We start from the raw sequence: 135503 nt of genomic DNA on the forward strand, positions 1-135503 counted from the left end.
TGAGAATCAGAAAAGACTTCTTCTTGCGAGAGAGGTGAGAGGGCAGACATCTCTGTTTTGTGTGATTCAAATAGTGAAGCCAGATGACTGTAACATCTGAAAACCAGGGTCAAGGAGAGCAGGTCAGCTGCATTCTTTGCTTCTGTCGGTGGGGTCTGTTGTGGATAGTTTGCATATGACCATCCTGTTGATCCTACTCCAGATGGAAAATGAGTTTTTATCTTTTTTTTGGTTTTAAAATCGTGTGGTTCCGATCTCACTGTCATGCTGTATTTCCAGTATTTAATAACTAGGACAAAGCCTGGTCACAGTGTGAGTAGCCACGTTTTTGTGGCGTGGCAGATTCTGTTGTTTTCATTCATGTTACAGGTGCCTGTGCACCCTTTTAAATGTTTATTTTTGGGTTGCCATGCAACAAAAGTGACTGGAACAGGAAATTCATGTGATGAAAGACATGACATTAAGAGCATGCAGTTATTGACCAAACTGTTGAAATGTACACCCACACCCCTCTCACAGATACCTTTGAAGGAGATGTTGTCAAGAGTCCGGTCAACAGCCAATTAGAAGATGAAAATGCTCCACAGACTTGTTAAAATATATTGGGCGTCTGCGAGGGTTCATGCATTAAAAATAGCTGCTTTTTATAGCATCACATCATTCGCAGAGTCTCTTTTGTCCTTGTCTTCTGGAACAGTCTCTCAGCTCCCAGACGTCTGGCTTCCTGTCTACGTATAATATCCGTAAGGTTGTTTCAAAATGTATCCAGTTTACACTATCATCGACAACTCAATCACACATTTGCGTCAAAAAATGATGTTCAGAGACTAGCACCTGTGGCTGATAGTGCTAGTCCCATTTTAGATGTAACACAAAAGATGCAACCGTAGGATCGTCCAGTTTCCTGTCTCTTAGCAACATGGGCCATTTACCTCCACTGTGCTGGTTGCCAGGACTGACAATGTTTCTTAGAGCTCAAAGGAGAGAGTCATCGGCTAACAAGACATTCGTATACGCAATCTTTCTCTTTTAGATCCAACAGGCTGTGAAACCAGGAATGTACTTCTTCCAGCGGGTGTCTGAGGGGATTTAAATGAAAGAATGTTCTTGAATCTGATGCGAGAAGATTGGGTATAACTGGAATTGTATTCTTTTCAACAGGTCTTGGCCGGTGGTTTCATTCAGCTTAACATCGTCCTGAAGAGCTACACATAGACAAAGACGTGATGCACACTCCAGTGTCCATGCTGATGGGGGTGGTGTTTGCTCCCTTGGGCCTTGTGCTGGTGTTCACTGCAGCGATCACGCCGCAGTGGAGGGAGGGACAGGCGCGGCTGGGTGCGGCTGGACGGGGTGGAGCCACGGAGCTCCTCCTTCTCCGTTCAGATGGCCTGTGGGAGAGCTGCCTGCAGGTGGTGCACTCTGAAGTCAAAGAGTGCTGGCCTGTGTCTGGGTCCTACCAGCGGGATGCTCGGGTTCGAATGGTCCAGGGGATGGTGCTGTCGTCTCTTTTCCTGTGCGGTGCGGGGATTGTCTTTGCCAGCATAGGTGTCCGCTGCTGGACCGATATCCCTCTTAGGAGTGTAGCGGCAGCTGGTGGCCTTTTGGTGGTGCTGGCAGGTGTGCTCAGTCTGGCTGCATTAGGAGTGTACACTCATAATCTTTCGAAGCTGGGGATCGAGGTGGATTCAACCATATCAGAGACACAAGGACTCAACGTACACAAGCCACCACGACTAACGTTACACCCGGCCGGATCCCTCTATTTCGGTTGGGTGGGAGCTTGGGTACAGGTGCTGGGAGGGGCCGCACTGCTCCTTGGGTTTAAAAGCATGAAGTGTTCATCCTCCCACAAGCAGAGATTCAAAGACAGTGCAGAGATGTATGAAGTGAATTGTTAGATGAACCAAAGGTTTCCTAGAGACTATCTGGTGTTTAAACACATTGAGCTTGCACATGCACTGTTAGTGTTTTTCAATTGGACAAATAAGATGTGGTAAACACATGATGTTTCTAAAGAGAATTATATTAAAGGGGTCATATTATGTTGCTAAAAAGAACATATGTGTATTTGGTGTAATGCATTGTTGTTATGCGGTTTAAGGTAAAAAACAAACAAACAAAAAAAACATTATTTTCCAAGTACTGTACGTTATTGTTGCTTCTATATGCCCTGCCTTTCTGAAACGTGTAGATTTTTACAAAACTCATCGTTCTGAAAATCACAGTGTGCTCTGATTAGCCAGTGATCTAGTGCATTGTGATTGGCCGAATACCTCAAACGTGTGATGGAAATGTTATGCCCCTTACCAGGTTCAGGAAACTTCCCTCTGTAAAATTCAAGTAAATGGTCTGTGCTTACCCGAATATTTGGGTTGTACTGTTCTGGAACAGTTTTGTAAATAAAACTTATGGGGTGCTTTTATGCTTTTTAACTTTTCGTTAGTTTGTAATGTTGCTGTTTAAGCATAGAAATGATCTGCAAAGTTACAAAACTCAAAGTCCAACGGAAATATTTTATTTAACAGAAATCACTTTTCAAAAACTACAACGAACAACTTGTTTGGACTGCAACATATTTTTTGGGGATTAGTGATATCACAGATATGGACGAATGGGACGGGACTTTGATAAACTGCACTAGAGAAGGCAACGAGTGTTATCATTTTGTAATACTAGACACGCTAGAGGTTATAGTGGTTACAAAAATCCGGGTTAAAATCGTGCTAAAATTTATTTGATTTTGAAGCAATATTTACACTGAAGATCGCAGAAGGTAAGGGGCATGTAATTTCCCGACCAGGCATAGAGTGGAGCCAATCACAACACACACTGGCCCAGCTAACCAATCACAGCACATTTAATATTTCAGAAGGCGGGCCTTCATTTGAGACAGCAACTATTCGAGCCGTTCATGCCAAACTCGGGAGAGAGTTGTTGTAATAATGCAAAAATAATGTGTTTTTCGAACAACCTAGTATAAGAACCTGTTCTAGTACACCCCAAAACAAAATCAAGACCTTGTAAAAGAGCATAATAGCTGCCCTTTAGCCACTAATTTGTAGATGTGACCTCTTTTGGAAGGCCAAAGTGGCTTTCACAACGAAACACAGTGTCTCCACGACATGACGGTGGCTGCAACAACACTACAGAAAAATGATTAAATGTACAGCGAGAACAAAAGTTACGCCTTCATTGTTTGCATGAATTTGCTTGAATCTTTATTTGATATATAGATATTATATATCGGCGCATTCACTTTTATAAAGAATATCTCTTTAGTTTGAGACTTTAATCTTTGCGACTGTAAGGATTTTCTGTGTGCACAAACAGCTTTTAACACTTCAAAGACAAAGGATACGATATCGCATCATATGACCCCTTTAAAATATGTATGGAACCACTAACAGAAACATTAATTCCTGCTCACACCAAGAACTATTAGCAATCACCCAGTAGCCTAGTTATCGTCCTTGGTGTGATGGGATGTCAGCTCATAGAACGTTTTTTTTTCTCTGCATGCGCTTTAAATATATATATACTGTATGTATATAATATATAATATATAATAGGCCTACTGTTTTGTGAATAAGCACTGAGTCTTTAAGCTTTGTCATTTTTTTAAAACACGACTCGAGACATTAAGTTTCTTTTTTTAATACAATGTGTCACGCCTTATTTAAAGATGCGTTCTATGTGAACGGTGGTCCCTCAGTTGACAAGACATTATAAATCGTATGAGTGGTCTGCTTCGTGGCAGATTTTTGTTCATCAGTATGACAGTACTATAAATATTATTTCTAAAACCTGTAGCAAATGAAAGCAATGTAGCCTACTAGTGTCTCAAGGCTGTTGACATTTTTGGCTTTTCCCGCAAGTGCGTAAACCAGAACTATGTGCTGAGTCATTTCGCTCAAGCCGTATGGCTGATAAACAACAGTGTTTCCTAGCAATATATTGATCTGTATTTTATTATTATCTGTACTTGATTAATATTGACGATGCAAATAGCCTATGTGTAGTTTCTGACTGTGATTCTATATGTGGTAGGCTAAGGCTACTGATTAAATGCACCCCCCCGACCTCCCCTGCATGTCATGTGAAAACAAGTAAGACTGTCTGTAACGTTTCTGTCATCACAGCTGCTCAAACCATCTATTGGCTTGTCATGCTAACTAATAATGATTAAATGTAAACACAGAGCCGCCTGACCTGTACATTCCCACATCGCAAAAAGCTGAGGTCAGATCACGTCATGAGTTTAGATACAATTTTCCCTACTTTTTTTTGTTTTTTGCCAGTGCACGTTTTGGGTTGAGACAATCAAGCATTTTACTTGATTGGTTAAGATAATCTGATCAAATTTTATACAAACACACACACACACACAAATAAATAAATACATCAAAACGTATCATGCAAGGAGGAAACCTTTGTTTTAGTTTATTAGTACAGCAGAATTACTGTATAGTAAAAATATGTGTGTGTGTGTGTGTGTATATTGTTTTTTATTTCAGTTGAATAGGTGTGGTGAGATTGCCTTTGGCTCTGCATAAACATACAGTAATTGTACACTTTTTATAAACAAGGCAATTTACAAATATAATTCAAATCTCGTGTTTCTATTTCTTTCTTTTTACTTATCTCTGCTTACATGCTTGTGTGTATAAACAAAAATTAACAGAAACATCCAATACATTATTATTAAACTTTGGGACCTTTTCCTTTCTCTACAGGTGCACGAAGACACAAAAGCACACAAGTCATTTAACACTCACTGCTCTCTTTATAGAGATCAGTTAATCAGTCTAGGACAAAATGTCTGACTTTATAACCAGTTTTTGTCTTGGATAAACAAAACAAAAATGTGGCTGGTGACATTTAAAATAAAGCTTCTGATGCATATATATATATATATATATATATATATATATATATATATATATATATATATATATATATATATATATATATATATATATATATATATATATATATATATATATATATATATAAATTAAACAGCCATTACATGTTTTAAAACACTGAAAGACTCAAATGAACAGGTGACTGGAGTGTGACCAAAACATGACCAAATCACAGGGCGCCACTGTGTGGCAATTCTGGGGAAATGACCATTGCTGGGCATTTAATACAAACTATGCACAATAGTGTATCTTTTTTTTTCCTCAGGAAATATAATTTTTGAGCCAACTAAACTTGTTTTCAGGATCTACACTGCCATCAATTGTCTACATTATAAAAAGAATACATTCTTATAAAAGCAATGCATTCTTGCATATCATGTCTGAACGTACCAGAAACATTCGTGAAATATATATATATATATATATATTTTTACATATTTAGGGAAACCTTAAAAACATACCTGACGTAAAAAAAATTCATCATATTAATAATTAATCTAAAATATATATATTTCAAATTACATACACCAGTATAATCAACATCATTTGGCAAGTGCTTTAAGTTAGATTTGTTCTTTTGCCAGCATTATGCAGTTCATAATAAATTCACTGATGGTTTATAGTGAATCAACAGATGATAGATCTTACGTCAGGTAAAATAGCCAGACGTAAGATGTCTGACTTTACACATCCAGTTTTTGTCTGACTTAAGCCTCTGTCCCAGATGGCTGCAATTGAGATCCATATATTTATCCCAGTGTTGCACTTTCATTTCTCGTTTCGTTCTATATTTTAATACAGTACAGGAAGGAAACAGCTGTGTTCACAAAACCTGCAGAAGTGTCATATGTAAAAGTAGTCCTCTGTAGTTTCTTCTGTGACTGTGGTGTGCGTTTGCATCGGCACCTGTGTCTCTGCAGAAGTGGAGCTTCCATCAACAGGTGTCTCTGCATCTACCAACTGTTCTTCATCACTCAGATTCAGTGTGCTTGCCTCACTGTTGGTCTTGGACACGGTGTCTATGCTTGGCGAGACCGTCTGTTTGTACTGTCTCTCAATGTCCTGCAGCAGGTCTTCATTGAACTCCTTCCACTGATGGTACTTCTGTGGTGAGAACTCGGAGTCGTCCAGGATCTTGTTAATCAGGTGAAGTTCTGCTTCCTTCGCCTAGGAAACACCAGCAGCCAGTGAGAAATGAAGAGACCGCTGTGTGCCTGACCTACTCTACCTGGGTATTAACATACACTACCAGTTAAAGGTTTGGAATAATTAAGGTTTTTTTCTGTTTTTTTAAAGTGGTCATGAATGTTCAGCAAAGGTTGCATTTATTTGATCAAAAAAAAAAAAAAAAAAGTACAAACAGTAACATTTTGAAACTGTATTACAATTAAAAACTTCAGTGTCATAGGAGACTTCAGAAATCATTATAATATGCTGATTTGGTACGCAATGATTAATAATGGATCTTATATTAATGTTGAAAACTTATTTTTGTGTACATTTTTGATGACTATAAGTTAAAAAAGAACAGCATTTATTTAAAATAGAATTTACTGTGATTTTTTTGTAACAAAATTTAACGCATTCTTAATAATAATAATAATACTACTACTACTAATAATAATAATAATAAAAGGATTTATTTATTTTCTTTTCAACTTACTTTCCCCAAACTTCTGTATGGTACCATAGCACAGTTTTCACATAAAGAATAAGAAGCACATCTGTTTCAACATAAATAAAAATTAATGTTTCTCAAGCACTTAATCGAAATATTGAAATGATTTCTGAAGGATAAAGTGAAAATTAGATTTTTGAAATATATTAAAATAGAAAACAGTTCTTTAAAATTGTTCTAATATTTCACAAGATTACTGTTTTTACTATATTTTTGTCTTGGTGAGCATAAGAGACTTCTTTTAAAACATTAACAACTAATATTAAGTTTTCCAAACGTTTGACTGTTTAGTACTTTAAACTGTCCATCTATTATGAATAACATGAGTAGTACATAATAACAACAACAGTTTGGGTTGTTAGTGTGTGTGTGTGTGTGTGTGTGTGTGTGTGTGTGTGTGTGTGTGTAAATGCATGTCTTACCTTAAGTGTGCTCTGGAGGGCACGGAGTGTGTGTATCTTCTCATTGATAACAGGGTTTTTGTTGCGTTTGATGAAGGATTTACGTAGCTGGTCATGAGTTGTTGGCTGATTCTGACCAATCAGAGACACTCCTCCTTTCTTCAGGCTATGGAACATTTCATCCATCTCATCTACATTTCCTGAGAAACAATGTGAGATTTTGCTTGTTTAATGAAAGTATAGTTTTTTATTAAAAAGCTGATTTCATCTTTATCAGGATTTAAAGATACAAGATATAAAGAGGAATATAACATTTTTGGATTATCCTTTACCTGCAATTTTACTGCCCCCTGCTTGTGAAATGGTAACTGGCTCGGACACTCTGTTCTGCTTTCCCTTTGTTCGAGGAAGTGTGTTTGATTGAGTTTTCTATGACAAAAGAAAGAAGAAATATTTTATGTTCTAAAGGAAAGGTACACAGTCATTTTCCACATGTTAGTTTGGATAATGAAAAAAAAAAATCACAATCCTGTTTATTATAAGATTCTGTATTTATTGCAGATGATCTAAGCAGCTCTTTTCCACAAAATGAAGGTGAAGTGGCAATATTCTACAAAATATTTCAAAAGTTTATTACTCTTATTTAGTCAGGATCAATTCGATTGATCAAAAGTGACAGTAAGGACCTTTATAATGTCACATAAAAAATATTAAGCAGCACAACTGTTTACAACATTGAATATATAAGAAATATTTCTTGAGCAGCACATCAGCATTTTAGAACGATTTCTGAAGATTGGATTAATGGCTGCTGAAAATCCAGCTTTGCCAACACAGAATTAAATTAAATTTCATAATATATGAAAATATATGAAAACAGAAAACAATTATTTTATTTATAAAATTGAATGATATTTCACAAATGTATTGTTTACTGTATTTTTGATTAAACCCCAAATCTTTGGATTGTAGCGTATGTATCTAATTTTGCACTCCACAGAAAAAAATAAGATCATACAGGCTTGAAACCAAAGGAGTGTTTGTTCTCCGTTCGGGCATATGTATCTGTTTTCCCTCACCGTATTGACTTTCTTCCGATGAGAAAGTGGTGAACGGGACGATTCCTCCTCAGATTCAGTTTCACTGTAACATTCTGACAACAAAAACATTTTACACAAAGTATTACACAAACAGCATATATACCATGAAAAATGCATTAACACACACAGAATAAAATAAAATGGTGGAATAAATATATTTCTGACGGAATCATAATAATATGAAACAAAATAAACACTCATAAGCTTACTGCCGATTTTCATGCATGTCCAATGATTGACAAAAATGTAAAGAGGCTCTCATGTAGCATTTCACTAAATAAAAGTTGATATTTTAATACAGATTTAATTCGCAATTGCATATTTTCACAGAACTTGGAGCTGTCACAGGACCGCCTTAACTTGGCAGTGTAAAGATGCCAGCTATTAAAAATAACTGAATGTGAATGTGTTGTTTTCCTACCTTCTTCATTGTCTGGCTGACTTTGAACATTTTTCTTATGTTTCTGAATGGCTGCGATTAAGCAATTAATCCATCTGTTGAAAGAAAGAGAGAGAGAGAAATAGAGCTCACTAATTTATCAACAATTCACATGTCTCCCAACTTTTCATTTGCACCTTGTGATTTGTATTGTGTTGTATTAGGTGAAGGCCAATAGGGGGCAGAGGTGACCTGTGAGAAATCCTGAATGTGTAAAACCTAATGAGTGTGTGTGTGTGTGTGTGTGTGTGTGTGTGTGTGTGTGTGTGTGTGTGTGCATTCACACAATCTCCAGTGCCACAGAAGGACACTCCTGCTCTCTGTGTCTGACTCACTGCTTTACTGCAGCTCCTCAAGATCTACTCAGGAGGTCACAGTCATTAGAGTCTTTGTAGAGTTCATAACGGAATGAAAATAATGGACATTAAAGTCATAAAACTCTTTAGATCCAGACAAATTAAGTTGATTGATATTGGTCTAAAATTATCGTTTGCCAAATGAGCGGGGAATAATAGTACTTAAAATTAAATTGTGGAATTTTGTCATTGGAATAAAATCCTCATCTTGTGAGTCTGTATACATTACCTGACTTGTATAATTCCTTTAATTAATAAAACAATGCAGATAGTGTAAAAATACTCAGCTGTCAATCTATGCAATCTATTCTAAACTCCCTCCCACTATTGTTTGAAGTCAACATGTCAATCGATTAAAGTTGGCTATTGCATCTAACACATCTATTTTAATTCAAAAGGTCAATGCACAATCATTTGCACATGAAGAGAGACTGCAGATGTGCAGTAAGATCTAATCATTGTGACATTTTGCCACGTTTTACAAAACCGTTTGAAAGAAATGCTCTCCAAGCTATAAAGTCATGAATGTTTGTCGTTAGGATGCAGCGGTAAAGAACATGCTTGTTTGTATGCAGCCACACTCACTTGCTCATGTCTTTCACATTATCAGCAGCGAAGATAAAATTCTGGAAGCGCTGGTGGCACATTTGAAATACACTAGGAGATAAAGAGAAAGAGACAAAGAGATCAGATGATAATACTCATTAATCTTTGGGCAGAAGCCTTAGCAGCTTAATGAAAAAATCAAAACTAATTTGTCATCATGGTGGCAGGTTGTGCTGTTCAGTGTGTGTGGACTGCGGGGGAAGCTCTAAGGAATGTAAAGTGTAATTCTGTGTTATTCACACATCTCTGGCTAACTGGCCTCCTGCATCTGATACTCTCGCGGCCAACCACAAACATAGAGTCCAAGGAGACCGACGACTTCTGTTTCTTTATGACCGTGTGAACACAAACAATCAAGCCGAATGGGGTTTAACGTTCAGTCAACAGATACACTTCCCTTCAAATTTGACTCAATTGCAAATAATGATTGGGTAACCAGAACCAGCATCTTCTGTCTTGTGCAGAAATACTCACTACTTCCTCTTGTGTTCTCCTGCGCTCTCTATATTGTAGCTGCCGATTTTGATTAAGCCCTCCGCCTTCTCCTCCTGCACAAATATATGGGTTCAATAATTAATTTCAGTACATCTACATTACCAGATTTTAAGAGATAGAAATACACAGACATTATAATTCTGGCTGATAAGCCGATAAACTGATAATTAGTCTCATGTTATGTATAAAACGCAGTTATTAAAATGTGACACAATTTTGTCTCAGTAATTTATAGGAATAGCCCACCCCAAAATAAATACTTTGTCATATTTTCTATAACTTTCTCTCCATCATATTGTTCCAAATCTTTATGATTGTCTTTTTTCTGGGGAACATGAAATGTAATATTTTAAAGAATGCTGGTAAATATACTGTACAGTTTCCCCTTTGACATACAATGGGTACCAAAACGTTTTTTTTTTTTAACAACAACAGAAAATAGCATTTTAATTTTTGGGTGGACTATCCCTTTAAAAAGAAAATGTGATAATCTTGTTAGATGCAAAAAGTAAATTTACATCACAATAATATAATGTACAGTATGAATAACGGATATACATTTTAAGATTGGAAATTAGAAATTAAATTTTAGTTATTAAAGGTTTTTAATATATTTCTTTGAGAAAGAAAATACAAATTGTTTAAAGATTAACTATAAATGAGCATTAGATGACGATAAAGGTCATCTAATTGTAAAAATAGAAAATAAAGCGCAATTAACTATACAGTATCGGCCAAAAATTGTAAATACTTAATATCGTCCATCCAATACGTTACAAATACATTGTGCATCTCTAGTACAGATTAAAATGCTTTTAAGGAGTGTTTCTTTCAGTTTTACAAAAAGTACTTAATGTAATAATTATGATATTTCTAATTGGTTACACAGATTGGCACTTAATGAACACGACCGCTTTACAAGTAAACTCGTACTAACCTGTTGGCTGTTATACCAATACATTGTAGGACCTTTCAGGACGAACCAAAATCGCTGCCATTTCTGAGTCAGGAAGACATTCGTTTCTTTTCTCTTCTTCCAAAGCCATCCGTCACAGTCTGGGCGGCCAAGTTCACGACAGGACACCTTTCTGCGGCTCAACGCTGTCCGTGTTCCTTAAGTGTAGATAGATATCAGAGAGGTGTCATTATTTTGCAATGGATGAAATAAGGTGTCCTAGAAAAAATACTGTGAAAATAATGAATGAACAAATCCATGCCTGACCTTTATTAGAACTCTTTTTGTTCTCCTTTTCCTCCTACGGTAAAAAGGAGTGTATAATTACACTGAGATCACAGGGTTTAAAGGAAGTCTTTCTGCTGGTTTTATCAGATTGCCACATTAGAAACACTTTACTGTGAGATGCCCCAAACGGATGCACACTCAAGTTCCTCAAAAGCAGAAGTGTGACAAATCATTACAATATCTCTCCAAAATGCTTTATGACTACAAAAGTGTATTAAGTTCTATGTCATACCTAATGTATGTTTATAAATGCATTAAAGGTTTTTGTTCTTACTCTTAGTCCTGCCATGTCGGGACAGGAGCTTGTGCTGGCTCGGTTGAGCTCTGGGCTTTTTGGGGATGGACTCCTTTCTGCAGGTGAACCTATTTCCAAACTGGTTCGACTTGCACACTGAGAATCTATAAAAGTGAAGACATACAAAAATATTTTAACGAGCTTACAAGATGAAACAATATGTCAGACATTTACAGGTCTAATTTCATTGTGTAAGCTCGTTAAAATATTAATTTCTTTAAAATAAAAATCTTACTGAACTTTTGAAAAGAAAGCAGTGAGAAAAACTACATATACACCATTATTTTATGATGTGTGTAAACATTTTACTTATTACTTCTGAATGGACAGGATTTATAAAAAGTCTGTAGAATTATTTCTTTTTTTCCCAGCTGATGTCTTTTGTATTTTCTGTGAAGTCTGCGGCGACTCTTACCTGCCCTTGGCTTCAAGGTGTTTGGCTGATGCTCATTAGAGCTTTGTTCACTAGAGAGCGCTGATTTCTCCCTTCTGAAATGATGTGTGCCGTCTGATGCGTCTGATGATCTGTGGTACATAAACAAACACACACACACACAAACCCTATATGAAAGCATGTAACATTAAAAAAATTATCGAAAAACACGGTCGGCTAATTGGCCCTTTTCAGTGCTACATACACAGCAGCAGCTTCAATGCCATATAAACTGACCCAAACACACACATAGTATAGTTCACATTCAAATTCATATCAGCCATGCCCTACACACACACACACACATAGACCTGAGACAGCGGATCACTCGCATGTCATCACTGTAGCTAACAGAAAACAGTTATGAAAGAAGAATTTAGATTATGAAACACACAGGCAGAGAAATGGAGACTTTCACTTCTTATACACGGTTTACTGTAAAAGAGTAAAATGACGAAAAGCACAGAATCAAGGCTAAGTATTATACTGTAGGTTACATGAGAGAAGCAGACTAAATTATCATATTTTAAAGGCTCCAACTACTTTAATTTCCTTTTTAATTTCAGCAAACACGAAATAAGCGACTTGAAATGCCTCTACAATGCCTGAAATCATGCAGATTTAGCATGGGAAAAAGCATCTGAGGATACTCACCTAAAGGACAGAGAGTGGACTGAAGCTGCCACCCTGCCCAAGAGAGAATGACTGTTTTTCTCTCCCTCTTCTTCCTCTTCTCCCTCTCTCTGAAAGCAAGGAATTGATCAGATTGATGAGATGTTTGGAAAAACCCAATGTCGCTGCAGAGAGTGACTCATGAGGCGAAGTGTGTTGGCGAGACATTTTAGGTGTGTGAGTTCATGAGTGCATTTTCATGTCTTGTGAATGATCGTGGTAAGTTTGTGGCATGTATGACATTTTACGTTTCGGTTTCCAATAAGACTGTGTGCTACTGCCTGTGTTTGGGTTTATTAAGCAATACTTTTTGAGCGAATATATATATGTTTAATTTTAGGATTACTTTAGGCTATACGAAAACAATTTGTGTCTATAGCATGTCCTCATTTAAACATGAATTTTCATTAATTAAAACTGTTAAAAATATTATTTTATGAAAATGAAAACAGAAATAAAAATGAAATCTCATTTAAAATATTAAGAAAAACTATACCAGTATATCAGTGAGACTAAAACACCACTGGAATGTGCCTGATAGCTCAGAAATTGATTTGAACAAGTCTTGTGTCTGGACTCATCAGTATGTAGTGGGTTTGTGTGTTTGTCTGAGCTCCTTGCACATCCTCATGGATCGGTCCCTCAGGGTCACCAACAGACACAATCATTTTAAAATCCACTTGACTGCTACATCACACACTGTCCTACTGAGTGTTTGCAGACACAGGAGACTGGAGGCTAGGAAGTCACTGTTGTCATGACGATGCTCTTAATTCATAACATGTTCAAATGAAAATGAGATTGTCTCTTTTCCATCTGAAAATGTTTATTTCAGTGTGCATGTCTGAGTCTGTATGTGTGAGAGAGAGAATCACAAAGAGGAAATGTGCGCATCGCTTATTGAACAAGCACAACCACATGTGACATGATGTGAACATGTGACGTCAATAAATCTGTTGCAAAGCAACCGCTAAAAGAACCAACAGTGTAAAATGCTTGCAGCACCTCATATGAGACTCATGTGTTCATTTCTAGCTGGTTATTGAACACCATCAAAACAGTTTGGTTTTGTCAGGCGCACAGCAAAAATCATTTTTTTTTACTGTATCTGGCTGCAACACATGCACAAGAAAAAGCCACGAGAAACTTTTTACAGACCAGATTCAAAGCTCATCTGCATTTGGTTAGGAGACACTGATTTTTATTTATATTATCACTACCTGAATGTACATTAATTTAAGCTCACTCTTTCATCATATAAGAAATGAAATGACATATATTATATGTAGTTAATAGTAAATGAATGAACGTCACCAAAATGTGTGAAAATACACAGTATATTGTTGATATATGACATGTATGAAACCCCATGCCAGCAAATCATGCTTTGGTAAATCATAACTACTACTAATACTACTACTACTACTAATAATAATAATAATACAATTATGACAAGTCAAAATTGTCACAACTTTTGACTTTGTAACTATGTGGCTTTTTATGTCACAATTTCACATTTCTATGTAAATTATGACTTCCTAAAGCAGGATTGTGGCTTATGTGGCTGAGATGAGATTCCATAGATAAGTCATGATAGTGAAACTTTTCATCCTTTCTTTCCAGTGACAGCTAATCTCAGTTTCTGTATTGAATACAATAAGTTCATATACAAAATAACGTACGAACGTTCAGACCAGTGCAGTCAACAAAGATCTGTCTAGCATTAACAAAGTAGACATACCCCTAGGAAATGAAACTGATTTCTAAGCTAAACTGTACAAAACTAGTATTTTAATATTTAATTCAATTTTTGTTAATATTTTAATATAATGTATGTATATACTGTATGTATTTTGAAAATGCTTAATGTGGCATATGTTTAATAAAAGCATGAGTAGTACCTCTAGTACCTCAGACTTGTTTTGGCTCTCCTTGCGTTTCAGGAACCCTGGAAGCCTCCTCAAAACCAGAGAGACTCCATTCGGATTTTCCTCCAGTTTTTTAACAAGGTTTGCCCGGCTCCAGCCAACCTGAAATAAGATTCATCGGTTACACTGCATGAAATGAATGTATATTTGCATCCAAATTGGTGATTCTTTTAGAACTAATGCTTTTTGCTGCACCTATCTATAGATCATTTTCAGAAAACTGTGAGTTTTTTTTATTTGCTCAAGTTAAAATTGCTTTTTGAATTTAAAAATCTCTTTCTATAGAGTTTTTCTTCTCTGCTTATCAGTTATTATCGGATACTAGGCCACAAACTATTGATAATCCAAATTAGTGGACAAAAGACATCTGCTCAAATCCAGCTTGCAGGTCATCAAATAGACGGAAGAGTCTTACTTTGCTAAACCGGGGTTCAGCCCCTCTCATTAGAACCCTGACTAATTTTAAATAACACTAGTATATCACTATTAATACAGTTAAATGTTATTAGCATTGAACTGTTACCACTTACAACTATCTGTCCGTTGACCTGAAGGACCTCATCTCCCGCTAAAATCTTCTCACAGATCTCTGTAGGAGACTGTAAGACAGGATTTATGGTTATGTACAACACCGTGTTCTGTGACACACTAATAAGTATATCAGCACAAAATTATTACTACTACCAATAATACCAAAGGAATGATTGTAGTGGCTTAGAAGGAACCGTCCACAAACAGAAACATCAAGCTAAGTTAATTTTGAATGCAGCATCAACATCTTTAAGATTGGATGATTATTTTACACTACTGTTCAAAAATTATACTTCAAATTCATTTTTTATATCACATAAAACAAAATAGCATTTTTCAATATATTAAAATTTTAAACCATTATTTTTAACAGTAATGTCATTTCACAATACTACTTTTCACTGTATTTTTTTTGTCAAATAAATGCTGTATTGGTAAGCATAAGACATATCTTTCAAAATAATAAAAAAAAAACACCCCTAAATTTTTAAATATGTAATTTGTGTGTGCATTAGTGTATTTGTGTATCCCATAGTGTTCCTGTGGCTCAAGTGGTAAAGCATTGCATTAGCAGTGCAAGGTTGTGGGTTCAATTCCCAGGGAACACGTTAGGTAAAAAGTTTAGCCTGGATGCACTGTAAGTTGTTTTGGATAAAAGTGTCTGCTAAATGCATAAATGTAACATTTAATTTAATTTGAATGTGTGTGTGTGTGTCTTGAATAATATCGCTCTTTTTTTAGATTAAACTAAAGAGTATGGCATCCCAACTCCCTCTTTTCCTATTTCTGACCCTAATGAAGCCAGTTCACTTTGAAGCATCATTTTATCTCATTCTCTCAGGTAATTAGAAGAAAGAAAAATGAGCCAACAATTCAAACCCACGATTCTTGTTTTAAGTGAGTCCAGACACCTTTAACTAGCACACTTTTTCCCAAGGAGGAAGTTTACTCAATCTGTTCTGAGCCAATTCATTCATGCATGCATTCACTGCAAACAATATCTCCCAGCAGACAATTTAAGGGATGTTGTACATTTGTTTATGCTAAAAAAAAAAAAAAAAAAGACATCTTCTCCCTAAATAAATACATGATACAATGATACTTTTCAATATTGGTTAAATAAATGAAGCAGTGGGGTACCATCAACCCGTCCTACCTCTGCTGCTTTCCCAGTGACAAAATGATTTCTGGATCCTGTGGTGGTGATCTCAATTCCCTATGTGAAAAAATAATGTGCATATCATGGCAAGAATATGTAGACCTTAGCTAAACTAGAATTAAGTGGATTTGATATTGGCTCCTATAAGCAAGATGAGAATGTGGGCTGGTAATTGAAATAAATCAACCCTGCTGGCTTGTTTTAATATTCAGCTATCCTGCCAGAATTATGGCAAGAAATTCAAAAGGAGAACTGAGGGAGCATGTTCAAACTGGTACTGGTCAATGAATCAAAAGCAGTATCAGATGTCAGCCAAATAGTATTGAAAATAAGCTGTAAGTACAGAGAACACCTGCTTAAGAGACAATGAACCAGTTTGGTCCAACCTCAGGCTAACTGAATCCATTAGTATATATCACATCAATAATAACAGATCATGTCAAATTATTATATTCTCATGCCAGTTCATCATGTCAAAATATAGACCTAATGAAATTTCCCACAACTTCTCTCCAGGAAACAGTAGAGGCAGGTCTCACTTGGCAAGAATCACCAGTATTTTTTACATTTTGACAGACATTCCTGAAACCCTCTTATTGGATTTCCTGGAATGGTTTGTGGATGACTGCCAATGTAATCATACATGTTGCATTGTGTGTTTGTGTCTGATTCGAAAACACACAAAACATAAAGGAGCCAAATTCACCTCAAACGTCAAAAATGATAAAGAGTATAACTGTTCTCAAACAGGGCAAATTTAAACCAATTATAAAATGTTTAAGTGAATAATTTATTAGTCCACAGACACCTTACAGAAGAACTTGGAACTGCCAAGTGTTTTTGTCTAAAGTACAGGAAGGAAGAGCTTTACATAATTAAACTCTCTTTAAATAGCTTCACCCTTAGCCACATATCAGCTGAATACAATTCAAAGTAAATGGACTAGTAGAAATGATTTTAACTGCGTTTAAAAAAGGAGATAAGAGAGACAGAGATGGATAAAGATGATATTCAAATTAATATTTTGTTTAAACTCCCATCAGATTTTTTAACATTCGCAAATTAATGCAAAGTATCCAAATAAACATTTAATATAGAAAATTACTTGAACTTTATACATTCTTTCAAAGTTAAAATTCAAACAAGATCACTGGAGTATGTCTTACAAGAAAATTATATTTCAGTCTTTCTACTTCAATGTGGTACTTGCCGTTACTTTGTAATTAATTATGAAATTGGACAAGGAGAGAGGCTGAAATAGAGAAAGAATGAATTACTGTAAAGAAGTCATTACCACTTGATCTCCTGGTGAAGCTGGGACCAGGTCGACACTCTCCAGCTGGGCAGTATGGGTAAGAAGAGGCAATGGGGTGTCAGACAAAATCTCATCACACACTGCTACCAATTGACGACACTAAAGAGAGAGACGCCGAGGCAGAAAAAGAAAAACAAATGTCTAGTTAATGAAAGATGGATCATCTCATCTGAATTAACGACTATTATCACATATATTATTGGAATATAAAGGGTTATATATACTACCATTTAACTGGTTGTGGTCAGTTAAATGTTTTTTGGAAGCAATGGTAAAAAAGACATATGCAATGGTAAAAAATTATTTATATTTCAAATAAAAGCGGTTTACTGAAAATTGTATTCATCAAAGAATCCTGAAAAAAATTATCCTGAATAAATAATATAATATAATATAATATAATCAAAAGATGTAGAAAGTAAGAGTGAAGACAGAAGACCCATGATCTCTTACTATGGAGATGATATCCTTCTCCTTTTCAAACACCGCGGTTTCCTACGGGGAAGAGAGAGAGAGAAATGAGAACATTTACTAAAAATGCAAGTACTTCCACCCACTGGGGACTCTGATCCAGAATTCAGAGGTCTAAAAACACACATGAAGGGAGTTTACCTAACCCACTCACGCCAGGGCTGATTCAGCTCCTTCACACTTCTCAATGAAACACTTCCTTAAACAGAGAGACACTGCACACCGCTAACACACAGCAAACAACCCTCAAACCATTTAATCCATTACAGGAGCCGTACAAGACCTAAGAACCAGATTGCATACACACAAACACACACACACACATACTCATACGTAATGACTGGAACATGTAGATCATAGTCTAATTAAAGGATTAGGTTGGCTGCTGAGGATCAGTGGCAAGAGAAAAAGTGCACCCTCACATCTCCTGATTTACTGATGAGACAGATCTTATACAACATTCCCGAAGACAAACACTGAATCCCAGACCACCAACAGATTTGCTTCAGCCAATACACAACTCACTCAGCCATGAAGCGCAGTACAATTAAAAACCAAAACAAATAAGGGCTCATATCCAGCCTCAGATCTGTTTGTATTAGTTAAACAGATTCAGAGTTAGTCCATCTGAAAGTATGTACTTCATGCACTCAGGTGTGTGACAGAGAGGATATGACATGACACTCAGCTGAAGAATTTTGTGGGAGGTATGTGTGACACTGATGGCACACTTCTCCTTAATTTGAACAGGTGTGTCACTTCCCCTCATAAGAGATCGACACACGCAATCACATTTAGGCTCACATTGAGTTTCATTTGAATGCGTTCATTCCAGTGGTTCATCAAAACATTACAGGTTCAGAGGTAAACCATCAGTGGAGTTAGTTAAGGCAAGAATCAATATTATTACTTTTCATTCTACTGCTTGTTAGCTTAAGCTCTATATTCAATTATATTTAGCATACAGTATATTTTATAAATGTGTGTGTTTTATATATAAAATATGTCAAATGTATTGTTTAGAAATAAACCCCTCAAATTCCCCTATAAAAGCACCCACGGTTTGGAGTAAAAACAATGAGATCTGACAGAGAGTTGGCGATTTAACACATGAGTGACTGCTGGGATTCAATTTTAAACGAGAGCAATTATCTGCTTTGTTTGAGATGATTGGATAAGCATACAGTTGTGCTTCCGAGCAGTTTTTTTTTAATGCACAAGTGCTTGGAACTAAGATGCCACTGCCAGGGAAACAGATGTAAACGTAAAACTGAAGGGAATGACAGAATGGAATGATTTCCCAGAAGATGAGACACTTGTCACGTCTTTAGTGTAATTTAGTTCAATATCTTCTACTGTGTATTCAAACCCTGTCAAAGAAAACTGCCAGAGTATCTCTTTATAGGTCATTATAGTACAGTTCAAGGACAGGTCAGCCCTTACTGCTGATCTGAGAGTCATCTTGCTGATTTACCACAATAAATATCATCTTAATCACTGCAGGATAAGTTACAACCAAGTCTAATCCGAATCAGAAACTACAAAGTAGTTCACAGAATCAGCTGTTATTTTCATTAAACATGTCTGCAACCTCTCTACTTTTTTAATAATTTTGAGACTTTGATTATCCAGATGCAAATTTCTTTTTTCTTTTTTTTTTACCTCATTATTTGTTATAAAAATGTCATAACAACTAACTTCAGGCTTCTACCTGTTGAAATATACTGGGCTTCTCCAATCATTCAGTCTGCTTAAACCTAACCCCTTTCTTACAATCATGTGAAATTCTACATTCAGATCTGCCTCCATTTTTCAGTGCAATAAATCTGTGTACATAAAGTCCTTGTCATAATTTTTTCCTATTTAAAAAATCTTTTAAACTCTGATGTACACCATAATATGGAAGAAAACCTCGGTTGCTACTTGTTTCATTGCTAATTTAAATGAGGTAAGAAGAGGAGAATATTTAGTCTTTTGATATTTTGCTGTGCATATTTTTTGCACTGTTTTTTTAAGCCCTATTTTCTTTTTTATGCATGCAGCTGAGCAGATATAAATGAAAACTAAAACCTCAGTTTAAAAACTGAAAAGGAGAAGGACACCTGATATTCATTTTCTGTCCAGTCCTGTTATTTTCCTCATCCTTTCGTTCTATTGAGGCTGACATCCTCAAACAAAGGAGCATCATTCAGCTAAAAAGCTTTTACCTTGTTATCTTCTAGTTCCCAACAAAGCTCTTCATTTAACACTGATAAAGATCATTAACCCTGTTTTCAAAACTGCAGAAAGAGAGAGCTTCCCTCAGTGACAAAACACAAGTCAGCTGTTCTCTCCCCATTCTACACCTTCTTCTCCTTCTTTCTGTAGTTCACTGGCATGACAAATAATTGCATTTGCAGCTGCCTACAATGACAGATATGGAGCAAACCAAAGTATATACGGTAAATGTTCTGTCTCTAGGCAGAGACAAACAGCAACCAAATTCTCTATTATGGGGTCACAGACCAGCAGACCTGAAGATACTAAAAAAAGATCTGACTTACATCTCACATGGATCCATTTACACTCCTCAAACACATAAACAACATGTGGGAACAACATGGTTGGAACTTTCCATTGACTTCCATTGGTTTTTATACTCAGCTGAGGATATTTTATATCCCCTAGCCCTCATAGAAAGCTTTCTACATTTTACATGGTCAGTAAGGCATTTTTACTATGTCTATTAAACTTGCATCCCATTCTGTACTACCTTCTAGACTGAATTTCCTAGCAAAAAATATACACATCAAGTCTAGTTGTGAGTAAACTGAGCTGTAGCATTACTGTTTGATATCATCTAACACTGACCACATATTGAGTAAAATTAAATCTGAACTGAATTTAGTCACTCTACAGAAGAGACGACTTCCAAAATTCCATGACACAGACGGTTTCTTAAATACAATTTCCTCTTAATAAAAACCAGCAAATATTATAAAAAAAAATTTCTGAAGTGTAAACATCAAGGCAAAAATATATTCAAGACAAAAAAGATAAAACAAGCACACACAGTACCTCTGTCTGATCGACGTGACCTTTTCTGCTTAATCCACTGATGTATTTCAGTATAGTGTGTGTGTGTGTGTGTGTGTGTGTGAATTTCCTTTTGCACCCTCTCTCACTCTCCACCTCTTATCTCTCTTTTAATTAATCTTTCACTCCCTCACCGCTCCTCCTTCAAGTTCATTACTCCTCTCTCTCTTTCTTGATAAAGTCTGCTAATTATTCCACACTCCCCGGACATTGCTGCCAATACATACAAACACACCAAAACACGCACAGGTGCAATTATATCTCTGAAACAAAGAGTTTCCCTTCATATCTGGGTTAACCCTGGAGACACTGAATATTGGTTCATCTGTTCATTAAAACCTCAGAACCACCAGTGAGCAAGACACAGTCATCGACGTATGACGCACACTAGTATCACCAGAAAAGTTTGCTTTACATGATGACCTTTGACTTCAGTGGAAGTGGTTTCTATAAGGAACAGAGGCCCACCTGTCCCCTAACACCTGTGCTGGTCTTCATGGCTTTAAATGTCAGAAACGTGTTAAACGTAAGCAGAATGAACTCTCTTTTTCAGAAAACCTTTAGACTGAACTGTGAAGTGAAGTGTTCTGACCTCAATCAGGTGTGAACCGTTTTGATTTAGAATTTATTGGCTGTAAATTAACATACATTTTTCTATATGTCTAAATATGTATGTATACACATATAATCGTTCAAAGTTTGGGGTCAATAAGACTTTATTTTTAAAGAAATCATTTTTTTATACAGCTAAGATGCATTAAAATGTTTAAAAGTGACTAAAGAAATGATTTAATGTCACAAAATATTTCTATTTCAAATACGGTAAATGCTGCTAATGTGAAGAAAAAAAAAATCACATCTTCTACAAAAAAAGTGACTGTTTTCCACAGTGATAATAATAAAAAATATATATTTCTTGAGCAGCAAATCAACATATTAGAATGATTTCTGAAGGATCATGTGATGCTTACAAGACTGGAGAATGACTGCTGAAAATTCAGGCTTTACCATCACAGGAATAAATAACATTTAAAAACAAAAACCATTAATATCTTTCAGTAATAACAAAATATTACTGTTTTCACTGTATTTTTGATCAAGTAAATGCAGTCTTGGTGAGCATAAGAAACTTGTTTCAATTGCATTTTTTTTTTTTAATGAATGATCCTAAACTTTTGAATGGAAATGTGTAACATTAGTATTTTTAGTGGTGGTCTTAGACTTTTGGACCCTGCTTTATGAATGATTATGTAAGGATCGGTGATCCAGAGCACCTTTCAGTTTGTACATTAACTCCTTTCTTACTGCTGCTGCTCTTACATGAAAAAGTTCCTGATTGTAGCACAAGAAAGAATTTGTACTTATGATACATCCAAAATACTGTATGTAGTATAAACAGGAAGTATAAAAACAATGCTTTTAAACGGGAAAAAATGCCATTAGCTTTAGGAAAACAAACCCAGTGACAAAGCAGAAAGGAAGAGAGAACAACTCTCTAGTGATATACTCACTAGTGTTTGTGTGTGTGACAGCTGACAGAAAGGAGCTGATAGTATCAAGTGTCAACATTCTTAATGTGCACATTGCACATTGTTTCTCCATACAAGCACATAAACACGTAGGTTCTTTCTCATTTCCACACTTTCCTTCCCCTCTTTAGCAATGCTGTTTGACTGAGTCACATCACGAATCAAAAAACTTTTTTTTTCTTATTTCCTTCCCTGCATACACAAACAGCTCCAAAAAGTCATTGAAACTTTAAAGCAGACAAGAAATCTGCAAGAAACATTAAGCAAATGTTTCAGATGCCTTTCGAATGATAAAACAAACACAAATCTTTAAATAGATGCTATCTGATTTCCAACAACACTGTGACGGTCTTAACATGTTTTATGATTTAATATATGTGTGTGTGTGTGTGTGTGCGTTTGTGTGTGTGTGTGTTTTGTTTGCACCCAAGTAAAGGTGACTGTTAAACATGTGAAGCATTCTGGGTAAAAGTATGCCACTTTAATGAATGTTAAAGAGAGAGAATAAGCAATCAAAACGTATTAAAATATAAAATTATCAATAGATGGAAAAACAACCCTACTGTTCCAGGTCCAGACGAAAGATTCTCTTCTGACGAAGTGAATATCATGCGACTTTCTCTCCTGTACGCTCACCACAGGTGAATAACACACTACTGAAACTTCTTTCAGTTTTCACAGTCTGACTTTTAATGGCCACCCCCCTCTCTCTCTCTCTCTCTCTCTCCCTCTCTCACCCTCTTCCCCTCTCTACGCCTCTCTCTCTGACAGCATTAGCCCTCTTGCGTCCATTGAATATGTGTAATCAAAACCATGTGTTTGTCAGCATTATAGTGTGTTTGTGAGTGTCAGGCACAGAACAAAGTAATTTTTGAAAAAAAAAAAAAAAAATGTAGGTTGGCAAGCTGCACAAAGAACACCACAAAAGGCAGCACTGACAGATTTAAAAATCACCAGAACTGACTTTGATCATTTGAATCACTACAGCCTGTGCATATCACTATATATGCACAAAAATTATTATTTTTGACCCTCATTCTGACCTTCTGTCAGAATGATCCCATTTTTAGGGGGTGGCAACTTTAAGGCTGGTCAGTAAACAGCCACTGTTATGATTGGCTAACTTCATTGAATAGGAAATAGTATCAATGCCCCCTCGCTATAGCATCACAACAACTGCATTGATCCAAACATTATCCATAAAAAAACATTATATACAGACAAAACATAAAAAAAAAAAATCATAACTTACAGTTTGCATCGCAGCTGCTGTCAGATTCAATACAATTGGCTGCATTTTCAACAACAGTTTCTTTACCCAACTCTCCATTACACTGTGCATGGTTTACAAAACTATCTGTAGTCAAGTGCTCTGAACAAACATATAGTAATCTGCCGCAATCTGAGATGCCATTAAAATAAACAATTCACTTACTCCCTATGCTGGGATCCTTCTGAAGTCTGTACAGAGAAGTAAACAAGCTGTTTAAATAGGATGCGTCACAGCGAACGTTCCTTTACTCAGTCGGCAGATTCAAGCTTGTGGACTATGTCACAAATTTGAATAGGCATCTGTATACTGTATCCAATGCAAAAAGTATCATAATAAAGTATTATATAAGTATTATAATTCTATTTAATTTTTATGCAAAACAACACTGGCATCCAGCGTAGACAAGTGTCAGCTATTAAGACTGAACACCAGGGCGGTGGTCTATTTGTTGATATCTTGCTCTGGAGGCAGTCATATACAATTTTTTTTGCCTGTGTGACATCACAAATCTCACAATATCCTAACGATATATTGGATAATATCGGTTTATGGAGATTGGTTAAATAAATGCTTTGCATATAACACGGAGGATGTTTTAATATATGAAACTTAAACTATTTTTAATGGTATAAAGACCTCTTATACACTGAACAAAATTATAAACGCAACACTTTTGTTTTTGCCTTCATTTCATGAGCTGAACTCAAAGATCTAAGACTTTGTCTATGTACACAAAAGGTCGATTTCTCTCAAATATTGTTCACAAATCAGTCTAAATCTGTGTTAGTGAGCACTTCTCCTTTGCCGAGATAATCCATCCACCTCACAGGTGTGGCATATCAAGATGCTGATTAGACTGCACGATTATTGCACAAGTGTTCCTTAGGCTGTTTGCTCACTAACACAGATTAGACAGATTTGTGAACAATATTTGAGAGAAATAGGGCTTTTGTGTACGTAGAAAAAGTCTTAGATCTTTGAGTTCAGGTTATGAAAAATGGGGGCCAAAACAAAAGTGTTGCATTTATAGTCTTGTTCAGTGTATGTGAGAAAGACCCTTATTTATTTCAGTGTGTTACTCAAAGATTTTGCTTTATTGTTATTTTGAAACTTGACGGTCACCACCCTATTCGCTTTTATTTTATGGAAAAGAGCAACTTAAGTACTCTGTTACAACATGATGAGCAAACAATACAATTTTTTGGGTGAAATCTCCCTTTAAAACACTGTAACGACACTTACCTTGTGTACTGTAATGTCCAGATCTTTACACAGAGTGGCAATTTTCTCATTTGCTTTTTGACCTGTCTGCTGTGCAAACTGATACCTGTAAAAACAGACATGCATATTATGACTGAGAAAGAATAAAACGCCACGATGCTACTCCATGCACAAATTCACAGCCTGTACATGAAAACATGCAGGTAAACATTGCTCTGTGGTCTAAACTGTGATTCTCACCTGTTGAGCAAAGAGACAAGTCCATTGGATGCTGTGATCATGTCCACCACTGCCTGCAGGCACCTGTTGTGACAGCTTGGTGGCACTCTGTCCATCACTGGTATTGACACGCCAGCGCCCCTCTATGCTCATCTGCAGAGTGTGAGCCACTGCACGCAGTTTCTCTGTCAAACTGCGCACACTGTCACCCCCAACACTGTATGTCTGCGCAGAGAGGAGAAAGAAATGTGTTATGTGCCATTTACAATGGGTTCAGAAGTTTTCTCTTTTGTCCAACGTAATCAATCTCTTGAAAATGTTTTCCTCTTTTGTAAAGTCACAGAAATGCTATCATGGATGCTATCATTGTTGTTGGTGAAAATGTAAACATAAATTATGTTTTGTAGTTTCCATTCACCACTTTATTTTATCACTTCTGATTCTGAGAGCACTGGAAAAGGGTCCATTAAAATGCAATCTAACAGAAAACAAAACATGTTCAATGTGGTTGCCACATTTGTATGTTTATACCGTAAGTACATGTGTGTATTTAAAAGATAAAATATGCAATATTTATACCTAATTTTTTTCACTTACTATGTACATTTCATCCTATTCTGGAATGTCTGGCATATTTCCTATCCTACAAACACACCCTCAACATTGGCATAACTAATGTCCACATATCCCTCCAAGTCCTGTAAATTTTACATTTTATGTTTTCTCACTTAATAAAAAATAATTCTTCTGCTATGTTCTATATAGAAAAGCAGGAGCAGTTAAAACTGAATTGTCTAATGATAGTGAGTGACTGATTTGAGTCCTACAGCATTCCTCACCTCCATAACAGAGGCTCTATATTGTTGGCAGACAGGCATATGACACAAACACTAACAAATAGGTATTATAGATACCCTTAGGTATTATTTGGAAGTATTTTTCCCTACTGTAAGCATTTTTACATATTTTGTATTCACAAAGATTAATGCATGCACACACACTCAAGGGCCCTACCAAAGCACAGAGTTTTTCCACAGCCTCCAGTATGAGCTCCTGATGTCCTATTTTATGCACTCCAAGTTTCTCCAGTCTGGTAGATGAAAGATGCAGCAGATCTGAGCCAGAGAGGTGCCAATCGGAGAACGAGTACTGCTGTAGAGGAGCATCCAGACCTGACAAACACACAGATATGACACAAAGTTCAATAAAATCAAACAACACAGAGAAACTTAAGCTCATGAATAATTCAAATTAAAGTGAGATTTGAAGTTCATCACAGAACCAAATGTTACTAGATAAGAATGTAAAATATCTTATTAATATAAATATTATTACAATAATATTATTACAATAAATATTCTGAAAATATAAATATTATCATATATACACACTACCATTAAAAGTGTGAGGTCAGCACGTTTGTTTATTTATTTTTTATATGGCAAGGATGCCTTAAATTTATCAAAAACAAAAGTAAAGACTTTTACATAATTACAAAAAAAGTTTAAATGTTTATCTTTTGAACTTAATATTCAAAGAAAATAATATATAATATATAATATATAATATATAATATATAATATATATATATATATATATATAAACAGAACAGCTATTTTGAACATTGATAATAATAAGAAATAGTTCTTAAGGACCAAATCAGCATATTAGAATGATTTCTGAAGAAATATGTGACAACTGGAGTAATGACTGCTGCAAATTCAGCTTTGCCATCACAGGAATAAATTACAGTTTAAAATATATTAAAAAAGAAAACAGTTCTATTAAATTGCAATTATTATTCACATTATTATTAGTACAATTTTTATCAAATAAAAGCAGCCTTAGTAAGCATAAGTGACTTAAATAAAAAAATAAATAATAATTAACCAACCCTTAACTTTGAGTGCATTTAAAACTGCAAGTAATGATAAAAAAAAAATTATCTGACCCAAGTAAAATACAGAAAGAAAAATTATGTCAATGAGTACTTAGTAGAAAAGGAAGAAAAGGAAACAAAAACAACCCACTGATCAATCCACACACACACATACAAAAACTATTTCCATAGCTCCATTATAATGGAAGGAAATGAGTGGCCTAGCATGAACAAGGTGCCCAGGAGGCATCTGGGTCATGCACACTGAAGTTGTGCAGCCAGCTGTTGTTGAAAGTCCTGTTAAAACACACACCTGCTATGTTTACTTCAGCAAAAAGCACTTTTGAAACCCTGGTGTGACACAGATTCTGTTGTTAATTTTAGAAAGAACAAAACTGCTCATATGTGTGACGCTCAAAGCAGTGAACATTCAGGATTAAAGCTGATTTCTTGAGTGTGTGAAACACAAATATTTTGAGCCCCGAGGAAAACTCTGTTGTGTGAGAATTTTATGCAACCACTTCCACAGCCAAAAGATTTCATAACTGCTGGAGACTGTTCTCTAGTCTAGATTCATAAGACATGTACAGTCTTTTACTATAATTGTTTTTTCTAAACCCCATATAATATGCAGTATAATAGCAGAGAAATAGGTCTAAGGCTTTGTAATCACATGTGGCTTTGATATATTTATTCTGCCTTTAGAGATCTCATAAACTAAGAACATAAATGATCACCAGATACAACAATGTCCAACATTTGTCAAACAATTAGACAAATGAACAGGGGAGATGGGGGCTATATGCTTCTATCACAGTCTAATAGGTTTAGAGTTTGAATAGAATCCCACTAAAACCACACACACATAATTAGTCCACATTTATAAAGTGCACTAATATTTTCATTAGGAGTTCATTATGCTTACATTTTATAGTATAAAAAGTGTTAGGAATAATGAAATTGTTTCTTTGAACTTAAAGACAAGGAAAATTCATGTTAAGATCTGTTTTAGGGTAAATCTTTAGAATAGGGATCACTATTCAATATTCTATGTGATTGCCGCATTTGTCTGTTTATACATTATGCATGTGTGTTTGGTTCCAACAGAATAATGGATATGAATAATGTATAATTTAGAAGACCGATAACTAAAATTTGAAATATAAAATATTTATTCCACATTTTTTTCACTTGCTATGTACATGTCATCCTATTCTGAAATGTCTGGCATATTTCCTATCCTACAAACACACCCTAAACCTTGGCATAACTAATGTCCACATATTCCTCCAAGTCCTGATTGACCTTTGGTCCATGCCTTGTAAATGTTAGGTTTTCTAACGGAATAAAAACATAATTCTTCTGCTATGTTCTCTATAGGAAAGCAGGAGCAGTTAAGACTATATTGTCTAATGATAGCGACTGATTTTAGTCCTACAGCATTCCTCACCTCCATAACAGAGGCTTTGATACAGTTAGCAGACACACAAATGCTAACAAAGACTCCTACAGAAAAACATTATATCAGGTTATGAAATATCACAAAGACTAATACAATACAAATACATCCTGCATTCACAAACACACACTCAGATACAAACTTTATCCTGTTAATAACAGCCCATTCAGACCCGTTGTTCTAAACAGAGGCAAATTATAAACAGAGTATACTTAGCATTGAACACGACCCTTGGTATTATTTGGAATTATTTATTCTACTGGAAGCATTTTTACATATTTTGTGAAAAGGCAGTACTTTACAGAATACATGTTACACTTTTAGAGTTATACTATAAATCAATACGAAGGTATTGAACAGCAACCACCTCAAAATATAACTACTAACCAACTTTCGTAACATTATTACACAATACTACAGTACTAATGCAACTACAATTTAAACGCAAAGCGACACAAACACTATTGTAACTGCTAAAACAAATATCACTTTAGAGAGTACGAGCGTTAAAGTGAAAACAGTACATTGGTCAGAAATGAGCGAAGAATAGAGAAATACGCATAGTGAGCGATGTGGGCCAGTCTGGACTCGCACAGGGAATGACAGCAGCAGATTTTATCGCTTATGAGGAATGACGTATCAATACATTACTGTTTGTTAAGATAAATCGCTTTTGTATTCACCAGCTGCGAGTTAGTTTCGCGCGAGAGTTTGTCAACAAACTAAAAGGCGCTTCCTGATTCCTCTAACACCATCCTGTTCCTTAGGGATTTGAGTCGTCCCTGTTTAATTCGGCCATATCTCTCTATCGACCGACATAAAGTCACCCGTCGGTTTCAAACACACACACAAACAACACCCCGTTACCTTTGAGCCATTCGGTGACTCTCTCGGTGCTCCAAGACGTTACGGGCTCCATGATCTTAGGAGCATGAATTCAAATCCCCGAAGTAGAAACTCGGAGCAAAGAAAAGTTCATCCTGTTGTCTGGTTGGCACACCTTCCTACAGGTAAAGCTGTGCTCTCAACCAATGGTGTGCTGCGCTGGTGTCCGCGTGCACGGCGACTGTTTCGGTGTACAGGGAGGGGTTCATGAAACTCTTTCATAAGGCAATTCAGTGTCCCGAGACCAAATCACTTTTCTCGTTTGCCTGACTCCCTGTCCGCCGCAAACGGCTGACGTTTTGATCAGCTTATTATTTAACCCTTGTGTATCCTCATCTCAGTCCTTTCTGGTGCTAGTGTGGGAAACTATTTTAACACATTAAATGCCGTTCCCACAGCTAAGCTGTATTGTATTTTATTGTCACAATGAAAATAAAACGGCTATTTTACAAATTATGTTTGTAAATTATGTATATTACAAATTAGTGAACGTATGACAATCTGTTGGTCAACAAGAAACAGTAATTTAATTATAATATAATTATTAACAGTGTTGTGTTACATTATTGTTTCCTGCTGACCGACAGAGGAATTTTTGAGTATCTGGAACCAACCCCTGTCCCATAGTGCATTGTTGCAATCTAGCGCCACCTACTGTATGTGTGATTGATGCATTGTTTATGTATTGCATGTTTGTGTGAACGCAAATACATAAAAAAAAAAAACAAATTACATTATTTATTGTTCAAACCTGATAAGACATATGTCTCAGTCTGGGATACAATGAGCTATTCACTCCTCCCATACAGATCCAGCCTATTGTAAACAGTAAAATGTCTCTTTGTAGTTTTAGATGCGTGTGCAATAAGGCAATAATTCAGAAACCATATGATTCAGAACATACAGATATGGAGTAGATGATAAAAAATGTAATAAAAGAGCAGCCGCTTCAAAGGCAAACCAAGTGTATGATTTGATTTGCATTCTATTGTAGACCAGAGAGGTGGACGAGCATTGAGTGGCCTTATGAAATGAATCCTTGAAGCTCTTGAGCTCCTTAATGATAGTTATGGCATCACAGTGTGCACAGATCTGTCCTGGAATATATCACTGAAAATCCTTTGTTCTCAACCAGACTCAACTAAAGATTTGTTCCACACAATGTACAAAAAGGTCTAAACATCCATTTAACAATCACTGTCATATAGGCACAAAAATGTATGCATTCGGGGATGTTGTGGCCTGATTCGGACTCATTATTCCAAAGGTTACGAGTTCGAGTCTCGGGCCGGCAGGAATTGTAGGTGAGGGGAGTGAATGTCCAGCACTCTCTGCACTCTCAATACCACGACTGAGGTGCCCTGGTGCTGCAGCATAAATGGCTGCCCACTGCTCCGGGTGTGTGTTTCAATGCTGTGTGTGTGCACTTTGTATGGATTAAATGCAGAGCAAGAATTCCGAGTATGGGTCACCATAGTTGGTTGTATGTCATATTTTTTGTATTTTTTTTTAATAAAAACAAAAAAACATGGTTACTTAACCATGCCATAAATTAACCAGTGTTTTGCTACACTAATCATAGTTTAACAATGGTATATGTAGAAAAACTCTATACATGATATAGCTCTATACACTCTATACATAAGAGTTTTACTACAATAAAACCATGGTTAATTTTCATACACTCATGATATACTAGCAAAATGGCCTACTTTTTTTTTTCTTGCAAAATGTAAACTATATTATCGCCCAGCTTTTATCTGCTAAATGCCATTGGCATGAAGATATTATAAACATTAGCATCATGATTTTCTGCAAAGCTGTCTTAAAAGCAATGTGTATTGTTAACAGTGCTATAAAATAATTAATTATTTATAAATGTATAATATGATTACAATAATTTAATTCAACATTTATTTAGTTCCACAATCATTTGAAATTGACCCTGGTTTGGTTCTCAGATCTCAGTTTAACTTATGTATAAATCTACCCCAGAATCCCTGAGGCTGACATCATATCACTAAAGCTGCAAGGAAATAGACAAATACCTCTCAGGCTTTTTCATGTCTGAGCACATCAGGTTCTTCATGTTGACAGTTGTGAAAGCAAGAAATAAGAAATGCTGTTTTGCCAGTACACATACCAAATCTAGATCTGGAACAATCTCAGATTGTCCAGAGTTCCACACCTTTTCTTTTAATACTTCCTCTCATTCCACTTCTCTTGTGTAAACAATGATGCATGCTTTCATTTAGGTGTTGACTTCTAACAGGGCCTGATCCAATCTGTTTTTCATAATTAGTGTTTGCTCACTTTGCTGGTTATTTTTCTCAAGTTTCCTGCTGAAAAAAAGACTAATTATGCAACACAGAAACAAATGAATTCACACCTGGCAGAAAGACAGAGTGAGGACACTGATAAACTTCCTGATGGCACAAGAAATGCATATTTGCAACAAATCAGGAACACTTTCCTTTTACTCTCTTAGAGAAACTGTGCTATTTCATTTCAATCTGCATTAATATATTCATGGGCTGTAAGGTACTTTGCCAGTTCTGGTTTTGCATAACATTTTAAAGCCACTGTATTGTGTGTTTTGCATGGACAAGATGGATCAAAATGTTTGAGGATATTTTGGATTTAGTCGACTACTTTTCCAGACCTCCCTTCTGCATCTTAGGCCTCGCTAGATGAAATAACATATTTAGAATGGCATTTTATGTTTGAATGGAGATGGTATGCAGTTTTACACTGTTACACTGTGCACAGTATGTGTATTCCTAACTACATTACCTGAAATGTACCACTTAACTCCAGCATAATGCACTGAATCCCAAAATTATCAACTCTACATTCCGTTTCTAGAGTGATGATTGAATTGGAAACTCACGTAACAGTGAGCACAGTGTCTCCTTTTCTGTTTTTTTTTGTATTTGTATTTTTTTGCTTTTTAAAATCTTCTTTTATTCATTATTTGCCTCTAAAACTGTTTTATTGCTGTTTGTTGTTGTTACAGTGTATTGTTGTGTACATTGTACATTTCTCACGCCAATAGAGTATTTAAAACTAAAAGAGAAAATATGTTCTCTCTCACACACATAATCATAACATCACTAGTTAGAGGTGGCATCAAATTTATTTGATATGACATATACAACCGATAGGACAATCAATAAATACAGTCAACAAATTCAAACATTTACATCTATCCCGTGATCAATACCTAAACATTTAATAAACATATAATGAGATACAAAAAAGAACCCACTCACCATACAAAGGTGGAACAAACTTTGACGGAACACAAAAAAATATTAGAGTCATTGTTTCGTGAATCAGAGTGAGCTGGTTGTGCAACAAGTTACTTGAATCATTAAAGAAAAACTGATTCATAATAGTCATTTATCAGGGAACTGGTTTACAGAATTGCGTATGTTGTTTTTGCAAGCATCCTGGGAGAACAAATTAATAGAAAGAGTGTTTTCTTGCCATTGTAATTTGTGCTACGAGGTTGTTTAATCCTGAATCAACAAACAGAACTAACAATTATTGCTACATGTGTGACTGCATCATATAATAACTTAATTAATAATATTGATAGTTCATCGTCTAGCTGACTACGTCTTGTATTATTATTATTTTTTTTTTCTAAAATCCTGTCAAATGTGCACAAACTACTAGCTACTACTAAATATTGTAGAAACATAATTTTCTGTAAAGTTGCTTTGTAACGATTTGTATTGTAAAAAGCGCTATACAAATAAACTTGAATTGAATTATCCTATCATATTCAATTCATATTGCAAGCTCACAAATCAGGTGAAGTATTATTTCTTTCCTTTTGCATAGATTCAAGCAGTGTGGGAAACACTGATTGAGTAGCAATGAACATGCACAAGAATTTTGGCAAGGAACTCTTTGGGAGGGAGAGGACAAATGTGCATTCCTGAGGGAATGATTTCCAGGATTTTTTTTAATTGCCTTATTATTTGGTCATTGCAAGACTATTATTCAAACAGTATTCTCACAACATTTTATAAAGTAGCTAATATGATTATGGGTCCATGAAAACGTAATGAAGTTCAGATACAGTTACTTCAGTCTTGGATACAGCCCAACCCTATTCATGACTCGGATTGAACAGATTGAATTGAATTGCCAAAAACATTTTAGCACCAACTTTGATTAAAAATGCAAAATGGTCATATTTATTTTAGATATGATAGTGCTCACTGAAACACAAATGCATCATTAATGTAATGTGAAAACAATGTAGCACATTGATCTTCTATATTGTTCAGTATGCAATATAGGCCTACTGGTACTCATTTTCATACAACATGCAAAACTATATGATATATAATTACACATTTTCTACTGCCTACATAAGTGTATCCTGCCAACTACATCCATTGTGTTCTTATTTGTCATCTGGCAGAAATACACTATTCTTAATTACAAGAACAGTCACTCTAGAGCTGTCTGAGGAGTGCCGCAGTACACAAAGAATGCTCATATTCACAATGGCACTAGCTCATAAATCTCTAGTGTTTGAACAATACCTTCATACCATATGTTGCTTATTAAACTAGTACTGTATACTGCCTGCTACAACAACCAAGAGACCCAGCACATTTTGAGAAATAGTATGCTAGCTAATGAACTGTCTAAATGTAAATATTGGGTATATTATGCATACTGATTGTTAACATACTATACACAACAGATATTGAATTTCTTTCGAATGAAGTGGTGTGAATTAGTATGCAAGTTCAACTGACATTATGCCATGCAAAACTGCCGTCAAGATTTTCATGCAGTCCAGTTAATATTCTGCCCACAGCAACTCCGTGGCTCCTGCAGTCTGCTGCATGCTTCGTTTCACACCCACACACAACTCCTACTGATCGTCCAACAATTCACATGTGCGTATGGGTGTGTGTGATATAGTGTGGGTGGGAGGCGGGTGGACATCCTGCTGAATAGTCTGTGTGTGTGTGTGTGTGTGTGTGTGTGTGTGTGTGTGTGTGTGTGTGTGTGTGTGGAATTAGGGAGGGAGGCTAACTGTTGGAGTTATTCAAGAAATGATAGTGAACATATGCAAGGCTTTTGCATGTACGTGTTCATATTGAGTAAGGGGTTTCAATTGTGGCAAGCCTTAATGTAATGTGCACCTCTCCAATGTAGTGTGTTAAGTATGAGTCATCTTCCCATGATGCTTGAGTGTGATCCAGACAGGCACTCCCTGAGGTCGTTGGGGGTGAAGTGATGCAGCTCTTTGGCTGGAAATCAAATCACAGCACCAAGTACACACACAATTACCCATGGAGGAAGTGCAGGTTATGCCTAGGTAGCCTTTTTAGATCTTATAAATACTACATAACAGTAACCGGGACATGTAAAATCACTGAACCAAATAGTGTCATATTGTTGTTTTGCTTGAATGTTGAGGACACAAATATATAGTTTAATTAAAGTGGAGCTCATCTTTATGTTTTATACACCCTAGACCATGAGTTTTTAAACTGGAGCCTGAAAAAGAAGTGCTGAGGGTTTGTGGAAATGTTTAAAAGGAAATTAGTTAATATTCAGATTAAGGTAAATAAACTAATAAAGTTATTATTTCATATTTATTCCTAAGCCAGGATTTGATTATTTGTGCAGGGAATGAAACCAAAAATCATCAAGAGTGTTCTGGTTAGTCATAATTTCTTGCAAGGCTTTGCATCAACATGCATTGCACATATACACCAGACTTCCTGTCTGAACACATCAATCTGTCCACTGTGGAAGAAACTACACATAAACTGTGTTAAAGGTTCCAGTGGAGGGGTAAGATGGAAAAACAGCCAAACAGACATGAGATTTCACCCACAGCTCTATACAAACAGACAGACTCAGTGATGCATACCCAAATACTATAAACTACCAAAGATCTGCAGTGTGTGATATTTCACCGGCCTCCAGGTGGAATTATTGAGCACTTTTTCACTAATGCCATTAAAAAATGTATGCATTTAGCAGACACTTTTATCCAAAGCGACATACATTGCATTCAGGATAATAATTTTCTCCTATCATGTGTTCCCCAGGATTAATAATAATAATAATAATAATAAAAAAAGTTCTTAAAGTTCATGGATCATATTGTACATAGTTTCTCAGTTTCTCGTGTTTTATTTAAGTGTTATCTAATGTACCTATATTATTATATAAAATATTGCTTAATCTGAATTCATCGGGCTCCTATTGTCTGCATGCATCTAGTATTTCAGTAATGCTCAGAATGCATTTTAATCATTCCTTTCTGCACTTTTTAAGGTCAGCCTGGCTCTTGCAAGCTCACTAGACTAAATAATATGGAGGAGTCACCTTGTACGGAAAGTCATGGTGTACACAGTGCACTAGAACCAAGTACTTGCTGTTCTAACAGATGCTTTTGACTTACAGTACAGTAACTGTAGGGACAGGCTGGCAGGCAGATTGCCAGGTATTCACTGAAATAGGCCAAAGTAGCAGTAAAGAGTATAGAGAATCGCATGGTACAGCTGAGTATGTGCATCTGATATCTGTGTACAGAATAGCTGTTTGTACTGCAGTCTAGTGCGGAACACACACACATACAACAGAGGGTAATGAGTGTTTGTAATGCCTATGATTTATTTTTGTAAAAAAAGATTCATACATAGTTGATTTTATGTCTACACTAAGGAATTTCATTGAGGCCTTAGTCTTGATTCCTTTTGAAAATGTCACAGTTTAGCCTGACATAGCTCTACATTATCATTAGTGTATTTGAGTGCCATTAAAAGCATTTTGCTCTTTGTGCCATCATTTGACTCAATGAAACATAGTCCTCTACCATGCACACTCCATATCCACCCACTACCATCTCATAAAGACGACCATTCATACTCTGTTTTACTCTGGCAACAGATTCACCAGCACGCTGGCAGATGGTCTGTGGTTGCCAGTGGTAACCACTCTCAGCAGGAAGCAACAGTTGCTCTTCTCTGCTCCCTTTGACAGAATAAAGAGTCAAGTGGTATTGGCATGTCTCTGCCTTATCACAAAAAGCCTACAAAACAATTACAACTGACAACATGAAATAACAATCCTGGCATGATGGAAAAGGGGATAGGGTACTTGTGCCAGCACTGGGGAATACTTTGTTACATCAATCTCTACTTCTGTTGATAATAATTTAGTAAAAAAAAAAAAAACTTGATATGCACGACAATGATGCGCTTTCCTGTGTCCAGTCAAATTCAACTGAAATACAAAAACACAGAACAGATGCATTGGTCACAACCATTTTTGCATTGGTAGCATTTTTTAGGAGGTTGAACAGTTGCATTTTATTACCTAGCACGTTATATATAGTCATCATTAGCTATATTGTATATTGAGTACTATGATGTTTCAAAGTTAGTAACATTACAATAGGATACTTTATTTGAAAGGTAGAAGCTGCAAATGTCATATGAACAAATAACTGCAAAACAGTTTGACATTTAATGCTATTGAAAATGTTTTAGTTTTCTTATAAACGTATAAGACTATGGAAATTACGTTTTAAATATTTATATGAAAATAAAAATATATTGCAAAGGTACACTATGTAACATCTGACTGTTTAGAAAAGGCGTTTTGTGGAAGAACATTATTTTTCGCTGTGCTTAGGTTCTGCTACTCTGTGCACGGATGACGTATGTATGCAATTTGCCGCGGAATCCGTCCCTCCATCCCTAATACAAATAGTTAGTAGGCTATTGGTTTATTAGTGTTTATTTGAGTAAAGTAAAGACGTGTTTTGGAAGATTCTTTTCGTCCAAAACAGTCTTATTAATAGAAATTGTTATTTTTATTTAAATAACGTCAAAGTGTAGCTATAAATGTTTTAATTTACGTTTGCAAGAGTGTAACTGGTTTTGACCAAACCAAGAGCTTGCAGTGCCGGTAAGTGGCCAGCAGGGGTGTCCATAGAGGGGTAGGAGAAAGGGGCTGGCTGAGAACTCTCTTCAAAACAATGATTGGCTGAAGCTCATGCGCTTTTACACTGTCGATTCGGTTCAGACAGAGCGGAACACACACAGCACTGACAGCATCGGCTCCTCTTTTCTTTTCCTGCGTCTGCGTGCACACCGATAGTGAGTTTCAGCTGAGAAACAAACTCATTACAATATCATCTTTTATTTTATTTCCTCGGAGGAGGCGCGTTTCATCGCCGCAGACGCACGGCGCATGTTCCTCTGAACCCGAGTCCACCTGTGTGTGAATAAGCGGGGGAGATTTGTTCATTTCCAGGAACGGGGCTGTGCAACTCCTCTTCCTCACCGGACAGAGAGGGGAATCCGTCAACGTCATTTAAACGGGAATAACTGCTTTAATTTTCTACGGAGTGAATTTGCGCGTCCTGAGCGGATTGTAAGAGAGGAAAGTCGCCCGTTTGCTCCTGATCAAAGGGACAGATCAGGTCGTTCCAGCAGGGAATACTCCGGTTCGGAAGAAATCCCCGTCCAAATTTGAGTACTCGAGAGAGACAAGAAGGAGCGTACACAATGCCACTTGCTCAACTGGCAGAACCATGGCCCAAAATGGAGTTGGTGCAGCTGGAGACGGAGGTGAGAAGTGGTGAAATCACTGCATTGAATTAACTGATTTAATATGTGTTCTCAAGGCTCCTCTGTCCGTGCCAGAGGTCCATTGTTATGGGGAGTTCATAAGAAAAACAGAAATCGTATAGATATGTGATAGCCTACTTTCAAAAAATTGTAAAATCAGTAAACACTGGTGCAGAGTTCTGCAGGTTTGGTAAGCGGTCTTTACTCTTTTGGAGCGCGAGCATGACGCGGCGCGCTGAAGTAGCGCAGGTGAGATTTTTTGTAAAACTAGATGGTCATTCCGAAGAAGGTGTCCCCTCCCTTGTAAACATTCGTGTAAACCATGTCTTTAAAAGTGAAAAGCTGTCAATAACTTTTACTGTAGCTTATAATAGACTAGACATTTATTTTACACAATCAACAATCCAGAAACTTTCTTCATGTGGATGCATGTTTTGGTCTGTCCCCAACCTTGGGTTTCTAACTACTTGCTTATTGAAGTTTTTTTAAATTAAGATTTGGTTTGGTTTTATCATAACCCAGATTATGCATAAATGTTATCATCATAACTCCTGTTATTAAAATAATTTACAATTCCATTGAAAACATAAAGGGCAACAACTCTCTCTTTGAAGAACATGCATTTAAAAAAAAGTGAGCTTGAGGTTATATAATGAAACCTATTAACACTTAAAATACATACTTAAAAATCAGAAAGAAAATGACAGAAAAATCTCTATTCAAAATGAAAAAGCCACCATTTTTGTGTAATGACAGCAGCTTGTATTATTAAACTTTAGTGGAAGAATATTGGCTTTCTTGCGTTGTGCTCTGTGAACCAACTGTTTTCCTGTGTTTCTTGCTGTGCATTTTGTCTTCTCCGGGGTACAAGTGAAATGTCAGAAAATCTAAGAAATAATACAGCGGTCATAAGAAGCACTAGGAAATAGTATTTTTTGAATTCTTGTGCTCTCTTGAATTAGTGTATCCAAACTGTTTGTAGTGTGTGGTAAAAAACAGCTGTTTTTTATTGCTTTAAAACATTATAGTCAATCTCAGTAGTAGCAACGTGTTTGAAATAATCTACTGGTATCTGTAGTATAAGATGATCTTCTGTAAGGTTTAGCTTTCATACAGTGAGATGTTTTTCTTCTTCAAAAGGTTTACATTTCATTTTGATTTGCAAAGATATTCAGATAAGCTGGTTTGAGGAATCATATCTTTTTATCACAGACCACAGTGCTAACAGCTCTGAGAGCTAAACTTCTGCTTTAGTTCAGTGTTGTGCTACAGTAAACTTTCAGCCCTTTGCCTTGTACAGCATTGGAATTTGCTCCAGCAACTTCGGCTGAATGCCAATTTATAACTACAGGGCAAGCTGAGACAATATGGCCTGCTGTGATGTCCATGATTAGTGGGAATGGAAGAAAGAGGATTTCATTTCTCATCTTGCTCTCAGACTAATGCTGATCTCTTTTGAGAATCGCTACAAGAGAGATGTGTTTTTCAGTCTTTTGTTTCTGGTATCGTAATCTGTTCAATTTTAATCTTAAATTAACCTACTTTCTCCTTTGCCTTTCTGGTTGCTCACCCCTTTAATGGGTTCACCAATCTGGTGACAGCAGGTTCCCTGCAGAAACATTTGCAGTACTTCTCAGTCCTGTTAAGAAATTCTTTCTGCAGATCTGAGAAGAAATTAGTCTATATTTAGGCTCCGTCCACACAGAGACACGTTTCTGTGAATACGCACACATTTTTTATCGGATAGGCGTTTCGTCCACACAGATCCGGCGTTTTCGCAAGGTGAAACCGCTATTTTTTAAAACCGTGTCCCAGAGTGGATACATTTGAAAACGCCGTCTTTGCGTTTTCGTCTGGACGGCTAATCCGTATATTTTCTGAAACGATGACGTCATCAGCCCACGTCTCCCCCCTAGTCAGACACCTCTACGTCACGTAACAGCAACAAAAACATGAACAAACACTGAACGATTGTCTTTTTATTAACTAACATTAACACTGATTAATAAATGTATTGTTCCATGATCGTTTGTGTACCACGCGCAAGGTTTATGAGCATAGTCCAAGTCTTCTTCTCTGTTTTTAGTGTATCTCTGTGGCAGAATTACAGCGCCACATACTGGTCTGGCATGTATACTACATCATTATGCGGTTTCGTGTGGACGCGGATATTTCTTGAGACGAGAAAAAAAAAAACGGATTGGGGTAAGCCCCGTCTCCGTGTGTACGGGGCCTTAGACATTTTGCAGAATAACTGTGCTGATTAGAATCTTGCTTTACAGCATTTCAGCAAGTACCACAAGACCGTAAAGTGCTTTTTCATGTAGACTAGGGCAAGTAAGTACTACGTACAGAATACAACTAGGTAAAAAACGCTTGATTTGTATTAATTTTACTAGCAATGCATAAAGGGCCTCTAAACACACATTGTGTGGAATTTCAAGATGCCTGTTTATCTGCTGCCATATAAAGTTCAGAAGGAAAAAAAACATATACCGTATTTTCCGGACTATAAGTGGCACTTTTTTTCATAGTTTGGCAGGTCCTGCGACTTATAGTCAGGTGCAACTTATTTATCAAAATTAATTTGACATGAACCAAGAGAAATAAACTAAGACAAAAATAACCAAGAGAAAACATTATCGTCTACAGCCGCCAGATGGCGCTCTATGCTGCTCAGTGCTCCTGTAGCCTACACTGAAAACATAGAGCACCCTCCTGCGGCTGGAGATGGTAATGTTTTCTCTTGGTTTTTGGTTCTAAATGAATGCGACTTATAGTCCAGTGTGACTTATATATATTTTTTTCCTCGTCATGGCGTATATTTGGACTGATGCGACTCATACTCAGGTGCGACTTATAGTCCGAAAAATACAGTAATCAATGAGTTGCATTAGCTGGAAATAAGGTTTTCTTTAGTTTATGTATGCAAGTATTATATTCTCATTGTTACAGTTCAGTTTTAGGCATGCATTAGCTATATTGCAGTTTCTTATGTAGTTACAGGTTGACTGGTTGGCAACTGTTTTATTTAATCAACAAAGTCTTATTTGTTACATTGTGAGTACATGGCTTATTTTGGACTCTATATCCAAGCCTTTTGCTACAGGTGTGTGAGTTAATTCTTTTTTGGTTTTGTTCAAATCACCTGATGTTCACCTCTTTGTTGGCTGCCTTGCTCTCTGGGGTTCAGCAATAATGTGTGTTTGTAATCATACATACTGCACACAAAGATGACTGATATCATTATTTTAAAAGCCTGCAGTTACATGGAACCTGGAGCTTGTTCAGCAAGGACTTCCAACCCTTTGGAAATTATATGTTGGAGAACAAAGGAATGCATTTGAGGCTGTATGCTTCTATTAAAGGACAGGCGTTCTGTAAGCTCTAGGAGTCACAAGTTCTGTTCTCACTCCATCTCCGGAAATGTATTCCTGTGAACCCAGGAGCTTCCCAGATTTGCTGGAAGTTTGTCGATGGTATATCATAGCGTATGTGGCCCAGTCTGTTCCACAGGGAGAGGTTATGTTTCACTTGGAAGAGCCAGTTTGACTGTGTCCAACAAGCCAAGCTGTGAGCTTTGAAGTGAGATGGAGCCAAAAAACAGAATTCAAACATTGTGTTCCTGGATTCTTGTATATTGATCAGACAGACATTCTCTGCTCTAGATGCTTTCATTTTCCTTCATGAGTTCTAAAAGAATCAGTCAGATTTGTCCTACTTGCTTTCTTGCTCTTGCATTTCCTTTGTAAATACCACACACACAGTGCCACTTGCTTCCAGCATTATGTTTCTGGGGAATATCAGATTTTCAAACTGTGTGTTTCCGGTCTCAGTGGTCAGTTTGTGCAGCAGTTTGAAACATGAGAAGGCATAACAGTGCATGATGGTCCGGGAATATGCAGGGTCCGGAACCCTGTCTTAATAAAAAAAAAAAAAAAAAAGCTGAATTTCCTCCTGTCTTCTCTTTTTAAATCCCTGCTGCCACCTGTGAACATCAGTCTCACTCTTTGAAAGCATTATAAACATTTATCTTTAATTCCTCACAGAGTTTTAATGAGTCGTTTGGGGTTTCATTCATGATTTGATTCATCTGTGATTTCTTTGTCTTCCTTTCCCTTTATTTCTCTGTCTACATTTTCTACTTCCCCATCACTCCTGCTGTCTGTTTCTTTTCTTTTAACCAGGGCATTCATGTTCTGTCAGACCTTCGTCATTGATGTGTCAGATTCATAGTTGTTCAGCCTCGTATAACTGTTTACCATGCACCCTTACACACTTGTCAGGTTTGACATTGAAACAGACACAAATGTTCTGTGTGCATGTCAAATGCCTGAGTCAAGTTGACATTTGTGATTCATACTGTTTTTTTCCTTCGTCTATTGAAATGTTTATTTAGGCCTACTTACTTTTATTTGTTCATTTTAAAATGTTCTTCCTTTTATATACATTTATATTTCCTTTATAGATTTATTTATTTTTAACTTTTACATTGCTTTCCCCTAAATTGCTCCTTTCCTCTCTCTTCCAATATCATCGGTGTGTCCCAGTCGACTGCATCACCTGATCTGTAGGCTAAAAGTGAGATTTAATGGACTAGTTGCGTGTTCCTCCTGCTGAACGGTATGACCTACTCTGGGACTTCAGAAGGTATGGAAGCAGATTAGTCTCAAATATAATTCACGCAAAAAACACGAACGTGCGTGAAAAAAAACATATATATTCAAAAAAAGCAATTCACATGTGCAAAATAAAATTATATATTTATAAAATACATTTCACAAATGCAAAACACCAATTTGTAGATATACAACTGTGCACCAAAACCTATGAATGTTTAAAATGTACGAGCGTCTGAATGTACAAATCGTCATTTACTACGAATCCACTCGGATTTTTGTGGGTGTGTGTTTGAGACTTTCCTGGCAGAGCTCTCTTCCCATGTGGGTCTGTCGTACTCTTAAGCCAATCAGATGCGATCTTACCATTCAACCAATCATATCATAAGCCACTGTGCGGCCCAGTGGAAAAAAAGGTTGAGAACCACTATAACATAACGGTTATGGAAATTAGAACGACAGTACATTGAATTAAATTGCAATGAAGTTACAAACGATCCACATCATTAAAGAGAATAAGCTCCGAAATATATAAAATAAATAAAAACGAGGATCAATCTGAAACTTTTCAAGTGCGACAATAAAATCAAACATAAAATAAATGAAAGAGGATGCATCTGGAACTTTTCGAGTGCATCGCAAAAGTCGCTCAGCCTGCAGCGAGAGAGAGATTTCCTCAAGATTTTTTATTTGCTAATTTTCTTTCTCTATTCTCTTCGTCTCTGTTGCCTCCAAATCCTCACTCTCTCTTGGCCCCTCTCCTCCTGACTAACAACTTTATTATAAGATGTCCGACTTGACAGTTTCTCTGATTTCAGCCAGTTAAGCGTATTTATAATATATATTATGGAATGAATGAAAAGAGTTGGCACAGATATTAGCCTGCAGTACATAAAAGAAGAACAGTGCGTTGAAGACAGCATCTGTCTTCTACGTTTCCATCGAAAACTAATAAATTATAGTTTTTTTATTTAAAATAAAAGCGATTACAAAGGAAATGTTTACTGTTCATGTTTTTTTTTATTGTATGGAAAAATCCCATTAAAAATAAAAAACAGTCCCCCATTACATTTTTCCTCTCGCGCACACACTGGTGAACGCACCACACTTTGGGAATCCCTGAACTAAACAATCATGAAGTCGCTGAAGAATATAATGCTTTAGATATTCCTAAATTATAAGAAGAGAAAGATGCATTTCAATGTACAGACAATATATTTACAAATTAAACAACGTTTCTAAATATCTGATGTTGTTTATCTTGATCGAACTACATTGCTTCAACGTAGTGGTTAACAATGACTAGGCTACATGTTTTAAATTACTGTAATAAAGTACACACTGACCTAACAGACATCAATTTATAAAACAAGATTATTTAGAATTATAATTTCACAACTCTCAAAATTTTACTTTTGTCTTTACAGGTCTTTCTTTTTACTATCCTGATTGTAGTTTAATTTGTAATTACTGTAACTGTCCTGTTACAACTGTATTTTTTTCTAACTAGTTTTCTAACTAGAAAAACTGTCTTGATTGAATGTGTAAACGATAAAATGTGTAAACTCAGACTTTTATGAAATGAACTAAACTCTTACCCGTGCTTCCCTTTCTTCATTCGCCATGATGGATTACTGATGTAAAGGCTTAATTTCCGTTCGAATTAATCCATATTGCGCAAAAGGTGCGCAGAATCGTGCTCCTTGAATGCACTATCAGTGTCTTATGATATGATTGGTTGAATGGTAAGATCGCATCTGATTGGCTTAAGAGTACGACAGACCCCCGTGGGAAGAGACCTCTGCCAGGAAAGTCTCAAAAACACACCCACAAAAATCTGAGTGGATTCGTAGTAAATGACGATTTGTACATTCAGACACTCATACATTTTAAACATTCAAAGGTTTTTGTGCACAGTTGTATATCTACAAATCGTTTTTTGCATTTGTGAAATGTATTTTATAAATATATAATTTTATTTTGCGCTTGTGAATAGCTTTTTGTGAATATACATTTTATTTCACGCACATGATTTTTTTTTGTTTGTACGTGAATTAGGTTTCATGCATGTGAAATTGTCTACGCATGTGTGAATCGTGTTTTTTGCGTGAATTATATTTGAGACTAATCTGCTTCTATAAGAAGGATCTAGAAACTCAACTCCCACTTTATCTACCAGTCAGTCACATTATGAGGAAGTAAGTCACACATAGGGACAGGTCTGAATTTTGATATAGGTTCCTTCAGGGCTAGAAAAAAATAGTTTATTCTCTTCAACTATAGTCAAGATGAGTTTTCTTTAGTCTAAGGGTGCTGCAGAGTTGCTGTTGATCATCCAGCATTTTTTGGTCAAACAACCCTTTACAATTTGATTCCATAAATCGTCTGTTTTAAAATGACCTTTTAATTCCATTCACATCTCTTTTTCCCTCTCTCAAACACACACTCAGTCATACATCCTCTCACCTCTTTGAGGAACAGTTTGGTCCCAATTACTTGCAAGCTATTTCTGTAACAGGGTCTCATTATGAGAGCGATAATAATGTAATTTTGTTGCAGATTACTCTTTTAGCACTTTCATTTGCATCACATTGTCGGGAAAAAGTTTCATGGCCACATGTGACCAGAGGCCCTGATATGTTATGTTGTGTTTTCACTAATGGTCAACAGATAAATCACCAAGGTCTATATAAATTTGATTGTTTGGCTGATGTGTTGGAGGCGGGACTTTTATTTTGACGGCGCTGAAAATTGCAGTGCATGTGCACACAGCGCTCACATTCGTTCTCTTTATTGTTTGTTCTCGCTGTTTAACAGTTCTGTCTAATAGACTGTAAAAAGATAGATCATCACTTCCTTCCTTTGTAGAAAAGTGAACTTCAAACAAAGAACACTTAAACTTAGATCAGCTTGATAAGAGCTACAAAAAATAAATTAATTTGAAGGGTAATTTAATTGTTCTGTTGTCTCACGTTCCAATTAGATTATATGGAGGGGGTGGTGTTTATGACCTATACTGGGTCCAGCCACCTGGGGGTTATCAAAACGTTTGGCTTCACTTTTCAGGACTTGTGCAGCACACTTGGTCTAATAAGGATAGAAGACTGTCTAATAATCAGTCAAACTGTTAAAGGGGTCATATGATGTTGCTAAAAAGAACATTATTTGGTGTAATGAAATGGGTTTATGCAGTTTCAGTTGAAAAAATAAACATTTACCACAGACTGTACATTATTGTTCCTACTCTATGCCCCGCCTTTATGAAACGCTTTGATTTTGACAAAGCTCATCGCTCTGAAAAGTGAGGTGTGCTCTGATTGGCCAGTGCATTGTGATTGGCTGAATACCTCAAGCGTGTGACGGAAATGTTATGCCCCTTAATATACTGTGATGCTGTGTGTCCCGGAGCACAGAGACAAAAAAATTAAAACCCATTATAAACGAGGCATTTGTTGCATCCAGTGGGGACTTTAAGATTTGTAAGACTTTAAGATTCTCTAAGAGCGGGTTGCCTGATCCTTGAGTCCATCTTTGGGCCTCTGGTTTCCTTTTCTCCTGCCTTGATGATAAGGTTTATGCCCATGATAAAACAGGATAGGGGATACTGTACACCCTGTGACAATCCCTCTTCCAAGGTGCTGCCACTGAGTGATGAAGTCCTTTGTCTTAAAGCGAAGCTGGATTCCCCCCAGGTAGGTGCTGATTATTGCCCTGATATAATAATTAATAATAATAATAATAATTCTTTACATTTATATAGCGCTTTTCTAGACACTCAAAGCGCTTTACATAGACAGGGGGTATCTCCTCATCCACCACCAGTTTGCAGCATCCACCTGGATGATGCGACGGCAGCCATATTGCGCCAGAACGCCCACCACACACCAGCTTACTGGTGGAGAGGAGACGGTGTGATGAAGCCAATCAGTAGACATATGATCTGGGATGTTGTAGTGTCGTAGAGTTGTCCGGATTAGATCATGAGGGATGGTTCCGAAGGCATTGGTCAGGTCCAGCCAGACTACGGTCAAATCCCTTTCCCCATCCTGGCCTCATGTATCATCTGGCTGAGGACTCCCGTGTGTTCCAGGCACCCTGCAAGGCCTGATATTCCTCTCTTTTGGATCGAGGTGTTGAGAAATCCTATATCGATCATGTATGTGGACATTCTCTTCGCCACCACTGACAAAGAAGATCTTGCACTCCGTGCTGAGCAAAGAGATGGTTCTGAATCGGCCAATACACACTGAGCCTTCCTCTTTAGGAACAAAGCAGCCTTCAGCCTTCTACCAGCTCGATGGAACAGACACTTTCTTCCAGACCCTTTTAAGCAGCTTCCAGAAGCGGCGGAGGAGATTTGGACATTTGTTATACACCCTTTAGGGTATACAGCTGGGGCCTGGGGCTGACGCAGCTCTTGCTTTTTTTTTCTACCTCCTGGATTTCCTTCCATGTTGGTTCGTTGGCATTGAACATAATGGAGGGGCTGTCAGCTGTGCCAATTTCTGGATTTTCGCTCAGTTCAAGGGATTGTACGGATCACTATGTGTCTCTGTGAGAAATGCATCTCGCTTAAAAAAAAGGACTAGACTGTTGTTGAGTGGTCCAAAGTTATGTTTTTTGATGAAAGTTAATTTTGCATTTCCTTTGAAAATCAGGGTCCCAGAGACTGGAGTCTTTCAAATCAGGTGATGGTGATTTAGCGGTAATCACGGAACTGGATTTACTGACAAGGAGCGCATGATCATATCGTCAGATATATCGCCCAGCCCTATATGACCAGCACCTATATAATCATAATAATCATAATAATAATATTATTATTATTATTATTATTATTATTATTATTATTATATACACGCACACATACATATATTATAGGCTATATTATAGGCTTTATAGGATATCAGCATCAGCTGTCAAAAAAAAATATCAGTCAACCACAGTTTCAGTTCAATTCCATCTTTCCTTATAACCTCCTGAGATAAAAGCCTGCAAGGAAACACATACTTTACATGTACAAATGCTTTGTTGATATTTTACCCTCAGGCCATACAATATTTTTCTCTGCAGTTAAAGAGTAAAGATTTTTAGCTGAAATAATGCTCCTTGGTGTTTCATAAAATGCAAGTCCACAGCTTCTGTGGATACAATTGTGGATGTTTTTTTTTGTGTTGTTTGTTGTTGTTATTTTTATAAGTGTATTGTGGATGGTCAGAAAACTCAATTCACAATTTGGAGACAATGTCTGAAGGTCTTTCCAGTTACCAAGGAGACTTCTTTACTTGGACCTCTGTGTCATCAAAAGTGACATTGACAGTAAACTGGAGTTTTTCTAAGATAAGTCTTCATAACTTCCAGAACACTTGAGTGAATCGATCCGAAGTCGGCATGAATAAATAAGGCTCTGACTTCACATGTGAGGAATCCTTAATCTTTTTCCGTTTTATGTTTTGTTTTTTTTCTGAGCAGCTAGACGTGTTTTCTTCCTTCCTCCAATTCTTTTTATTTTTGTCTCTTTCATTTCCTTCTCTTCTTGCTCAAGGTTCTGTATTGAATGAAATCGAAAGCAATAGCCTGTGTAGGATGTGATTGTGTATTTTTCTTCCGCTTTTTTTGAGAGAATTCACGGTTTGAACTGCAGAAATCCATGCTGGTAATTCTACATATTCAGAAAAGGAATAAACAGCACACACATTCTCTCTTTGTCTATAAGTGTTTAAAATGCTTATAAGGAATAGAGACTGACAAAAAAAAAAGACTTCATTGTGTATTATAAGGCTGCCACTTTTGAGAAAAATTTAATTCGAACGAATATCAAATATCAGGCAATGTATTCGAATATATAATATCTACGCCCCCCCCCCATAAAAAAAGGTCCCATATCAGCCAAGATGAAGCAACAGCTGACCATAGCTGTATATGGATTGCCATTTTGAAATAATTTTAGTAGCAGAGCTACTGCAAGCGATTTTTAGTGCTGCAATTCCGTTTATCCTTTGCTGAAATATTTTTGCGTCTTCATAGAGAGAGCCATAGTGGTTGCTTAGCAACGGCAGACGCCTCAGGGGCGCAACTGCCTGAGCGCTTTGGAAAGAAGGAGAAAGCTTCAGTATTTAGTATTTAGAAAGTATTTCGATTTTTTTTTATTTTAAGTGACTTAATGGCGGCTGCCATCAGTACAGTTCTCAGATGAGGATATGAGCTCAGTATTATTTTTAGTCCTCTGTATGACTTTTTACACTTAAAACCTTGGTTAAAGTTGTTCTTTTTGTTAGCAACCGTCAACCAATAAAAACCTACTTCATTATTAAATACTAAAGCATTATGCAAAGTTATATTGTATTTTTTTTTTTCAGAACCATACCAGATTATCTTGAACCATAATAGAAAATGCACTTATTGTTTGCACTGTTCAGAATGAATTCTGTTGTGTATTTCAGACTATTTAAGGCCATTAAAACAATATTTTGCAGTGTTTTCCATAAGAATTGTCAGTTTAGATTTTATGGTGACTTTAACACAGGGTTTTACATGTACAGTGTAAAATCTTTCAAACCTAGTTAATTATTAACCTAGTAAAAGTATGGTATAAACAATACATAAATAATCAATGTCTTTTTAGTGCTGTACAGTGGAATCTATTTTATGGAATTAAATCTGAAGCTTGTGAGCAGAACGTGTGTGAGTGTATATTAGGAATCAAGCCTGTTTAAATGCCCCGAGAGCCATTGATTATGTCATATAGGCATAACACACTTATTTGATTTTGAGACCACTGCTGTGAGCCTTCAAGCACATGCATGCACACATGTGCACACTCGTGTTGTGGCAGTTCTCATGATAATAAGCCAGAGGATCCAGCTGTAAGCATTCCCTGAACCTACTCTGAAGGCTAAGTGATTGCAATTATTTTGCATACAACTAAATGAGGTTTAACAAATTAATGGAGTTAAACTTGATGTTGAAGAAAAATCAAATCATTTAAAACTATTCTCACATGGCACCTCATGAAGTTTTGTGGTTACTGTGAAATTTTAATACATTGTTTTTGTATTTGCATTGTTTCATATTTTTGATGACTATTATTCTTAATTATGAAAAGTAGTAAAGAAAAAGTTGTTGTAACCAAACTAGTACTGCATATACATTTATACAGAAATCTCTTTCTGTTTCTCTTTCAGAATGGGCAGAGCACCACTGAGGATGGGGTCACTTCAGCTGATAAGGTAGGACCCAGCTGACCACATATCATATAGTTATCGGGACCGATTTCTTTTTTCTCTTGTTTATCCATCAGTATCCATTTTTTTTTTTCTGATGGTTGTGTCCGTAGTTCTCCAACAAATGTGTGTTGAATAACTTTTTAAGCAACACATGTTTTATTTAAAATCTTCATGTTTGTCATGAAACAATATATGATATTACGTGAAACATTATCGGTTTGTCTTTACATTACAACTGATGCTCTTAATTTCTCGCAATTTCGGTCCCTGGGTAACTTCCCCTTGGGGTTGTTTTTAAATCATTACTATAGCAATCCAATAACTATGTTCAGTACATATCAGAAGAATGTCTGTACTGTATAAAAATACATCAAATGGAAAGGGCAGCTGCCCCTGACTTTCTCACACTGGTCATGGGGCCATTCTTGATGATGTGTGGTGAATTTGAGTCCTACTGCTGTTTTAGATTTGATTTGTGATCTCATGTTTGAGCCAATATTGTGAGTGCTGTATTCAAGAGACCACAGAGCCGCTTCTGTCTCAGTAGAGTGTCTGGGGGATATTGACAGCTTTCTGAAACGATCAGTGGAACAAGGGCTAAGAAGAATTCAGTCTATAGAGTTCTGGCTCAGAGACTCTATAAGGCATCTTTGTGTGTCTACAGGAGTTTGATTACTCATAGCCTTAAATTTAATCTGTCCAAAAACAAAATAACCTCACTTAAACAAAAGTTTAGGAGTTTTTGTTATCAGGGAATGTTTTTATATCATGTAAATATTATGAATATTATGCATAGAATTTACTTAGTCAAGACTATAGCCAATCAGTGATCAACTTATTATTATACTTATAATAATCTGCATTTGGTTGAATATGACACTGTAGTACTTTAAGTGGTTGTATTTCCTGTTTTTTCTTTACCTAAATTGTGTTAAGTGTAATTAATGTTTTTAGGATTAACATTAGGTTTAAATCCAGTCTTTTAACTGGTGACGAACTAGGATATGATCTATGGTCATCATAAATACAGCAGTGTCAATCTGTTTAAAAGGACAGGGACAATCCAGCTATTGGATCTGAGGCAAAACGCAAGCAAAACCAGGCATGTTATGTCATATTATGGCAGATTTACTGTGAACACTGACATGTTCTTACTGTTCTTGACATGTGGGTAAATGGATGGATGTCTGGCTGTTGAGGGCTTTGTCTTTAGTCTCTTCATGCAGTTATTTTGAACCATCCTGTCCTCTCTTATATGGGAACATCATGTCTAAGTGTAATAAAATGGTTTTTGAGTGGGAACAAGTGTTGAAGGGGTGGATGGATGAGATCAATTATGAAAAAAGAACAGGTACAGCTAATGAGGTGAACCCGGTCACCCTTTTTTTCACTCTCGCTCAATGTTTTTTTTTCTACCCAGTGTCTTGATATTATTTGCCCTTGTTTAAGCTCAAGTATATATTTATTAATGTTAAAATACTTTCCTATCCCAGTTTAAAATGTCACGCAGATGTACAGCATGTGAAACAATGAGAAGTATATACACTTTTGCTGTGTATGAACATCCAGACTAGCCTGACACAGCAGCTGTGGCTCAACCAATAGCGTTAGTTTGGGGGCGGGACTATCTGGTGTTCCTGGAAACCTGTTTAATAACATCATTATTTAGTGATAGCAATGGTGCAAAAATTATGTGCTTCAGCTGTAAAAGGTTATTTCACCCGAGAATGAAAATTTGTATATCTTCTACTCAGCCCTGGAATCATCCTTCCTGTATGTGACTTTCCTCTTTCAGAATAATCCAATCAAAGTTATGTTGAAAATTGTCCTTGCTCTTCCAAGGGGATAATTGGGTTTGTTGTAAACAGTTCAGAAGACATGAAATAAAGTGTGCGAATCTGTAATAAAATGTACCTCACATGGCTCTGGGTAGTGTTGTAGTGTTTTTTTAATAAAAATATTCTTAAAAAAAAAAATTGTATCACTAAAAATAAAACCAATAACTTTCTTAATATTTATTTACAATTATGTTTCAGGTTTTTCTACAAGTAATATAATTATGAAAAACCGTAAACAAGTTTCACCCAAATTTAATTTGTCTTTTAATTAATGAAATGTAAACATTCATTTTTTTTTGATAAAGGGGATTTGCTATTAAAATGTAAACATGGAATATTGTGTGATTTTGTTTCTTTAAAAAATAAAGTTTTAAAATTTTTTACAACAGTAGTAGCAGTATCACATACATTCTACTAAATAATAGTAATATTTCTAGCACAATGCCTTTATGTAATAATGAACTTTTATTTTGATGGGCTACTTTTATTTTGACACTGGTTTTACTCAATAGAAACGGTTAAAATACTTGTGAAGTGACTCGCAACAATTCTGGTGATGTTTATATATTTCTGTCCTCATTGAGACGGCAGATGCTGAAATTAATGCAAGCGGCACGCGCTTCAGTCTATGTAGTAAACAAACCATTCATTAATTCACACAGAGACACGCAGAACATGCAGGATTCATATTTCAACCCACTTTTGCGGCTTAACATTTACAGATACTGGTCCATACAGAGATTTTATTTGATAAATTTATGCTAACTTTGACAAATTCAGTGACTGTCCATATTAAAATGTAAGTTTCATTATCAAGACTGGATTTTGAGATTCCGTCTGCGTTTTCTGCTTCACAGAAATCATAGCGCTGTATGCGTCAAGAACCGGGTTGACCGGGTCCTCGGTACCACGGGTACTTAAAGAAACCTGGTACTGTCACATTTTCATTTTTTTAGTACCTACTTGGTACCGAAGTACCGGGTCTTTTGACAATACTAGCTCTGGGGGTGAATAATGGCCCCCTGGAGCGTAAAAGCATTTCAAATGTAATAAACACTTTTTTTCTTACTTCTGCTGACTGTGGGACACGGAAGATGTGCAAGTGGAAGATGGAAGACGTATGCATCGCGCACACCTCTGGGAAATGTAGGAGCAAAGGAAACATTGGGTCTCATTCACTAAATATTCACTCATTCACTGACAGATCCTTCAGTGTGTCTTGGAGGGGTGATGTTTCAAAGTCACACCACCTTGCTACTGGGGTTCCTCAGGGCTCAGTACTTGGACCACTTCTCCATCTACATGACATCTTTAGGATCTGTCATTCAGAAGCATGGCTTTTCTTATCACTGCTATGCTGATGACACCAAACTCTACTTCTCATTCCAGCCTGATGACCCGACGGTAGCTGCTCGCATTTCAGCCTGTCTGAGTGACATTTCCCGCTGGATGAATGACCATCACCTTCAGCTTAACCTTACAAAGACTGAACTACTGGTGATTCCAGCTAACCCATTGATTCATCACAACTTCTCTATACAGCTGGGCTTGTCAACCATAACTCCTTCGAGGACAGCCAGAAACCTAGGAGTTGTGATGGATCATCAGTTAAGCTTCACTGACCACATTGCTACAACGACCCGGTCCTGCAGGTTTGCCTTATACAACATTAGGAAGATTAGACCCTTCCTGTCAGAGCAAGCAACCCAACTTCTTGTCCAAGCTCTTGTTCTCTCCAGACTGGACTATTGTAATGCTCTCCTGGCGGGCCTTCCTGCATGTACTGTCAAGCCTCTGCAAATGATCCAGAATGCAGCAGCGAGGGTTGTCTTCAATGAGCCAAAAAAAGCTCATGTTACTCCCCTCCTCATCAGGTTACACTGGCTACCAGTAGCTGCTCGCATCAAATTCAAGGTACTGATGCTTGCCTACAAGACAACCACTGGCACGGCACCAACTTACCTAAACTCACTGGTTAAATCCTATGTGCCCTCCAGAAGCTTGCGCTCTGCAAGTGAACAACGCCTTGTGGTGCCATCCCAAAGAAATTCAAAATCACTCTCACAGACCTTTTCCTGGACTGTGCCCAGCTGGTGGAATGACCTCCCAATCTCAATTCGTACAGCGGAGTCTTTACTCACTTTCAAGAAACATCTAAAGACTAATCTTTTTCGCCTGCACTTAACCTACTAACACCAGTACTTTTCCTCTTCTTGTCTTTTTCATTTAATTAAAAAAAAAAAAAAAAAAAAAAAAATAATTAATTATATACACCTGGCTATGCGTTCTATACTAGACTAACTGAGACTTGTCATGGCACTTGTATTCTGTTGTTGTTCTCTTGTTGACCTGACTGCTTCTATTGTTCTCATTTGTAAGTCGCTTTGGATAAAAGCGTCTGCTAAATGATTAAATGTAAATGTAAATGTAAATATGCGTAGGGACAGATTTTTGCATGAAAAGTACGTACGGACGTATTCACGAATAAATCATGATTCATCAAAAACTTTCGTACTAAAATGTATTCTAAATGTACGAAAAGATTCAAGAACAACTTATACCACACGTACGCAATAATCATGTACAAACGGGGGCCTTATTAGCATGTGTTAAGAACCCTATATAATTAGATGTTATTGATAAATTATAATTACAGTTCCAATTATATATATTAGAGGTCCAAACAATAATCACCTGATCTATCCTTATATAAACGGTGATTAATGTGTCTCATCTTGTGTTTAGAGGCATGGCACACTTGGTACTGCTTGAAGACATCGCGGCGCGTGCTCTAAGGAGAGAGCGCGTCTTTAGAGAGCGCACAGATATGTTCGCGGAGAGTGACGAATGGCTGTTCAGTCGCTTTAGGTTGCCCAGAGAAGTCCTCATTGATTTATGCAACTAACTGGAACCACACCTAAGCCACATCACCTACCACTCTCACCCTATACCACCTTATCTCCAAGCCTGTGTTATAACCCATGCTTCCTTTTTACCTGTGCCCGTTATGCCAGTGGATACACTTTTAAATAACAAATAATTTTTCCTGGCTTCCACCTCTGACAGCAAAACCTCACGTTCATTATCGTTAAAGTTATTTTTCTTTGTCTTTTTGTTTCGGTGCCATAATTGTTTTTCTCTGTACAAGTGCCTCATTGTGGAAAGCCCTTATATGGAGCTGGTTTGGGCGTGAATTATGCTAATTACTGACCTCGTGCACACGGGCGCTCATTTAGAAGACTCCAAATTCACTAACAGAAGAACAAGTTTAAGAACAAGCTCATGTGCGTACGCACGTGTATGTGAATTAGGTGGAAAGTTCTCCTGAGAAGTTCAAATGTGCGTATAAATAAGAAAATTGTACGCAAAAATTAGTGAATGAGACCCAATGTTTCCTTACTTTAGCAAAGGAAAACCTGTGTCCTCTTGGCTTATTTCGAAATCCTCCAATGTTTCTCTTGTGGGGAAGTCGTGGCCTAATGGTTAGAGAGTCGGACTCCCAATTGAAAGGTTGTGAGTTCGAGTCCCGGGCCGGCAGGAATTGTGGGTGGGGGGAGAGCATGTACAGTTCTCTCTCCACCTTCAATACCACGACTTAGGTGCCCTTGAGCAAGGCATCGAACCCCCAACTGCTCCCCGGGCGCCGCAGCATAAATGGCTGCCCACTGCTCCGGGTGTGTGTTCACAGTGTGTGTGTGTGTTCACTGCTCTGTGTGTGTGCATTTCGGATGGGTTAAATGCAGAGCACAAATTCTGAGTATGGGTCACCATACTTGGCTGAATGTCACGTCACTTTTAAAAATCCTTGTTTTGTTCTTCTAATTTGTGACCAGCATTTTGTTTTGTTCTCTCTCCGCACTCATCACTAACCATGCAGTACTACACCATCCGCCTGCACGTCTTCCGATTCCCCACAGTCAGCAGATGTGAGAAAAAAACTGTTTATTACGTTTGAAATCTGGATATTTATCTTACAAAAACTCATAGATTCACCCCCCAGGGCCGTGTGAGAAACATTTTATTACAGTTGCGTGCACTTCCTTTCACGTTGTTCTGAATTCTCGGGTGAACTAACCCTTTAAAGCTATGTTTAGTTCTCAGTTTAATCATTGTAATGGTTAATAAATATTTTCAGACTGAGTTTTTAAAGAAGCTCAACTTGACGCAGATCTGAAATCTATTTTGCATGTCTTCAGCTGTAGGACCCAAGCTTCAGGATTGATATTGTGGATGAACGTTGCTAATAATACCTCTGTTCTCCTCCACCCTCCCCTGAGAGAGCAAGCAGAAATAAATAACTGCTTGTCCAAGAACCTCTTTTTAGTTAGCCTGGGCCTTTATGCTTGACATGTCAGAGCCACAAGCGACAGTCTTGGGTGATAAGGAGGACAGAGAATTTAATGAGACCATATCATCTCTATTTCATATAATTTTTCAACTTCTCACTTTCATCCCACTTCCTTGCTTCTTTAGCTTCTCATCAGCTCTTACTTTCTCTGACTTTAACCCTCTGGAGTCTAAGGGTATTTTTGGGGCCTGGAGAAGTTTTGTCATGCCATGACATTTGTGCTTTTCAGTTTCTTGGGTCCTACATCTGAAGACATGCAGCATTTTTAAATGTCCAAGATGACTGCCATATCGTCCCAAGATAACATAAAACACACACACACACACACACACACACATACACACATACAATATGCCACATATATTAAAAAGCCTTTATTTTATGGCTTGGTCATCAAGCCATGCCATAAAATAAAGGCTTTTTAATTTTTCTTAAAGAGAGTGCCTTGGAGTTTCCTATTTGTTCTATATTATGATTATCCCATCCAAAGAGCACCTCAAGCTAACATTTTGAGTCCTGGAAGCGCCCCTCTATAGACATTTGATGCCATATATATTGTTTGAAAGTATTTTGATTTTTATCGTTAATTTACATTTTACATTAGGGCATCATTTTTAGCATTAGTTAACATAAACTGCCAATTTAATATTCTTTTGAATATTCATTCATCTTGGGTATTCCAATATTTAATAACAATAAGTTAAAATCTAGTTGCAACTGTGTTATTTAATGAGCTAACATGAACTAAAACTTATTTTTTAACAAAGATGAATAACTTCTGTAGCAAATGTAGCTATTGCTCATTGTGAATGTTAATGGTTAACTAAAGAAAACCTTATTGTAAAGTGATACCTATGGGTCTTTATAGTTCTTTTGCACTTTAATTATGCAAAACTTTTAACTTTATATATTTTTCTCTATTGCTTTATTGTATTTAAATGTTCAGTTATTTTTGTAATAAGAAAAACAGTTTTTTAACCTGTTATACTGTATTATGAGCACTTTTTTAAAACTAAATTTCAATACCGTGATAATACCGTTTACCGTGGTGAAAGCATGAGCAATTAATCACAACAGGAAAATCTGATACCGGCATATCCCTATTTGCCACTTTGTGAAACATATTATATGAAAGCCAAATTGCCTTCTAGTTTCCTCTGAACTAAATACACATGGAGCTCAAAACCTTGCATCAGTTTCCAGTCTGAGCTTTGGCACATTTTGACTCTAGTGACTGTCAAATCTCATCTTCATCTCACATAAGGTGAGCCTCATCTGCCCCAAGGGTTTTTGTATCAAGTTAGGTGGTACCTGGATATTATGCTATTCTTAGTGTTGCTGAACACTAGAGTTTCCATGGTTATTTTTTCCTTTTGTAAAAGTAATTCTATTATAAGAAAGTTATTTAATTTAAAATAATTTGACTGTTAGTTTTTTTTCTAGCAGAATGAAAAGCCTTCATCTTCAGACTGACATAAAAAGTGTGTATTTAAACAAGGATGAGTCATTTCATTAAATTAAGGTTTTTATATCAACATTTTCTCATGCACTAATGTACATATTGGCTCCATATAGTCATTCTGATATAAAGTGGAAAATCATGATCCTCTCCCATTTGCTTGATGGTGGACGATTAATGGCAAAAACTCTGACCACTGCATAGTGTATTGTAGACAAGTGTGAAGAAACTTTAACTAATTCCTTATAATTGGTGAATTATGTTTAGTCTCTTGAGTCAAAACATGCTCCAACTCCTCTGATCATTTCGTTAAAGGGTATGTTCCTTATACCTGGATTAATTTCATCTTGTTCTGGTCTGTTTTCTCTCTTTTTCCGGCCAATATAATCACGTCAATAGTGCCAAATACTATAGGTACCCACCAAAACTTATCAGACAGCTTTTCCAGTATTAGTTTTTCGAGGCACAGTACACCTTATTTCTCTGTTTTCTAATCTTCACTGCTCCAGTGATGAAAGACAGACTCTGGTTTAGATTTTTTGTTAATCAGTTTCTGCTAGTGACTTGGGCCAATTTAAGGAGCTGCTGCAGAGATTGGAACAGAATAAAAGGCTCATGTGAAAATATAAAGCTGAGACCGATCAGCTCTAGAGAGCAGCAGTTGTACTAAACTACCAGTCAGTTCAGTCTGATGGATGTTCTGTATTAATCTGGCCTTGAGGTAGAGTTCACCCCTGCTGCCTTCTCTTTCTGTGACTTTATTTGGTGAAGTTTGTTTAAAAAAAAGTCCAAGCTGTTCTGTCTTCTGTTGTTTCTTTCAGAACTGAGCTTTCTAAAAGCAGGAATGCTCCTCTGGGAGAGTTCAATCATTTGTTCTGTCTATAAAGTGCTGTCAGAACTGCTGCTCATTGTCTAGAGAGGAAGAGAAAAAGAAACCATAAATATTAACACGATGTTATTTGATGCATAAAAGCAAGAAATCGGATGTTCATCCAAAATATATATTTTTAATTTTGTTTCAGCTCATGAAGATCTGCCAAACCTTTCCATTATGTTGATCAAAAATGTTATAAAATCTGTTTTCAAGTGATTCAGGAATGAATGTACATAATATGTCACTAACTAAATTATTTATAATTTGGTTCATTGTAATGCAACTTTTATATCTATTTAGGCTCTTGAATCTACTCTATATTAAATCTTACTTGAATGCCTTCACGTTTAGTTCTACTTCTGCTATTTCGCTATTGACATAGTCATGTGGTTGTTAGCTTCTTCCATAATTGATGTTCAAATGATGTGTTGTCCTGTCAGTTAGAAAATGTTAAATTGATGAACGTTGCCCCATTGTGTGTTTGCTGTGTGCCACTTTGCTGACTATATTGACCTTGTTGTCATGGTGTTCCATAATTGGCATGGCAACAGCATGAGATATCGATGCATTAAAAAGAGAGAGATAGAGGAGCAAGCGTGTTCGTCAAAACATTGTGGTTCATTGTCAGTTGTCAGAGTTGGAGTAAAAGGTTTTTAATGAAAGCGTGTACATATATAATGACTGTTGGCACTAATGAAAGCGAATGGAGTCTTGCCATCAAAATTGTTTGTGTGAGAGAGAGGTGTTTGTGTTAACGTGAAAAAGGTTGATGGATATAGAAACTCTCTGCTGAAATAAACATGCTTAATGTGTACAATGATATAAACAATAATTTTTAAACTCTTACAATATGTTTGCCAGCTAAAGACAAAAAATACAAATGTAAATCAAAGCTGCCTTTGAAATATGGCTGCTGACACGGACTTGTTTCTGTTTGTTGAAACTATATGTGGTCCCTCTACCAAACCTTGCGTAACCCGAGTTTAAACACTGTGCGTCTCTATGAAGGCTCTTTAATATTTGATAGAAGCACTTATACAGCAGAAGAGACTTTGGCCTCTTAATTATACACCACTAACATCATCTTTGCTCACACATATACTGTATGCAGGTCTTCAGACAATTTTTTTTATTTGTCCAAGCGTGTGTGGACTGGTGTTAATAAGATTGGGTTTGGAAAGACATTTTTGTATTTTTGAAAGAAACCTCTTGTGCTCACTAAGGCTGCATTTGTTATAAATTTTGTCAAAACAAATAATAAAATAATATTTTGAAATATTCTTGCACTTTTAATAACATTTTATTAAAAGGCTCATGTTTGAATTGGAAGTCTTTAAAAACAAACATGAATAAGATTTTAACATGGGGAAATACTTTCAATGACTAATGAATATATTTGTATATAAAGATTAAATTGTGTTTTTCATCATTTTTGGAGATTGACAACTGCTGTTTGTATGCAAAGCAACTTGAACATTTCTATTAATACTCAGTGGTAGAGCATTGCGTTAGCAGCACGAAAGGTTGTGGGTTCAATTCCCAGCGAACACATGTTAGGTAAAAAAAAAAAAAATGTTAGCCTGAATGCACTGTATGTCGCTTTGGATAAAAGCGTCTGCTAAGTGCATAAATTTAATAAAACTGTAATATTAATATTAATAGTAACAATACTATACAATGCAGTAATCTCATTTTGTTTTCAGTGGAAGATAATAATTCATGTAGGTTTGTATTTTCAGTTTTGGGTGAACTATCCCCCAGTGCTGTGAAATGTCTGATGCAGGTGGCATTCAACTTGGAACCTTTTAGATGCAACACTGCTGTGGGGGGTTGAGTAATAATGTCTTTTCCATTGGTGTGAATTTGATAAGTTTGCACTCTTATGTAAGGTTTGATCATCACAGTTGGGGTGCCTTACACACCATAGCATGAGTGTGTATGTGTCTGTGTTTAATCCTTGCACACGGTAAGTGTGTTATTGAAGTCTGTATGTGAGTTTTTGAGAAGTGTGTGTGTGTGTGTGTGTGTGTGTGTTTGTGTTTAAAGAGAGTATTTGATATCACTTTCAGAATCTGAGTGAAATCTCTTTGAGGTCATCCTCCCCAAAGAGGAACTCTTGTGCTTGCTCATCAATTTTTCAGCAGTCTCTGTCACTTTGTGGCATTCCCCAGCACTAATGTTATCTGATGCCCTCAGCCTGTAGAGTGTTTGAACCCTGGTCTGTGGATGAGAGTGTGTTTCTCATGATCCATGTAATTAAAGCTTCTGTTTGGGTTGCTGTTGCTGCACCAACTCTCAAATCACAGACAGGCTTAACTGGACATCAAGGGATACTCTCATTAATAGTGAAAAATAGTCCAGTATTCTGGAAATTGTCCTTTGAGATTTGCAGTCAGCACCCTGTGATTCCAAGTATAGTGTTGGAGCTGTAGAATTGTTAATATGTTACATTTTCTTACCATTCTTACAATGTTAAATATTCTTAATTTATTTTTCAGTTTTAATATATAGAATGAAATAATACAATGTCATTAATTACAAAGCTGAATTTTAGTAGCCCTTCAGAAAATCAATATAATATGCTGATTTGGTGCTTAAGAAACATTTCTTAGTATTTGCAAAGATGTAACCTAACATTCCAGATTAAGGGGCAACAAATATAATTATTTAAAAATCAATCATTAAGACCCATATTGGTCAACCAATAATCTGAATATTGGGGGTTTTGTTCCTCTATGTATGCATGCATAGTCATTTCAGTTATTCGCTGACGTGATATGCTCTTGCTGTCCTCTTCTCTGGTAATCCTGCATTTATTCGAGTCCTTCTCACAGTTGCACAAGAGGATTATACAGCTTTGCTCCTTGACCTCCAGCTCTCTATATTATCCTTCAAGTAAACCAAACCCATCACACTCTACATGATTGTGTGTGTGTGTGTGTGTGTGTGTGTGTGTGTGTGGATGTGTGTGTGTTGAAGGGCACTAGCCCAGTAACTATATCCTGCCTGTGGTTCCAACACACGATCGTGACCCTTTTTCGTTGGGATTGCATCATCCTTAAGAAATAAACGATACGCAAATCCGTCGTCAAACTGGGCTTTGTTTGTAAAACAAGCATTTTAGAAATGCAGGGAACAAACACAAACACTTGCACAACTCCGTTGATGCTCTGTAAAAATAAACTCCATCCACTGGTCCCTTAATGCTGTTTTTTCTTTGGTAATCTGTGCAGGGTTGTCTTGCCCTGGCAACCAAAAACACACTCCTTTTGTGACATTTCGCGACGCGCTCGTTCTGATCAGGCTCTGCTCAGCCTCTCAGTGCTCTGCTATATTGGAGCAGGCGCTCTTCCGGCAAACGTGCCCTCAGGACCCATATAAGGAAATTCCGCTCCATCTAACGTCACACAGAGCCATACTCGAAAAAAACTTTCCGAAACTTGTGACAAACCGGAAGTAGTATTTTTGGAACAGAAATACTCCTTCAAACATACAACTTAATTTTTGAAACTTTGTCCATGTTTAGCATGGGAATCCAACTCTTTAACAGTGTAAAAAACTCAGTATGCATGAAATAGCATTTCATCCCCCCTTTAAGGCATTTTTTCTTATCTCGGGAGAAAATCACAGATGCTCGCATGGTCGTGGCTCGTACCATTTGAGAATAATTACAGGCAGATCCCAGAACGTTACGAGCACCTCCCGATAATTTTCAAACATGTCAAAAGAATTTGGACGCTGTTGGTTTAAATTTGTGGCGTATTTGGGGTTGAACGAGATGATTTGGCAATCCATCTGAAGTTGACCAATCAGAAGATGACAAAACCCAAATATTAGGTGTATGAATAGTCTGTTTAGTAATTTTAGTTAATTACACAGTTCTGTTTTTTATTTGTTATTCCTAATTGTGCCAAATTTGCTGTTCAGCTTTATGAATGTATATACCTGTTGTATTTCCTGCAAAAACAAGCAGAAATTCAGAAATAGCCTTCTCACCTCGAGTTGTTTATGAAGAACAGGAAGACCATGATTTTCTCTGCTTTTCAGACATTCTCTTTGCTATGTCTTCGTTTCTTTTTTTGGACATCACAAGCCATAGCTGCCACAAAGAAAACTATTTCATTCTCAGAATCCATATTTTTATGAATGGCGCGAAACTTAAAGCTTGCGTCAGAGTTTGTAAAATCGTAGTATATTTGTGTTGTGTGTGACTGCCTCTGAACGTTTTTCAGATAAACTAAATTGTGACGTGCGAGGGCTCATGATGTTCCGACCTTCAGAATCGCACCATCTATGCCTGTCTTTACAGTAGAGCATTAAGACAACTTTGGAGGTCTGAGGTCATTGCACTTGATGGGAAAAATTGCCTATGAGCATTGATTTCATTGATGTGACATTACAATTACACACACACACACTGTCAATTGAACACATTTATTTAGTTAATTAATAGCAGTAAATCCATTATCTTTGAAGCATATTTTAATAGATTGTAATAGTTTAAAGTCTGTCAGAACTCTTTATTTTTCCGTTGACTTTAATAGGAAGAGTTTTAAAGGTCCCGTTTTTTGTGCTTTTTGAAGCTTTGATTGTGTTTACAGTGTTCAATATAACATGTGTTCATGTTTCGCGTGTAAAAAAAAACAGTATTTTTCACACAATTAGCTTATCTTTATACCGCTGTTTTCACTGTCATTAAAACGGGCTGATGACTTCCTTATTCTATTAAATCCCTCCTTCAGAAATACTTAACGAGTTCTGATTGTGCCAGCGGTTCCTGTGTTGTGATTCGACACCAGCTTAGAGCACGCTGCCCTCCTGGAAACGTGATTGGCTAGTTTTGAGAAGCAAGCGTCCCCGGGAAGGCCAAACAAAGATGACTGGACTCCGAGTTGAAAATAACAGCATTTCGACGACATGTCGACAAACACAAACGCAGCTCTTCCTCTTCTCCGTCGGAGCGCAACAAGACCATGCCCCCTTTTTTGTGAATTCATGTGGGCGGAGGTTAGTCAAAAAACTGTTTTAGTGACGTCATTACTGCAGGAACTAGAGGGATGTAGTCTCACCATTAACATAGCCAAGGTATCTTACATGGCTTTAAGGCCCAATCCCAATTCTACCTCTTAGCCCTTGCCCTTTCCCCTACCCCTCTGTTTCACACGTTCAACTTAAGGGGTAGGGGGTGTCTCGATTCTCTTTTGGTTGGAGGGGTAGGGGTAAGGGGAAGGGCCAGATAGCCCTTCAAACAAAGATTTTTCGGGACCACACTTCAAACAAAGGGTATGAATCTTGGCAACATGGCTGTTACAGCTAACAAAAAGACACATAAATATAAGCTTTTTTGGCATAAATAAAGATTTTAACGAAAAGTAATCATTTGTTTTATATTACATTCAATTGTGAGTTCATATTAACAGTCATGTTACTCAAAGAAATGTTTGCAAAAAATCGCTAATATTTGCTAACGTCATATCATTACAGACTGCATGACCAACTGCATTGGTACAAATGGTAGACCAGTGGCTAACTTTTATGGATGACAAAAAGCTTGTGGGTGCTGTGCTGCTGGATTTCACAGCAGCTTTTGATGTTATTGACCATGACATTTTACTGTCTAAGCTTAAGTGCTATGGGTTTTCACATCAGTCTGTGTCCTTGATAGGCAGTTATCTCTCTGGTAGAAGTCAGCGGGTATTTTTCAACGGGAGCTTTTCTGATTGTAAACAGTTGTCATGTGGTATTCCTCAGGGCAGCTGTTTGGGTCCATTGTTGTTTTCTGTGTTTGTCAATGATTTGCCACATGCTGTTTCAAGAGCAGATGTTGTACTGTATGCAGATGATGCTACAATGTTTTATGCATCACCTACAATTACTGATATAAGTTGTACCTTGCAGAATGAACTTAATGCCATTACAAATTGGGTGAAACTTAATAAACTAGCTCTCAATATATCTAAAACTAAATGTATAGTCTTTGGTACTAAACGTATGCTTGGCAAGCCTTGCAACTTAAATCTAATTATTGATACATCTGTGGTAGAGCAGGTGAGTCAGACTAAACTCTTGGGTGTGAAGCTGGATAGTCAGCTCTCTTGGGCTGATCAGATTGACCACATTGTGTCTAAAATGGCCAAAGGCATTGCTTTTTCCCGGAGATGTTCAGTATATTGTCCACCATTAGTTATGAAAACAGTTGTCCAATCTTTAGTTCTGTCACATCTGGGGTACTGCCCAGTAATTTGGTCCAGTGCTGCACAGGGACATCTGAAAAAATTACAAATTGTTCAGAACAGAGCCGCAAGAGTAGCCCTTGGTTGCTCTTTTCGCTCCAGTGTGGATAAAATGCATACCTGTTTGGGCTGGCTAAAGGTGGAGGACAAACTTAATATAAGTCTTCTCTGTTATATGCACAATGCTCTATTTAAAAGCAATCCAAAATCTTTTGTAGATAAATTGGTTTTTAGTGGGAATTGTCACGCACATGTTACGCGTCAGGTGAGCTCAGGTGTGTTAGTGGTTCCATCCGCAAGGTCCAATTGTATGACAAGAACAGTTTTAGTTAGATCGTCATCTGCTTGGAATAAATTGGACTTAAGAACAAGGTATATATCCAACATATGTAATTTTAAGAAGACTCTAAAACAGATTATTATTAATAGCATTACACCAGTTAATTTGTGACTTATATAGGTACTGACATTTTCAAATGTTGTATGTGTGTGAATGTGTATATGTGGATAAATGTATACATGTGGTTATGTTATATGTAAGTTATATGTATATTATATTTGTGTATTTTTAATTGTACATACGTTTCAGCACATTATGGGCCCCAGGAAGACTAGCAACCACATTGTGGAAGCTAATGGGGACCCAAATAAATAAATAAACAAATAAACAGCATATGTCTGATCAAGGCGATAACTGCCGGAGACATTGATGGGGGCTAATCCCCCCAATAATTAGAAATCGCTAAACCATTTTCCCAAATATTGTCTATTCGGGAGAGAGAGAGAGAGAGAGAGAGAGAGAGAGAAATGGAGGTTGCGTGTATTCGCGTCTGTTCGTTTATCTTTTTAGAGTGAGTTTACTACTATCCTCTCGTTGCTGGAAAATATAATGTAGCGATTCAGTATTTAAACTGTATTTAATAAAAGTCATGGGGTAGTGTTGACAAGTTTATTTTCTACTGGATGTGTGAGCAGAGCAGTTTCCGATATATTTGTGTGTGTCAGTAAGCAGCTCATTAATACAGAACGATAATTAAAGGCTCTAATGCACACCAGCACACCAGTATATGTGTGTATTGTAGGGGTGCTCCGATCATTTTCGGCCGATCGTTAATGCGCATCTCGTCAATAAAGCCGGTTCTCTAATCAGTGGTAAATTCCACTAAAAAACCGGCTTTACTGACGAGATGCGCATTAACGATCGGCCGATCGTGATCGGAGCACCCCGAGTGTAACGTCATGGTAGTGGTGTCCCAATCCTTAGGGGAATATCTTCTCCCCTACCCCTTGACACTCTGTTTTAAGGGACAAGGGGAAGGGCTAAGCGGAGGGGTAGGGGAAGGGGAAGGGGTATAAAATAGAATTGGGATTGGGCCTAAATCTTAAACAAACATTTTAAATGTTTTAAATAACATTAAAAAATAACATTTTAGAAAAAGAGCACTTTAGTCACTTGTAAGCACATATGGAGCATTATATATGAAAAATACATAGCTGCTTTTATTTTCTAGGAATCATCATAAAGTAAAAAAAAAAACTGATGTTATTTGCAAAGTGCACAGATTTGGTACTCGTACAAAAACATGGTATTTTATTATGTTTCATCATTTTATCTGATAAAATAAAATTGATCAAATAAAATTCCAGTCACTGATAAAATGTTTTTTTACTTATACCATAGTAATACTTATCATGTAAATATCAGGTAACATAGTGTTTTCAGTGATGTTACCATCTGATAGAGTCATTGTGTAATAATTCTGTCCTTTCTTAAAGCACCACAGGAACATGTTTCAGTATATAGCAGAACAATAGACCTTGATATTGGAATCAAGCTGGAATGTGGGCAGAGCATTTTATGTATTTGTGGTTTGGATCTATGACAAAGTGTATGTATATGTTGTGTATCCACGGTAAAGTGTAACCATGGTGACACTTCAGGCAAGCTGGGGTTCAGTAGAGTAAGTTAATGCTATGTTTGTGTTTGTATGTTCACTGTCAGTACAGGTCACACTCACTCACTCAGTCTGAGTAATTGTTCCCTTGAAAATGAAAAATCACCTACCATCCTCACACCCAGTGTGTGTGTTCCTGTTGCAATTATGATACATTTTGAAATGACCTTCAAGCAGTCGGAGTTCATACCATGTCCTGCTGTGACTCCAGAACAGTCTGTGTGTGTATGTGATCATGCTCTGTTTAACAGAATCTGCTCGTACTTGCCTTCGAGAGGAGATGTTTTACATTCCAGCATCATCAGCTGCCTCCAAGGAGGGCAAACACTCAGGTCCTGCTCTGAAAGATAACCTGAGACAAGGGAAAACATGAACAGAATGAGGAACTGCTCTATAATGGAATTTAAAGAAGAAAATAAAGGATTTTAATGGTAGTCTGATGTCATCAGGTATATATATTCAGCCTTAAGGGAAGGGCAGTAACCACCATAACAAGTTGGGAAAAAGTGTTATAGTCACTGATCTATAATATAGATCAGTGGTTATAGTGTTAACTCCATGAATATGTATGGTGAATTCCAAGCGGCTTTTTTGCACCCTTGAGGGGTACATTGGGAGGGGGATGCCATGTGTAGGGACGTTCCAAACGTACTGTAAGGCCCTTCCAGAAGTCTGTTAGTGAAGGGAACATGCGATAGTCACTTCATTGAAGTGATTTCCAATTGTGATCAAGTGATCTTCGGTTAGGAGATCTTGCATTGCTTTTTAAGGCAAATTTGGTGTTGATTTGGATTTCGCATAGTAAAGCAAGTAGAACATTCAGTTTTTCTTAATTTTGATGTAAAACAAAACATTTTTCATCCGTGATAAAAATATAATTCAAGACGTGTAAGCAAGTTTAGTTTGAAAAAGTTTCATAGTAAATAAGGCACAATTAGACCGTATTTGAATAAAACAATTAATAAAAATAAATATTTATCATTATTTACAACAACGGATGGAGTGCTGAATGATGCACACACGTTATATCTAGTTGCTCCAGAGGCGTGCAACCTCTGACATATATAGCAATTGTAAGTTGCTTTGGATAAAAGCGTCAGCTAAATGAATAAATGTACCATATTTTCCGTACTATAAGTCACACTTTTTTTCATTGTTTGGCTGGTGCTGCGACTTATAGTCAGGTGCGACTTATTTATCAAAATTAATTTGACATGAACCAAGAGAAAACATTACCGTCTACAGCCACGAGAGGGCGCTCTATGCTGCTCAGTGTTCCTGTAGTCTACACTGAAAACATAGAGCGCCCTCTTGCGGCTGGAGATGGTAATGTTTTCTCTTGGTTCTTGGTTCTAAATAAATAATAAAGAAAAATCACAGGGAACAAAACATGGTAAATTAGTCATCAGGTGCCATGTTCAATACAGCAACATCTTATGAGATGTCTAATCGGTTAAATAGTGGAATTTATTCCTCCACCACATGCTTGTGATGTCATTAACAATGGCCCTATGTTGTTGAACTAATGTGGTTCAAACGACGGAGATGTGACCGTGTTCTGGAAACAGTCGTAACTAGCTAGTTCGTTTCAACAACAATGCATTGACTGGTTAATCAGTATCAGTAATCAGCGAGTTACATTGTTGTACGGGAAATGCACATGCACCCCAGAGCAGCTTTAATTTGGCTGTGTAAAGTCAGCTTGAGACTCGTTTTTCAGATACAGTATGTAAGCCTGTGATCATTATCAAGTTAATTATTCTTGAAAGTGGAAGAAAATGTCCAAAAATCATCTGACTCCATAGTAAGCCTGATTTAATCCAAAATATGAAACAAATTAGCTCATACTGTTCTTATTAAGAGCTGTTGTGGGAGATCTTTTATTGTCACAAACATGTTCAGTGTATTTAATCTGAGGAAGATCTGACTGCAGTGCAGATTTTTTTTATATCTCTCATGAGTCTTTCACTCTCACTCTGAATTATGCTCCTTCATCTATACATTTCTCAGGCTGTCACATGCTTGCATGCTAAGAGTGATCTACAGCGGATTTCCGTCAGTTGGTTTGCAGAGAGGCCATGTATGAAAACAGTGCAGATCAGGGTTAGAAATGATTGGTGGCTACTTGGCTAAAAAATGCCCCCAAATTCATGATATGGTCAGATGTCTATAAAGTACACTATGAAATCAAATCCTGTCTGACTGTTGAGATATATTAAAATGTGAGAATAATTGAAATTGCATAAAAAATTCTCACTCATGTGAATGCAGTGGACAATTGGAGATGTCAACATGAGTCAGTGAGGAAGGAATCTGTTGAAAATGCTTGCATATTGAATTCTGCACTCTCCCAGGTTGAAGGTTCCCTCTCCCCAGGCACAAAACATTTTTATTTATTTTGTTCATTTTTTTCCCCCAACATTAATAATCAGTGTCAAAAGTGGAAAATAAACTCTCTTAAAACACACTTCCCATGCACAGACTAAAAGTGCCTTCAGTTAAAGAAATGATATGTTTTCTTGTGTTGAGCGACTTGGCTCAGTGTCGATTCATATTGTTGCCAGCAGTGATGTGCTGACACCTGCATATGCTCTGCTCTCAAACTAGTCATTTTAGACACGTTTGGCATGAGATACTTTTGTACTATTACTCAGCACTGCGAACACAGGAAAAATATGATCTGCTCTTTCTTACTACTCTTACACGTTTTTCCCTGTGTCTTTTCTCTCTTTCTGTCAGGTTATTTGTACTATTTGTGTTGTATCTCACTCTTAGGACTGGATAATTATTTTTTTTTTTAATACACTGGCATCTTTGCCCCACTTATGCACTGCGGCAAAATTGCTGGCACATTTTACCCATATCATTAGCATGGTGTGAGGATTTCTCCCTCTCTCCCAGCAGGATGACATCATCTTGTGTGACATCATGCCAGTGTGTTCTGTGCTGCGTGTGCATCATCAGTTCATTTGTCTGAATGCAGTGCAGAATACTTGAGTGAACTAATCTGATTCAAACAGATTTCTTACACCTTCTATCACTTTTCTCATTTACGCATTTTTTTTTCATGGGTTTTAGGTTGATTTCCACAGGGAATGAGTTGGAGACAAATTAATAGAAGGGGAAAAGGTTAGTGCAGTAAGTGGCGTAATATGTTAGAGAAATCTAGATGGTTACGGTTGTGTGTTGAATGTGTAAAAGTGTTTTGTATAATAAATAAGTGTTATTTATAAATCTTGATATTTGCTTTTAATGTGAGCAAGTTCGGATTGAATGTTACAGTTTATCCATCTGATTTTGTTTGTTTGCCTCCTGATACAATGTAGATATTTGAGGAACATCATTATTAATTTATATTGAGTTTATTGATTCCATAAACCTAACTGGAGGCTCCTGTAGTTCAATGTTAAAGTGCTAAAAAACTCCAGGATGATGGGTTTGATCCCCAGAGAACATACAAAGTGAGACAATATACTGTATGCTTCGAAATCAATCTACACTACTGTTCAAAAGATTGTGGTCTGTAAGTTTAGTTTTTTAAGGGTTTCAAAGACGTTCCTTATACTCATCCAGGTTGCATTTATTTAATCATAAATATAGCAAAACAGCAATATTGTGATGTATTATTAAATGTAAAGTAATTGTTTTGTGATTTAATAAAATGTACTTTATTTCTAATGTTTTCAGCAGGCATTACTCCAGTCTTTAGTGTCACATGATCCTTCAGAAATCATTCTTTAATGCTGACTTGCTGCTCAAGAAATGTTTATTATAATCAGTGTTAAAAAAATTGTGCTGCCTAATGTAAGTAGATTTAAAAATATATATATTTACAAATATACATTTTTGTAACCGTGTAATGGTCTTTAACTTTTGATCTATTTAATATCTCCTTGCTGAATAAAATTATTAATTAAAACAAAAAAAAAACTTGCTGACCCCAAACTGTTTAAAATGAGTATAAATCACTGTAGATAAAGCCTTAATATAAAAATGGCTGTCAAGTGAATAAATGTAAGGTAAACCTTGCAGATGTCTGCTATAATGCTTTGAGTACTTATTCTTTAAAAAGCTCAACATCACATGCAGGACTCATCATGAGATGCTCAATTATTCATTTACAAACATTTCATACTATATTATTTTAAAACCAGGCAATTGAGCACCTTCCAAATGTGTGATGGAGAGATCAGTGAAAGTGTGTGTGTTTTTAAACACATCTTGTTGGCACACACTGTTCTTCACCATTCGTGGTGATTCACACAGACGCTGCAGAGTCATCAAAAAAAAGAGAATCATCCAGCTACTGATGTCCACAAAGCAAAAGAAACACTCCTCTTTGATCACTTCCTTTCTTTCTCTCTCGTTCTCTCCAGTAGCCTAGTTATCTTAGTTTTTTTTCTCATACAGCCTCTTGTACTGTTTAAATATTCTCTTTCAGAGTTATTTTGTGTTATTAGTTTATTATATGACTCACTGTCACGACTGCAGTTGCATCTGGATTAAACATTAATATGTTTATGCTGAGACTTCTTGTATAAATTTGGTCTCAATTGGATTGCTGCATGGAAAAAGCACTTGTTGCCCAATCAGCTAATGATGGCTCAGCCTCAGCCTGCAGTGGTTTTAGCCTAACAGACCTTAAGTAGATTTCATGTTTATTATCTACTTAATCTGCATGATCTGCCATAACTCTGGTCACATTTGCAGGCCATTGATTGATTTAGCTCCGCCCACGGCATACCTCCAGGAGCTCGGAGTGAAGTGTAAAGCTGTATATTTTTTTCATAAATCTGATAAAATTAAAGACTCTTCTGAGATATGAAGGATGTAATACTACTCTCAAGGTACTCAATATTAAAATGTGATTGGCAGAAACTGTGTGTGTTATGTCCCCTTTAAATTTTAGCCTGTTCCTCACATGAATTTATCGTATGGCTTCAGAAAATTTACCTAGTCAGTTGAGTCTCTGTTATACCGTAATCTCATTTGACTCACCGTATTGCTTTGTTAGCAACTGTCATTGTTTTGTTTTTGTCTATTCTTTTCCAATAATAAATGCACATTTTCAATGCAAGAGGTTTGTTTTGTTCATTAGGTTTTGCTGTTAGATGTTTTTTATATTTGTTTTTGGCTGCATAAGATCCATATGAGCAGATTAATGCAGGACAGATGGTGTATGGAGGCAGAAATAGATTCAGACGTCTGTAGATGTTAAAGCTAGTTTTTTTTTTCCACAGCTGTCTGGCCCGAAGCGTGAACCTCCTCCTGACCCTGCTGTCACTGTCGGACCAAAACGGCAAACAAATCTCTGCTCAGAGGCTCAAGGTTTCCTGCTGTGTGTCTTGGCCTTGCATAGGTTCAGTTCAGTCAACATAATACTGTAAAGAAATGTATATTTCAGAGATGCTGTTTCGTGAGACAGCATATTATTAGGGCAAGATTAAACTGTTTGTGGTTTCTAAGAAGTTTCCAGTTTATTTTCAAGAGGAGAAAGGGCAGAGGCAGAATGGAAGTGGTTATTTTTCTGCCAAGCTGCATTTTTGACTGCTAATGAGATAATAAAAAGTGTTCTCTTTAGGGTTGTACCATGTCACTGACCAATCAGGAGTGATCTTGTTCAAAACCAGAAAAACAGCATGTAGTTTGTGTAGTCTGTTTTAGGAAGAAATAAATGCCTTTAATTCTGTTAGTTTTATTAGCTATCGTGTATTTAACAATAAATTCATTACATTGTAAAAATTATCCCATTAAATTTACTGTATAAAAACTGTTACTGTGTCTCTGGGATGTATGCATATTTTACAACTTTCAACCATACAGTATATTTAATTATTTGAGTCACATAATGTTATTATACCAAATTACTGACCCTTCCAAAATATGCATTTTACCTTAATGTGCTGATAACTATAATAATAATACTGATGGTACAATCAAAAGCTACACGATGAAGCAGAGTTCATTGTAAGTGGCCTCTCCATGGCCAATGTTTGCATATAGACATTGCACAGGGCCAAATACAGGAAAACAAAACACCATCAGGGCAACACACACCAGCAAAATAATGCAATAAACATTTAGAAAATAATATAGAATGTAATATGTAATGGCATTTTTCCCAAAAACCATAAAATTCCACATAATGCAATGTTAAACCATTTGCAATTTTTTACAACATTAATTTAACTCAATTATGACAATGGAATAGTTTAGCATGTGATGAATATGACAATGTTAATGTATTTCGGCTTGTCAAGACTTGCTTATAGTAAATACTGAAACCAGACTATTTAAATGTTACTAAAACAAACTCATTTAGCTGCAGATACAGAACAGACCAATCAGCTTGTGCCATGTAGTTATGATGTGTTAGTCAGCAGATTGCATCAAGGACCTTTCAGCTGGTGTCATTTAGTTTCATGACTAAACAAGATATTTAACCAAACCCCCAACCCCCCCCCCATTTTTATGTGTATTTAAAATAATCACCTCATTGTCTAGTATAAGGGGATTTTATTGACACGTTCAACAATTTATAGAAAATGCCTGTACAAATTTGATTTAAAAATTTTTAACATGGCTAGTGGCTACTGTCCATTTAATGCAGCATGGAGTTTACGATTTCCTCTCAGGCTCTATCTCTCACTCTCATGTTCAATGGAACATCTCTGTTCAATTTATCAACAGGCCTGTAGAAATGAGAAAAGTCGGCCAGGCTTGAAGATGCCCATCTCTACTTAACATCCATCAATTGTTTAACAGCTCAGAAAGCTGCTGCTCCTGGTTGACTTTCAGACACTCATTTCAGGTGCGAACGTATCACGATTTATCTCCACCTGAGCTCTTAGACTACTGTCCTCTCTGAAGACACGACACCCCTGCTTTACAAAGTCTGTTTCATCCCCTCTTCTCCTCTGTTTTTCTACTCTCAGATCACCCTGGTCAAAGCCAAAGGTTTCAGGTGGATTAATCATTACCCTTTATGGCACTGTCTGTACTGGGGTGTGGAAGCATAATAACACCAGATATTGTTTGAATTATTGGTTGTTATTGTAAGGTTGTGCTTTGGTTAACTATGACTTGCTGTGCTAGCTGTGTTGATTCAATATTGCAAAGTCAATATTGCAGTGAGTCACAGAATCGACGCTGATGTGTCTGTATTCTATCACATGTGTAAATCTCATTCACTTCACAGAAAACCTAAATGACTTTTAGCTGAATGATGTTATTGATCTAAAACTCTTTACAGATTCTGAATGCAACTCCCTCTTACATGCGCCTGATCACCCTGTGCGCCCTGTACTCCCAGCCATAATCAAAACATGTGGAGCGTTCTTAGCCATGTTTAACCCTTCAAGCCAGAATGTATCCACATTCCTAATGTTGTCAGATTGAGGAACAGTAATACATTTTAACTTTATATATATATATATATATATATATATATATATATATATATATATATATATATATATATATAATAGTGATGGTGTGTTTGGGGGAGCTGTGCTCTTGTGCTGTGTGTGTGTGTGTGTGTGTGTGTGTGTGTGTGTGTCAATCAGTTCTGTCTGGGTTTGCGTATGTGCGTAAGCAAACGTCACATCTTCAAATATTTCTGTCAAGAGTCCGTGTGTGACGTAGGTATTAAGGTGATCTGTTTTTTTGTCTTGCACAGGTGTAACGAACGCCAGCTGTGTTCTTACAAAATGAGTTTAACCAGTTAGGTCCATGTTGTCCTAATCTGATAGATTATCTGTTTGAAACGTATCTGTCTTCATCCTGACAGCATTTTCCATGGTTACTCTGCTCCTTCTCATCACTACAATGACTCCCCTCACACACACACACACACAACCCTAATCTTCCATCCACACCTGACTAGTATAGCTCATTCACAAATCTCAGACACTAGATTCTAGAGATGGCATTTTGTCATTGTCTGAAGCGATGCAATTACTGGTTTAGTAATTAAACACTGATTGAAACCCTCTGCACCTCCTCTACTGATGTATTTAAAAAAAATAAAAATAAAATAGTAGTTGTAATAATAATATTCTGGACTTTGTAGCTTGACGCAATAGAGAAAAGTATGTATAAACGTACTTAAAATTTGTCTAAAGGGTTTGTCACCTTAATTTGCTATATCCAGTTATTTAAATTCTAAATAAAAGCAGGTTTAGCAACCTTTCTTTTTTGTAATTTTTTTGCATACAGTATTTAATCTCATTTTATATTTAAATTATATCATTTAGCTTAATCATTGATTTTAAAGTGGCCATTATTTCAATGATTATACTAAAAGCATATATATTACATTACATTACATGACATTATAGTTTAGTGTTATTATTATTAGTAGTAGTAGTAGTAGTAAAAATAATAGTGATATAATATACAAATATGTTTTACTGTAAGTGAACTTAACTTTTTGTTTCTTTTACATTTAGTTTTCTTTCTGTGTCATTTGCATTTCTTACGACAGCGTACACTGGAAATTGGAGTGTTTGTATATTCTTATAAGAACTGAAAGCGGTTACATACTGTGATAAAAGTAAAAAATATATTAGTTCATCTTTCCTAATGAAGATCCTAGTGACTTTTGTTTTTAGTCTTAATTTTAGTTTTTGTATTTTAGCAAAGCCTTTGGAATCGGTTTGGAATCACTGTCTTAATGGACCTTTTCTCAAATTGATCTCACAAGGGTTGAGACTGTACATTTGACCAGAAGAAATAGAGTATAATGGAGTGCTGATCAGTTAGAAGTTAGAATTTAAAATGAGAAAATTGTGCCCAAATCAAAGAGGTTAAACAGAGGGCGTGATTCAGTTATATATGTGATTCAGTTATAGATTTGTTTGAATACCATTCTAATCTGATAATCAGACACGTTTTTTCCCCATCATGAATAAATACATTTACAGAGCACTTATATAAAGCACATTGATACATATGTTGTAAGCACATATATTATGTATAGACATTAGATCAGTGGTTGACCAATATGATTATTCCATGGCATATTCAGTCTCCCCCAAATCTTGAATATTTGAGTTTGAGAAAATTGAGTTATCTCTTCTTCTGTTAGAAATGGTATTTAGCCCTTCCAGACTTGACATGACTCACTCCAAACTCTCTGAATTTATTTACATTTTAACAGCCTATTATGATTCAGTATTCTGTGTCAGACAGGCTGTTCACTTAAGCTGTAAGGTTAGGTTCATCTGCACTTTCCAGTCCTCACATTTATCTGATTTGCATGGAATTAATTTTTTTTTTTTTTGTAAGACAGACATCATGCCATCAAGAAATATCAAGAAATATGAACCTCACAGAGATGTTTAACATATCATATCCTATGATATGAAGAAGTAAACTCAATCGAATTGAAGATTCATATTTTTTTGTTTTACATTTTTGTTGTTGTTTTATTGTCTTGATTTTACAATGATCACAGCAGAAACAGAAGTCAAGATAGAATCAATATCCGATAGGGGATTATTCATATGCCATTACTCAGAAGTTAAAGTGCTGTCAAATGATTAATCATGATTAATTGCATCCAAAATAAAAGTTTTTGTTTACATGATATGTGTGTTTGCTGTGTATATTTATTAGGCATATACAGTATAAAGACACACATACAGCATATATTTAGAAAATATTTACATGCATTTACATGTATATATTTATATTATATTTCATATAAATTATATAAAATATAAATATATTTAATATATAAACATAACACATTTTTCTTAAATATATACATGTATGTGTTTGTTATTTTTACTTTTATTTTAGATGCGATTAATCATTTGACAGCACTGTTAAAAAGAGGTTAATTGTGATTTATGTAGTTAAATAATGTGATCGAACAGCCTTGTACCTAAAGCACTGGTGTTTGTGTAGGAAAGCAACCGGAATCACAGAATGACAGCAAACGGGGATCTGATAACAGGAACCTCCCCAGTATGTTCAGAGCAACCCTAAGGTTTGTTTGATTCTCAGCACTTTACACTTGAGGCAGAAGAACATTTTCAGTGGACAGATTAAATCTTAATAAAACTTAATGTTCATCTTTAATGATTATTTAGATAAATGTGAGTGTATCTGTACATTTTATATGCAAAAAAGTCTCTGACAGTAATAAGATTTACTGAGTTAGCTGCTCATCGGGTTACAGATGCTTGTTCAGACTGAATTTGCTGAAGACTGGGGTTTAGATCAGATTTTAACCATTCCCCTTTAAGTCTAAGTGGACGTCCATGACATGTGGAGTCCCACAAGGCTCAATTCTTGCACCGCTCTTCTTTAGCCTGTATATGCTTCCACTAAGTCAAATAATGAGAGAGAACCAAATTGCACCCAAAATGCACCCATAAATGTACATTTTATGTTTATCTGCTTACCCCCAGGGCATCCAAGATGTAGGTGAGTGTTTCTTCAGTAGAACACAAACTGAGATATTGAACTCAAACCGTTGCAGTCTGTTAGTCATATAATCCAAGTGGATGGGAATCATGGCTAAAATATAAAATAAAACAACAACAAAAAAATACCATACACAAACAAAACCAAAGTAAACCTTGCAGCTTGTGACTATACATTGACGTGTAAACTCTGCTGATCACTGATTGGCCGTAGAGGATCTTCACTACCTACGTCACTGAACTTGCGACACAAACACTAAAGAACCACTAGATTTAAATCAGCACAGCCAGCGAAGGATTGAATGATGCCCATCATGAACCTGAGTGAAGCCATGCTGTACCACGCAGAGAAAAGCGCCAAAAGTCATCTACATCTTAGATGCCCTGGGGGTTAGCAGATAAAAATAAAATTTTCATTTTGGGGTGCAAATTTTGAAAGAAGATGCAGTGCTTCTTTACTTTTTCTTTTCTTTTTACACAGCAGAATGTTTTTACATTTAGAAATTTACATATTAATGATGCTTAAACCACACATACAGTATTGTTCAAAATAATAGCAGTACAATGTGACTAACCAGAATAATCAAGGTTTTTCGTATATTTTTTTTATTGCTACGTGGCAAACAAGTTACCAGTAGGTTCAGTAGATTGTCGGAAAACAAATGAGACCCAGCATTCATGATATGCACGCTCTTAAGGCTGTGCAATTGGGCAATTAGTTGAATTAGTTGAAAGGGGTGTGTTCAAAAAAATAGCAGTGTGGCATTCAATCACTGAGGTCATCAATTTTGTGAAGAAACAGGTGTGAATCAGGTGGCCCCTATTTAAGGATGAAGCCAACACTTGTTGAACATGCATTTGAAAGCTGAGGAAAATGGGTCGTTCAAGACATTTTGTCAGAAGAACAGCGTACTTTGATTAAAAAGTTGATTAGAGAGGGGAAAACCTATAAAGAGGTGGAAAAAATGATAGGCTGTTCAGCTAAAATGATCTCCAATGCCTTAAAATGGAGAGCAAAACCAGAGAGACGTGGAAGAAAACGGAAGACAACCATCAAAATGGATAGAAGAATAACCAGAATGGCAAAGGCTCAGCCAATGATCACCTCCAGGATGATCAAAGACAGTCTGGAGTTACCTGTAAGTACTGTGACAGTTAGAAGACGTCTGTGTGAAGCTAATCTATTTTCAAGAATCCCCCGCAAAGTCCCTCTGTTAAAAAAAAGGCATGTGCAGAAGAGGTTACAATTTGCCAAAGAACACATCAACTGGCCTAAAGAGAAATGGAGGAACATTTTGTGGACTGATGAGAGTAAAATTGTTCTTTTTGGGTCCAAGGGCCACAGGCAGTTTGTGAGACGACCCCCAAACTCTGAATTCAAGCCACAGTACACAGTGAAGACAGTGAAGCATGGAGGTGCAAGCATCATGATATGGGCATGTTTCTCCTACTATGGTGTTGGGCCTATTTATCGCATACCAGGGATCATGGATCAGTTTGCATATGTTAAAATACTTGAAGAGGTCATGTTGCCCTATGCTGAAGAGGACATGCCCTTGAAATGGTTGTTTCAACAAGACAATGACCCAAAACACACTAGTAAACGGGCAAAGTCTTGGTTCCAAACCAACAAAATTAATGTTATGGAGTGGCCAGCCCAATCTCCAGACCTTAATCCAATTGAGAACTTGTGGGGTGATATCAAAAATGCTGTTTCTGAAGCAAAACCAAGAAATGTGAATGAATTGTGGAATGTTGTTAAAGAATCATGGAGTGGAATAACAGCTGAGAGGTGCCACAAGTTGGTTGACTCCATGCCACACAGATGTCAAGCAGTTTTAAAAAACTGTGGTCATACAACTAAATATTAGTTTAGTGATTCACAGGATTGCTAAATCCCAGAAAAAAAAAATGTTTGTACAAAATAGTTTTGAGTTTGTACAGTCAAAGGTAGACACTGCTATTTTTTTGAACACACCCCTTTCAACTAATTGCCCAATTGCACAGCCTTAAGAGCGTGCATATCATGAATGCTGGGTCTTGTTTGTTTTCTGACAATCTACTGAACCTACTGGTAACTTGTTTGCCACGTAGCAATAAAAAATATACTAAAAACCTTGATTATTCTGGTTAGTCACATTGTACTGCTATTATTTTGAACAATACTGTACATGCACTGCCCTCAAGTGGCTGTCTACAGGAATAGTATCCTGCATCCGCACCCATTCCCTGGTTCCAAATTAAGAGACTCCAGAACAATGCATCCTTCTCAGAGACTCTAAAACCATGAAGTGCTCAGCTACTGTCCACCAGCCCAACCAGACTATTCTCTACTCATTAGAATCTCATGTTTATTGGCTCAGTTAATGAGGGTGGCATACATATTCATAAACTCCTTTCACTGATCAAAGAGACTCAAACTGTTTTTTCCCACTTCATGTTTGCCAATTAATTCTTAAGCCTCTTCAAGCCCTTTAGCAGCTGATTGGTGTGACCAATGCACATTGCTTCCACTCACACACCAGCTGCATGTGCGTTTTTGTTCAGAATGAGCAGTTCTGCAAATCCATTGCAACAGGTGGCCACACAAAGAGACGAGTCGTGTGCAGCTCTCAAAACGACACACTGCAGCACTCGCTGCTTAGCAACACATGCAGAGCTGTAACTGTTGCAACTTGCATTCAGATGGTTTTGGAGGCCGAGTAGTGAAGGTGTCAGGCTTGTTGTAGGGCTGAAGCTGTGGGGACTGTTTGACTACTATCATCACTTTTTTTATTTTAATTTTTTTTTTTTTACTGGCGGGTGAGTCGGGAAGGTGTGAACATCCATGCGAAGTCCCGAAGCATTCAGTGTGCTGGTAAAGGGTCATGAATATTTATTAGATTGAGCACCTAATTAAAGAAGTTCTTGTTTTTAATGAATTTAATTTTAAACTACATTAAACTGCATTCAAAATGAAATATTTCCCAATATTACAACTTTTACTGTATTTTTTATCTAATAAATGCATTCTCAGTGAGCGTAAGAGGCTTAGAGTATGTTTTTATATGTAGTGAATTACAGTGCAATTTTAGGGAATTGAACCCATGACTTCAGTTTGGCCAGCAGCATGCTTGACCAATTGAAACACAAGGACCCTCAATACCAAGAAAGGAATTGTGTGACTCAGGTTGACATGTCGTTTTTGTCGTTTTAAAGTTTCACCATTTCCTGCCTGGTCCCCTCATATAAATATGCATCACCCGACTGTCCCTTACGTTTTTGACATTTCCCCATTTCGAATGACTCAAAAGGTCTGTGCGTGAGAGAGAGACAGACAGAGAGCCCTGTGACAGACAGCCCTTGCTGAATCCTCTGTTCTTAGTGACATGGGTCAGAGTGGAGATGTGGAGGCATATATTCCGCACCAAGCCACGAATGCAACAGGCAAGTGTTCTTGTCCTTTACCTGAGGGAATCGAGGGAAGTGGGGTAGAAGGGTTTGTTTAGGATGAGAGATCCAGGAAACACACTCTATTCAGATGTGGTTAGGAACGAGAGGTCCAGATGGGGCATTATCCTCTTTTTTTGTGACTTGATGTTTTTATTTTTCAAATTCAACTTAATGTTTTTTGTGGGCACGTCCCTCATTTATAAGCTGTTTCACTATGACTTTGCTGTGTGACCGAACTGGTTTGAACATTTCTGAAACAGGAAACGTCTGGTTTACGATGCAAAAAACCCCTGCAGCCTGTAGCTTTGTGGGTTGTTCAGCATTGCGAAAAATATATTAGGTGTTAAATCCGGTGTGTTTTTTCTTTTTTTGTTTTTTTTTATATCAATTATTAATTGTCCAGTTAAAAATTCTGTCAGAAGCATGAATCATTTTAGTTCAACTGTAAGCAATAGAGCTTACAGAGATGGATTGCCATTACAAAATAATGACAACGGAGATGTTATTTGTGCTTATTTTCCCTCTTGGCGCTTGTGTTGTGGTGGTACTGGTCATTTTGAAGCAGAGTGAAAGTAAAGTGATGCATAAAATAAGTTTTATATAGAGTGCATTTCTATTACACATGCGTATTAAAGGTCACAGGTGAATGCAAGAGTGACTGCAGTAGGAATATTAGAGAAGTTTTTCTCTCACCCTCAGCTGAAACAGGAAGTTTCAACTGATAGTGTTTTTGTTTCAACACTAAACGGCCATTTAGTTCTTTACTACACCAATTAAAGGGATAGTTCACATGAATCTTTTTTTTTAAAGCATATAAATAAATTTCTTATATGATCCAGTTTGCTAATCTGAGTGATTTGGTTTGTGAGTTCAGCTCAAATGACTTAAGGTTTTTTCACACCTAGCTGGAGCATTTATTTCAGAACCAGAGGCATGTTTTCCCCTCAAGGCACAGTTATACTCTGTGTTCTGCTTTCCGTGTTTTGACTGTTGCGTCCACACAGGTTTGACTGTATACTCAACCACGGATGAGCACTGATATGAGAGCTTGGCACATGCTGGGATGCAAAAATTAGGATTCATGCAGACACTTCTGATGATGAAAATTGCGTCATGAGGACAGCACTTTGGGCTTTAGTTGGGTTTGTTTAGGCACATATATGAGCACAGCAATTGCACCCTGGGTCTGTACCGTGATGGTTGTTGAACAAAACCAAACCAAACCACTCCAATCCGGCTTTGTTGGTACTTTCATACTGATCATCAACTTTCATTGTAAACTATGGCTTTGATCCTTAGTTTGTGGAGTGCATGCACGTGAATCAGTGGCAAACAGCCAATCACATGACTTGCAACACAGAGCAAGAGTGATTCACTTCTCGCGAGAAACCCAGCGAGATTCAAAACTCTCTTGTTAAGATTAAGAGATAAAAAAATGAGGAATTTAAATGCATTTACACTGAAGAAAGTACTTGTCCATAAAAGAGGACAAATAAAAGAAATTGTCTTGCTCCATCCGTGCAGTCACGAGTGAAACTTGTGAAGTTCGTGTATATGGTTGATGAGAAATAGCGATAGTGACTAGAACATGCAAGGTCACATGTAGTCATTTTAAAGCTTATTTCATCTTATTTATATTACATATGATTTGTGTATTGACACATGTCACATTTTTGCTTTACACGTCACTTTGCTCACATCTGATTGTTCCAATTTCTATTTGACATCTCTTACCCAGAACATAACCTGTTGTGGAGTGTAAGTTACTATTGCATTGAACACCACTAAAAGCCAAGCCACTTTCATGAAACCTAAAACCCAGGATTGGTGCAAACTAAACTGAAACTTACGTGGCTAGCCAGCTAATCCGGCTTCATGATACAATCCCCCAATCTGCACAAAACAGTTGATCTTGGATCGTCTTAATGAGGTGGACTCGTCCTCATTGAATTGCATCAATTTAAGTCCCTGTTTCAGAACAAAGCAAATGTTCTACCCACTGAAGAGGAAAATTATCATTGCAAATTGCAGTGTTTCATTGACTTTATTGACAGGATTTAGATTTTTGGGTGAGCTATCTCTTTAATTATCAAAACATTGGTGGAGAGAAGATTCTTAGGTGCTTCATCGGTGAACAGTGGTGGAAGAGTAAAGAAAATATTCATTTTGTTCTTAGTTTGATTTTCTCTTTGTTTGCTTCTTCCTCCCCAACCCCACATTAGCAGTACAATTCACAGATCACCTGGGCAGAGAAAGAGTTTGCTGGTATCAATGTGAAGGTAAGATCTCTGAGCTTTCTGCTGCCACTTGCTTTTTTCTTTGAGCTCTGTCATACTGTCTGTCAGCACGGGTTCAGGAGCTCTGGGACATGCCAAAAACGGACCTTTAATGGCTGTCCTAAGTGATTGTTGTTTCTTTGATTAGGACTTCCTCCTGTAGTATCAGGCTGGACTGGTCAGGGTCAGAAGAAGAACCTGTATGTTTCAAAGCACCACTGTAATTTTAGCTCTGTTGACAGTGAGGGAGGAGGACACTGAGAGGGGAAATCAGCAAGGCATTATAGGACAGGATGAGCGTTTTAGTGTCCACCCGACTGAAACGGCCATTTTTCTTTTGGTTTGTTCTTTTGTTTGTTTCCTCTCTTGCTGCGTTTTGTTTGTTCACTTGCTCATTCTTATTCAGTTGTTCTTTCATCTGTTGTTTCTTTTCATTCATTCATTCTAAAAGTAAAAATGTTAACAGAATAAATAGAACAAGTAATGTTAGCTTTTCAGAGTTATTTAGTAACAAACAAATATAGAGAAAGTAAAAATAAAATAAAATATATACAATATTAACATTTATTTTCTTCATATCACACCTATAATAATAAAATAAATGGGTCAGCAATGTTAATAAAAATATCTTCTAAAAAATACTTATGATATAATAAAAAAATTGTATGTATGTGTGTGTGTGTGTGTGTGTGTGTGTATGTGTATGTGCACACACACACACACACATATAGGCATGTGTATATTTATGTATATGTATTTCTTCCATCTGTCATACATTGCTGTCATCACATCCTGTCTTCCTATCTCTGTCTCTCTCTCTCTCTGACTGTGTGTGTGTTTTTTTTTTTCTATCACCAGTTCTGTTTTCTGGTCTCCGTCTCTTTCTTCCTCTTCCTGCGTGCCTCACTGTAGTTGTCGTGTAGGGCAGAGCACACACCCTGACTCCCCGTACTCTCTCACACTCGGCTCACTCCCTCTCTGGGATGAGTTTTGTTGTCCATGGCTGCCCCGACTGCAGGCAGATGGGGGTAACAGTGGAATGCCCTGGCTAGAGGAGGGATGAAGAGATGGAGAAAGAGAAGAGGAAGTTTAAAGTCAGTAAATTATTGACTTTCTACCTGTTCAAGAGGCAGCACAGTAAGGATTTAGTGAATACCACTCAGTCCAGTGAGGAGACGAACAGCACCTCTAACTCAGCTCAGTCTAGTGCTGCTTTAACCGATGAACATACATCATGGACGGTCAGTACACACACACACACACACACACACACACACAGTATAGTGGCATTGGTTTGTAAAGGAGTTGCTGTTTGCCGTTTGTTTCTAGGGTGGTTGTATTTTAAAATGAAATGGTATGTTTGTTTTGTTGAATAAGGCCACACAAGTCAAACACTTGATTTTGTCAGATGTCTGTTACTTGAATTTTGTAGTTTGCATCATATGGATCTTTCATGAGGTACATTTGTAGGAGAACAGCTATGAAATGTTCTTCAGAGCACTGTGACAATAACAGTGTGGCTGTTTGTTACCCTTTTTTATGAGACAAGTGTTAGCAGCACCCTTAAACCTGTCAAGTGCAGAAGTCCTCCATTTTTGAACTTCAGCTGACTGAAAAATGCAACAAATTGCCACCCAAAAAATAAAACTGAGTTGCTTTTGGAGTTAAAAATTGTGAAATTATTACAAGTTATTAGAATAATAACATGTGATATTATTTCGTAAGATTTGTTAACTGCAAATAGATAATGCAATTAATCTGAGCTCAGGGCTTAATTAATTAATGTGCAGAAAAGTTGGTGAACATAAACTGAATTACTATCTTCCACCTGAACTAGCATTTGTCACGCGCTGTAGACTTTTTAATGAGATAATGTGTATATAAACTATAAAACTGAACATAACACAAACATCAACTGTAGCATCTCCCACAAGCTGACAGATCACCCAAAGATGAAAGTTCTGTCATCATTTCCTCACAAATGTTCAAACATGTATGACCTCTTCTGTAAAGCATAAGTTATTGGGAACTAAGCAGCTCTGGTGACCATTGACTTCCATTGTATGAATAAAAAAACCACTGCGACGTTTCTCAGAATGTCTTTTGTGTTCCACAGAATAGGTTTTGAATTATGACGGAATTGTAATTTTGAGTTGAAGTAGGGCCTAGTCAGTTAGTCAGCATTGTAGGCTGTGTCCAAGTAGGTGGTTTTTCTGATATTTGTCTAACTAGGTTTGATGTGTTAGTGAACAGTGTTTGTGTGCTTTTATTGGACTGTGTCCTTTAAATGCAGTGTTTAATTTTGATTCAACCATTAACCATTTCCTCCTAAACAAGTAAGTAAGTGAGTAAGTGAAGTGACATTCAGCCAAGTATGGTGACCCATACTCAGAATTTGTGCTCTGCATTTAACCCATCCGAAATGCACACACACAGAGCAGTGAACACACACACACACACTGTGAGCACACACCGGGAGCAGTGGGCAGCCATTTATGCTGCGGCGCCCGGGGAGCAGTTGGGGGTTCGATGCCTTGCTCAAGGGCACCTAAGTCGTGGTATTGAAGGTGGAGAGAGAGCTGTTCATGCACTCCCCCCACCCACAATTCCTTCTGGCCCGGGACTAGAACCCACAACCCTTCGATTGGGAGTCCAACCCTCTAACCATTAGGCCACGACTTCCCGTGTTTAACCTCTCTCTCTCTTTCTCTCTGGTCACAGGGGAAATGTGACACATAGCTTCATTTACTTTTAGAAGAGCCGTCATGCTTTTGATCAGCTTTAATACAGGATAGACTCCTAGTCATATGATAGGTTTAAAGTGTTTTTCTATGTGGCATTAAATTGCATTAACTTCGCCTCGCTTATCTCAACTGCACCCTTGCTGCTGAAACTTGCAAAATAACTATTAAATAATTGATGGTGGTATCTTAACGGTCATGGATGAAACCACAGAAATTGCAGGTTCTATTCAAAGCACATACATGCAACTGATCCCTGATAAAATCCCTGATATAATTATTATATACAAGCATTTTTTATAAACTATCCCTACAGATGGCACTTTGAAACTCCCTCTGAGTCTAATTCAGCTCTCATAACGTTGTTTAGGTCACTGGAGATATTTGTTATTGACAGTGGTATTGATTCAATCTTGAAATAGCGAACACCAGTCAGTGACATATGTACATGATAATCCACTCTATTGCTTAAAGTTAATTTTACTCCTGCATGGGAGATTGTGCACTTAAGCCAGCTTTGAGCTTTAATAATTAAGCTCTGTATGTTTTATGCCAACTATCCTGAGTAGTCTTGTAGTTAAATTCTATCTCTGTCTCTTATGTTGCAGGAGGATGGTGACATCAAAGAGATCAACATCACACATGTTGTTAAGGAGGGGGCGGAGAAAGCGGACCCCTCACAGTTCGAGCTGCTCAAAGTGCTGGGGCAGGGCTCATTTGGAAAGGTAAAGAGACTCTCCGAAACATCCAAATTTAAAAAGAAGATGCTTCTGTACTGCACAAATTCTTTGACATCTTGTGTTTGTCGACTTTGAACTATGAAGCAAAGACTAGCTGATAGTGGTTTTGTAATGATGTTCAGAGGGTTGATTGTGGTTTTACTGCTCTGAATAAGAGCAAACGAGAATGAATTTGGAGTCAGTAATGCACCCTTACACACAGCCCTTGCCAGTATCACCATTAAGAATTAAATAGAGAATTTAATTAGCTGATTTTGAATTAATGTAGCAAATAAAACAGTATCAAATCAGAATTTCGGGATGTATAAATGTTTAATAACCAGTGTTTCCTGTTCAAATGCTTATCATAATTTTTGTTGAAATTTATGCTTCATTTTAATTTATTTATATGCACTACTACTTTTTGAAGGTTTGGGGTCAGTAAGATGTAAAAAAAAAAAAAAAAAAAAAAATATATATATATATATATGTGTGTGTGTGTGTGTGTGTGTGTGTGTGTGTGTGTGTGTGTGTGTTTTTTTTTATCCTTTTGTCCTTCCGGAGCTCCTCCTCCTCCCACGGCTCTCGGCCCCACCCAGCTCCTCACAATATAATATAAAAAAATACAACTGTTTTATCAAATTGAAACAATATTTCATAATATTTTATTTAATTCAGCATTGGTGAGCATAAGAAACTTTTCAAAATATTAAACAATCTTACTGATCCATAACGTTTGAGTGGTACTGCATTAAAAAAAAAAAAAAAAACCTGGGAACACATAATTTCCCAGAATGCTCTATTTTCCTTGCAAAGATATTCCATCCTGAATGGTACTTGATCTCAATGGCAAGACATTCGAGGACCTTTTTGTTAATTAAATATGACAACATTTAGCAATGACCTGTGTACACTGTGAATATTTACACTTACCGGCATTGAATTTCTTTGAATTAAAATTCAGTCAAGTTCTCTTCCAGTCATTTAATTCACTAAAACTTCCAGTGGGAAGTATGTGTTGCCCCATGATGGTGTGCTACCATCGTTTACTATTTGATTTTTTTAATGGGTTTAATAGCAATAAATATACCATTGCCTTTAAAAACTGACTTAACCGGAGTCAAATTTTTAGCACAACAGTTTAATAACGGTGTAGAGTGAAAGCATGTTTTTTTGTGTGCGTGTGTGTGTGGGCACAGGTGTTTTTAGTACGAAAGTTAACCCCTCCTGACAATAACCAGCTCTATGCCATGAAGGTCCTGAGGAAGGCCACACTCAAAGGTACAGCATCAGTGTAAACACACACACACCAACACACACCACAAACCACACAAGCTTCCTTTGCTACATAAACAGCACTACAACGACAGCTACTTTCATTTCGCATTGTTCTCCTGGCCTGTTTTTCTTTCTTTACTCTCGTCACTCTCAGTCTTTGTGTGACCACAGAAACCAACCCTGAGGATCACACCAATCATGAATATACCATTTTCATATACTATTGTCAAACCTATCGGATGGGATTTGCAGTGTCAGTATACACAATATTTCGGCGGATTGCCTACACTCTGTATCTGAATTTGTGTCAGTGTCAGCAAGATCACAGATTACGGTAACTGCTCTGTGGGTACACTTACTTCCTGTTTTGTTTAGTGTTCACCCCAATGACAGAAAATCCCACCATGCTTACAAACCTGAGGCTTTGGGTCCAGGTGTCAGTTCATGGAAATCTCAGTAGCTATCTCTCCTTCTGTCCTCCTCCTTCTTCTCAATTCCTAAAAAGAGAGCCCTTTACAGATCTAATGAGAGCTGTAACAACACTTCCTACAAACAAACATGTGCTATCGCATTAACTTCTGTTTTAGACTTCCGCTTCAGGCGCGTGCAGTAGAAAATGTTTTCATGCCCAAGTTGAGTGTGGCCAAATATTTCCTCAAAACCTGTGTGAAATTGTACTTGTCACAGTGAGGGATCGTGTGAGGACTAAAATGGAGAGAAACATCCTGGCAGACGTCAACCATCCGTTTGTGGTTAAACTCCATTATGGTGAGTTAGCACCATTTAAAGTATCATAAAAGCAGCCTTTATTAAGTAGGAATTGTTAAATTACTTTAATTCAGTGTTCCTGAATAGTTATGGAATAAAACGTTTATTTATTTTTATTTTTTTACAGTACAGACTTAATGTTTGCAGTGTTATTAGATTAATAACTGAACATTGTAATCTTGCATTTTACCTGCTTAACCGAGGCCTTATCTTATAGAGGAAGCAGAGGGAGCTTCTTATAAATGACTAACAGATTATATTAAGTTCAGTGTTGATAGACTAGTCATAAGTGCACTTCTGTGGGTGTGTTCAGCTTTTCAGACGGAGGGTAAACTCTATCTGATTCTGGACTTCCTCAGAGGAGGGGATCTGTTCACCAGGCTGTCCAAAGAGGTATATAATACTCATAACAATGATCCCAATATCCTCTCGTTTATCTCCTTTGTGTTCACATAATCTCTTTGCTGTTCAGGTGATGTTTACAGAAGAAGATGTGAAGTTTTATCTGGCTGAACTGGCACTGGGTCTAGATCACCTGCACGGCATCGGCATCATCTACAGAGATCTCAAACCTGAGAAGTACTTACCCACACACACACACACACAATGTAATCTCATTGAGGAGATCTTGACCTTGTAAACACATACACTGCATGAATTCTGTTACTTGTTGAATTCTGCTAGCTACTGTGAAGTATGAGTGTGATATTCTTTAGATTTGTATTTTAACATGACTCACTGCACTGACATAAATAAATTTTCTGTGTTCTATTTTCTAGCATCCTCCTGGATGAAGAGGGACATATCAAACTCACAGGTACAATAAAACACCGGTTTACCAAAGGAAACACATTTAGCCATGGTAATTTGTGTAATTGTTTTTTTTTTTTTGTTGTTGTTGTTGTTTTTCTCTCTCTCTCAGATTTTGGACTGTGTAAGGAGGCCATCGACAATGAGAAGAAGGCTTACTCGTTTTGCGGGACGGTGGAGTACATGGCTCCGGAGGTGGTTAACCGGCAGGGTCACACCCACAGCGCTGACTGGTGGTCATTTGGGGTACTGATGGTATGAACAGATTGGGAAAGAAAAGAAAAACCAGTTATATTTTGTCTAATATGTTTTGCTTTAATGGTTGTTTTCGGTTTCTCTTTATACAGTTTGAGATGCTTACGGGTTCTCTGCCATTCCAGGGAAAAGACAGAAAAGAAACAATGAATCTAATCCTGAAGTGAGAAACCATTATCCATTTATTTTAGTTTTTCTCATAGTCTTTAAATAATACTGTCAAATAGTTTTTTTTAAATGAAGCATTTAGGATAAATTAGGTATTAGGTCTTCATAGCATAATTTACCATTTTATTGGTTTGCCTTATTTGTTATTAGCAAGCTGTTGGGAGAAAAATAATATAAGCTGTTAAACAACAATTATCTATTAGTGTTGACTTTTCCTGCACTAAATGAATACTTTTATTCGGCAAGGAGACATTCAATTGATCAAAAATGACAGTAAGTTATTTATAATGTCATGAAAATTCTATGTCAAATTAATGTTGTTTTGGAATTTCACTTAATTACAAAAGATATTTATGAACTATGAAAATTTTTTAAATCTTACCATTGTGAACATGAATCAGTTTTTGAGTCCTGATTATCAATCGGCTCTCTTCTCAGAGCGAGGTTGGGGATGCCTCAGTTCCTGAGCGCTGAGGCTCAGAGCTTACTGAGAGCTCTGTTCAAGAGGAACCCCACCAACAGACTGGGTAACATATACACAATCAGCTTGTTTTTATATATTGTTTTTTAAATTTCGTTTGGGGGGGGGGGGGGAGTTTTAACTTGGATAAAGAATATCACTTTGGTTTTGAGACATTAGTCTTTGCAACTTCAGGGATCATATCTATTAACAGTCAGCTTGTAACAAAGAGAAAGTAAAAGTTTAAATCGCATCATATGACCCCTTTAAGAGTCTTTTTCATACATTAACTGTTACCAGGATCTGATCCAGACGGAGCTGAGGAAATCAAACGCCATTCATTCTTTATCACGATTGATTGGAATGTAAGTTCTTCAGATTTATCCCAATCTAAAGGAATATGTCTTTTAAAGGCTTCAGTAATGGTTGAGTGTGAAAAACATTTTTTAAATCATTTTCAGAAACTCTTTAGACAAGAAATAAAACCTCCATTCAAGCCAGCAGTGGCCAGACCTGACGACACCTTTTACTTTGACTCCGAGTTCACTTCTCGTACCCCCAAAGGTGAGGGATCATTTCTCTGATCTGTGACTAGTCTCAGTAGTGCTTGTGGACAGTTAGATTTTTTTGGACCATGGCATTCAAAACAAACTACTAGGGAATTTAAAGAGATAGTTCACCTAAAAATAAAATACCCACCCTCACGTTGTTTAAAACCTAAATATTACCTTCGTTCTGTTGTAAGCAAAAGGAGTTGTGTTGCAGAATGTTATCAGAAAGTTCTTCTTATACATATAATAAATGTAGATGGAGGCCAGAGGCTGTCAAACTCCAAAAATGATTATATAAGTTGAATATTGCACTTAAATAGTGTCTGTGGTCTCTTCATGGATAGGATAGCCATAGAACAGATGGCTGTAGTTTCATCTTGATGTTCAAGCTGAGCTCACTGCAGTTAATTTGGAGCTTTGGGTGGATTTTTCAAATGTCATCAGCTTGGATAATATGGAATATGAGTGTGGGCTTCATGATTTCTCTGCTTCTTGGCCTTTCTCAGATTCCCCAGGTGTTCCTCCCAGTGCAGGGGCTCATCAGCTCTTCCGGGGCTTCAGCTTTGTTGCCACAGCGATGCTAGAGGAGGAGGGCAAAGAAGAGCCATCTCAGCCCCCTCCACACCCTGTAGTACAGGTATGCTTTCAGTTATATTTAGAAATACAGCTGAAAATATCTTTGTATTTTGCTGTGGTTAATGTGCCATTCCTTCTCAGCTTTTATGACAGTCTATGACTGTATTATTGGGTTGAGGTTAAGCTTAAGTTAACCAGTGGAATACTGTTAATTAGCACAGAACAAGTTTTTTTGTGCCAAGTTACAGTTTCCAGTTTTTCTTATCATGGCCGTTTAAAGTTGATAAAATATATAATTTTCATGTGATGATGAAAGTGATAAGGATATCTCACCTGAACCCCCACAAGGACTGTTTAAGAGGTGTTCACTTACGAAACAATTAAATTGCTTGAGGTTAGACTATAACTTGTTTTGAAGCCCAAACATACTACAGTATGATTATGATTAAATGAGCTTGAAATCTTGACCACTAGATCGCAGTATTTCTATCTTTTCACTTTGATTTATGTAAGAGTGAGCGTAATGCACTTTAATGGAGATGAAGATGATACAGTGGTTCAGTGTTAATGAAGGATGCGATTAGTGAAAAATTAGTTCTGCATAAAGTAAATGGCTTTACTTTGTATTAGTGATATCATCATTCTGTGCTATCCAGCATTCGCTGTATTGAGTTCAAACTGTAATGATAGTATTTAGTGTTATTGCCTGTGTTTGAAAGAATTATTATTGGTGTGTGTGGGTGTGGCTGTTCTAATACTCTGTTGTGTATCTGTCTTCAAGCAGCAGCTTCACGGTAAGAACATCTTGTTCAGCGATGGTTACATACTGAAGGAGGACATCGGCATGGGCTCTTTCTCTGTCTGCAAACGCTGCATACACAAAACAACCAACACAGAGTATGCAGTGAAGGTTAGTGACTCACTCTTATCTTTAAATATTGTACTGGTGTCATACAGATGGCTTAAAATTGTTTTCTTTTTTGACATCACCATTAATTGCTTAGTTTACCTAAGCATCTGTGACTCTTTTTCTGTGACTTTTTGATGAAACTACATTTTAGAGTCAGTTTGTTTCTTTTAGACATATTTTGATCCTTTGTAGAAAATAACTGTAGTTATGAATCCTAAAATCTGTGTTTCAGATAGTATATATTTATATTTCTTTATATATGTAAATAAAATTTATATTTTCTTTTGAATGCTCTTTTACTTAAACATCATCAACAAAAAGATGAAGGCTATGTTCACTAAAAGAGTTTTGGATGCAAGTGGTCTTTGGGTGACTAATACCGTACATCATTTATTTTATAATTCTGATAGGTGATTGATAAAACAAACACTGACCCATCAGAAGAAATTGAGATCCTGCTGAGATACGGCCAGCACCCCAACATCATCACTCTCAAAGATGTTAGTACAACAGCATATTATTTCACCATTACCTGATCTGCAGAAATCATCTGCATTATTGAAGTGTAATATATGCACACAATACAGGGAGCTAAAAATGCTACCAGTTTAATAAAAAAAAAATTGTGGTGCAGGTGTATGACAATGGGAAGCAGATGTACCTGGTCACTGAGCTGATGCGAGGAGGTGAACTGCTGGACAGAATCCTCAAGCAGAAGTTTTTCTCAGAGAGAGAGGCTAGTGCTGTGCTGCACACTATCACAAAGACCGTGGAATACCTGCACTCTCAAGGGGTGAGAAAACATGCATGGACAAACACAATTATATTTGTCTTGTTGATAATAACCTGCCACTAATACAGAATATGTTATTATGATTCACAGTTTAAGACAGAGCCTTTCTTTCCCTTCCTTTTTTAAGGGTGTTCCTCAGGGCTCTTCCCTGGACCCTCTTCTGCTCTACTCCCCTCTGTTCCATCTCCTCTGTTTGCAACATTTATTTTGATTAAATCATTGTTATGTTGACATCTTTCCCAGACGAACCATGATGGATAGGCTTCTGAGGCCTATCATCCTGTAGATTTTTATAGCATATATTATAGCAGTGCTTGAAAAATGAAAAAAAAAAAAATTGACTCAAATCAATTCAGTTAAACCACTCTTTTTTTTTTTTTTTTCTGAACCACTCAGGGTGAAATCTTATCCCCTGATATAATGCTAAAGTGGGATTGGGGAAAATTCTACCACTTGAAGAATGAAAAAACTGTCTCAAATCAATTCAATTAAACCACTCTTCTTTGAAATCTTACCCCAATATACGGTAATAGTAAAGAGGGACTGGGGGCAATTGTAACACTAATTCTTAAATCCCATGTGTGTTTTCTTTTTCTACAAGGTTGTTCACAGGGACCTGAAGCCCAGTAATATTCTGTACGTCGATGAGTCTGGTAATCCAGAATCTCTGCGCATCTGTGATTTTGGTTTTGCCAAGCAGCTCCGGGCAGACAATGGCCTTCTCATGACACCCTGCTATACTGCCAACTTTGTAGCACCCGAGGTGAGTGCTTGTTCTCACAACAGACTGTGGAATTCTGTATAGACCAATAAACATATTAAATGCCCGATGTTTTATAACTACAGTGATAATGAAAAACACATTAGTAGTGACTTTGTATGCTTCTCTTCAGGAGTTATTTGTAGCAAAGGACAGTTTGTACTATGTGGCTTTAAATTCTCTGGTGTCACAGTGATGATTTTGTGAAATGCAGTTTTGAGTATTCAATTACTGGGCTGAAACATATCGTTTTGTGTTGCAGGTACTGAAAAGACAGGGCTATGATGAGGGCTGTGACATTTGGAGTCTTGGAGTATTACTATACACTATGCTTGCAGGGTAATTCACTACCATTATTAAGAAATATTGCAGACTCCGTTTCCCCACACAAAATCTGAAAACACACCCACATCCACACTAATTTTTCCTTTGGTTTTTAATTGTACCAGTTTTACACCATTTGCCAATGGACCAGAAGACACTCCAGAAGAGATTCTGAGTCGGATAGGGAGCGGACACTTTACGCTCACGGGAGGCAACTGGGACGCGGTGTCTGATGCTGCCAAAGTAGGCCATGACCCCACCCCCATCCTCAAAGCCATTCAAACCACTCTCACGGGGTTTTTATTTGATCAAACTTATGATTTTTCACGCAGGATTTGGTCTCTAAAATGCTCCATGTGGACCCTCACCAGCGGCTCACAGCCAAGCAGGTCCTGAAGCATCCGTGGATCATTCAGAGAGACAAACTTCCAAACAGCCAGCTACAACATCAAGATGCCATGCTTGTCAAGGTATCCCAGCCGTGAGGCTTTTAAATTTATCATAAAGAACTAGTGGTCTATAACTTCACCAATTCTCTCCTCATAGGGGGCGATGGCTGCCACATATTCAGCACTGAAGAGTTCCCAACCACCCCCTGAGCTGAAGCCCATCGTGTCCTCATTCCTGGCGCAGAGACGGGTGAAAAAGCTTCCTTCCACATCTCTGTAGAGAAGGAGCAAAGAAGAACTGGAGTAGTACTCCAGACTGAATGCAGTTGTGTAAAGGACTGATGGATGGAAGAACCACACTGAAGCTCTACGGACTAAAGACGGTCTCTTGAACCTGCCCATGACATCAGCACTGCAGTGGAGCTGGGAAGCACACTAGGCAAGGGAGGTGATTGACAGATGAAGTTTGAGGGGCGTGGCCAGTGAGAGTTCCATTCTCCCAGAAGTAGGGGGGTGTGTGTGTGCATGAGTCTGTGTGTGAAAAAGATCTAAAAAAACCGGGTAACAGATACTGTTGTAAAATACACAATATTACCAGTGCATTTATGTCTTGGTACTGTAATACCTAAATATCAACACTGCTGAGTTTTGGATTGTCTTTTTGTTTTTGTTTTATTCCCCGGGGTTATTTTATTTTATTTTATATATTTTTTTTTGTTTGTTTGTTTTACCTCTATAGTTTGTTAAACTGGACTTTTATGTTGATTTGCATAAGATCTGTCTGTTCTTGGAAGACTTTCAGCTCTTCTGTTTTCCAGTTGTCTAGTAGTTTTCTCTTTGTCAGACTCTTCCTAAAAGCTCACTTTAGGAGAAACAGAGATGCTCCAATATAAGATTTTACACACATGGATGAGTAAAAGTTTAACATATCTTCCACAAGGATCCGATGAGCATGTTCACATGACTATCAGCCTAAACAGAATGGAAGTGCTTTCTGCATGGATTTGTACAATGCTGTCTTGTTCCTTTCATGTTTTCCCTAACTCTGCACTTTTGCTTGGAGAATCTGTCAGCACTGGTGAGGACAGTTCAGAAATCGTCTTTTTGTGTGTTTATTAATGTAAAGAATGAAAAAAGTGTGTATGTGAGATGACGTCTGAAGCTTGTGGCATGAAAAAATGTTGCTCCTGTTAGACCAGTGCTTTTTTCTGGACATTGACTACTGTATCCTGTGTTTTGATTTTGTTGTATTTGTTGTTTAGCTTGAAGAGTAGTTATTTTATAAGGGCACATTGAGCACAGAAGTGTATAAATATGACAGTTGAGGAAATAATTTAATGATTGTGTATATTTTTACTTTGTCTGTCCTATTCCTTGTTCTCCCGGCGTTCAGAAGCTCAGTGTGGTGGAACTGTATTGTGCTCAGGCCGTTCTTAGCATTGCCTTGCAAATTCACAAAGCCTTGTCTTGCTCAAGTATTGCACCCTTTACCAGTCAAACACATCTTCAAAGTTTTAGGATGTGCTTGCAGTATTATTTTACATTCCCCTGGAATTCTTGAATTATTAAGAACATAAAGAATTATAAAAGCATCCAGTACTGATTGGTTCGGTTATTGAAACTAGTTTTACTTGGAATAGCTCACTCTAAAATGCAAATTGTTATAATTTACTCACCCTCGTGTCTTTCCAAACCATACTTTCTTTATTCGACAAAAGAAGACATTAAGTGGAATATCCAAGCTGTACTTTCCCGTGGAGTGAAAGTGAATAGAGACCAGGGATTCACTTTCATCCTATTGAAAAAGGATATCATGGTCATCCTGTTATAAATATAGAGTGATACAGGTTTGGAATGACACGAGGGTGAAAAAAGAAATTAACAGAATATTAATTCCATGGGTGAATTATTCTTTCAAATCTCAAAAAAACAGTAATTGGAACAGAATTTGGAACGGTTTCCAAAGTGTTAAAAAACACAGTTTGTCTGTAATTGTGCACTCTGTTTGTCTCAAACATTATTTGCTATTTGTATGGTATTGGGGTTATTATTGCCTTATCTTTGAAAAAAAAAAAATCGTGTGATTTATTTGTCTTTCCTTGATAAAAAAAAAAAAAATCCTCACAGAATTGGGTCGTATTACTGTGTAAATGTGTTTGTTTCTTCTTCCTGATGTTGGGGAGGGGGTGGGATGGGTTGTTGTTTGTGGTGAAAATGAACACCCTTTGCTTTTACAGTTAAAGGACTGAATTAAAGAACCTTCATCTTGATGCCTTTCTATTAAAAGAAAAGAAAAAAGTATGACTTGTTCAATCTTTGTTTTGTCTTGATTTATTTTGAATGACCTTTTCTTTTTCAGTCACTGAATCATAATTTGGCCCATGTGAGGTCTCCACACATTATTGGGGACACATTATATTTTTAATCTGGTCATTGGATTATTATACTAAAAGTCAGACAAAATGAGAGCTTTGTACATCGGAATTTAGGCCATGATGCAGTGGGATTATCTGAGAGTCTGTCTGAATGAATGAATGACAAAGCTCCTGAATATACACTATCTCTGTCTGTTTTTAACCCTCACCTCACTTTCCCATTCTCTCTCTCCAACATATTTCTCTCATCTCCATCTGTTTTCTCTGTCTCCTCTAGTAATATCCCATATTCTCCCTATACTGCCCGTGAAACACAAACATTGTTTGGCCAAAATTAAAGGATCTGAGAACTTCTGGATGAAGTTTATGTAAATCTATATGCCACATGGGAGGTTAGTGTCTTGTGTATTTATCATATAATTAATTGATAACTCAAAAAACATATGTAGCACCTTCTGAGTTTTATTTAGGTAAAATATGTAACCCGGTTATCTTTTTGTTGCTATTATCATTGTATAAAATAAAAAATATTTGATATAATTTAGTTGCAAAAATTGCAAATATGATATAAAACGAATAGTTAAATATGTAAGTTAAGCTCATTTACTTCAATCATGTCGGTTCCAAGCAAATGTCTTATTATCTCAATACAATTTCATGCTCTCTCTCTTCTGCCTTGGCGTCACATCAAAGTAACATCTGCAGCACCTCTCTGAACAGTACTGATGGAATGCCTGAAATAAATCCATCATTAATCCAACACGAGCCCCTTCCCTCCCCCTTCTACCAAAAACTGCTGTAATCTCAGATGGATGGGGCTTTTAGTTATTTCAAGCATGTATGAGTGATTCTCACTTTGTACTGTCCCAACTTATTTTTAACAAAAAAGGGGGCTCCGAATCACTATTGCTGCTTCAAAGCTGTTATCTCTTCTGCAGGCTAGTGTGTTTTTTTTTTTATTACTTGATCAGATAACATTGATATTTTTGAGTGATTGTCTCTTGTCTATGAAACAAGAGTATGCAAAGAATCAAAGTGCAGTTCAAATGCACAATGTCAATTATTGCACCATATAAAACCATGAAATATTTGAATTGTTCATTTACAGTGGTTTTGAGCAGTTTAGAGCCGGAGATGATAGATTTTACCATTATCTGTAGTGTTCTTGAGATCTGACCAAACTTCCGCTGCAGTCTCTTCCCAGCATCAGTCTAATGATAGGGGCTGGTTTCACATTAAGCTTTGTTCTAATGATGTGTCAGGTTGGGGGGGACTGGGGAAATGGTTAGGGAGCCACTAAATGAAGTCCACACAAATCAGCCTGTTTTTATTTCATCTGACGGTGATGCTTCAGTGACATATGAAATAATCAGGTGTTACTATATCATTAAGAATCTTTACCATGTCAAAGTACAGAAATATCTGATAAAACTAGGTTCTGTCAGTCACAGCAGTGGCTTATGGGTAGCAAGACATGTCTTCCGTTTATATGTGTGACTACTGAAATTTGATTTCTATAAACTCCAAAAGGTTTCTAATAATTAATTTAATATATTATTTTGTATCTTTTTTTTTTTTTTTTTTTTTTTGCATGGTGTTATTTACATGTTAGCCCATAACATGTCAAAAAAAATATTTCATTTTTATTACATTGTCTTTTGTTTCCAAACCGTACCCTATTGATACCACCATTTGATGTTGAAGTTGATAGCTATAAATCTCTCAGTGTAGGCTATAGATTTTTTTTTCTTTAATTATTAAATTCAATTTAGCATTGTAAGAAATGTTTTAAGTGTGACCCTCAAGTTATACACTGTTATTTTGCTACTTATTGGTAGACTTCACACAAGACAGTTTGGAAAAAAAAGTTTATTTCCATGGTTAAGACACAAATAGGGAGATTATCTGAAGGCTGATAGATTTCATTAAGTTGTTTTGTATCTTTCAGCATACCTTCTGATGTTCATTCATGATTTTTGTTCTCTAAAGCCGGGCTCACACTGTGTGATTTTTTATTTATTTAAATCCTTTAGGATAGTACTTTTCAGACTGTGCCAACATAATGATCAAGTCACACTGTGGGATCTCTGTGTCATTAATGTCAGACTTACTGCTCTAAGATCAGAGGGTGGAATCTGACAGTTTGATATTACAACATTTTGATTCCATATTAATTCATTTTAAAAAAATGCAGCTACACTTCAATGTTTTGCAGGTGTTTCAGTTTTAGCTTGACAAGAGTTATTTCTCGAACAAATTACACATTTATTGTTATGTATTACATGAAATACAGAATATACATATAACTCATGTTTTATGAATGCCAAGATCTGTTGCTTGGCAACAGTAGATCATGGAATGTTGTATTTGCTAATGATCTTACATCTCTGGCTAATTATGACCTCAGCAGGTGAGGAAACGAGTGAGATTGATGCAGAAAGATAGAATAACTTCAAAGAGAACGAGAGAGGGAAACGTGTATGAGTGTGTTTGGGGGGCAGGCAGTCAATTCTGATTAAATCGTAAGGCTCTGTTACCCAGAGGGAGGGAATATGGTATGATTAAGCAAGGATAGAGAAAAATAACAACTTTTGGTTTAGATATCACTATGGGGCGGCAAAGAGTGAAAAGAGAGAAAGAAAGGGGATGCTGAGTGGGCAGGAAAACAGACGGCGAGCATCCAATCAGCTGCAGTAAACTCGGCGTCCTTTCGTCCAATGGAGTGTGACGAGTCTCCTCCAGTGAGAGCTAACAGCGCTGGAGTCTTATTAACAAATGGAGCGTCTCACAGGTAACAAAACGCTGCTTGAGCTCTCTCTTCCTCGACGGAAAAGGCAGCACAAACAGAAAATGACTAGCGCTTCGCACCTCGACAGAAAACAACTGCAGCAGCCGTGCGCAAATATGAAGAAGCACCAACACGAGGACGGGAACTCTGACAGCGATGCAGAGCTGGAATCTCCTGCTCCATCTACGACGAATGTCCATCCTTCTTCTTCTTCTTCCAACTTCCATCTTCCCTCGTCTTCTCAGCGGAGATCCATCTCCATGGGAGACTTTCGGAGAGTCCCTGCAGGACAGACGTGCTCCGAGCCGCCCTCTGCAGCTGCCACGGCGCCCTCGTCCAAGCTGTAGAGTTGTGACGTTCGCGAACGAACCGATTCTTTTGAACGGCTCATAAACATGAACGATGGGAGCCGAGTCGCGACTGGAGAGGAGCCGTTCTTTCTATCGTTCTTTTTTCCTATGCGTGTTCATACAAATGAGCTCCGCCAGGAGACAGAACAGTTATAGGGGGAGGGGCGCACCCAGCGCAGGCCAACCCTTTATAGCGTGATGATATTAGTTATTAGTTGTGCATGCATTTACATTGCATTTTGTATTCATTTAAAACTTATTTTAAAATCATTAAAAATGTTCTTTTGTGATACTGTACTTGTATAGAAATGTTTCACTAAAAGCTGTTTTCCACAGACATTCATTGCAGCCCACTTTGTTATTGTTCATTGACTTGAAGGGGCTGATGTCCTATTTGCAAAGTTTACAGTAGTAATAGTATGTAGTATGTAGACATTTCCATTTTATTTATTCTAATTTTATCTACTTAAAAAAAAATTAGTTTTCTATCAAAATGTTCTTGTGTGATAACAATGTTCTTGTGTTGAAGTGTTTGTAGTAAAAGCTGTTTTGCACAGAAATTCATTGCAGCCGGCTTTGTTTTTTATGTTTATTTGTGAGTAGGTATTGTATGAATAACATAAGTCAACGTAGTTTTACACACACACACACACACACACACACACACACTTTGTACTAAAGGTAAATCAAAATAATGATGTCACTGTCTAAGCAGAGGGATTTGTGCAACCCTATGGAATATAGTCGACACATGAGAAATGAGGTAATAATCAATATTTCAGAATAATTCAAACTCAGATATTGGTGTGTGATATCTGAGCTTTAATTATTTGACTACAAATCTCACCTCATAATACCTCCCAGTGATTATTTCCAGGATAAACTGAGATGCTCCCAAGCTGGCTTCTTAAAACTGACTAAATATTTAAAAAGAGCCAAAAGAGCCATTCTTTTGAACGGCTCTTTGAAAGGAACGGATCGCGAAGATCCGGATCCCCTCAAAGAGCCATAAATCCCATCACTACCAAGCTGGTCACCCCCAGCTCAAGTATGGAGTTCGAGGCAGCTCGTCGGCGCCTCCTGGAGGTGGAAGAGCGCCAGCGCGTCATCAGGGAGATGGAGAGGCGACTGGAGGAGCTCAGGGAGGTGTTTGTGCGCTCCGAGCAGGAGGCGGTGGAACACGGGGAGCTAGTGGCCCGCATCACCGCTGCCGCCCAGCAGGGAGAACTATATGTGGCGGAGAACGGACAGCGGCTGAAAAAGGGATTGCGGTTCAAACGGCACAGGCCCACCATTGTCTTCTCCTCCATGCTGGGGCTGAGAACGTGCCTCCCTTGGCCTGTCAAACTCAAATAACGAAACATCCGCTGCAAGACAGCATCGTCGGCTTCTAATTTTGTACTCGCTATTAGTCAGGAAATGCTGAAACCTTTGTTATGTTTGCATATATTGTTAACTGAGATCTTAGATGGTGCTTCATTTGAGCCAACTGAAGTAGCGCAGGCCTCGTATTTGCTGCTTGAACAACCCACTGGGCATTTTCTGTAATGTGTGAGAACTTTGTTGATGGTTGGAGCCCTGCACATGTGTCACACTTTCATGAACCTGTGGTTTTGCTTGGTGTGCGTGTAAACGTGTGAATGTCAGGAGACTATTCTTCCAGTCAGTCAGGTTTCCTGTGACTGGTCGAAAACGAAAAGCATTGTTCTTTATTGCAGGAAGGTGTGCAGAAACGGAGGGTTTAAGGCCTTTCATGCCAAGAACGTTAACTATAACAAACTACATTAGTGTCCACGCCAGTGTACAATAACATTCCGGTTGTTATAAGCATGCATTACAGTTGTCTGCCATTGTGAATGCTCAACTCTATAATGTCAGGTGGATTCTGATTGGCTATCAAAGATTTGATCATTCATCAGCTAGAATGTGATTCCAGTAATATTGTTCCTATGTGACGGTATCGTTACATTTGTAGTATGGACTTAACCATTCTGATCAAATTAGAATTTTATAGTTAAAGTTCTCGCTATAGTTATCCTTGGTGTGAATGACAGATGGATTGTATGATTTGTGCACATATACTGGGGACAGGTGCACACATGCGCTCTGGTCCTCTTGAGTTCTCCAGTTTACGTCTGGGGTGCCAAGTGAGCATGTGTGGACGGAAAAGAGAAGTGGCGATTTATCTCTCTCTCTGATCCAAAACTACAGCTCGTGAACGACAGGCAGAGGACATTTTGAGATTCTTACTGTATGATTTCATTCACTGAAGACCTCTAGTTAGTTTGTGTGCACTACTAATATTGCCTTTAAATATGCAGTTGATATATGTAAGCGTACGGCTGTGTCCGAAATGTAAGTCCCGGTCAGTCAATGACCTCACAGGCAGAATGAAGGCTTTCAAACCAGCTTTTAAAGCATTACTGTCGTGTGGAATGACCTAGAACTAATTCTTGTGAGAGATGACCAGACAAATATTTAATGACTACAAATGCCTGATTCTCTCCAGAATTAATATGTTATGAATGTACAGTCATAAATGATCAGCCGCTCCATCAGATACCATTTTCAGTCTTTCCAGCACTCGATGAACCACACACAAATAATGGAGAAATCACAGGATGTTATGCTAACATCTGATGCCTTCCTACCTCCGTATTTTTTCAGGTTTCAGGCACAGCCAATAACACTCATTTGATACTGAACGGAAACGGGCTATGAAGTGTATCACATGCAGGTTGATTATTCAGTGCAAACTGCTCTCATGGAAACTTTCTGTCTCTGCGTCTTCGCTCTCTCTCTTTGAGCAAATGGCTCTAGCTCAGCCTTGTTTGAGAGGAGTGCGTTTGGGGACTTCAGCAAAACACAGGAGACTGCTATTCTTGGCTTGAACCGGTTAAGTCCAGATGATTCTGGGCTAGGTAGAGCAAGAAAGATGGTGTGATGCTGGCTATTTCTGCTGTACTGCAGGGTAAGTCAGCAGGACAGTGCATCACTACTGAGAATGTAGCCTGCACCTGGCATCTTTCCTCATTGTGTAAGCAGACAGTTGCTCTACTCGCTGCATCATATTGAGAAAAAAAACAAAACATTATTATTGCATCATAATACATCATTACATAATGTATACTTTTAAACTACTACTACTATTACAACTACTACTAATGATTATTATTCATACAAATAATAATATTAATAATTACATTTAATGAGTACAAGTTATTATAGCAGTAGTCCAAACATTTAGTATTAACTTTGCTCTGTATTATCAGATTATGTTCTACCAAAATTTGAAAGTTTTTAATAAGATTTTAAACATCTATTTACTCTTATGTAACATTAATTATTCAATTGAAACGCTATGATTACAATCATTGCATACACATAGAATGTCTTTTGAAAGGGTTCCTATATAAATATTACTGCACGCGTGGTGCTTTTTGTTTTTGCAGCTCTGTGTGTCGACATTAGATTTGCATCATTTGACGGGGCAGGTTGCCTGAAGACCACAGTCTTTATTCATTTCGATTGATCAGGCATAAAGCAAACACAATAGAAGTGACTGAATCTCAGTTAAAGGGCTACCTTCATTTCTTTAATGAAATAAGTTTTCGGTTTCCTTTAATGGTTGTGCCGATCTCCCTCATTTTAGGAGGGATTTGATTTAGGCAGATTTAGGACATGCGACTGGCTGCTGTAGAGTGTTCTTGAGCGACAAATTAAACTGCAAACCAAACTATGTTGTTGAGATGACAGCCTTGATGTATCAGTTTGTATGGAATAAAATAATTAATCCTCTAAAAAAATTTACCATAGTAACCACAGTTTCTGCTCAAATATCTTGATTTGTAGAATTAAAATGTTACAACTGTAAAACCACAACAAGAGTGTAGTAAGGTTTCAAAAGATGATATTTATTACACGGATCTCTGGAGTGATTCTGATTGGTCAGTTGTGGTATTCAGTACTCTGATATATGATAATATAGAGTTCCCACCCACTTTTTCAGCCACAATCCAAACCTACTGTACACTATGAGGTGTATCACAAAATTACAAACTTTGAAGCAAAAAAGTGAAAATTGGACAAAAAGAAAAAAGTACAAAACTGTGTACTTAACAGTTTTAACTACAGTCCCATAGAATTGTGAATTACAATACAATTACAAATTATGTGGATATATAAATGATAGATTTAAAGATGTTGATTTTATATAGAATTTATTTGTTGTTTATTGCAAATAATGCATATTAGGCTATATTCAGATTTAAGAACATAGGGCAACTGGATTTATTTGCAGTGCTTCATGGGAATGGCCAGGTGCTGAAGTGTTCTCTTGGCATGAATTGCTTCTTGCAGTTATGTGATTGGTAAAGATTTATTTGCAGAATCTTTGGTAATGTAGTTTTTCACCAGAAATTTCACTGGCATTTTCAACCAAAGCATAAACCATCAATGAACAACTTTGTAGCTCACAGTAGTTTTACAATTTATCTTTCAAAATGACTCCCCTGCAGAGAAAAGCAATGGGATTTTTACTTCTGGAACCTGACTGCTGCACATCAAGGCCATGGATTATCAGGTAGCATGCTACATTTTTAAAGAGAATCTTGGTTGTAGAAATCCAGCGATGCTACCCTGTTGAACGGTTTCTCGTTGGTATTCGTGATTTGTAGGCTACATTTTCTCAGAAGCTAGAATTAAATATTCATTGAATGCCTTATCTCCTTTACTGTACATATGTAATACATTCACGCTGTGAGGTTTAAAGACACCTCGGCTGGAGACTCCCTCAAACTGATTTTTGCACTGCACCTTTTATGAGTTTTGCTATGACAACTATTAAAAAAAAAAAAAAAAAACTTTCCCAAAGATATCCCTGGGCGAACTTGCAGGGTGAATGTAAGGTCTGTCCTAGTGTTCATGTGTACCGTTATGATGCCATATCCTAAAGGTTTCATCGTGTAACACTAATATTTGTAAACAGTTTTGTTGAATATTCTGCTTTTGTTGTCACATTATGCAGTTTAGCCGATTCATTTTCTTTTCTCAACTGTAAAATAACTTCTGCAAGCTAATGCAATCTTGATGCTCAACAACTATTTACACCAGCTTTTATTTTTAGTGACAATATAAGAGAATCTTTTTGGATAAAATACATTGAATGGGGTTCACAAACTCTTTAAACATAACTTTTGCCTTTGTGTCTGTTTCTGTTTGAACACTGTTGAAATTGAATAAGAATGTATTCTATTGAATTGATGTGTTTTTATGTAAACATATCTATTTTCAAAGTTTTATTCACAATCTTCAAATGACCTATTCTTTAATTAGTGATTTCATCATGTGTTTCACAGAACAAGATTTGACATTTAAAAACCTCTGACTCTTGTCTGACACTGAAATTATGTATTTTCATATATTCTCTTTATGCTGATGTAGTCACTGGATTTTTTACTACATTGCTTGCGTAGTTTGCTGAACAAAAAAGACAGTTGGAAATTAAATCAGTTTCACATGCTTCTGCATATTTATCAATGCTTTATTGAATATTAGAATTGTTTTTGCTGACCTTTTTTAATGAACCTATTTGCCTATCAAAATCCTGATCTTATGCCAAAGAGAGAAACTAATATGCCTCTATCTAATTTAAACAGTGAGTCTCTCAGCCGAATTTGATAGGACAACATGACCTGAAGAAACACTTGATCCAGCACAGCTCTGAATCATTTCTGCTGAAATCAGTACCAACACCCTCCTCTCTTTCCCTGCGCCATCTGGCAATCTGACACACATCAGCATTAGAGGAAGCACAGACGGCTAATGTCACCCCATCTGACAAACATTTATAAACGCAAAGGTCAAATGCTTACTTGGATTAAAATCGATTTTAAATTGATTGCCTATGTGTCTCACAGTAGAAAAGAAACCTGGAAAAGCTCATGATATTAGTGTCGTGTCTCTCTCACTCTGACCACATTCAGAGACTAAACCCCTTAACTTCATTTATCTGCAAAAATAATAACAGTAAAAAAAAAATACATTAAAAAAGGATTGGCATTAATTATTTAAAAATTTTTAAATTGTATAAGAGATTATAGGCAACCAATAGTTGTAACCTCTTTTGCAATTTATACAAAGATTAGTAAAGCACTCATGTTACTGTTAGCATAACATGAGGCCTTGTGCAATATTATTAACCGCTAATGAAAAAAGCAGTCAAGGCCTAATGGTTAGAGATTTGGACATGTAACCCAAAGTTCATGGGTTCGAGTCTCAGTAGGGATTTTAAGTGTGGGAGAGAATCTCCAGGACTTTATTCCACCTTCATGACTGACACATATAAGGCTCCCCGGGACCCGGGTGCCGTAACAAAAATGGCTGCCCACTGCTCTGGGTGTGTGTGTACTGCTGTGAGCGTGCACTTGGATGGGTTAAATGCACGACACAAATGGGACACCATACATGTCACGTCTATTTCTCTTTTCTATGACATTACAATAGCCTGATCAAATGGCTGGGTTGAGTAAAAAGCTTACCTTGGTTATTCTCCATACACATAAATATCTCAAGTATATCCAAGTCATGTAACTGGTCAAAAAAATGTCCACCGTATTTCCTTGGATATGCATTCTAAGGTGAATGTATTATGCAAAGAACAGGTCAAATGAAATTAGATAGGATCAAGTCAATAAATCTAACTAAATAAGAACAGAAAACTTGTGGGAATAGTTGCCTAAACACCAGTGGTCAGTCAGTTAAATTATCTAAGTATCATCATATATCACATATTATATTATTTTCCCCACAATGTAATTCAAACCGACTTTGTTTCAGAGCAGACAGATGTGTCTAATTATGGAGCACAATGTCAGTGCCATCATAAAGCAACACTGATTTTAAGCACACTTCTACATATTTCAAATGTTTTAACACTGCTACATTCAAAGTAAAATCCTCATAGCATGTATTTTGAATACTGCAGGCAGTGTAGGACAGAAGACGGCTTACACTTGGCATTCAACCAAGGAGGATTGTTGTATCATGTTGCAAGCCAATGGTTCTCATTTGCAGACTATCACAGTGAACATCTGCTCCAGACTGACCTGCAACTTTCTGAGCAGTGACGTAACACCTGTCATTTATGCAACAGCACAGTCAGAGGCTAAGAGCTAACGATTTTCAATCTGTCAAGAAGTTGAGTGCTGGCATCGGTCCATTAGGCCCATCCTGGATGGACGGCTTACTGTCAAAGAAAAAAAAAGAAAAAAGGTACTAACATGGATTTACACACGTATCATGTCTGTAACTAATCCTTTTGCAAAAAGATACATTTTTAATCCAGGATTTGTGGGTGGGGGGTGGGTTGTTGCATGATTGACGATTGCAGAGGGTTTCTATATTCTAGAAAAAAGATACTTATATGACAATGTTTATGAGCAATATGTTCTGTAATAATAAAACACTTTAATGGCTAGACTATGATCACAGTCAGAACAAAGGTTTTGTATTATATGGCATGATTATCTAAGAGACAACACGTGATTATAATTAGCAAATATTTAATTGTCATTTTTCATTCTTGTAAATAGACGCTAAATAATATCTTCGAGGGAAAAAAAAATGCTTTGAACAAACTGGATGTTACATTTCTCAATAATATAAGTAGTTATAGTGATACAAAATGGTTCATTTTCACAAGCATAATCTACACGCAGCATTACCTTTAGCTTTCCTAAAACACAAAGTCAGCTGAACCAACATGCATACATTCATCTCTGCCTGAAAAATGCTTCACAGAAGTCAATCAGATGGCAGAAGGGAAAACATCTGTTGTGTACTTTCAGTTCATCAAACATTTATACAGAGTCTGCTGGTTCAAGACAAGCCACCTCAGTCTGGAGAAAGACCCCATTAGAATAAAAACTGAATGCTGACCGATAACAATACAGACAGATGAGACACTTGGATGGCAAGTGCAAAGCTAACAGAGATTTTTAAACATTAGCATAGAATATGGACACTTGAAAAGAGATGTTTTAATATAGAATTTTCTAAACAAAGAAATGGAATAATAGGCTACCAAAACACAGGTAAGCTACCTAAACTATGAAAAGAACTATGTGGCAGTGGTTTGCATGTTTTTTCTGTGCTCTGTAAGGCCTAACAGTGCCTGTCCTGTGGGCAAGTTGATGATCCATTGCCTTGAAATACTGAATTAAACTTTCTGGGACATTCTGCAGTCAAAACATTTTGAACATTTTTGTAATTTGATATTCACATCCTGGATTCTAGAAGTCTTCATTCTGAATGTTGCAAGTTGCTTTATCTTCCAGTGCAAGATGTCTGGGAATCAGCAGCAATTGGAGACGTCGGTGCAGAGAAGAGAGATGAAACCAAATACATCATCCTTTAACTCTGTCTGGAGGACCTGGTGTCTAGCCAGAACTAATGGCATGTCATTAAAATCATCCAGAGATGACCGAGCAACTGAATCAACCACAGGATGAGCTTCAGTAAATGAGCCCAGTGCCTCAAAGTCTGGATGACAATCTCTAAGAGACCTCGAAGTCCAAGTGTTTGTCCAAATGCCTCAACGCCAATATCAATAAAAACAAGTGATGTTGTTTGTTTAAACAACACAGCCAGGAAGTTTTAAAAGCTGGACAGCTTTCATCTGTCTTCTGTCCGTTCCAAGTCCAGTCATTCATGATGTACCTGCCAAACCTTCAGAACAGCTGAGATACATTACATGCAGCGCTGAAATGGATCAGTGGATTATCTTACAGCATCCACACTAATGCCGTGGAAGAGTCTGATCTTCTCAAGCCTCCACAGCTTCTAGGTCTAGCAGCTCTGAAGATAAAAGCAACAGTCTAGACTAGTTCCATGTGGTGTAATGTAATGCAAGTGTTCATGGAGGTTCATCTCATTCTCCTAATTTATGTACATAGTTGACTGGAAAAGAGCCACTTCTAGAAGGTTCTCCTTCTACATGGCCCACCTGGGAGGGAAAGTGTGCAAGATGTTGAGGTCTTCAGTTTGGACTGTTTACAGAAAACGTATTCACAGATACTGCAGAGCTGTGTGAGTGTCAGTGTGAGAGAGTTTGTATACTTACCCACCAGTGTTGGTCATCAGTTGCTGTCACTATGATGACCTCATCCTTAAAGAAAGCCAGCTGATTGGCATCAACTGCTCTACAGTCAACTAATGCTCTGACCTTTTTGGGTCTCTCCTTTAATGAGATCTGAAACACATAGAGAATATATGATTTTTTTAAATCTACTAGACAATCATACACTTGTTAACTTTGGTTTAAAAAAAAAAAAAAAAAAATCACATCGTACACTAAATGACTAAAGATTTCACATGGTTCTGAACACAATGGACTCATGGAGAAATGTGCCTCACTGCTAGGAGACTAATGACAAATGAAACAATGTGTGTTCTAAAATGGTCTCAAAACATTAAATAGTCTTGATATTCTAAGACTGGATGGAGTCTGTGCCCATCATACATACACTATGTGATTTTCTGTGAAATCAGTCAACTCTGACTGTCCAAAATCTGCAGACTGGCTATGACTCAGCAACTAACGTCAACTTCTAGTATTCCTGCTTTTAAATTCATGTTCACAAATAAAGGAATAACGAACTGCAAAAAAACATACTATGTAAAAATCATTTGAAAAATATATTTCTCGAGGTAAAGATAATAGCATGTCATGTTACCATGGCATTTTTGCGTGAGCGAGGTGGCGGCAGTATGATTGGCACTGTGGCACTGTTGTTAGCATTCGCTGGGGGAGGAGCAGGGTTGGGAGCCCCGCCCACTGGACTGCAGTAGAGTTCTTCCTGACTGCCTGCACACCCTGGAGACGGGGTCGAACTCTTTCCTTGACTCCCGCTGCTCGTGCGGCGATATGAGGTCGTCTTCTCTGAACTGCAGACACGTGTACATTTTGTATGACGATAAGTCACAATACTACACACATGTATTAAAAACAAATCAGATTTAATGAATGCTACCATTTTACTATTGGTAACAATACTGAACTGATAGCTCATCAAAAATTTTTTTTTTTTACAATTTAGCATGCTATTCTTGTAAATTGTATAAGATTCTCTGTCTGTTAAGATATTCTTATTATGGATTTTGCTCCATTATTTTATTGTTATTATAATGTTTTTGTATGGGAAGTTTTTCTTAGGTAGATGGTTGAAGGAGGTGCTTACTAGGGTATGAACATTACATTATTGTCAGTGAATTTGATGTTCAGTGCAGAAATCCAATAAAAATTAAATTCAAATAAAAGAAATGTCTTGCGACAACTTATTTTTCCAGCTAGTTACAAAGAATACAAGAAAATTACAATACAAATCATTAAGTATGATATTGCGGAGACCTCTGGCCTTGGCAGAGGACCAGGACCAGGACCACAGTGACCAACCTGACAGGTCCTCTCTGACTCTGTGGTGAGGTGGAGTGATTTTTGCCCTCGGCCCCTGAGAAAAGTTGTCCCTCCCAGGACAATGTCTGTCTATGTCCTTTCGACCCCACAGAGCTATGAGAGCGTGCAGGTGTTGGTCCAGGGGACGAAGTGCTGATTCTCTGAAAGCACCCGGTGGGGTGGGATCTCTGACGGCAGGGGGCATGAGTCTCTGGAATGGAACCTGAGATCTGAGGATCTGAACAACCTGCAAGGACACAAATTATCTTTGACCTTGCTGCGGTTTGTTTAGAATAAACCTGCAGGGTTTCTACACAATTCACATATGCAACAGAGCTCAATTCTGCTTCTCAGAAAACATCTAAACATCAGATCAATGCTTCACTTTTTTCTTATCAAGTCAAACCTGCACAAGCATTTTTGAAATTCCAAAATTCCAGACCTAAAAAGTCAATTACAAGCTAACAAAACAGTATCTCACCTCTTTGTATTGCTTTAGCTGGCAGGGGAGGAGGCATGTAGTTATTAGTAGGGGCACTGTTGTTGGGTGGATTTTGATATAGGAAGTCAATGTTCTCATAGGTCGTGGACAAGCTGCCTTTATTTAAATTCCATGCAGCTGAGCAGTGCCCATTGCTGCCAGTAGGAAGCAGCGGAGACCGCGAGCCCTTAAGTTGGGGACTCACCTAAACAAATAGTTATTGAACATTATATTTCACATTTTAAGTCCAAACAGAGACATACTTTTATTTAAGAGCATCCATAGATTCATAGACTCGTATATTCATAATGTTCCTATTTTAAAAAATACAACTAAATTCATAATGCTGAACCTGAGCACTGTTTTATCACTGATTCTGTAAATTCTAAAACAAAGTAGCATTATGGCATAAATCAAATCAATATTATTAAATGCAAAATAGAGAAACATTTTCCCCAGTGGTCACAGCCTCAGATGCCAATACTGTATAATGGTGAAAAATACAAATAGTAAGAAATAGTTCATCTTGCTACAGACCCTTTCGTCCAGGTCATCTTCACTGTCATACATGTCCTGTGGCGTCTCCCATGTGTAATTCAACATGGATCTGAGAGTTGAACTTCCCACTGTGGGCCAATTCCAGCTAAACATGCACACAAAGAAAATGTAAGAAATCCGCAGCCAATTCACTAACTCACTTTTGACCAGATTATATCACACTAGTGATCAAATTCAGCTCTATTCTTTTTTAATTTGTTGTTTTTATACTATAATGTGTCAAAGGTCGGATGACACCTGGTCTTTTATTTGGAAACACTGGTATTTATAACAGCTACAAGGTTGTTTTTATGTGATGATATTATTATATACAAGGAAAGGGCAAACGAAGTTCCTTATGAAAACACTGTCGCATGAGACTTCAGGATATTAAACAGGATAAAGTTGAAACTAGTCAACCTAGGAATAATATCTCTACAAACATGTGCTCACATACATGCACAAAGTCAATAAAAGCTCTATGCAATATCTGATACTCACCAATTCGACACATTGCATGTGCTGCAGTCTCTTGGCAATGTCTAGAGCTGTCTCACCCGCCGAGTTCACTGCAGGACAATCGGAACAATGGAAGGGTCAAAATCAGGACAGACTGATCAATCTATCTCACTCTCAAAACTGAATACAGTCTGTCATAATCGTAGGCGGATGGATAAACAGACTCTCTATCCACCATGTTCATTGCTGAATTTGTGTATTTGTGAGTATTGTATACCTGTGTTTAAAACAGCCTTTGCTTTGAGCAGAAGTTTCAAGCACTCTGATTTGTTGTATAATGCACAGTAATGAAGTGCTGTGTTTCCTTCTGCCGTCTTCTTTTCCAGGCAGCCACTGAGAAAACACAAACAAAGTAGTCAGCTACGGACATCCTATTTGGTTGCTGATGGATCCGTGAATAACAGATTTCTCTCACCAGTTTTGAGCTAGAAAATCCACCAGAGCCAGAGAAGTCTTATCAGACATGCGCACGGCTAAATGAAGACCGGTCTCCTTCAGGTCCTGTTAGACACAGAAGAGAGCAAGATAAATCTACAGGCTGCTGCAAACCGGCCACAGTCTCAGCGAAACAAACATACTGCTAATCACCATTCCAATAAATCACAGTAGACTGGATGAGGAGTGATGGAGAAGATTAACAAATTAGACTGAGTTGCTGTTATACAATTCTGAGTATATGTGTGTGTGTGTGTGTGTGTGTTAAAATGTTGGAGATTCAGTCACTGAATCATTCAAGTCAAATTGTGTCTAAGAAAAGACAACACAAACAAACTCAAACACAAGTACAGCAGTCATTACACAGCTTGTGTGCACTTCCTGAGTGGACTGAGGAGAGGAAAATCTGATTAGAGATGGAAAAAGGGCGGAAATACAGAATTACAGAGAGAGCGTGAATGATGTATGATTAATGACGTTTAACCACACAGATGTCTCATTTCTGCTTATACCGCTCAAATTGATCAAAAGTACTAAAATTAACCAAAGGAAGACTCATAGGATAGATGGACCCTGTGAAAGCTCTAAACATCAAGAAATTTCTAAAGCATGAGTCACGGTATGTTTATAAGCCTTGATGGTTTTATCATCACTGTGGTGGTGTTTATGTATATATGGTGGGACGGAGGCTCTCACCTGTCTGTCAGGTGTAGCCACAGGTTTGGACAGGTCCTCTCCCTCTGCATAGAGCTGCAGCAGTGACGTCAGATCTTTGTTGCTCACAGTGTCATAGACGTGGTACGCTTCAGAGTGTTCTTTTGGAAGGACGTAGCGTCGCTCTGCATACTTCGCTACAATGTACTCCTTCCTTGCTGTCCTGAGACATGCAAACAAAAGCAAAATGAAGTCAAAGAATTCCGAGCTATGGAGCTATATACGTGACTGCACAGTAGGACTCACATGTCACTTTTTGGGAGGGGCTTGACTGCATCATTGGGCAGGTTGACTTCCATGATGTCATTAAACTTGGCATTTCCAATGCTCACTGCCAACTGGGAACCAAAACACAACTGATAAACGGATGTTTGCAGAAAAATATCACAGATTTTTGAACACCGAATTCATGCTTGCAGCTTCATGTTTGGTCATTTATCTGTTATCTAACTGACAACAAGTAACAACTAATGAATAAAACTCATGTGTGCAAGAGCTTTACAGTCAGAGATAAAAAGCTTATATATATACACATGTACAGATGTGAGTCACTTCACTTGTGAGTAACTGCTGACTCAGTCCCAGAGGATTATGGGTAAAAAGTTCAAGATAAATATGATATTTACCACACACAAAAAAGTAAATGTGAACTGTATAATAAAAAGTGCTAAATTATCTTTTTACGTTTTGGTGTGTGTGTGTGTCTGTGTTTACCAGGAGCTCAGATGTGCTCAACACATCAAGAGTGAGAGACTGAATTCGTGAGTGATGTACTCCAAGCTCACGATGGATTCCTGAACACTCGATACAGGTGAGAATGCCCAGGTTAGTGGAGAGCCAGGTGGGTTCTAAAGAGAACAACACACGTCAACATTCCTTTGCCACTCTTTAACAACCTCTACTAACCAATAAAGTGTTTTTCAAGAGCTCTTCATAAAGATAATGCAGTAATTCTGTGGAACAGACATAATGTAATGCATTGCTTAAATATTTAATTGATCTAAATAGTCTTGTGTAAGAAATACATATGCAAAACTATGTAAGGCTTAAATTATAACTCTCTCTTGTTTTGATTTGATTTAGAATAACATGGGATTTCTCTGTTTGCGACACGGTAAGTGACCATTCATGAGTGCAAAAAAAAAATATTCTGAGACCTGGGGCTCCACAGTCACAGCAGGCTTCATTGCCTGGCTGGTTTCTCAGGCCTGAGATCACAGCTCGGACAAGCTCCTGCAGACCACTGTCCTGAAACTGAAGCTGATCTCCTCCGAGAGCCGTGTTCAAGGCCTCCTCTTTACTGTTCTGCAGCACGGACACCCATCTGCAAGAAGACAAATGAAGGGATTACAAAGAAAAGACAGGTGTTCATATCAAAAGGTGACCTTTCAGATACATCCGCTGCATCTAAAACATTTAGTCTTTCTTTATCTTACTCTTTCCTTTTTATTCTCTCTCTTCTTGAGAAGCAGGTTTTGAACTCTCCTGCATGTCTGTACATGCCACTCTGTAGAGTACGATAAAGAATTCACTGTATGGAGGGGGTGTTACGTATGTCAATTTCTGCACTTACATCATGCATTCTTGTTCGTCCTCAGTCTGGAAATGGTATGTACGATTGTCTGTAAGGACAAAGAGAGAAAGTGAGAAATAAATAGTGTGTGCGTATGGTGGGCCTCTTTGCAAAGGAAACATGAGCCTCTTTCACACAGAGATTCTGGAAAATACACGGATGATGTGTCCCGTTATCGTTCGATTTTTCAGTGATTTTCTTTTTCTTTTCAAACACATCCTGTAAAGACACATGACATTGTGATGTGTAATGTGACACGTAGCGTTTCAAAGCTGGCAAATGATCTCAGCTTCAGCGCGGAGAGTGAGAAGCTCCCTGATCTCGGCTTCATTATGGTTTGCACTTATTCTCTCATTGTGAATGCTGATCTGCATTCAAAACACCCGGTAAAAGAGTTGCACGATAACATGCATCATCACTACAAAACACCATTTACGGCATTGGTCCTGGCTTGTGTTCACACCATAGACTGTATAAAAACAGGGCTCATTCCGGGACTGATCCCGGCAATGTTACTAGGTCCCCATTCCGGGACCATTCCCGGGAATAATCCCGGGACATATTAGCATTCACACAGAAAGCACATTTCGACCCCCTGCCGAAATTATTACCCCCCTCGTTCATGTCAAAATCCTGATTGCCTGATCCTAACCCCTCCCCTACACCTACTCCTAAACCTACCAATACTAGGGAGGTGATAATCTGGCAGGAGGTCAGAATTGGGCACAACACCCACAATTTTCCGGAATCAACGCACAGTGTGTAAGAGGCTATGAAAAAAACAATCTGATATACAGGAAATCAACAGAAAAAAACAGGTCAGGACTAGCCACTCAACTTACCTGCATTCCATGATCCACATACACCTACATACTATTCTTAGAAATGTTATTTACATACTTCTGAAAACCTACATGCATAACACACCTTCCCTTGTTTAACTTACTCGATTTCCCTGAATCCATCAAATACTGGTCAGTTACATCACCAGCACTGAACCATTTCCAGCCATATATGCTAAATTCATCCCTGGCTAATCCTTGGATATGTTCAGAATCCCATACTATTCGTATTATTCCTGATGTATATAGTACTGTACACAGTATGCAAAAGTCTGCATAGAATACCCAGACAACCCATTATATGTATTAAAGCCAAAAAAAACAGACAAAACTTAAACTAAAATGTCTACTTACCATTTTTTACCATTATAAGTGAAAAAGTTGTGTGACAGCAATGTATCATACAACTGCTTAAAATGTACATTGCCTTCTGTCTCACTTATTATTTTTTAAAGATTAGCAGAAAGTATACAGTGTGTGCTGCACACTATTCAATCATTAGTATGCTAATTTCCCCATTCTAAACATAGTTCTTTTCGTCATACCACAGCAGAGATGAAAAAAGTGAAAGGTCAGAGATCAACGTACGTGTAACTAAATCAAATGTTCTCTTTTCCTCAGGGTTGGGCCGCACCTGACATGTCAGGAGGTTGAGCTTTGCGGGTGGTCTGTTGATCTGAGAGTGAGAGAAGAACCATAACATCTTTAAAGTGCATTCTCGTCACATATGTGATCACTCACTAAACCAAAGGCAAACCAATCTCACTTGCAATTATGATGTGTGCAAGACTGATGCAAAAGATGTGAGTAAAAGCTTACAGAAAGTTTATGGTTGCTAAAACACTGAAGCTGGAGGCACAGAGACATGTAAGCAAAACCAGTGAAAGTTTGGGGGTTTTACAATGTGGATGATTCCAAATGAATCACTTTTATGTGTTTTGGCCTGTGCTTTGCGGTTCTGAAAGGAAATTGCGATGAGTCTTTCTCATATAGCATGAGAAATCTGATCACAGGCCTCTGAAGCTCAAGTAATCACTCTAGAACTGGAAACAGCATTTGTGTGTCATCACCAATGTCAGTTTATGATTTGAGCTAATTAAACAACAATCACTCAAGCAAGAGTACTGTTTCAGCCATAGGATTTATATAGAAGGTTCTTAAACAAAAAGTTCATGTTAAGTATTCCTATCAGCCAAACAGATTTAAAAGACTGTAATATAATGAAGTATGTGTAACTGGAAGGTGTTGAGCTGTGTGTTTGCGTCTCTAAAATCTCACCGTGCTGTGTGAAATGGTGAGACAGCCATATTTAACCCCACACTTCCTCTTCTGCCAAACCTTTCTGATCCTAAAAAACAAATATTATGGAAAAACCTTAACAATTAACATTCATTATTCATCGGTATTAGCATAACATCTCCGTACCAAAGGTTTATTTCAAAGAAAAATCCTTGGGATTACATTTTATACAGTGGACTGCTTTAGATTATAAACTCTATACACAGAAATAACCAGTAGCCAGTTGTTTATTGTACTGATTTATTAGCTCTCCAGTGACGTTACAATCAGTAATTAACTAACAACAAAAATGGCACTTTTATTCTCATGCACCGATCAAAGCCTAGATGAATGTGGGCATGTGTTTTGTGAGCTGTAGGCTGGGCTCAGAGGTTTTAAGAGAGTGCAAGTAAGACTCTAGTGCAGCAAGAGACTAAACCACATTTAATAGAAAACATCTGTGTGAGAGGAACACTGTGACAAACCCCCCATTCACACACTCTCAACTGTGAGCCTGAAGTCACAAAGCTCAGACTGATGTTTTATGTTGCTAACTGTCTGTGCTGCACGACTCTCAGGACATTATAACTCATTCCTTCATTTATTCTGCTCCCAGTTTAAAAAGAAGTGAATATACATTATACAGTATATCATACATAACACTGAGAGCAGTGTGGAGAGCGTTTCCCGAGGAAAACACACTCATCCCATGTGACAAAAAGCAAACAGGAGCGGAATACTGCATCATGTCTGGAAAACCTTTAATATGCCTATGTAATAAAAATAAACAGTTGGTCTGTTGTTGTTTTTGGGGGGTTTGTGACCTTCGCAATTTAAGGAAGTAGACAGTAATGTTTAACTCACCCGTCGCTCTTCTTAAGAAGGAATCCAGATTTCTCTGTGCCATATTTCTTATTGCCTTGAGGCTGGTGAATGCTATACCCATGGCCAGAGTTCTTCCCGTTTAGAAACTCCTATGAAGACGCAGAACAAGATTTATTGTAATTGTGGTCAACATTATCTTCATCTCCCAAATATAGTCTTTAAAACCAATTATGGCCACTGACAAGCAGTTTTTTAGTCCATCTGACTCTGACTACATTCATGAAGAAAATGCATTACTCTGAGCTAGAAGTATTGCATTCTGGGAGTTGTATTTATTTTGGAGATTACCTCTTTGCCATCCACCTGTAGTTGTGTTCTAAGTGAGTCGCGCAACTGAGACAGCTGTTTTACTTCTTCGTCCTGCTCATGACGAACCTGTGAACAATAACAGCAAAGTGATGTGGGGTTTGTATTTGTGCAACACAATGTGACTGTTCTTAGAGATTACAGGCTTACACTGGAGCACATCCCTCTGTTTTGTAATCAAGCTCAGGACCAAACCAACACAGCCAGAAATCCTGCATTACTCAAAGCCTGATGAAACTTTGGCTTCGGACCCCAGTACAAAATTCCTGCAGTTTCTTTAACCAATTTCCATCAAATAGTATTTTTAAAGGAAATTTTTCCTTTTGGAAAGGTGGATTGTGGTTGTCTCATTTTATTTTATTTTATTTACTTTAAAGTGCCAAATGCTGATTCGTTATGATTAAAAGAGGACAAGTTGAAACAGGAGAAATGTCAGTTTAGAAACATTATCTAAACCAGTTCTGCTATAAAACACAGTCATTTCAACACCAATTCCACAAGCCCTATCCTGCCTTCTCCTAACAGGATCAACAAACTGGCAAAAAAAGATCATTTAATGAAAACTATTATTCCTGTGTGATATTTGCTCCAGACCGGGTCAGATCTCTCTACAACCATGACCAGACAAGACTTGCAGAACAAGTAATGCTGCTGGGAAACATCAACTGAAAATACTGAATATAATTCGTGTTTTAAAACCGCTTTTGGTTCATTCTTTAGGGAGACTTCAGTGAGACCAATCAAAGAGTCTGGACAGAATCAATATAATCCAAAATAAATGTTTACTTGTCGTCTGCTGCTTACATAGGCAGCAGGTTTCTATGGGAGTATCCTAACCGTCATGAAACCACACAAGTGACTGACTTTTGCAACACTGTGTGTCAATTCCTAGCAAACATTTGTCATCAAAAAAAACATTTTATTCATATATTTCATCACTCATCCACCATCTTGTATTTTATTCTTTCATTAAGCTTGTTTGAAATGCATTTTGGAATTGCTTCCTCTGCAAAAGTTAAATGCAATGCCATTTTTTGCAATGACTTTTTGAAGCAGTCTATTATGTATTAAAATGAGGTCAAGGTAGGCTGCTGACTAGAAAGCTAATGTGCGTGCTGACAAAAAAGATATTCAGTAGAAATTCATGTCATGCAACAAGGTCTTTCAAATGAACTGATTCAGCCAGACTAGACATGTAAAATTGATTATAAAGTGTCGATGAAAATCTTCCTCAAATAAAACTTAGAGAATCTTATTTCATCATGTTATGACTATACCAGGTCATGACTAACATGAGAAACTGATAGTTTCAAAACACTGAAGGTGTGTATGTGTCTACGTATATGGTCTGACTTTCTGCAGTACAGTAAGAAAACAAAGAAAAAACAAAGGGAAAAAAAACAAGATGAGCCATTATGTCAGCTCATCGCCTCTCTAAGAAAACAAACCATCCAGTTAGAACTGCCCTTTAAGATCCACACCGATACTGGGTTTGACAAGTCTATTACCGTATGTACAGAGGCTGCTAACTTCTCCACAAATGGACCCAGATTCTCAGCGGCCTTCAGTCCATCCTGGAAAAAACTGAGAACACACAATAGCAGTGTTTAGCAATCTCAAATGTCAACGACATCAATACACACACCCACAAAGCCACAGAGATTCAATCATTACAGACAGACAGCTGCTGAATGATTAGCAGGATGAAATCTTCTCTGCATAGTTGTTCAAATTCATCTGAGATAAATATGCTGAAGCCAGTTTTAAAAGGGCCTTAACCCAGACATAAGTGTAATGTGAAAAGCCAATTTAGCAAGGTTTTACCGCATCTGAAAAGGAAGCTGATGCTTTTAGAGGATCTAAATTTGGTTTAGACGTACTTAAGTTGGGCTTGAAAGTACTTGATCAGGCTCTGCAGCAGATCTGGACCTTGTCGAACTTTCAGCTCCTGAATCTTCAGCAAATACTGTCAAAGCAGAGAGAGACAGAAAAAGTCGTTATTCCGTCAACAAAGGTCAGTCCCACTGCTGTGTCCCAACATTGTGACTCGCCACAAAGCAAAAGTAGATGAATCTAGTGCAAACATGAATTAAAAGTTGAAATGCACTACACAACTTTTCTTGCCACGATTTGGAGTCCGGAGGAGACAATGCTAGTTACCAAAACCAGTCTGCAGAATTTGGGCTGTCAGATTTCACAGACCATGTAGTGTATGATTCAAACAGACTCCAATTTTGTTGTGTTCCTCCAAGTGTATTCCAGCTTTATGAACTGAAAACAGAAACTAAATTATCTAGCCAAACTAAATCATCTCGTTTTCTAAAAGTTGGCATACATGAGCATGAGTAAACGTTTCTATGGAGATTTAAAAAGGTGAAAGAAGCCTTTAAGATGTTAACATGGTCAGTCACATTTGGAAGAAATAACGCATGTCTCCACTATAAAAAGAGAGCAAAGTGGAGACATCTGGAGCTCTGTGGCTGGGGAAGGGAGTGCTGTAGACCACCAAAAACCCCCTCCCTTTCATTATTACTCCACTTAACTCATTCTTTCCTTATTCTTTCTATTACCACAGCTGGGTTCAAATGGCATAGCCCATAGTTCCCCATTTCTGCTAACTACTATGCACACAGTATATGGAACTTGGACATATCACCTCAGACGTGGAGTGAGGTCATCAATAATCACACATGAACACAATTGTGGTCTCACACAAACAAACAAAAACAACCCAAAGCTTATTGGTTTCAGCTGACTTCACACACTCATTGAATTTACGAAGAACATGTTTAACACCACAGAGAGGTTAACAATCTGCGGTAACCCAGTAATGACATTCTAAGACACACACACACACACACACACACAGCTGCACTGACCGCACTTATTGAGACACTCACACAATGCAGTCTTGGTCAGGTTAATTTTGCACACGTTTCATAGTCTGTTAACCGGCTGCTCTCGTATGGCCTTTTATACCTCACACATCTGGAGCTGGAAGTTCCTTCTTTCTCTTTCCATGTCCTCCGCTGTGTCTGTTGATTCCAACCGGATCATTCCATACGGTTTCTGTGTCTCCCTCCTTTCTTTCTTCAGCCTGCCTCTGAAAAGCCGAGGAAAAAAATAAATGAAGAAAAAGACAAAAGAAGATTATGAAATAGCCTGTGGACTTGTATTTAAGAAAGGAGAACATTTTGACTCTGAAACCCACATTTTAGCATCATAATCCTTCCAGCTTTTCTCCATCAGTTTTTTCAGCTCCTGAGAGAGAAAATGCAATATAAGAATAGAGAATAAAGTATTATATATATATGCAAAAAAAGTAATGCAAAAAAAAATATTTTAAAGAATTATCAAAACTTGATTTCTAAGCCCTGCACTGTCTCCACTTCTCATACCGGTTAAACTCATAAAGAAAGGTGTGGTGCAGCTATTGCATTTCTGACACAATAACCCCAAACAAGCTACATGCCAAACCTCGTTACAAAACAACATGACGCATTGACTCTTTAAAGGAATGAATTTAACTCCTTACTAGTCTCCTTATTTCAACTATCAATTCATTTGGGGTTTTAGTTGAGTGTGACGTCTCACTCACCTGCCTGCTGTCTCTCAACTCAGTCTTTAGCAGGTTCTCCAGAGGGAAAGAAATGATGTTGTTCAGGTTTTTCACCTAAAGAATCATCAGAAAGTACACATTAATTCAGGCAGACACACACTCGAGAACAAACAGGTATGACAAAATAATGTAACAGAGACAGAAACCAGAAAGAAACTAAAAACAACATCTGAAAGTCGGCCAGAACATAGTGCAAATGTTAATGTTAACTATAACTCACTTTTCAAAGTGAGTGCACACATTTGCCTGGCAGGGCATAACCCTTCCTAGTCTAGTCGGGAAGTACAAATGCTTGCAAACCATAAATCAGCATGCCCAAAAATGCAAAAAGTAAAACTCTATTTGGGATTTCTCCTCAGCCAAGTGAATAAAAGTGCTCAACCAGTATAAATCTTTCTTAGGAAAGATTGTGCAAGGACAAACCCACTCTAGGATGAAATAAAAATCTGACCTATTTATTTCAAACAAAGGACAGCATTTCAGACATTTAGTTCCCCCTTTAAATATCAGTTTTAAATCTACTGACAGTAGATTTACACACATACATATATATATATATATATATATATATATAAAAAATGTAAAAAAAAAAATTAAATGTATCCATTTAGCAGACGCTTTTATCCAAAGCGACTTATAGTGCATTCAGGCTATCAATTTTTACCATGATGAACAGAAGAGACTTCTTTAAAAAAAACCTTACAGATCTTAATAATCCCAAACGTTTTAATGGCAGTGTACGTACCGATGTATGTATGTATGTATGTATATATATATATATATAGCCACTGTGCCGTATAGAGACAGGCTTTGGTACTGACTAAATGATAAAAACACCTTGCTAGACCATTAAAAAAAGACACTCAAACCTAAGTAAACTCTTTCACAATAAATATTAAATAAATCATGTGCTATACACATGAGTGTAAATTAAAAGTAATCATGAGAGTCATCTCATAATGGTGCTGGATATGGATTTATAACCTTGCAAAATGGATGTATGAATACAAATCTTCATGAATAGGAAAAATGGGCTTGACTCTGAGGGAAAGTTTAGTCCCCACATAAGGACACTAAATCAAATGGAGTTTATTTTCTTAGCAGAGTTTCGGTTGTATTCTTTAGGCTGAGGTTCCTGTCCCTGGTGATTGTTTGATTGACAGCTCAGTGGTCAGAAGCAGTCCACTCATGCTCTCAGGTCTGGTATAAATTACCATCACCATGGAAACTATCAGTGGGAGGGTTCTGGAAACTGTGGTTTGAGGGGCCCGGATCGCCTGCAGCTGTTGAACCCCTGCTGACACTCACATATACACAGACACACACACACACACACACACGCACAACGAACTCTCCCAGTCTCCGGTGTATATTGTACAGCTGGAAGTCTGCTGTTTTTTATTCAGAAGTATATCCAGAAGACAATCCAAACAGGCACACACCCCAAAAGTGCTTTCTGAATAATAAAACTGGCAGGTCAGACAATACTTCAAAAACAAATATTCAGCACTGTGTCACTTTTAAAGTGTTCAGGATTTGTAGCTTGTAGTTTCAGGATGGTGTCCTGCTCACCAGGTTCTTGAAGAGTGCTGCGATCTCTCGTGTGAACACGGCCAGGTTCAGGAAGCCTGTGGAGATCTCGTTATTATCCTGCATCAGGTGACTTTTCCCCAGATTCTCCAGAACCTCTGTGTACTGTTCCTTATTTTCCACATGACCTGGGAACACAACATCACACAATCAGAATCGAGACAATCCTGTGACCTTTCTGCAGATTACAGGAGACATAAGAAATCAATACAAAACTGCATTTACAGTCCACTTTTCTTCCATAATGTGTCACATTTCCATGAGAAACAGGATATTCATTGAAAATCAAATGTAGGGTGGGACTTGGTTTTATCCATCAGGAATTGACAGGATTGTGAAAGCCTCTTTAGTACAGTCTGAAATTATGTACTTTCAGAGTATACTGCTCAGTAATATTTGTGAAATATTTCTAGCATTTAAAATATTTATTTATATCATTATTCCTGTAATGGCAAGGCTAAATTGTCATCAGCAATTACTCTTCAGTGTCACATGATCCTTTAGAAATCAATCTAATATGATGATTTGGTGCACCAGGAACATTTCTTATTATTATCAAAGTTGAAAACAGCTGTGCTGCTTAATATTTTTGTAGAAACGGAATACCTTGATGGATACTTTGGTGAACAAATTTCAAAAGGATAAAAATAGGGGGGAAAAAATAGAAATTGTTTCTAACTTTATAAATGTCTTTCCTATGACTATGACTGAATACTAATTTATAAAAATAAAATAAAAATGATACCAGCTGAAGCACTGTGAGCTCCTGGCAAGAAGACTAAAAACACCACAGGCTCAGACTACACTACAGATCAAAGAGCTCTCAGCTCCTCAGCTATAAAATAAATAGGTACACTTAGATAAAAGCCGAATCAAAGACAAACCATCCTCACTAATGATGATCACAAGTATTTGTGGGAGCACATGCTGGACTTTCCAAGGGAACATCCCTGGAATTAGCATACTGTGCTATAGTTAAATATGTACACATTTGTCTGTATTGAAGTTCTCTGTCGTTGCATAAACAACATTCCTATCAATGCCTTGTCATTCTAGGGGTTGGGTTAGGGCTTTGATTGGTTGAATCAGGAAACTGTTCCAGGAAAAACAAAGTAAGTTGATCAAAGAACAAACCCTAATTGGGTACATGACATGCATTTTGTCCTAAACCCATTTCACCTGAATAACTTAAAAAATAAAAATAAACAGAAGAAATCCTAAAGTCAGCATATTGATATCCACATCAGGCCATCTGTCTAGACTCTAATGAGTATGGGAATGTAAGATCACTTCCTTAATAAATAAAATTGCATTATCTGGTTTTGGGTTGAGATCTGTTTTTCAAGACAGGAGAAATAATTAGCATCACTTTCAGAAAAAGTGCAATAAGGAGGACTTCAAATCAACAGTGTTTCAACAGTGAGTCAGTCCAACTCAAACAACACTGCACTTCACTCGCAGGCACCATGCACTCTAAGGACCTCCCTTCCCTGATCTGGAAACAGTTTTATCCTCTCAACAGGCATCTGTGAGCACTTTCAGACACACAATTTTAATTTGTATTGTTAATTATTTTCTTGACATGTTTGAGACCTTGATCTGATCCAGAGATGGTAGGTGAAGCTCAAATGAACCTTGAAGCAGATCCTGTTCCTGGATTTTTAGAAAATAGACCTCTAAATCAACACTTTAAAGTGCCTGCCACATCTGTGTTTGCATGTGTTAAGCAACATTTAGTTCACGGTCAACAGCTCTGTTTTACACCGTGACACTGTAGATTACAGACAGACAATATATAGACTAAATATACAGCTCTCTAAATAACCTTCACATGAATAAACTTCATAGTCTCCTATCATCCCTGAAATTAATTCATTTATAAAACTCGTACATCCCTCATTGAAGATGAGTTTTTATTGCCCAACAGGTGAAAATTATGTAAATACTGTATATAAAATAAATAAATAAATAAATGAATGAATAAAACAAATATATATTTTGACTCCAACATTAACTAAACTAAACTAAAAAGTCCAGAAATATATTTTATTTTTCAATACATGGCATATTGTAAAACTCAAAACCTTAACAACCCACCTGAATAAAGTAGATAAAGTAATAAAGTAAAACTAGACTAGGCAATTTTTTTATTTATTATTATATAAAAAAAATACTAAACTTTAATTAAAACTAAGCTTAAAAACTTAAATTACTATTTTCTAAATTATAATAATGTGGATTTGGGGCATCATTCATGTTCACAGCACCAACATTGAGCCATGGATTTCACTCCAAAGTGACTTGTAGATTTGTTCACATCTGTAACAAAGTATGGAAAATACTAATAGTAATACTAACCACTAACAAAATAACAAAAAGAGCATCATCAGCAAGAAGCTTGGTGATAGGAGACAACTGTTGGTGCGATTATTCGGAAATAGAAGAAATACAAAACAACCATCAATCGGCCTCGTTCTGAAGCTCCGTGCATGATCCTGACTCATGGGGTAAGGATGATCATGAGAAAGGTGAGAGATAAGCCCCAAACTACATGGTAGGAGCTTGTTACTGATCTTAAGGCATTTGGGACCACAGTCACCAAGCAAACCATTGGTAGCACACTATGGACTGAAATCCAGCAGTTCCTGCAAGGCCCCTCTGCTCAAGAGGGTACATGTACAGATCTGTTTAAAGTTTGCCAATGAAATTCAAAATGATTCAGAGAAGGCTTGGGAGAAAGTGATGAGACCAAAATTGAGCTATTTGGCATTAACTCGACTCACTGTGTTTGGAGGGAGAGAAATGCTGACTATGACCCCAAGGGCACCATCCCTACAGTCAAGCAGAGGTGGAAACATAATGCTTTAGGGCTGTTCTTCTGCTAAGGGTACAGGACGACTTCACCACATTGAGGGTCAAATGGACGGGGCAATGTACTGTAAAATCTTGGACAAGAACCTCCATTCCTCAGCCAGAACAATGAAGATGGGTCTTGGATGGGTCTTCCAGCATGACAATGGCCAGAATCATACCACCAAGGCAACAAGGAGTGGCTCAAGAAGAATTACATTAAAATCATGGAGGGGCCTAGACAGTCTCTAGATCTCAATCCTATAGAAATCTATGGAGGGAGCAGAAACCTTAGAAACCTTAAGGATTTAGAGAGGATCTATAAAGAGGACTGGATCAAAATCCATCCTGAGATGTGTGCAAACCTGGTGACCAACTTCAAAAAAATTCTTCCCTCTGTGCTTGCCAACAAGGGCTTCTGCACCAAGTACTAAGTCATTTTTTGCTTGGGGATCAGATACTTATTTCACTCACTGAAATGCAATTTCTAACCTTTATTATTAACCTGAAATTTTTTCGGTTGGTATTCTGTCTCTATACATTAAAATAAACCCACCATAAAAATTACAGAGCCTTAATTTCTTCGTAAGTGGGCGAACTTGTAAAATCAGCGGGGATCAAATAAATAATTTTCCCCATTGTATTTAATATACAGACCCAAAAATCACTGGACTCAAATACTTGTTTCTAACCAGGATGAGAAAAAATTTAAAGAGTAAGATTCAACTAAACCTGCTTGATGCTGCACAGAATCGATAAATGCACTACTGTATTGAGATGGGGTGAATGAAGAAAGAGTGGTGATTATATCGGGTTCAGGTTTGGACTCACTCCTAAACCAAGTTTAGCTCCACCACAAACACACAGGGCCAGGAAATTGTGGGCCCTCAATAGTAGTGTTACCGGAATGAGACATCTGATTTCAGTTAAAAGAAAGAGAGAGAAAGAGATTGAGTGACGATGAGGGGGGGAGGTGATCAAACATGGAGTCTCCTTCGCTTTTAACTGAACTATGACTCACAGAACAGAGAAATGGTGCATGAGCCCTCAGAAATGAGAAGCAGGCAGATCTGAGACACAATTCCCAGAAACCGTGATCATTCCAGTCAGGACTTTTGAAAGCACAACACAACATTATAAATAGTGTATTGGCCAGGTCTGTGGGGCAATTTCTAATTTCGTAAAGGATGGAGCAGATGTTAACACAGATATCCCCCTGATGTTTCAGTACAGTAAAGACGCTGATGGTAAAAAAAAAAAAAAAAAAAGTACAAATTTGATCATGTTATACAGAGGTGTAACCAGTGGCCACGTGCCTTGTGCAGGATGGACAGGATAAGACACTGAAACTGTATGTATGTTTACTCAGTGTAGGGTCATTAGGAGACCTCGGAGGTTGAATAAAAGTGAAGCAAGTTTCAGTGGTTTTTATTTTCTACACTCTGACTGTGTCAAAAACAGGAAAACACAAAATCTGCTCTTTATTTAAGAGATGAGTGATCGTGATGTCAGTGCAACTCAGGGCCCCAATTTCTGTCATCCTTAATTTGTGTGACAGAGAGAGTGAGGAAGAGAAACTAAGAATTACCTCACTGCAATTCTTTTAGAAAATGTGTTTTGGAAGACTTTTTCCCACAAATCTAACAAATCTATTGTTATTTAATTAAGCATCTTCATGGCGTTACAAGCGGACTCTGATGTAACAGTCTGAGGTTTGTGATAGTGAACCAGACCTCCTGAAAATCTCTAAAACTTCACCTCATATTACCCAAAGCTCCCGGAATACATATTTTTACGTATGTACTAGACCAGTAGTTTTCAACCAGGGGCCGGGGCGGGGGCCCACTGAGAAGTTTTAGCAAACTTCAAAGAGTCCCTCAAGATGGCTTTAAAATCAACTAAGACAAGCAAACAAAATCCTATTTCTTTTTAAATTTACTCACTCAACAACTTTTTTTTTTTTTGAATAGCCAGGGATCCCACAGGGGAGAATGTGATAGCCTAATTTTAAAAGTGTGATTTCTAGACCTGAAAAAAGTCAGGTAAATGAATAAAAAATCTTTCCGCAAATCCACAAAAAAGACTGCACTCACTGAGTCCAGAGATGTGGATGGCTTTCACGATTTTCTTCATCCTCTGTAGGGACATCTGGTCCAGCTCTAGAGACTGGGGCAAGACAACAGAGTAATAAAACAAACATTAGAATAGAAATTCATTACTATCTTCAACATCAACTACACTCTTCAACTTCATGTAATCATTGACACAAACATGTTTAACTGGTTGCGGGGCAACACTTAACTGTTTTTAACTGAACAAACATCCCAAAAGTTGTCAAGCAGTCTTTCTATAACATCAGGCAGACACGATGATGTCAGAACAGGTGAATCAAGCCTCACTAAAGACAATAACGACTCTTAATGATTCAGAACAGAGACGATTTACAGTAAAGAATAAGTGCAATAGACAGAAAGAGACGCTCCTCCGTGGGAATCTAAAACGAGTTCAAATATCAGTGGTTTATCTAATGTTTTGGTTTATTAGGATCAGAAAGTGTCTGTTCAGAATGTAAACCTAAAACCTGAATGTGAATATCATAAAGAAAGGTTTTAAACCACCTTGAATATTTGCCCTTACAACACACTGATGTACGCCTGCTGCTGGCTGCCAGAGATTGTTTAGTCTGATCAATGCCTAATAAATCAGTGTCAAGACAAACTTTCATCTGTTTTGTTTCTGTCTGTAGCTTTTTGGTATTCCCTCAATACTTAAAAAAAAAAAATAAAAACATATCCAGACATTTTTGCATGCAGGTTCTTCCAAAGAAACAATAAGTCCTATATGCTTTTTACTTCCTTGTGTTAGTTTCCTAAGCTTACACAGGGAAATGATTTCATTTTCCAGTTTATCCTGGTATGAGGAAAAACCTGAGCAGTGCTTCGACCTTAGGGTTTTTGCCAAATCTCTTATCAAGCGTTCTTTCAACAGCGTTGAAACGGATGAAGGACAAACCACTTCATCAAAGGGCACTTCCCACATACAAACACCTAGTGCCAGCCTAAAAGAAGAACATTATAAACACACTTGAAAATACCCTATTGAGTGCATTTATAGTTGTGTGTCAGGATAAAACTGTCTCAACTATTTAAAAAAGTTTCATCACCATTATATCAAAGACTTCAAAAGAGTGCCTTTGGGGGGAGGGAGGGGGTTAAGTCCCACATGATTTATATCAAATGTAAAGTAGAGGGCTTTTAAACTTTTACATAGTTTCAACAGCCCATAAAACTAAAATAATTAGCTTTGATTTACAGTCTGAACAAACTGATTCACTGATTTCTTTAAGGGCCCTTTGAAACACTTTTTTTGCAGCCATATATTTTTTACTATTTATTTAGTGTAAATTTGTATAAGTTAAATGCTGTAACTGTAATCATGATCCTTATTGGTTTTGTGCCTAATAAATACTGTATAATAGAAATAAATTATATAATCCAAACAGTATGTAAAAAGATAATGCTAGCTTGCTTCAGCATAATAGTTCCTGGAGGAGTTTTCAAAAAGTAGCTTCCCCATGCTCTTTTAGAAATCTCGAACACGAATTATACTGAATAATGGCATTAAGAATGTCAGAAATATTATACAGGTATGACTGGAACAATAAATACTGACATCATCTTTAGCATGTGTAGCCCCAAATGAGCTCTATAAAGGCAACTGAGTGACAACATTAGGGTAGTTTGTAAAGTTCACTGCCCCCTGTACACAATGCTCCTGCCAAACCTCTAAAAGACTGGTCACTATAGCCTAAGTGAACTGATGACACTTGGATGTGTGATAATGTTAGCGGCTATACTACGCTCTAAGGGAGTGAGAACGGCCAGAAATACAATCATTAGTCACATCAAATCTGCTGATTCGTGGTATGACTGTGGTGGGTGTGTGTGCTTACATCTGATGCAAAGTGTTACACGCACTGTATTATGCAAAACACACACACACAAACAGCAACATACAAACTGTAACTTCTAATTCAATAATTATCAAAAGTTATTTAAAAGTTTGGTTTCTACCCATGGTCTACTCCTCAGAACATTCAACATGCTGCCAGCCATTAGCCAGCGTCTCAGCAAATGGAAACAAAACAAACTTTGCCCCTCAAACCCAAACAAGCCTTCAAACAGTCATCTTTATGAAAACACACTCAGTTACACACGATGCCCCTGGGTATCAAACACTTAAACCTCTACTTTGAAGACTTGAAAGACTGTAACACACTCACAACTTTATGTATTTGCACAAGTAATCTGGACACACCACATATCTGCAACATCAGGAACTGAGCTCACCAAATTTATAATCCACAAAAAAAGGGAAAAAACCTAAATCACACAAACATCTCTGATTCATTCAAGAAAACTAAAGTTAATTCCATCTTCTCTTCTGTGTGAATTCTAAAGAATATTTCCACAAACACCTAGAATTAGTTTCGTAACTCTTTACGTTGCTTAAGTGGTTCTTGAAAGCATAGCGCAAATCCATGAATTAATGTTTTTTTTCCTATGCTCACAGAGTAGTAAGCAATGAACACTGTGTAGGGACCCTGTCAATCGGAACACAGTTCATGCACAGAGCTGATGATGACCTAAATCAGGTGTGATTAGAGAGCCTTGGAAAATATGCGGAGCAGTGGGTCGCCAGGGCTGGAATGGATAACCACTGGATTAGAACTTGAAAATCTAGAGGAAGAAAAAAACTGAAACCATTTCCCATGAAACATGCGGAAATAAATGAAAGGATTCCACTGTCCTGACATGCCCAGTGTTATCGCGTGCTGGCAGGATTTCTCTATGCTCCATTAATATCCACACAAATGTCTATGAATGAGCTGGCAGCCAAAGATCCTTATTACGTTTATAAGGCCTCACAACAAGTACTGAGTCTGTTATTAGTCCTGCTCCTCTGTAATTAACTACATGAACACTATTCCTCAGTTAAATGATGCAGCTGTGAAGGACTGTGGGGTGGTTCTGAGTGTGTTTCTGAAAACAGTCTCTGTCTCTCTTGTTGTGACTTCTGTGCCATCGTCAGACTATTAACCACAACACAAGCCCTGTGTTGAGTCCAGTGGGGCATTCAAATCACTAGTGTTTAAAAAAGATTCACTAGCAACAGTTCACTAAATGGCAAACGGTCAGTTCTGTTGTTCACGCAGGTGTCCTCCTTGAAGAGTAAACTCAGGTGTAGTTTACTTTATCTACGGACATGCTCAACTAACCTTGAAAACTTTAATAATTTTCTCAGTTTATCTTCAGACAAATTATCGTTGTAAAGTCGAAAGGTCACCCTGACTCATAACAATTAAAAAATTAAAATGATGGACCATTCTATTACTCTACGAAGTAAGTGCACACGTAAAACAGATTAATATAAACTCTGCAACCAAAATTTCATTAAGTTGGGCTAATTCAAAATAACAGTGTTTTTCTCATATTAAAAAGTCTTGACACGAGTGCAATTAAAATGCTTTTGTGTGTTTGTGTGTGTGTGATTTCATGTGATTTCACATTGATTCACACAGGTGTTTGACACCTGCGCACACAGGTAAACAACACGCTTGCACGCGACCTTACCTCTTCGAGCGCGGCCACGGTGCTCCGACAGTCGCTCATTTTAGACTGAAATCCAGAGCTTACCGGGGACGATAGGTCCTCTTTCGCCAAAGAAACGAAATCCGAAATACTTATTTTTTCCGGCATGTTTTTTTTTCCCCAACTGTACCAACCGAGAAACTTAAAATCCCAGCAGACGTAGTGAAAACAAACGCTTCAAGATCAAGTAAAGTGCATCTCCATAAAGTAATCTATATCCAGAAGTGAGCGTGATTGCCAAAGCAGAGGAATTAAAAGTCGTTTCATATCTGCCACCAAAGACGAAAGTATCGGTCTTCTCTGTGTTCCGCCGTGTGAAAGAGTCGGTGAAGTTTCTCTGCGCCCTCCGTCTACTTTCTTTCTCTGTGTGCCGCGCGAGCGTTCAAGAGGGGAGGGAGTCATTCCATCATCATCACGTGGGAATGTTTGTGTTCACTGACAAAAGGAAGAGAGCGCGCAGTGAAATACTGGAAGTCTATAGATTCTTTTTTTTTAAAATGGCTTTTAGAATGAAACAGTAATCCATTTTTTCTTTGAGAGTGAAATATTATACCTTTTGAAATGACTCATAGAGTATTTTTATTATTATGGCCCGAACACTGGGGTGCGAGGACCCTCTTGGAACTTATCCATTTAATATTATTCTAGATTATTATTATTATTATTATCCAAAATTAATCGCATTTTGGAGGGCCTAAACATGCTCGAAAAGTCATGAAACTTGCACACGCCAGAGCAGAAGTGGTGAAAATGGGTGTGACAAAATGGCTCGATAGCGCCACCTATAATCTCCCTTTCTGGATGCACAAGGAACAACAGGGGCATGAAACTGTTGGGGCCGCAGATCTGTCTGCTTCAGGTCTGCAGCCTCCCGCTATGAGGGCCCTTTCAAAGCTGCTTGCAGCTTAATTATTGTTAATATTGTAACACTTCTGTTGAAGCAATTTTGAATAGGCAAACATTGTCTTTCTTAGTCATATGGAAGGCCAGTATGAAAATGTACAATTTTGTTTACATTTCTGTAATGTCAGTGTGTCTTACAATATTCCTAATATTTGTCATCTACAAATGAAAGTGGTTTTGAAATAACAACTTATCCATAAAATCAATGTTAATTACAAAAGGCTACAAGGTAGCAAGAAATGCTTTGTTGTCGTCGTTTTTTTCTTTTCTTCAGTGCTCCCCTGAATTATTTGTGGCTCATTCTTCTCTTGTGAAGAAGTAGTACTTGTGAAAGAAGTACACTTATGGAAATAATGTACTTTAAAATAATATAGGCTACTCAAGTGCAAAATGGATGAAAAATATTTGGCCACTTAAAAATGTAACACATGTATATTAAATGCAAACATTTGATCTGCTTTTTATATTTAATTTCACATGTTTTTTTGTTTTTGTTTTTTTTTGGTTTTGAAATATGGTCAAAGAATTGTACTTACAAATATTAATATTATATTATCTTCAAGTACAGTTTTTTTATATATACCTTTAAGATTTGAAGTACCCCACAAGTGCACATTCAATTCAATAACCACACTTTCACAAGGGTTCCTCACTTTTGCTTTCCTTCTTGTAGATTCTTGTCTTTTGTCTTGTTCTGTTTCTTTTTGTAATTTAGTTATAGATATATGAAAAATCAGTGCATTGTGCACTTATGCAGGTCTTCAATCGAGGAATCCGGCATGGTTCCAACTGAAAAGGATTGTGAATGCACTTTCCCTCTTTATTCAGTTGTCAATGCAGATAAGCCATTTCCCTTAAACACACTTCATGTACATGAATGAACATGCTTCATTTAAAGTTTAAATGAAACCCGCCCCTGATAAAAAAAAAAAAAAAAAAAAATCAAGACACAATTGGTACCTTTTCATGTGCAGCATTTATTTTTTTTTAAAAGGCAGATTGAATAGTGCTTCTTTGTTGCTTCAGAGCAACGGAAACTCATAATGCCTTTGTGCTTATATTCCACAGTGTTCTGAATAACAGAATTTTATAAGACAAATATTGAGAACTGTCTGCAGATATCATAGATGTATGCCAGTTCTTCCTGTGTCCTTTGAAAAGCTGCAAACCTTACCTTATCCTTTAACAATAGAATATACTATTACATTTGATGTTATGTGCTGGACAGGTATCAGCTTCGGCTTTATTCATCTAGGTGTGTGCAAGAATTGTATTGTGTGTAAATTGATTATTAGCTTGAATAACTAAATTAGGCCGCAATTTGATTAGCATTTTGTTCCTTAGTTGCAAATAAAATCATGAAAAGATCCTTCAGACCATATAAATAGTCATAAGACAATTTACATCAGACTCTGTGTGCATGAAAACAGCATAACTGTGTTTGTGTAAGACCTTAGACATAATCAAAAGTAAAACTCTATCATCAAATAAGTTAAATACATGTGTCTCTTTTTTTCCATATCTAAAATGAAGTAATCTATTCAACAAACAAGGATTTGGGATGCGATGGACATGTAAAATTAACTCTGGGTCAAAGATATTAAACATATATATATATATATATATATATATATATATATATATATAAAGCCAGAACCCAAATAAAACCAAGTTAACTTTGATGGCCTTAATTTCTCCAAATCACACCCCATCCCCCAACACAATGCATTTCCCTCTCTCTCTCTCTCACACACACACACACACACACACAGTATTCTGTATTGGCTTCATGAATTATTGTTGAAATAATGGTGGTTTTATGGCCAAACAATACTTTCTTTCTCCCCCTGGCTGTGGCCCCTCTGTGTGGCTGCTTTGTGGGTCTGAGCAGAAATGTTGCATTTAACTGGGTGGACGTCACCCTGAAGGAAGAGAAAAAGGAAAGTGGTTGAAAGAGAGAAAGGAAGTATGAGGCAGAAGTTTGAAAAAGCCATTTGTGAAAACTTTAACAGCAAGCTCTTGTTTTCAGGTGAGCTCTAGTCTGCCTTTGAACTACCCTTTCATTTATCCCTCTTTCTCATCTTCTCCACTTTAGTGCAATATTTAAAGATTGCTGTGGCCACACTGTACTGCATGTTCCTACTTACTGGCTTTTGTCCTTCCCCTATTGCTATGTTTCTTCTAAATCAGCCAATCACGTGCATCTGAGTTTGGAAGGGGGCAGAATCTGTGGCTGCTGAACAAAAACTGAGGTGTGTTCCAGGAAAGGTTACAGCTCAAACCAGAAGGATTGCCAGCAGACAGCCCTTCCCCTCCACACTGCCAAAATCTGTTGACTCTAGAACAGGAGAAGGATCATTCATCCCATCTGGTCAAACCAGGGAGGCCACGTTTACGGTAAAACTGCAAAAGAGAGAAGGTACCAAATATATCTTACAGAAAAGATTGAGGTATTCTACACATAGCCAGAGTGGGACTAGAAACACTAAGTGCAACAGAAACATGACGAAGACATGAAAACAACTTACACTCCCTACAAAGAATTACAACCCAACCTACTCATAAAGTAAGACTTAGATCCTCCCTTAAAGTCATCAGTGTTTATAAACCAATTTAGAAGCAATTCTTGTATTTAATAACAGACTGGTATAAACAGTTACTGTTACTTCATGATTATAAATAAGTTTTCTGTGAGTGTGTGACAGTCCGTCTGGGGAAATCCAAAATCCTCCTCTGGAAACTCTTCAGTCATTCTTGTGTGCAAACCTGTTTGATGCAGACTAGTTTTCTATTTTAAGTTAGGTTGCGCATGACTTTTCATAACATTATATATTATACATTATACATAGGCCTACCCTATAAGCCAATATTCTCCTCAATAACCACAATAGTACAAGGTCTATGATAAGTGGAGCCAAATATGAGATTAGATATGCTTAAATTTT

General features: G+C 37.3%; 2 protein-coding genes, 1 long non-coding RNA gene and 3 pseudogenes across 8 annotated transcripts; 3 read left to right on the top strand and 3 right to left on the bottom strand.

Annotated features, from left to right (window-relative positions):
* The first annotated feature begins 938 nt into the window (after positions 1-938).
* LOC113080398 (claudin-23-like) lies at positions 939-2471 on the top strand. Its single transcript, XM_026252572.1, has one exon. It carries the CDS (start codon positions 1227-1229, stop codon positions 1899-1901), a length of 675 nt encoding a protein of 224 aa, XP_026108357.1. The 5' UTR covers positions 939-1226; the 3' UTR covers positions 1902-2471.
* Positions 2472-4999: 2528 nt separating this feature from the next.
* Positions 5000-29867, bottom strand: LOC113080399 (CNK3/IPCEF1 fusion protein-like; annotated as a pseudogene).
* Positions 29868-37661: 7794 nt separating this feature from the next.
* Positions 37662-94921, top strand: LOC113080396 (ribosomal protein S6 kinase 2 alpha-like). 6 transcript variants are annotated; one of them, XM_026252567.1, is made up of 23 exons: positions 37662-38214; positions 50018-50062; positions 82854-82910; positions 86257-86373; positions 87567-87648; positions 88333-88413; positions 88727-88806; positions 88886-88992; positions 89193-89230; positions 89336-89478; positions 89571-89641; positions 90085-90173; positions 90407-90471; positions 90568-90670; positions 91164-91294; positions 92015-92143; positions 92554-92643; positions 92778-92936; positions 93538-93699; positions 93959-94035; positions 94146-94263; positions 94353-94490; positions 94567-94921. In XM_026252567.1, the coding sequence occupies exons 1-23, from the start codon at positions 38152-38154 to the stop codon at positions 94687-94689; spliced, it is 2268 nt and encodes a 755-aa protein (XP_026108352.1). In that variant the 5' UTR covers positions 37662-38151; the 3' UTR covers positions 94690-94921. The 6 variants fall into 6 exon arrangements, with proteins under 6 accessions (XP_026108352.1, XP_026108353.1, XP_026108354.1 ...); XM_026252568.1 differs by lacking the exon at positions 82854-82910 and having other exon boundaries at positions 37663-38214; XM_026252569.1 differs by lacking the exons at positions 37662-38214; positions 50018-50062 and adding an exon at positions 80492-80625.
* LOC113080397 (uncharacterized) lies at positions 82917-88320 on the bottom strand. Its single transcript, XR_003281851.1, has 3 exons — positions 88062-88320; positions 83763-83955; positions 82917-83351 (listed from the first exon to the last, which is right to left on the bottom strand). It is a non-coding gene; the product is annotated as an uncharacterized LOC113080397 (long non-coding RNA).
* A 3832-nt stretch (positions 94922-98753) lies between the features above and the next one.
* Positions 98754-104764, top strand: LOC113080393 (uncharacterized; annotated as a pseudogene).
* Positions 104765-107358: 2594 nt separating this feature from the next.
* On the bottom strand, positions 107359-132048 carry LOC113080391 (arf-GAP with SH3 domain, ANK repeat and PH domain-containing protein 1-like; annotated as a pseudogene).
* Between the last annotated feature and the right edge of the window lie 3455 nt (positions 132049-135503).

This window comes from Carassius auratus, unplaced genomic scaffold (assembly GCF_003368295.1).
Source record: "Carassius auratus strain Wakin unplaced genomic scaffold, ASM336829v1 scaf_tig00031193, whole genome shotgun sequence".
Classification (NCBI taxonomy): domain Eukaryota; kingdom Metazoa; phylum Chordata; class Actinopteri; order Cypriniformes; family Cyprinidae; genus Carassius; species Carassius auratus.

Excerpts from the sequence above, each read along its gene's own strand:
- LOC113080398 (XM_026252572.1), top strand. The coding sequence starts at position 1,227 with ATGCACACTCCAGTGTCCATGCTGATGGGGGTGGTGTTTGCTCCCTTG.
- LOC113080396 (XM_026252565.1), top strand. The coding sequence starts at position 83,975 with ATGGAGAAAGAGAAGAGGAAGTTTAAAGTCAGTAAATTATTGACTTTC. Across the intron at positions 89,479-89,570 it reads GGTCATTTGGGGTACTGATG|TTTGAGATGCTTACGGGTTC; the intron begins GTATGAACAGAT and ends CTCTTTATACAG. Across the intron at positions 94,491-94,566 it reads AAGATGCCATGCTTGTCAAG|GGGGCGATGGCTGCCACATA; the intron begins GTATCCCAGCCG and ends CTCTCCTCATAG.